Source organism: Miscanthus floridulus, chromosome 12 (assembly GCF_019320115.1).
Source record: "Miscanthus floridulus cultivar M001 chromosome 12, ASM1932011v1, whole genome shotgun sequence".
Classification (NCBI taxonomy): domain Eukaryota; kingdom Viridiplantae; phylum Streptophyta; class Magnoliopsida; order Poales; family Poaceae; genus Miscanthus; species Miscanthus floridulus.
In genome coordinates, this window is record NC_089591.1 from 28,183,751 (window position 1) to 28,327,929 (window position 144,179).

General features: G+C 44.7%; 4 protein-coding genes, 2 long non-coding RNA genes and 1 other non-coding gene across 7 annotated transcripts; 3 read left to right on the forward strand and 4 right to left on the reverse strand.

Annotated features, from left to right (window-relative positions):
- Nucleotides 1-13,497: 13,497 nt before the first annotated feature.
- On the reverse strand, nt 13,498-13,604 carry LOC136498713 (small nucleolar RNA R71). The gene has a single exon (XR_010769721.1). It is a non-coding gene; the product is annotated as a small nucleolar RNA R71 (small nucleolar RNA).
- A 43,766-nt stretch (nt 13,605-57,370) lies between these two features.
- LOC136497721 (uncharacterized) lies at nt 57,371-60,116 on the reverse strand. Its single transcript, XR_010769393.1, has 2 exons — nt 59,488-60,116; nt 57,371-57,573 (listed from the first exon to the last, which is right to left on the reverse strand). It is a non-coding gene; the product is annotated as an uncharacterized lncRNA (long non-coding RNA).
- Nucleotides 60,117-64,645: 4,529 nt separating this feature from the next.
- Nucleotides 64,646-65,694, forward strand: LOC136495639 (uncharacterized). Its single transcript, XM_066491518.1, has 2 exons — nt 64,646-65,069; nt 65,582-65,694. Exons 1-2 carry the CDS (start codon nt 64,646-64,648, stop codon nt 65,692-65,694), a joined length of 537 nt encoding a protein of 178 aa, XP_066347615.1.
- Nucleotides 65,695-70,787: 5,093 nt separating this feature from the next.
- LOC136495487 (uncharacterized) lies at nt 70,788-71,318 on the forward strand. Its single transcript, XR_010769011.1, has 3 exons — nt 70,788-70,889; nt 70,976-71,149; nt 71,224-71,318. It is a non-coding gene; the product is annotated as an uncharacterized lncRNA (long non-coding RNA).
- Nucleotides 71,319-74,888: 3,570 nt separating this feature from the next.
- Nucleotides 74,889-75,860, forward strand: LOC136495186 (uncharacterized). The gene is made up of 3 exons (XM_066491171.1): nt 74,889-75,056; nt 75,144-75,344; nt 75,616-75,860. The coding sequence occupies exons 1-3, from the start codon at nt 74,889-74,891 to the stop codon at nt 75,700-75,702; spliced, it is 456 nt and encodes a 151-aa protein (XP_066347268.1). The 3' UTR covers nt 75,703-75,860.
- A 37,354-nt stretch (nt 75,861-113,214) lies between these two features.
- On the reverse strand, nt 113,215-116,940 carry LOC136496321 (70 kDa peptidyl-prolyl isomerase-like). Its single transcript, XM_066491969.1, has 11 exons — nt 116,574-116,940; nt 116,099-116,185; nt 115,733-116,000; nt 115,577-115,650; nt 115,403-115,483; nt 114,887-115,081; nt 114,514-114,779; nt 114,298-114,423; nt 114,060-114,206; nt 113,859-113,986; nt 113,215-113,742 (listed from the first exon to the last, which is right to left on the reverse strand). The coding sequence occupies exons 1-11, from the start codon at nt 116,794-116,796 to the stop codon at nt 113,574-113,576; spliced, it is 1,764 nt and encodes a 587-aa protein (XP_066348066.1). The 5' UTR covers nt 116,797-116,940; the 3' UTR covers nt 113,215-113,573.
- Nucleotides 116,941-118,419: 1,479 nt separating this feature from the next.
- LOC136496320 (pentatricopeptide repeat-containing protein At2g13600-like) lies at nt 118,420-122,727 on the reverse strand. The gene is made up of 2 exons (XM_066491968.1): nt 120,314-122,727; nt 118,420-120,004 (listed from the first exon to the last, which is right to left on the reverse strand). Exon 1 carries the CDS (start codon nt 122,707-122,709, stop codon nt 120,790-120,792), a length of 1,920 nt encoding a protein of 639 aa, XP_066348065.1. The 5' UTR covers nt 122,710-122,727; the 3' UTR covers nt 118,420-120,004; nt 120,314-120,789.
- Nucleotides 122,728-144,179: the final 21,452 nt, after the last annotated feature.

Below are 144,179 nucleotides of genomic sequence, written 5' to 3' on the forward strand. Positions count from 1 at the left end.
CTTCAAGGTGGCTAAGGAACCACTGTAGGCTGACGAGTGGCTAAATACCATTGAGCAGAAATTTCGGCTGCTGAGGGTCATAGAGCATCTAAAAGCTGAGTATGCTTCTCATCAACTGCAAGGACCAGCAGGGATCTGGTGGACACATTTCCTGTCGTCTTTGCCTGCTAATGCGTGAGTTACCTGGGAACAGTTCAAGCTGGCTTTTAGGGGACATCATATTCCCCCGGGCCTGATGCGCATGAAAGCGGCCGAATTTATGAGGCTCACTCAAGGGACAAAGACTCTCACAGAATATATGCACGCATTCAACAACTTGTCCAGATATGCTCCAAGTTTTGTGGATACTGAGGAGAAAAAGATAGAGAGCTTCAAACGGGGTCTGGGTACTAAACTGATGAAGACTATGGCAAATTCTAGGTGTGCCACGTATAATGAGTTTATTAGTGATGCCTTGACCTAAGAAAACCACAACAACATGCATTCAGTTGCTAAGGGTCGCAAGAGGGCATATGAGGCCGGTGCCTCCGGATCCTTCCAGTCAAAAGCGCCAATCGTAGCTAGGCCACAATTCCATCCACCTGCACCCAAGTTTAGGCCTCCACCACCTAAAGCTCAGAATAATAGGCCACAGAAACCATTCCGTAAGGCGTTCACTATTGCCTTACCAAAAGGAAATGGCAGTCAGGACAGCTCCACCGAATTCAGAAGTAATCAACCATGTTTCAACTGCAACCAACTGGGTCATTGGTCCAAGGAATGTCCCCACCCCAAGAAGAATGGCAACCCAAATCAGAACAATCAGAGGCAGGCGAATGCCAGGCCACGTCAGGGACACGTGCATTATACCACTGTAGAAGAAGTGCCCGCTGGAGAAGTTATCACGGCTGGTATGTTTCTCGTCAACAAGCATCCCGCTGTTGTTTTATTTGATTTGGGAGCTTCTCATTCATTTATGAGTCAAGCATTTGCATCTAGACATGATCAAGAAATAATTGAAGTAAGCAAAGGGGGTTATAACATAAGTTCAGCAGGGGGAACTGTTACTACCAAAAAGATAGTCAAAAATGTAATCATCTCTATACAAGGGAGGGAGTACACAATAGATTTGATAATATTGCCCGGGTTATCGATAAGTGTAATCTTAGGCATGAATTGGATGAAGGATCATGGTGTTCTTATTGACACTAGCACCCGTACTATTATGTTGAGAGAACCCACGGGAGGGAATGCTTTTCTAGTACCACTCTCCTGTGATTTTGAACCCCAACATTTAGCTTGTGCTATCCAAACCACCGGATAGGGACGTGGAATTTAAGATCGAGTTAGTGCCAGGTATGGCACCCATATCAAGAAGGCCCTATAGAATGCCACCCAATGAGTTAGTGGAACTTAAGGTTCAATTGCAAGATCTATTGGACAAGGGTCTTATCCAACCTAGCTCATCTCCGTGGGGATGTCCAGCCTTGTTTGTGAAAAAGAAGGACAAGTCATTGAGAATGTGTGTAGATTATAGACCACTCAATGCTGTGACCATCAAGAACAAATATCCGTTGCCCCGCATCGACATCTTGTTCAATCAGCTAGCGAAGGCAAAGGTATTCTCCAAAATTGACTTGAGATCAGGCTGCCATCAGATAAAGATCAGACCGGAGGATATACCTAAAACTGCTTTGTCTACTAGGTATGGCTTATACGAGTATTTGGTTATGTCTTTCGGACTAACAAATGCTCCAGCCTACTTCATGTACCTGATGAACTCGGTATTCATGCCCAAACTTGACAAGTTCGTGGTCGTGTTTATCGATGATATATTAATTTATTCAGAAAATGAGTCAGATCATGAAGAGCATCTGAGGATTGTCCTATCCAGAATGAGGGAGCATAAGCTATATGCCAAGTTTAGCAAATGTGAATTTTGGTTGAGCAAAGTACCTTTCTTAGGTCACATTTTATCAAGAGATGGAATCTCTGTAGACCCATCAAAAGTACAAGAGGTCATGGATTGGAAAGCCCCAACTTCGGTTCATGAAGTTTGGAGTTTTCTAGGGTTAGTAGGATATTATTGTCGTTTCATTCTAGATTTCTCAAAGATAGCTAAGCCTATGACCAGACTACTTCAAAAAGATGAGAAGTACAAATGAACACCAGAATGTGAAACAGCTTTTCACACCCTTAGAACCTTGTTGACTACAGCACCTGTGCTAGCACAACCAGACATTGAAAAGCCTTTTGATGTATTTTGTGATGCATCAGGAATAGGTTTGAGATGTGTGCTTATGCTAGAAGGAAGAGTAATTGCATATGCTTCTCGGCAATTGAGGAAACATGAAGTCAACTACCCTACACATGATTTGGAACTTGCAGCCGTTGTTCATGCATTAAAGATATGGAGACATTACTTGTTGGGCAATGTATGTCATATCTATACTGACCACAAAAGTCTCAAGTATATCTTTACCCAGCCAGAACTGAACATGAGACAACGAAGATGGTTGGAATTGATTAAGGACTACAATTTAGAAGTGCATTACCATCCGGGTAAAGCAAATGTAGTAGCCGATGCACTTAGTCAAAAGTCCCATTGCAACACTGTGGAAGCATTATTGGAAGATGGATTCAACTTGTTACATCCTGCTGTACTACATAATATCATGATTAGTTGTTCACTTGAGAGCAAAATCATAGAGCTACAGCAGACCGATGTAGGAATAAGTCACATCAAGAGAAAAATGCAAGAGTAGGAAACCAAACATTTTAGATTGGATGAAAGAGGTGTATTATGGTTTGAGGACCGACTTGTGGTACCAAAAGACCGTGAGCTAAGGAATCAAATTTTAGATGAAGCTCACTCATCCAAATTGTCTATTCATCCGGGTAGTAGTAAGATGTATCAAGATTTGAAAACCCATTTTTGGTGGACTAAGATGAAGAAAGAGATCGCAGCCTATGTTGCTAGGTGTGATAACTGCAGTAGAGTAAAAGTTGTCCATATGAAAACTGCTGGATTACTTTAACCATTGCCTATTCCAGGATGGAAATGGGAGGAAATCAGCATGGACTTTATCACAGGCCTTCCAATGATGCCACAAGGTCACGATTCAATATGGGTTATTGTTGATCGTCTCACCAAGTCTGCACACTTTATACCCATGAACACATGGTATATAGTTGGGAAATACGCGGAGATATATGTTTCCCAAATCGTGAGACTGCATGGAGTACCCAGGACTATAATCTCAGATCGAGGACCATAGTTCATAGCTCGTTTCTAGGAGCATTTACACCAAGCTTTGGGAACCAAGCTAATCAAAAGTTCAGCTTATCATCCGCAAACTTCAAGATAGACAGAGCGAGTGAACCAAATCCTAGAAGATTTAGTTAGAGCTTGTGTTATATCTTCAAAGGGTTCATGGGAGAAATGGTTACCTTTAGCTGAGTTCTCCTATAACAACAGTTATCAAGCGAGTATCAGAATGGCTCCATTTGAAGCCTTGTATGGCAGAAAATGTAGAACTCCATTGAATTGGATTGAGCCCGGTGAAAGGAGATACTTTGGTATTGACTTTGTCAATGAAGCCAAAGAGCAAGTATGTATCATCCAACAACATATGAAGGCAGCTCAATCGAGGCAAAAGAGTTATGCCGACAGAAGAAGAAGACCACTGACTTTTGAAGTAGGTGACTATGTATACTTGAGAGTATCACCCATGAAAGGTGTGAAAAGATTTGGGGTGAAAAAGAAGCTTTCACCAAGATATGTAGGGCCATACAAAATTTTGGAACGAAAAGGAAATGTTGCGTATAAGTTACAACTTCCACCAGAGATGAGTGCAATATTTGATGTGTTCCATGTTTCTTAGTTGAAGAAATGTCTTCGAGTATCTGAAGAAGCTATTGCACCCACCAACGTGCAGCTTCAATCGGATTTGACCTATGAAGAAAAGCCAATTCGAGTATTAGAGGAGACGGAGAGAGTAACACGGAGTAAGATCATTAAGTTCTATAAGGTGGTGTGGAACAATCATAGTGAACAAGATGCTACGTGGGAAAGAGAAGATTATCTACGAGAAGTTTATCCCGCCTTTTTCCAAGAATGGTAGGTCTTGCAAATCTCAGGACGAGATTTTTATAAGGGGGAGGGGCTGTAACACCTTGGGTGTTAGCCTTGCATAACTTGACTTGCATAGCATGAGTATGATCATAAAGCATTCATATATAAGCTTTGACACTTGAAACATTTGATTAAAACATATGCAACATTCTTATTATTTCATGTTCCCATGTGTATGTGCATATGATCATGAGTGTAAACATGTAGATGATTGTGTGACCATGCAAATAGCTTAAACATGTTTAGAATATCATCATGAACAACTTTGGTACTTATGGCTAGGGCTAATTAGGTCATTATGTCATAGTTTAAGTATGTACCATCTTTTGAATGTAGCTTGTTTGACCAAGTTGAACTAGGTGTTAGAGACCTTGCATGGAAGAGATCACTAAAGCAAAGTTGTAGTATATGACATAAGGAACAACTTTTATTTTTGGGTCATTGACTGATTTAGCTTCTAACATGCTTGAATTGGTCTCACAAAAGTCAGAAAAATCAACAATTCAACACTTAAGAAATTTTTCTAAGTCCTGGTTCACTGACAGTCTGACAGCCTGACTTTGGAATGAAATAACTCGAGTTTGGTTGAGTGTTGGAGCATGATCTTTTAATAATAATTGTAGAGGGAACTTAGGGCTACAAATTTTGTTTTGGGATCATTCACTGGTTTGCGTTGCATCGAGAGATAATTCGAACAAAAAACTCGTCGTCAGTCTCGGCTTTGCTTAACTGAATGAACTGAATTGATGGATTCAGTGGCCGACCGGCACAGAGCCAAGCCGCCGCGTGGCGTGGGAACTGGCCGTGCGTCGCCGGCGTTCTGCCCAGAGCGGTAGTGACGACCCAGAGCGCGGCTTTAACACCACCAGCGCCCGCCCAACCCATCCTGCGCTCCATTTTGCATTTCCTCTACTCCTCCTTCGTCGTCCGCAGCACCCACGAACACAGCCGCCGAGCTCCCGCAGCGCCACCGTCGCCTCGCGTGCGCTATATCGCACCACCACCACCTCCATCTTGCCCATAGCTACACCACACCTTCCTCTACCCCCTCGTCTTGATTGCAGCGGCTGTCACGCTTCGGTGAGGGAGTATTCGCCGTTTTCTTTCTCGCCGAAGTTCTCGGTCGCCATGGCCGCCTCCACGGCAAGCTTGCCATGGCTCGGCTCATCTACGATTTTCTTCCGATTGATGGCGTTAGAGCTTGGTTAGGACGAGTATTAGCCAGTGCTATGATGTTACCTCCGTGAGTGGTCCCGCCGGTGGGGAACGCGATAACCCGCGCCGCCGCGCTCTGACCTCCGCACCACCACGCCGTGGCCATGCGTCGTCGGAGCTTTGCGTGAAGCTTGTACTGTTTAAATAGAGTCACTAGGTCACCGTGGTACTATTGCGTGCCTCGCCTAGCATTCCCATGGCCGGAGATGGCCGGCACCGCGTTGAGCAGCACCGCCGTGCCGCCATGGCCGGCGACGAGCATGCCCCGCCGCACCTGCACGGTCACCACCTAGACCATCCGACGCGTCTTGAGTAGTAGGTCACGATGTTGCCCGTGGTTTTGCCGTAGAACTCACCGGCGATGAGCTCTGGCCGCGCCAGCGCTGTGCAGCGCCGCTGCCCTGTTTTGAGTCACTAACTCGTGGGGTCCCCTGACCAGCGGGTCCCACCGGTCAGCGACAGTTAGAGTATGTGATAGTTCATTTGATTCCAGTTTTTGAATTCTTTTGTGATTTTTATATCTTCAGTTTGGTAGGTTCAAAAATTGTGAAATAAATTTGGTAGTGCTCCTTAGGAAGTGTACTATTTAGGAAAAATATGTTCTTGACATTTACAGTAGAAATTTTTGGAGATTTAAATAGAGATTTGAAATGTGCTTTTAAATGCACTCAAATTTGTTTATTTTATATCTAGAGTTCCTTTGCTCCAAAAATTATGAAATTTTTGTGGTAAGCTAGTCTTAGCATATATGAGCTGTGGTAAAAATTTGAAGATGAGTGCATGTGTAGATTTGTAGTTATAGATTTTTCTTTTATAATTAGGAGATCCTTGTGTTAATTTTTATAAATTATTTAGGAATCCAATACTCATGAAATTTGTTGGAGGTTATCCTAGTAGTATATGGATGCTAAGAAAAATAGTAAATCTGTTGCTTGACACTTTTCAATAGGGTTTTCTAATTATGCTATTTTAAGCCTTGCTGCCTTGTCATTTTTGTATATGATGTTCTACTTGGCAAAATGGCATGAAACTTTTACAGTAATCCTTTGATAGCATTAGAAGGACACTGTAAATTTTTAAGAATTTTTGATGCAATTTGATATATATTTATTATTTAACCTATGTATCCAAATAAAATAATAAAGTCATATAAAGAAATAGTTTAGGCTTCACCATTATGTTATCTTAAATGTATTTCATATGCTTAAACTGTTGGTAGACTTAGTGTTGTCAAACTTTGAATGATTACTTGAAGTAGAAGTATTGTTACATTGTAATGCGAATTAGATTAGTTTCCTGGACAGATTCTGTAGTTGGATAAGTTGCATGATAGGGATGATGTGTACTGTAAAAATGGTTAATAACAAAGTTGTAGAGAATTTGATAAGCTTTCTAGAAAGTCTAGGATCACTGTATTTGGATTAGTAGAACTACAGGTATGAGTGAATCAAGTAGCTGCTGTTTTGTGGTATAATCGATGTATTGTGGAAGTAGATAATTAAATAATCGAGAAGAGATATGCACCTACTCAATAAACATGATGCACTTGTTAACATATATGCATTCGTAATACTTATGCCATATTCATGCATCTAGGATCGAAGGAAGAGATAACGTTACTGGAATTCGAAGAAGTAGAGAAAGGGGACCAGCAGGAGAATCCGCAAGCCGCAGCTCCCGAAGGCGTGGAGCAGAACCCTGAAGAGCTTCCAGAGTGTCCTGACCACCGCCCTACTTCCTTTCTGCGAGGCAAGCCCCGGAGCATTCTAAGTCTCCTAGTAATTTACAAATGTTTACTTAAGTACTTATGATTGATGCATTAGGTTATAAGAGTTGAATGGAACCACTTGATGCATATAAATTCCTTGTCCAGATATTACACCTTTAACCGGTATAGGTCCAGGATCGAATATATGCTTAGCCATGCTTAGACCGGTAGAAGTCGGGTGATGTCCTATCACCTGCGAGATATAGGTGGATACCAGGGCACGGTTGGCTATATTTGCTATCGTGGAACAGAACCATGGGGTAAAAGAAAATCGAGACCGGACGGGAAGTCGATAGAGAAGCAACAAGACATGGAGGTCTTGGGTGTGGATCTATCCTTGTCTGTGTCGATTAAGGACCGTACCGTTGTTGGCACTTCTGACAAGATTGAACGCATGCCTCTCACTTAGCTAGCCAGATAACTCGTTCCGACCGCGAAGCCGAGTAATTCAACTCAGGCCGGGACCCGTTCTATTGTGCGCTCCTTCCAGGGAACAATCAGACTGAGCCCAAGGGCAGGCTAGGCCTGAATGTCCTGGCATCTGGTGTTCCAGATTGTGCGGCGTGGTACGGACCCGCGAAATGTGTACTTGAGTTGTACCAAAGGTGACCTAAGGCTATCGTGGCTGGTAGACCTGGGTTTGTGTTAGGAATAAATTCCCAGCTGGTTGAAATCGATTCGAATCGCCATCTCTCCCGGATAGTGAGAAACTTGGCTAGTCCCAACATCGTAGTAACTGTGTTATGAAACATGATGGTTCGGATGAATATGGAATTACAATACCTGCTATGGTTACTATTGTATGCTTCTAAAAGATATACCACATGTTTGGCACAGGATAGTTGCTAATCTAGAAATGGATAGTTATAATTAACTTGATAAAGGCATCGTAATGGTCCAACTACGTTAATTGCTTTTATGCAAAATGTTGTCAATCTACAGTCCACTTATACAGCCTTGCATAATCCTTGGAGTCATTTTATTTCTTGGTCATGACGGATAAGTCTAGTTGAGTACCTTCTCGTACTCAGGGTTTGATTTCCCATTGTTGCAGATGGCACTAGTGTATCACGGTTATTGTAAGAGTTGCTTCTATCCCGCTGTGGATGAGGAGTAAGCCTTGGGCAGGCTTCTCTTTTAATCCCCATCTTTGCTTTTGTGGACCGTGATCCTACTTGGCACTATATCAAACTATGTTGGAAACTTTATTTTCAAACTTAATTGCTTCCGCTTTATTCTATCAAACTTGGTTTGTAATAACTTTTATTCGTACTCTGATGATGAAATGTATCTATGAACTTTATGTAATATGTGGCATATATGTTGAATCCTGTACGATCTTGGTTGTTGTAAATCGTTTATCGAGACTGTCGTGGTACTCGACGGACTACCGGGTTTATATGGGTTCAAGTATGACAGTGTGACCACTTGTGGGCTACCATTGTACTTGTACTCTTATAAATTGGTCGGTTCTGCGATAGTTATATGATGCTAAAAGATACTACTTGTAGGACTAAAAGATATCACATAAAAACTTATCTTGCCCTTGCAAATGTCCCCATGTGGCATTATGGATTTAAGCCTTGCTTCCTACAAATTCTCCCCATTACATAGGCAATCCATAATCCACTATCCTCCCTTTCTCGGACCATTACCACTTGTAGACCATTGCCACTTGTAAATTATCATGATCTTGCTTTTGGTCCTACAAATTAATGCTTGCTTTTGGTCCTCTAAATTATCCCCCTTTGGAATCAAACACCAAAAAGGAAGACATTAGTAGCACAAGGGAGGGTCAAACTTTGTGATCTTTTGTGTGTAGAGTGGAATAGGTCGTACAATTTGACTCTCACATTATATAGACTAAGCTCCCCCTAAATATATGCATACATATGGTAGAAGGCAAAGCATAAGCATAATTACCAAATTATTGCTCAAGGGAATTTAATCTATATAATGCATGGAGAAAGCATATAAATATCAAAATGAAATCAACATGATGATATTGGTTTAGAAATACCACATGTGGAAACCGATTTGATTTGTACCACTTGCAATCGGTGATGGATATTTGAAGTATGATGCTTAACTCTGGGGACTCCATTTTCCTTGCAATGAGACTACTACACACAGTGATAAACTTGAAAAGGTGTTAGTCTCAAAGCATCCAACTTATAGAGTAACATCCCCCTAAATTTGTGCACACAAGTATGGAATACTTGTAGGAAACATGCACATTGATTTTAGAATAATAAATACCACTTGAAAGATAACATCACATGAATGTGAGTCATTTTGAAAGGCGATATTCAGGAGAAATTATCTACAATTTGGACTTTGGCACATATTAGTTGAACAATCGAAAGACAAGCTATGTGATGTGCTCCTAAACAATTTTAAACCATGTAGGTTTGCTCCAAGGGTTAAGAATGAAACTGAGCAAGCCTACCATAAGATATACCTAGTGTATGCATGACAAAAGATATAAGCATGCAAATACAAACATAGGCATGAGAAGTAACTAGATGCTTAAAGATACCAATTTGTAAGAAATACCACTTGTAGGAAATGCAAATTGATAATACTTGAAGGAAATACTAATTGAAAATAATAACATCTAGTTACCTAACATGGGAAGGGGAATTTGGGTCCATAGTATTCACTAACCCACTTGGCAATGACTTTATCCATAATGATGCATCCCATGAAATGCACCCATACTTTGCCAAGTCTCTAAATTCCCCGAAGTCCACTGGACTTCTCACTTCCCTTTCAAGGATCCAAACCTTTTTGGTGCTCTTCATATTGGAAATGATCTCCTTTGGCACCCAAAAGCATTTGACCCCATTGTTGGCTTGCTTGTTCACCTTGATGGCCACCACCTTGTCATTTCTCATCTTCTTTAACAAGTATGGTGTGGAGGCCTTCTTGTCCACCTTGTTGGTGTAGGTGTTGGAAAGCTTGCTTGTTTGCTTCTTCTCTTTCTTCTTTTCTCATCCCCCATTCTTCACCTTGCACTCATAGGACTTGTGACCTTCCTTGTGGCACATGTAGCAAACCATGGTTTGTCCTTCATCAAGCTTCTTCACTCCCTTGATGGTGTTATCTTGATGAAGTTGGGCTTGCTTCCCCTTGCCTTTTACTTGAGTCAAGTCCTTGGTGAGGCGAGCTACTTTTTGCTTGAGTTGCTCATTCTCCTTTGCAACCTCTTGTGTGCATGTATCTACAACAACTTTCTCAACACAAACTTGGTTGCACAAAGATAAGTCTAAATATAAATCAGTACAAGAAGTAGAGGCATCCTTTTTAGATATGTTAATGATAGAACTTTTCTTTTTAGATGCCTTAGTAGGGGTTGTACTAATGGCTTCAAGATTAGCAACTTTATTAGTTAGCTCATCACAATATTTGCACATGGTTTCCATTTTAGCAAGCAAACTTTTATAAGCATCTTGTGAGCTAGCTAACTTCTCTTTTAATTTTTCATTTTTCCTTACAAGTTGCTCATTATTGATTGTGCATGCATTTGTTGTTTCACTAGCCTCAAGTCGCTCAATTTTCGTAGATAGTTCACTGTTGAGATTAGCAAATGTCACGTATTGTTCAAGCAAAGTTTTATATGCTTCTTGTGAACTATCTAGCTTTTCTTTTAATTTTTTGAGCTTCTTTTGTTGACTAGTGCAAACTTTAGCATAATTAAGATTTTGTTGCATAATTTCATCATAAGAAGGCATTTCATCATCACTATCGCTCTCACTAGAGGATGAGTTTTTGTTACCTCGTGCCATAAGGCACACACGAGAAGAGCTTGATGATGAGTGCTTGCGCCCTCGCCTCTTGTGATAGTGTTCTTCTTCACTTGAAGAATCATCCCATGACTTTATTGATGTGAGGGCTTGGTTCTTGCATGCCTTCTTCTTTGTCTTGGGTGTGGGCTTGTTTGGACAAACTTCCACAAAGTGCCCCAACTCGCCGCATCCATAGCATTCTCTCTTTCTTTGCTCATTTCTTTGATTGGTGAAAATGAGATCTTGGATTTGGATGGGCACACTCTTGACATTGAGCCTTTGGATCATCTTCTCCACCTTGTTGATAAGTTTGATTGATTCTTCATCAAGGTCAGAGGTGGAGGAGGAAGATTGATCATCATCACTTGATTCATCATCATCATCCTCATCTTCTTCTTCATCTTCACTAGAGGAGCTTGAGCTTGACTATGGCCTCTTGTTCTAACCTTAGCAAAACCTATGCAATAGATAAACTATCTAATGTGCAACTATGGTTTTGCTAGTGTGTTCCTATCTCTACCTCAAAAGGAGTAATACAATCAATGTAAATGCGGAAGCTAAAGAGCAAGGTAGAGATATGCAAACTCCCTTCGACGACTCTGATATTTTTACTGAGGTATCGAGAAGCGTGCAAGCTTCCCCCTAGTCCTCGTTGGAGCCCCTCGCAAGGAATCCCTCGCAAGGGCCAAGCTCCCGGTCGGGTAACTCTATGGATAGCCTCAGGCCTTCCCCATGTGCAAGTGGGTCTCTGACATGCCTTTCGGCAAGCCTCTCCTAGATGCTCCCCGTCGTCTTCACTATCAAGCTTCTGGTCGAAACACCGCAGGCCTTGTTCCCTCTGGTACACGGTGGCGGCCACACCAAAAATGCAGTTGGTGTGATCTCGCAAGACTATAAGACCCTTCAATGTATAACAATGGTGTGCGCAAGCACCGAGTGGTAAGAGGTATGAGAACCTCACTAAACACTAGGCCCAAACCTAGAGCAAGCACATAAGCGGTGGTCTAATCAACCTAAGCACTTTGCAAAAGCACCTACGCTAATCACCTAATGAATCACTAAGCACTATGCAAATGGAGATCACTAAAATAGTATATCAACACCCTTGATATGTTTCCTCAGCTCCACACATCTCAAATGGCCGATTGGGGGTTGTATTTATAAGCCCCACTGAGAAAGTAGCCGTTGGGGATGAAATCCTATTTTTCTGCTACTGACCGGACGCTGATCATGTCTTGACCAGATGCATCCGGTTGTCTCGACCATTGGAGGCATGATCAACTGATCGGACACTACCAGCGTCTGATCACCTGCCACCTGGATGCGTCCGGTCATAGTGTCTCCAGCTCTAGAACCTCTCTGTACTCGATCAGACTCTGTTGTCCCGCGTTCGGTCGATTTGCTCGTTCAGCATCCAGTTACTGCTGCTGCCGAGCCTCTTGATTGGGGCATCCAGGTCACTGTGCTACCAGCGTTCGGTCACTTCTGTGAGCTCATTTCTTTGCGATCTTGCGTCTGGCTTGGTTCCTATCTTCATGCTTGGACTTTGCTTGATATCTTGGGTATCCCCTTGTGGTTCTAAGATCTTGCTTGTAATGTTGATCATGGGATCATCATGTTGCCTTCGTCCAAGTCATGTCTTGCACCCTATTAAACTACAAAACAATCACTTGCAAATTTATTAGTCCAATTTAGTTGTGTTGGTCATCAAACACCAAAATCCAAAGTAAATGGGTCTAGGGTCCATTTTCCTTACACTTGTCTATTTAACTCTCCTAGTTGGTAGGAGGGTTGTGCCCTGAAGTACTAGCAGCATTTCTCTTAGTCATTAGTTTACCCTTAGTTACTAAAAGATGAATCGCTCACTCTCCCACCTAGCTATCTCTAGTGTAGCTTGTTTGGTAGTTTAGTTTAGGTAGTTCACATTCAACTTCCACTATCCTTCACCTACCTAGGACACACTAGGCTTCCCAATGCAATCTACCAATAAATATAAATTCTAGCCTTCTGCCTTCCTGTGGGAAAAAAATATAAATTCGACAATCGGTACTCACCGAGCGAAGTGCTACGCGATAGTTCTGTGCGCTTGCAGAATTTCTCCAATAGTTGTTAAGAAGTATCAACAAGCATGTCTGGCTTCAGTTGCCGGGGAAGGCAATTGGCCTCGGATTTATATTGCTAGTCTTGCTAACTAGTCTTTTAGTTATCCTAAGTAGTTTAACCTTTTTTCTCATACCCTACACGATCAAGGGTGATAAGTCCATTCATGATTTTTTTGTACCCTCGGCTGCTAATGTAGCCACCAAACCCAATGTTATCAATGGGGATGCAAACTTTGAGCTTAAGCCAGCGTTAATTACGATGGTTCAAGCTAGTCCATTTTGTGGGAAAGCCCATGAGGATGCAAATGCTCACCTCCAACACTTTTTGGAGATTTGTAGCACATTCACCACTAAGGTAGTGAACCAATAGGCTATACGTCTTCGCCGTTTCCCCTTCTCTTTGTTAGGAAAGGCTAGACAATGGTTTTACTCTAACCGCAACGCTGTAGACACATGGGACAAGTGTTCCAACACTTTCCTAGTCAAGTTTTACCTATGGGGAAAACTAATACTCTTTGCAATAAGATCTCTAGTTTTCAACAACTAGCATATGAGTCAATTCCCGGAGCTTGGGAATGAATGCAAGAGTACATCTCTGCATGCCCACACCATGGTATGGAAAATTGGCTTTCGACCCAGAACTTCTACCATGGATTAGTACCATTAGATAGGAGCCATTTAGAAGCTATTGGTGGTGGAGCATTCTTTTCGCTAAGTGTTGCAGATGCCAAGACACTCATCGAGAAGATGGTTTCCAACCAAGGATGGAGCGACGATCGACTCCAACCCCATAAACGAGGTATGCATTTAGTTAAAGAAATTGGCATGCTTGCAGCTAAGATGGATATGCTTGCAAGGCGGGTAGAACAATATGAGAAGGTGAGTGCCCCTAGAGACACTCAAAGCCATGGAATCCCAGATGACTTGTGAAGTCTGTGGAGATGTTGGACATTCAAGCAATTCCTATCCCAAGACCTAGGAAGACATCACCTTTGTCAACACTAACAACGGGCTTAGTCCACCACAACCTCAAGGATGGAATCATCGCTCCCAACAACTAGGGAGGCAACAATTATTACTCTTCTCCTCGCATAAACAATCAAGGTAATAATAGTTATGCTTTCCTTAAAGATCTTGTTTATAGTAATGGTAGAATGACTGATAGCCTTAATAAAAAGTTGCATGCTCATGACAAGATGTTGGAAAATATAAATGCTAAATTGGATGAGTTTTTTTCTGCCTTAAAGAATCAACTTAGTTTCAATAAAATGATAGAAACTGTTTACACCAAAATTTGAAAAGAAGAACGCGGGAACTTGGAGCTTCTAAGATTGTATCATCAAGGAATCGATCAGATGTGAATTGGTATCAGCTGGTCACGATACAGTGTCGGAATTGGCTATTTTATAGATGACATCATCTAACAATGTCAACGGACTACTTACGGATGGCGTCAAAGAAAAATATGTCGGACTCTACAAAAAGGAAAAGATTAGGGCCCAAGTTATCTTAAGTTAGGAATGTTTTCTTTTATTCCAAGAATTGTAATAAGTCGTATTTGAGTAGGATTCATGTTTAGGTTCTGGGTATAAATATTGGACCCTGGTCATTGTAAAAAAATCAACACATCAATCAAAATCAGTCTTTACTTTTTTGGCTTCACGCCAATCCTTAGGAGTAAGGAGTAATATAGCTTTTCGGTGAGTTCTTCAGCAAGCAGGGCTGCATCGATTGATTGACCTCCGACTTGCTTGTGAGTACCGTCATGACTTGTATTGTGCTTATAAAGCCGCATTAGCTGATTGATGTTTTATGAGCTATAATATAAGTTAGTTATCGATCTGTATCATAGTTTATAAAGCTGCATCAGCTGATTAATCTCTTATGAATCATAATATAGATCAAAGTTATCGATCTTGTGTTAAATAACTTGTTGTTTAACACAACATCACCAGTTATCGAATCTGCTAAGATTAGTAAGACTTTCCTTGATGTTTTTGATTCATTCACCAGTTATCGATTTTGCTATAATTCATATTTTATTAATTATAACAAAATCACCCAATTGAGATAGAGATAGATCGGCATCTATTATCTTAATGGGTTGTCCTCTGATCAGGCATGCTTCAAATCTCGTAATTGACGACTTAATTCTGCTAGATCGGCTATTTTATCTCTATTCCAGTCAAACATAATATGCATCCAAAGACAAGTTTCAATCTTAAATAAACTCACTAGTTAATGAGATCTAATCTAATGACACTACCATAGCAGCATTGATCCGGTTGAACCTCACTGATAAGACTTTAGATCAGGAATTATCGATTAGTGGTTTTGTTCATGTTCGAGATATGTACTCTGTTTGTTTGCTATGCCTGCATCGGCTGTTTTAGCCGATTGCCTATGCTCTCACACATATAGCATGCTTTCATGAATCTGTCAACATATAGATTGCTTATGCTCTCACACATATAGATGCTCTCACACATATAGCATGCTTTCATGAATTCATCCAGCTTGCTGTGTATTGATTGCATTGCCATATTTTGGTGACAGCACATGTTTTGGCACGCCCGGTGGGACTCCACAATCGTCATGGCAGCTCACAACAACAGGGACATTCTTATTGTGCCTTTTGATGACTTACCTGATGAGGATAAAGATGTCATTAGTAATGCTATAGAAGAGTTTTAGAACAAGTGTCTGTTGTCCTACACCAAGACACATGACAATAAAGTTATTCAGAAATATCCACTACTAGGAGTTCTGATACATGGGCAGTCAGATACAGATGAAGCTGATGATAGACGCTTCTTTGTAGATGTTGTCAACAAATCTATTCATGATGCCATGTTGAACTATAATACAACTTTCTTAAGCACATTCCACAATACCATGAAGGAGGTGTTTCATGGATATCCAATTGATCAGATTGGACCTGCTTATTACAGCATTCCACACCCATTGACTCAGGGGACTAATTAAGCCGGTACTAGCCATCAAGAAGAAGCACTAGCTAGTAATGATGATGCCCAGGTAGTTTATAGCTCATCTGAGCAAGTTCAGGGTACTAGTACTAATCAAATATAGAATAATCCTGGATCATTAGTGTAGTATGTGTAACAACCGATGGGTCAAGTTCAAAATCAAATGTTTAATTTTGGCATTTCAGGCCAAATACCGCTGTCGGCTCAAAAAATAGCGCCATTAGTTCAAAGGATTCATAGAGACACAAATCTCAACATTTACAATCAGAGACTTCAAGCAGCAAATCAGCAAAGGACTCAACAGATAGAGATTCCACAAGGATATCATTATGGCATATATTATAATACCCTTTATATGATTCCAAATCTAGGGTATCATGGTACCCAACATTTTAATCCACAGATGGGCCAGCAATTGCAAAGAAATCCAAATTCAAATGCTGATGAGTTATTGCTCAAAGTAGCTGAAATGATAAAGAATAAGTTCAGTTTAAAACCAAAAGGGCAGACCTTTTTGTACAAGCGTCCATATCCAGAGTGGTATGATTTGGTTGCTCTTCCTACAAATTATAGGGTTTTAGAATTTGCTAAGTTCACTGGTCTAGATAGCACAAGTATAATAGAACATGTCAGTCGGTATCTTACACAGTTGGGTGAAGCATCCATTGAAGAAGCTAATTGAGTTCATTTCTTCTCTTTGTCCCTATTAGGACTAACTTTTACCAGGTTTTTATCATTACCAGTTAATTCTATTACCAATTGGACTGACCTAGAGAATAAGTTTCATACATATTTCTATACTGGGATAGGAGAAAAGAAAATCACAAATTTGACGACTATAAGGCAAAGAACTAATAAATCAGGTGCTGAGTTTCTTTAGAGGTTCCGAGAAACTAGAAATTTGTGCTTTTCATTGAATCTGATTGATGATTAGTTAGCTGCTTTGGCTATTCAAGGAATGTTACCAACATGAAGAGAAAAACTGCTTGGGCAAGAGTTTGACAATTTAGGTCAGTTGGCTCAATGGGTGGCAGCACTTAATAGCCAATTCCAGAATATGCGCAGAGATACCCGATTCAAGAAGAATGCCGCAATTGCTGAAGCTTATAATCCATATTTAGTTGACGATGATGGCAAGGATGATGAAGAAGAGGAGATTGCTGTAGCTGAATGGAATTGGGGGTAAGAAGACAGTGATGGTGTCAAATCCTTGGGGAAAAGGAGTTGAAGAAAGCTATGATTTTGACTTCACAAAATTAGACAAGCTCTTTGATTTCTTGCTTGAGAGAGGACAGATCAAATTGCCTGCCAATCATGTTATGTTACCTTCTGATCAGTTGAAGAATAAGAAGTTCTACAAATTTCATAACACTACTTCTCATTCTACTAATGAGTGTAGAATTTTCTGGCAACATATACAGAGGGCTATTCAGCAAGGGAAGCTTAAATTTGATACACCTCGGAAGATGAAAGTTGATGATAACCCTTTCCCAAAAGATCAGAATATGGTTGATGCTAAGTTGCTCAAAGGGAAGACTAAAGTCCTAACATAAACTAGGGCAAAAGAAACTGGAATAGTTGATCCATAGATACAAATATCGGCTGATGAATATAGAGAAATTAAAAGGCATCATGACCAACAGAAGAGCCGATATGAGCAGGGAGAGACGTCAAGAAATGGGGCGATGAGGCCGCATGTTACATCTCGAATTTTGTTGAATAAATGGCAATGGCAGAAAGAAAAGGATTATCAGCGTTGGTTAGAAGAGAAAGAATACATGCGTCAATAAGAAGAGGAGAGGTATGAAAGAAAACAAGCTGAATCACATTGGAATTGTCCTTTCTTTAGACATTATTGGAATGGTGATTTGAAATTACCTACTAGAAATAATTGCCTAGAGTGTAGTGAACAATATTGGGAGTTTAGACAATCTCAAGCCAACTGCGGTCTATCCATGCTCGAATCGAGTATCATCATGATAATATGGATCGGTGCTTAAAAAATAGAAGTGTTCATGATGGGCTTGGGAAGCGAGTTGTTGATCAAAATTAGGCTGATTATGAAGAAGAAGGTAATGAGGAAGAGTATGTTTGGCAGGAAGGGCAATGGTGTCTAGGAGGTTTAACAAGAAGTCAAAAAAGAAGGGTAGAACGCCTAAGGAATAGAGAGCTAGAACAGGTTCAGAAATCTAGTAAACCTCAAGTATGGCGTGCTAAACAAACAGCCGATAAGGTTCAACCATCGGCTAATATTCAAATGGCTTTTCTTTTGCCGTGAGAATTTAGAGCTCCAGCAGATCAAGAAGTCTATTCAAATTTTGATGAATCGGAATATGAGGCTATAGTTGCCAAGTTGATAGTGATACAGCAAGCTATATTTGATAAGCCAGTCAAGCATCGGCACTTGAAGGCTTTATATGTGAAAGGTTTTGTTGATGGGAAGCCGATGAGCAAAATGTTGGTGGATGGAGGTGCTTCTGTTAATCTTATGCCTTATACTACTTTTCGCAAGCTTGACAAGGGACGAGGAGATTTGATTGAGACTGACATGATGCTTAAGGACTTTGGAGGTAATGCATCCAAGACCAAGGGGGAATAAACATTAAATTGACAATTGGAAGTAAGACTTTGCTCACTACATTCTTTATCATTGATGGAAAGGGTTCATATAGTTTACTCCTTGGTTATGATTGGATTCATGCAAATTGTTGTGTACCATCGACTATGCATCAATGCTTGATTCAATGGCATGGAGATGATGTTGAGCTGGTTCATGCTAATGATTCTATGAGTATAGCAATAGCTGACCCAATATATTGGGAACCAGAAGATTTTGAGTGTTTTTCTGGCAAGCTATGGGAAGGAGGCTTCATTAATATCAATGATGAAAACCAACAGCCGATCCAAGCAGTTGGCTCTGAGAGTTTGTTTTAATGGATAATCCAATAGATGGCACAGATGGTAAATTAGGACATGGCTTTACGTCAGCCGATGAGTTCGAGGAGATAGATATTGGTCCTAGAGATAAACCTAGGCCGACGTATGTAAGTGCTAAGTTGGATCCTAAGTATAAGCAAGAGTTGATAGATTTATTAAAGGAATTTAAAGATATTTTGCTTGGGAATATTATGAGATGCCTGGTCTAGATCGATCAATTATCGAACATTAGTTGCCAATCAAACCTGGATATCGGCCATTTAAACAAGCTTCGAGGAGATTTAACCTAAATGTCCTTGATGATATCAAGAGGAGACTAAAAGATTACTAAAAGCAAAATTTATCCGACCGTGCCGTTATGCAGAGTGGATATCGAGTGTTGTTCCTGTGTATAAGAAAAATGAGAAGTTAAGAGTTTGCATCGATTTTAGAGATCTGAACAAGGCTACACCCATGGAAGGTTATCTGATGCCAATAGCCATTATGTTGGTAGATGCAACAGTCGGGCACAAGGTTATTAGTTTTATGGATGGCAATGTAGGATATAATCAAATTTTTATTGCTGAGGAAGACATAGCAAAAATAGCTTTTAGGTGCCCTAGCGTGATTGGCTTATTTGAATGGATTGTAATGACCTTTGGTTTGAAGAATGCTGTTGCAACTTATCAGAAAGCAGTCAAAGGAAAGCATCTAAAGAAATATTATCCTAGCGTTTGGATTAATACATGACAGCAGATTTGTTCAGTCATTGGCTCTAATAGCCGATACAAAAAAGGGTATCGCCTTTAGTTCAAAAAATAGACCTAGAGGGGTGAAAGCCGATATGACATGTATTGCCTATAAAGCAAAAAACAAACATACATACAGATGATCATGATAATCGGATTTAGACGAGTTCATAAAGGACTTTAGTAGGTTCCTAGTACAAACTACTCAAAAACTTTATTTATAACGTCCTAGGCTGAGGTGATGTCCACGATGGCCGCTGCGGTGTCGTCGAAGTCCTCGATCAGGTCCTCGTGCATGTTGGGGTCATCGGCCATCGGGAAGCCCGGCTCCATGGTCCAAAGGTCATGCCCAGTCTGGACCTGTGCCATGGCTAGGGCCACCGCCGAGCCGCGGTCAATGTCATGGAGGGTGATTTCCTAGACGCACGTCGAAACGTCATGTAGGCGGTTGTGGAGGAGATGGCCCTAGGCAATGACGACCACCATAGCCCCATTTGCCGCCAGTTGGAGGTTCTCCAATAGCACCGTCAGGGTTGGTAATCACAAAAACAAAGGGGCTATCAAGACAAAGACAGTGGAAATTGAAATAAGGATTTTCTTGGAGTTCATCTTACCTGCCACCATGTCGTCAGACTCAGCCACCTGTGCTCGAGTAGCACTAGCCTCTTCCTTGGTGGTGAGGGGTGGCTTGAGAGGCCCCGAGGGGGATCTCAAGCTAACCGTTATCCTGAGTTGCCTTGGAGTAATGGTCCTGGGCCGTCCTCCACTCCTAGAGGAAATCCTGAGCGTCGTCGCCATTGTAGGAGATGGAGGAGTCCAACGACAAATCCAATGTGGGGGCGCAGGTGCAGCATTGGAGGGCTCGCCGGCCCTAGGAGGAAGTGGACAAAGGCTGTCATTCAGAATGAACCTATAAACAAGTTAGAAAAAATCATTGCCATGAGCAGAAGATGTCGATCTTACCTCATACGGCGGAGGCGCTGGCTCATTGGTAGGTTCTTCTTTGGGACCTCCGCCGCCACGCGCTTACCCTAGTTGTCCTCACCGGCCATAGGGTTTGGTTAGATCTAAAGAGGAGAAAAGGGAACCGCTACAGGTTTTGTGAAGATGGAAAGATTGCAAGAGAATGGAAGCAGTTGTAAGTGTAGATGTGTTTGAGACCAGAGCCTTTGGGTGGTATTTATAGCCATAAAGTGAGGTAGTAGATATCTTGGGATGTGCAAAAGGCAACCACAGTTAATAGAAGGCAAAGCGTCACCCCACTAATGCCGAAGAGAATGTGGCGTTGATAACTGAGGATAAAAGATTGAGGAGTTTTCTTAGTGGAGGCCGTATTTTTAGACTTAATTGGATTAAAGTCAGAGGTCTGGAATTGGCTATTTTCAAATCGGCTCTTTAGCCGAGATAAGAGATACGATAGATTAGAAGAAAATATGGTTATCATTAGTTCTACACAAAGTATATGTTACAAATGTTGGTATGCAGATTACAAGTTTAGAACATCCTAGATTACTTTCAACACTTTTAGCCGGATAGCATCAGCTTCTACGATTTGTTGCTTGTCTTCTTCGGCTAATCTAGGGATGTTCTCGAGGGTGCTGCGGATGGCTTTACCTTCTTTGACCTTGGTCAGCATTTCCTGTTTCTTCTATTTAATGGCATTGGGTATTTGAGCCAGATTGGACTCATGGTGATCGAAGGCAGCCTTCACATTCTCTAGTTCCTTCTCGAGTTCTACACGCTTGACTTTTAGTTGGTTCAGCTCTGGTTCGATCCTAAGGGAGGAGTTCTTCAAGTTATCGATTAGCTATGCTAGCACTTTGGCCTCTTGTTTGTTGGAGTTCTTCTTGGCCAATAAAGCTTCACGGTTAGCTAGGTTTCTCGGAGCCCTTTTCACTCTTGGAGCTTGATCCTCAATGTTGGATAAAGGTGTTAGAACTTCAGCAAGATTCGAAGGCAAGTTACCCTTAATGGCTAGGAAAGTTCTTCTGACTGGATCTGCTTCCTGGACCAAATCGGCTATATTCTTTTTTAGCATTGGTAGCAAGTCTTTTAGCCGATTCTTTATATCCTCTAACAAAGCTTCTTTGGAAGAGATGGTTGATGAGCTGATTTCATCTTCATCTATATACTCTTGAAAATTGAAAGAGTAGCTCAGAGCTGGTGACTTAAGTGCCTGCAGGTGGGTAAGGAAAAATTTTATTAAGAAATAACAAGTTGTTGGAAATTGAGAAAATGAGGAGACACAATACCTTTTCTAGGGTAGTTTCTATCTGAGGAGAAGGAATAGCTGATGATGCACCAATGGTATCTAGTTGAATCGGCTCTGAACTTTCAATGATGGTATCTACAGACATCAGGGAAATTTTTCAAAAAGATTATGTTGGTTGCAGGAAGATAAACTAGGTATATGACTTTCTTACCATCAATTGTCTGCTAGATTGGAGGTTCGACACTCTGGGTGTCAACATCAATAGGATCATTTTCAACCGATGGACTATCAGACTTCTGCTCCAGCTTGAATGTTTCTTCAGGGAGTGTCTGACATGGTAAATGGTCAAAGAAGAATGAAAATTGAATAAAAATTAAGAGTATTGAGGAGATACCTTGGCAGCATTAGGAAGTGAAGTAGAAGGGTTCTCATCTTCTGCTGTCTTAGAAGCATCGATTATTTCAACCAAAATAGGCTCCTTTTGAGGATCGGTCGATGAAGGTTTGGTTGGTGTTGATTTAAATGCCTAGGACAATAGTTCAACACTCAGAGTAGATTGGGATATAATGGTTGATAACTGAGAGGAAAGAATTGAAATTAGAAATTGAATATCATTTTGCGGGCGATCAGTTGATTTACCTGAGCAACTGATGGTTTGGTTCTGCAGAGTCTTTTCCTAGAGGTGGTTTTGTAAGTCACACCTCTAGCTACCTTGCATTCGGAAGACTGGTATGTAAGTATTGTTGGAGGAGTTGGGGTCTTCATCAGCTTCTTTAAGATGGGTGTTGTGGATTCCATTCTTGAGGCTAGACATGGTGGATAGTATTCTATGGGATGCCCATTCCTATCCATGCTTGAGGGATCGAATTCGGTGTCATAAAAAAGTTTATTAGAATAGTTGGTAGGGGAATTTATTGAATATTTTTTCTAAAAAGGAATGGTAAGTTACCTCACTATTAGAAGTGAAATCTTCATCTAGAGCTACGCATCTGGGATGGACTGACCCACAGAAGAGATAGGAGTGCCATTCTTGCCACCAGGAGTCAAATAGATTGGAAGAGAAGGTGACTCTTGTCCAGTCATGCAAGCAAAAGGAAGGAAGATCTGATCCTAGTTCAAAGACTCTGGAGGTTTCCATTACTTCACTGATACCTTCTCTTGGGTTCAGCGTATCCTTGAAGAATAGTTGAGGAGGCAGCTGACCAAGGCTGAATTGACGGGCCACGAAACAAGGATTGTAGAATTCATAGGTTGGAAGATTTTCTGGGAGAAAAGAACCGGTAGCCATTTTGCCACGACCATGATGAAATCCAGCTGGCAGTACATAGGGTTTGATAATGCAACTAAAAATTGTTGTAGCTATTTCATCTGAATAGCCTGATTTAAACCAAAATTTGACTGGCAGAACTAATGCATTGTCTTCATCTTCATCATAAGGTAGCCAAGTCAAAATGTTTGCATCAAATCCTCTATAGAATTTATTGAAAAGATGGCCTACATCAACAGCAATTGTTATGGCTGATGCAGCTTCACCATAATTCATGCACTATCGAATTCTTCCTTCTTTACCTTTGTAATCTTTAGCAAAGTTGGAAGAAGAAAAGCTCCGATTTTTTAGATCAAGTCTTACAATCTTGTGCATATATAGGTTCAACCATAGTTGTATCAACCACCAAGAGCCACTAATAGTATGCAGTGGTTCATTCTTCAGCAACTGGATAGCTACCTAGTGCATCAGATGATAAGAAGATCCTAGCAGGTATTTTCCAAGAGGGATTTCATTGTCAGCTGCTAGATGCTCTGCCAAGTATTTATGATTGAAAGTTGGACCACAGAAAGATCCACAAAAGATGAATGTTTCTAGCCACATGTTTAGGAAAGCTACATGTTTCCTTTCGGCAACAGTTGATCTGTCTCCATTGTGGTTCAGAATGTAGCTTGCCCATCCTGTATAGTCTGATATTTTGACTAATTTCTTGGATCCAGTGCTTAAGAAATCATAAGGTTGCATTGATCCTATTATTCTAAGGCCGATCAACATATAAACATCGGCCAAAGTGATGGTCATTGGGCCGTGACCAAAAACGAAAGCATTTAGGGTGTTGGACTAGAAGTAAGATGCAAAAATCAGAAGTGAAGTCATTCCTCTCCATTCCAGACAATGAGAGTGTCAAGCATTGATTCAAGTCATAAATCTCTCAATCTCCAGCCTTTTCCCCCGATACCCTACGAAACCAATCTCTCCATCCCTTAGGCATTTTGGGTCAGTTTCTAAAGAGAGTTTTGGTATTTTAGGAGGGCAAATCTACTACAGATTGTTTGAAGGGGATTTGGTTGGTTTCTTGACTGATAAAGTCAGATGGATCAGAGTCACCCATAGGCCCAAGATAATAGACATTGGGAACAATAGTCGATGGAATCTGATGTGGATTCGGTGCATTTTGGATGGTCTAACAAATACACTTTCATTGCCAAGGACAAGAAGGTGGTTCTTGTTCCATTATCTCCAGAGGAGATATATGTTTTAGATGTGGCTCGCATGAAAAGAGAGGAATCTGAAAAAAGAAAACTGAGTGAGACCCACAACACTAGTAAGGAAGATAGTTCTAAAGCATCCAGCCACATAAAGCCTCATTTCACTTTAAAACAGCCACACCAAACTGAGTGCTTATTTGTGAGCAGGAGTGATTTGAGAGATGTGACAAACACTACAGCCCCATTCTTTGTACTATTGTACAAGGAGGTTTTACTTTCCACTAACGACTTACCTTGCTTGCTGCCTAGTGTTGTTCTTGATTTGTTACAGAACTTTGAGGATGTTTTTCTTGATGAGCTACCAGCTGGACTTCCCCCACTTTGCGGCATTGAGCATCAAATTGACTTGGTCCCTGGTGCTTCTCTTCCCAACCGTCCAGCATACCGCACAAACCTTGAAGAAACAAAGGAAATTCAGCAACAGGTAAAAGAGCTTTTGGACAAAGGGTATGTTCGTGGATCCTTATCACCATGTGTTGTTCCTATTTTGTTAGTTCCAAAGAAAGATGGTTCTTGGTGTATGTGTATTGATTGTCGTGCTATCAATGCTATAACTGTTCGATATCGTCACCCTATTCCAAGGTTTGATGACATGTTAGATGAGCTGAGTGGTTCAACTATTTTCACCAAGATTGATTTACGTAGTGGTTATCATCAAATTCGAATGAAAATAGGTGATGAATGGAAAACAGCATTTAAAACTAAATTTGGTCTCTATGAATGGCTTGTGATGCCCTTTGGTTTGACAAATGCTCCTTCAACTTTTATGCGTTTGATGAATCATGTGTTAAGAGCTTTCATTAGCAAATTTGTTGTTGTTTATTTTGATGATATCCTGATCTATAGCAGATCAATTGATGAACACCTTGATCATATCTGTCAAGTTCTTGCTGTTTTGAGAGCTGACAAATTGTATGGAAACATTGCTAAATGCACATTTTGCACAGACCGTGTTGTTTTTCTTAGATTTGTTGTTTCTGTAGATGGAATTCAAGTTGATGAAGAAAAGCTTAAAGCAATAAAGGATTGGCCTACACCTACAAATGTGAGTCAAGTTCAAAGTTTTCATGGTCTTGCAGGTTTTTACCGGTGTTTTGTTAAAGATTTCAGCACCATCGCTGCACCCCTCAACAATTTGACAAAGAAGGATGTTCCATTCAATTGGGGTGATAAACAAGACCAAGCTTTCAATGAGCTGAAAACAAAGCTTTGTGAAGCACCGCTGCTACAACTTCCTGATTTTGGTAAGACATTTGAGATCGAATGTGATGCAAGTGGTATTGGCATAGGAGGTGTACTACTTCAAGAAGGTAAACATGTTGCCTACTTTTCTGAAAAGTTGAATGGTCCACATCTGAATTATTCTGTCTATGATAAAGAGCTTTATGCCTTAGTTTGAGTTTTGGAAGTTTGGCAACATTATTTGTTACCTAAAGAATTTGTCATCCATTCTGATCATGAAGCTTTGAAATATCTAAAAAGTCAAGGCAAACTAAACCGTAGACATGCTAAATGGATTGAGTTCATTGAAACATTTCCCTATGTTATAAAACATAAGCGTGGAAAAGATAACATTGTTGCCGATGCCTTATCATGGAGATGTGGTTTGGTTACACAATTAGATACAAAAGTGCTTGGTTTGGAATCCATTAAAACACTCTATGCAACTGATTCTGATTTTAAAGAACCTTTCTCTCATTGCATTGCTGGAAAAGGTTGGGACAAGTATTATGTGCATGATGGGTTTTTATTTTGGACTAACAAACTATGCATTCCAGCCTGCTCGATTCATCAAGTTCTTTTGCAGGAAGCCCATGCTGGTGGCTTAGCTGGTCATTTTGGCGTAAAAAGACATTGGACATGCTCTCCGATCATTTCTTTTGGCCACATATGCGACGTGATGTCCAGCGACATGTTGCACGCTGCATAATCTGCTTGAAAGCTAAGTCCCGCCTTAATCCCCATGGTCTTTATACTCCATTACCAGTTTCCGAATGTACCTTGGGAAGATATATCCATGGATTTTATTTTGGGGTTACCTCGGTCTCAGAGTGAGTGGGGTTCCCAAGACAAGGAGACGGGCGGCTGGATCAGCACGCGCGCCTACAAGCAAGTAGCAAAGGCTAAACTTGATCTAAACAAAACCCAAGTGTTCCTGGTGGCGGCTAAGGGGTATATGACGTGTGGAGGACGACCACAAGAGAGTTTGGGTCATGCTCCAACCCTAGGACGCGTCCCTACTAGACTCTAAACGATACAAGCCCATTGGGCTAACTTAAGGTGGCGCAGCACCCTGGACAGAATAGACCTCTCGGTGATTTTTGGGCTATTGACGCCGTTTATGAGCAGGTATGAGTATGAGGTCAGATCCGTATGAAAGTAGACTTTATTAGCTTTCCAACAAGTCCAGAATCACCCCAATCCGACTCCGTATGTAACCATGGCGACCGTCGCAAGTTGGAGGTGTGCTGCAGTCCGAATCCAGCCTACGCGAGTCCTTTTCCCTTTCGGTCTTCTCCTTGATTCCTAATCAAAATAAGAGTGCACGTGTCTCCAAGATCTAAACAGGATGGACAAGAGCTCAAGAAGGAACTCACTTGATGATCAAGTGTTCGAGCACGAGCACGGGTAATAGGACCAGCAGGTGTCGGCGTGGACGGCGTGGATGTATGATCGGTGTTGATGTCCTCATCATCCTCCCTTTCTTGAATTTGAGTCGTCCTCGACTCAAGCTCATCTTCCTCACCCAAATAAGGCTTCAAATCTGCAATGTTAAATGTGGGACTAACCCCAAAATCTGCAGGAAGATCAAGCTTATATGCATTCTCATTTATTCGTTGCATCACTTTAAAAGGACCATCCGCTCTAGGCATCAATTTAGATTTTCTTAATTCAGGAAACCTATCCTTTCGCAAATGCAACCAAACCAAATCTCCAGGTTCAAGAATCAATTCCCTTCTACCTTTATCTCCAGTAAATTTGTACTTAGCATTCATGCGCTCTATGTTTTCTTTAGTGGTTTCATGTAGTTTTAGCATCAATTCAGCACGTTGCTTAGCATCAAAATTCAACTTTTCAGAACTTGGCAATGGCATTAAATCAATAGGAGCACATGGTAACAAGCCATAAACAATCTCAAAAGGACACATCTTCGTAGTAGAATGCAGCGAACGATTATAAGCAAACTCAATATGAGGCAAATAATCTTCCCACATCTTAATATTCTTCTTTAAAATAGTCCTTAACATAGTAGACAAAGTTCTATTCACAACTTCAGTTTGACCATCAGTTTGGGGGTGACAAGTGGTGGAAAATAAAAGCTTAGTCCCCAATTTGGCCCATAAAGTTCTCCAAAAATGGCTAAGAAATTTAGCATCATGATCAGAAACAATTGTATTTGGCACACCATGCAAGCGAACAACTTCTCGAAAGAACAAATCAGCAATATTTGTAGCATCATCAGTTTTATGACATGGTATGAAATGTGCCATTTTAGAGAATCGATCCACAACCACAAAAACACTATCTCGCCCTTTCCTAGTTCGTGGCAATCCCAACACAAAATCCATAGAAATATCCTCCCAAGGAGCACTAGGAACAGGAAGAGGCATATACAAACCGTGTGGATTCAACCGGGACTTAGCCTTTTGACATGTTGTGCAGCGAGCAACAAATCTCTCCATGTCTCGTCGCATCTTTGGCCAAAAGAAATGACCAGCAAGAATGTCCTCCGTCTTCTTCGCTCCAAAATGCCCCATCAAGCCACCTCCATGCGCTTCCTGCAGCAACAACAAGCGAACGAAGCTAGCTGGAATGCATAGCTTGTTAGCTCTAAACACAAACCCATCATTGAGGATGAATTTGTTCCACGTTTTCCCATCTTTACAATGCAGCAGCACTTCTTTAAAATCAGCATCATGAGCATATCGGTCTTTAATTGTTTCTAACCCAAAGATCTTGTAATCAAGTTGATTCAGCAAAGTATATCTCCTAGACAATGCATCTGCAATGATATTATCCTTCCCTTTCTTGTGTTTGATAACATAAGGAAAAGATTCAATAAATTCAACCCATTTTGCATGTCTACGATTTAGTTTTCCTTGACTACGAATATGCTTCAAAGATTCATGATCAGAATGTATAACAAATTCTTTGGGCCACAAATAATGCTGCCATGTTTCTAATGTCCGCACTAGAGCATATAATTCCTTATCATATGTAGAATAATTAAGAATAGGCCCGCTCAATTTCTCACTAAAGTATGCAACAGGTTTTCCTTCTTGTAACAAAACACCACCCAATCCAATTCCACTCGCATCACATTCAAGCTCGAAAGTCTTATTAAAATCAGGGAGTTGGAGTAGAGGTGCATGTGTTAACTTATCTTTCAGCACATGGAAGGCGTGCTCTTGTGCTTTGCCCCAAGAAAAGGGCACTCCCTTCTTTGTAAGCTCATTCAATGGTGCAGCAATGGTGCTGAAGTCCTTCACAAAACGGCGATAGAAACCAGCAAGTCCTAGGAAACTCCGCACTTGTGTGACCGTCGTGGGTACAGGCCATCCTTGTATAGCTTCCACCTTGGCTTTATCAACCTCAATTCCCTGTGGAGTGACAACATAGCCAAGAAATGATACTCGATCGGTGCAGAAAGTGCACTTCTCAAGGTTACCAAACAAACGTGCATCACGTAGAGCATTGAAAACAGCACGTAAGTGATCAAGGTGTTCATCCATGGATTTGCTATAAATCAGTATATCATCAAAGTAGACGACAACAAATTTCCCAATGAAAGCACGCAAAACCTCGTTCATTAATCTCATGAAAGTACTAGGTGCATTAGTTAACCCAAAAGGCATGACTAACCACTCATATAGACCGAACTTGGTTTTGAAAGCAGTTTTCCATTCATCTCCCAATTTCATACGAATCTGGTGGTACCCACTACGCAAATCAACCTTTGAAAACACAACAGCACCACTCAATTCATCAAGCATATCATCTAGTCGTGGAATAGGGTGTCGATATCGAATGGTGATATTATTAATAGCCCTACAATCAACACACATGCGCCATGTTCCATCTTTCTTAGGCACTAAAATCACTGGAACAGCACAAGGACTAAGAGACTCACGCACATAACCTTTGTCTAGTAGTTCCTGCATTTGTCGCTGAATTTTCTTCGTTTCCTCCGGATTGGTCCTGTATGGCGCACGGTTTGGCAAAGATGCTCCAGGGATAAGATCAATTTGGTGCTCAATCCCTCGTATTGGTGGCAGCCCCGCTGGTATCTCAATGGGGAACACATCAGAATACTCCTGCAAAATGTTAGCAATAGCAGGGGGCAAAGAACGTTGCATATCCTCAAATGAAATGAAAGCATCCTTGCATACCAAAGCATAAGCAACAGAGGTGGATGCATTGAACTCATTAATATCAGATTTTGTAGCAAGCATACAACGTCCTTTCAACTTTATCTCATCTTTGTCATCAACAACAGATTTGTCACTCTCGCTCTTTGCTTTTGCAGCCTTAGTAACATCAGATTTCATAATAGCTTCAGGAGACATAGGATGCAACACAATTTTTCGATCATGGTATAGAAACGAATATTGATTTGATCTACCATGATGCATCGAATCTCTATCAAATTGCCATGGTCTACCTAGCAGAATATTGCAAGCTTGCATAGGCACAACATCACATTCAACAATATCTTTGTATGATCCGATGGAAAAATCGATTCGCACCAGTCTCGTTACCTTTGCCTTACCACTGTTGTTCAGCCATTGGATGTAGTAGGGATGGGGGTGTGGTTTGGTGGTGAGGGCGAGCTTCTATACCATGTCGCTACTTGCCAAGTTGTTGCAGCTACCTCCATCAATGATCATGCGGCACGAACGCTCCTTGATGACACACTTTGTTTGGAATAAAGTGTGTCGCTGATTTTGCTCCGCCTTCTCCATTTGTGCACTAAGCACTCGCTGTACAATCAAGCTCTCATAGTGCTCTGTGTCACCTGCATTAATGTGTTCTTCTATGTGTTCCTCACTACCTGCATAGTCAGCCGCAAGCAATGCAAGTGTATCTTCATCAAAATCACTAGTGGATGAACACTCACCATCATCTTTGACAATCATAACACGCTTGTTTGGGCAGTCACGCATCATATGGCCATATCCCTTGCACCGATGACATTGTATGTTGTTTGTTCTACCTGTCGATGCCACGGATGAAGTACTCGCAGCCGGCTTTTGCGCTGTCTTCGCTACTAAATTGGTGGGGGCAGCTCGAGTCTTATCACTAGATGATGGCGTAGGAGTACGTGTAGATGGAGTTGTAGACGTGCGCGGCTGCCATGAACTAGCTTTCCCTGCAGAAACATTAGTCCTTGCGCTAGCACGTCGTCCCTGCACTTTCCGTTCAGCTTTACAAGCAAGATGAAACAGTTTGGTTACGTTATTGTATTCTTTGTAAGCGAGGATATCCTGAATTTCCCGATTTAACCCACCTAAAAATCTAGCCATAGCAGGTTCCTCATCCTCCTCTAATTTACAACGCAACATACCCGTTTGTAATTCCTGATAGTATTCTTCTACACTTTTAGAACCTTGTCTCAATTGCTGCAACTTATTTATCATATCACGGGCATAGTAAGATGGGACAAATCTAGCTCTCATGGCTCGTTTCAGCGCATCCCAAGTTTTAGGTATGTTATTAGGATTTTTCTTGCCATATTCAATCCACCAAACAGAAGCAAAATCTGTGAACTCACTAGTAGCAGCCCTAACACGTGTGTTCTCAGGAAATTCATGGCATGCAAACTTTTGATCAACAGCAATCTCCCAAGTAATGTATGCATCAGGGTCATATTTACCATCAAAAGGAGGTATTTTAAATTTAATCTTACTGAAAGCATCATCATTATTGTGTACCTCGCGTCGGCGGCGGCCACCCATACCTCTACGGTTGTGACGTAGGCGACGTCGATCACGAGTATCTTGATCATCATGTTCAGTATCACCTGTGTATTCATCATCATAACTACCATCCTCTCGATCTTCCTCCTTCTTTTCTTCTTTATGCTGGTCTTTATCATTGTTGTGGAGGTCATCAAAACGCCTCAGCAGAGCAGCAAGGCTTTTGTCCACACTAGCAATGGACTGCTCCAAACCTGCAAGCTTGTTGTTTGCGACAATCTGCGTAGCCTCCAACTGCCCAAGTTTGTCATTTGTCACCTGCAAGTCATTATCAAGTCCCTCCGTGTGCAACTTCACTTTCCTTTCAAAATGTTGTATGATGCCCTTTGTGCGAGGCGAATGTGGAATTTGGTTATCTTCGTCGGTCCCTGGCATGGTTCAAAGACAAAGACAACAAGAAGACAAGTGAAGAAATAAAAGCCCTACAACTACTAGGATGTAGCTACAGCAAGTCGCTCACTCTCCACCTATTACACAAGTTCTTACCTTGCTCGACTGGAGGGGTCATCTACCAACAAGTCTGCAGCAATGGATGAAGTGTATCGGTGCCGCAGCACGAGACCTGTCAAGCTGTAGAATATGTGGAGCTATAGGTGGGCTGAAACAAGGAACGAACTAGCACCACGTTAGTTACAAAAAGCAAGCTGAATAATCGTTCAACCGGCGGTACTGTGCTGGTCCTAGTCTAGACCGTGCTAGAGACGTGAGCCTGGACACAAAGAAGAGCACAACACACCACCCAAAGTGAACGAAAAAAAAATCTCTAAGATCAGCCCCTTTCTCTTCTTTTCTTTTGCTTCTTTCTCTTTTTTTTTCTTTCTTTTTTTTGAATATTTTTTTTCTTTCTTTTTTTTTTCAGGGGCACTCAAAACTGATTATATGAACAAGACACTCCCAAAGAGTAACTCAGCACACACACTTTTTTTCGAAAGGGCAGGGGTATTCCAGTAAAAAAAACAAAGGTCTATAGGATTGTAGGAAACTAATCTACTATTTTTTTTGGCTTTTTTGGACTGTAGGAAAAATAAAAATAGCGAAGAATTACAAGTCTCTCACCGATAAACCTTGCTCTGATTACCAACTGATATGAACCCGCTAGGGTTTATGGACGATCTTTCGATGAGAGGCGTGAGATCACTCGATTTGGTGGATGGAGATGACGTTCACGGCCCGACTACGGCCTTCCAAGACCACGCCTTAGCAACCGATACACCACCTCCAAAGGCCGTCATGATCTTGTGGAGCGCGACAACCAGCCACTAGGGCTCCCGTCCTGCAAGCAATCGAAGAACTAGCAAGAACAAGGAAACAAGGACTGAATTTGCAAGATGGAATTGAAAGCCTCAAACTGAATCTTATTTTGAGTGGGGTTCCGAAGACAAGGAGACGGGCGGCTGGATCAGCACGCGCGCCTACAAGCAAGTAGCAAAGGCTAAACTTGATCTAAACAAAACCCAAGTGTTCCTGGTGGCGGCTAAGGGGTATATGACGTGTGGAGGACGACCACAAGAGAGTTTGGGTCATGCTCCAACCCTAGGACGCGTCCCTACTGGACTCTAAACGATACAAGCCCATTGGGCTAACTTAAGGTGGCGCAGCACCCTGGACAGAATAGACCTCTCGGTGATTTTTGGGCTATTGATGCCGTTTATGAGCAGGTATGAGTATGAGGTCAGATCCATATGAAAGTAGACTTTATTAGCTTTCCAACAAGTCCAGAATCACCCCAATCCGACTCCGTATGTAACCATGGTGACCGTCGCAAGTTGGAGGTGTGCTGCAGTCCGAATCCAGCCTACGCGAGTCCTTTTCCCTTTCGGTCTTCTCCTTGATTCCTAATCAAAACAAGAGTACACGTGTCTCCAAGATCTAAACAGGATGGACAAGAGCTCAAGAAGGAACTCACTTGATGATCAAGTGTTCGAGCACGAGCACGGGTAATAGGACCAGCAGGTGTCGGCGTGGATGGCGTGGATGTATGATCGGTGTTGATGTCCTCATTAGGGAGGGATTCTATCTTTGTTGTTGTTGACCGATTCTCTAAAATGGCACATTTTATTCCATGTCATAAGAACGACGATGCTTCACACGTTGCTGATTTGTTTTTCAGGGAGATCGTTCATTTACATGGAGTACCAAGGACTATTGTTTCAGACTGGGATACAAAATTTCTAAGCTATTTTTGGAAGACATTATGGGCTAAACTTTGTACGAAGTTGTTATTTTCCACCACTTGTCATCCGCAAACCGATGGGCAAACTAAAGTTGTCAACCGTACCTTGTCCACCATGTTGCGTGCTGTGTTGAAAAAGAATTTGAAGCAGTGGGAAGACTGCCTTCCACATGTTGAATTTGCTTATAACAGGGCAGTCCATTCCACAACAAACTTTTGTCCATTTGAAATTGTTTATGGGTTTAAACCACATGCTACCATGGATCTTTTGCCTTTACCATTACAGGAACAAGTTAACTTGGATGCAGCGAAGAGATCGGATTTTCTCAAGAAGCTACATGATGAGACAAGAAGGGACATCAAGAAGAAATCAGCACAATATGCAAAGCAAGCGAACAAAGGTAAGAAGAAGGTTACATTCCAGCCCGGAGACCTCGTGTGGTTGCATCTACGCAAGGATTGATTTCCCCAACAGCGCAAGAGTAAGTTGTCTCCTAGAGGTGATGGTCCGTTCAAGGTTTTACACAAGATAAATGATAATGCTTAGAAAATTGAGCTGCCACCTGAATATTCCAATGTGAGTACAACATTCAATGTCAAAGACTTGCTTCCATTTGTTGGTGAGCCTGAGTCGAGGATGACTCCTTCTCAAGAGGGGGAGGCTAACGAGGACATTCCTAGCATTCACTCATCTTCAAATAAAACTCCACTTGATATTGCTGGTCCAATTACAAGAAGTAGAGCTAAACAATTGGAGAAAGAAATTCATTCTTAGGTGAACGCTAACCTTATGTTTAATAATCAGTTTATGTTGAATGAGCCTATGCTTTTGAGTTCTTGTTCCAATGTCCTTAGGAATGATGGAGTGTATGAACTAGCATGGGATGAAGATGGATTCAAGCCTCTAGACATTTGAACCAAGAAACCTATGGTGTGCAAGAATAAAATGGTGGTTCATCACCTTTGCATGGAAATGCAACCAGAAGCTAGATGACTGATACATGGTATGAATTTCAAGCATCACCACAGACAGAATACAAGGAGTTGATGGTGTTCTATATGTGGATGGAAGTGTCTTGAAGTCTACTTTCTAGCCCATCAAACGACTCATTATTTGGACTTCCCAATAAAGAGTTATGCTCATTTTAGTAACTGCTATTAAAAGCTGAAAGACATGCGAACCAGCCATGAAATCCACTGGTGCATGCGCATGCTGCCATTTACTCCATGCTGAACGTCCCTATCTCTATATAGATCTTGTAGTAGACAATGAAAGGTTGAATCTTGATTGGCTGAATTCAGAATACACAAACTCATGGAGTTTTGTTTATGCGTGAGTCTTGAGAGGCTTGCAACACTTGTTCTTTCGATTCCTGAGGGAGTTGTAGAACGCTGAACTACGGTTCACCCAGTTCATGCCTTCATGTCTATAGGGTGTGATTGCATGGGCTGTTTCATCGGTACGTGAAAGGGTGATTGTCTCAGTAGTTCGTTGCGTGGACAGCCTCGCGGTGCACTGCCTCTTCACCAGGTCACGCAGCGACAAGTTATCAAGTTCGTGGATCCTATGAGAAGATCGGGCCACACAACTTGCTACACGCGTTGTATAGGCGTGTGCGCATCAGAATCAAAATTTCGTTCCTCATTTCCTAGAAACCAGATAAAATAAATTTGAGAAGAAAGGAAATGCAGGGTAACGGCTGATACTTGGAACATGGGAACTTGAAAGCATACCTCAGGGATGTGTCGCTGGTTGCCATTGCAGCCAAAATAGATCTGAATCTAAGGAAGGTTACTTGAATAACAGCTTGATAGACCAGAGGATTTGCTAGGGTTAAGGCCTTGGCGATGGTGGCTTTGGTTGTTGAGGCTTGCTCGAGAAAGAAAGGGAAAGTGAATGGGCCGAGTGAGTTAGAAATGATATTGTTGGGGTATTCTATAAAATTTGGATCGAGAAATCAGGAGTCACGTGTATATTTTGGAATAAACGGTTGCAACACGGTGAGCAAGGTAAATTGAAATTTTGGCATAAAATCATTTTTATCCCAAAATTGGGGGGCATGTGTTTACACCAAAATTTAGAAAGAAGAACGCGGGAACTCGGAGCTTCTAAGATTGTATCATCAAGGAATCGATTAGATGTGAATCGGTATCGGCTGGTTGTGATTCAGTGTAGGAATTGGCTATTTTATAGATGACATCAGTAGACAACGTTAATGGACTACTTACAGATGGCGTTGGAGAAAAATATGTCGGACTCTACAAAAAGGAAAAGATTAGAGCCCAAGTTATCTTAAGTTAGTAAAGTTTTCTTTTATTCCAAGAATTGTAATAAGTCATATTCAAGTAGGATTCATGTTTAGGTTCTGGGTATAAATATTGGACCCTGGTCATTGTAAAAAAAATCAACACATCAATCAAAATCAGTCTTTACTTTTTTGGCTTCACGCCAATCCTTAGGAGTAGGAGTAATGTAGCTTTTCGGTGAGTTCTTCTACAAACAGGGCTACATCGACTGATCGATCTCCGGCTTGCTTGTGAGTACCATCACGACTTGTATTGTGCTTGTAAAGCCACATCAGTTGATTGATCTTTTATGAGCCATAATATAAGTTTGTTATCGATCTATATCGTAGTTTGTAAGGCTGCATTAGCTGATTGATCTCTTACGAATCATAATATAGATCAAAGTTATCGATCTTGTGTTAAATAACTTGTTGTTTAACACAACATCACCAGTTATCAAATCTGCTAAGATTAGTAAGACTTTCCTTGATGTTTTTGATTCATTCACTCGTTATCGATTTTGCTATAATTAATGTTTTATTAATTATAACAAAATCACCCGATTGAGATAGAGATAGATCGGCATCATATTATCTTAATGGGTCGTCCTCTAATTTGGCATGCTTCAAATCTCGTAATTGATGACTTAATTCTGCTAGATCGGCTGTTTTATCTCTATTCCAGTCAAACATAGTATGCATCCAAAGACAAGTTCCAATCTTGAATAAACTCACTAGTTAATGAGATCTAATCTAATGACACTACCATAGCAGCATCGATCCGGTTGAACCTCACTGGTAAGACTTTGGATCAGGAATTATCGATTAGTGGTTTTGTTCGTGATCGAGATATGTACTCTGTTTGTTTGCTATGCCTGCATCGGCTGTTTTAGCCGATTGCCTATGCTCTCACACATATAGCACGCTTTCATGAATCTATCAACATATAGATGGTTTCATAGATTCTTTGGCTTTAGTTTGTTATCATTATAATAGCTGTATTAATCCGGTCGAACCTCAATATTGATGGTAATAGATTAGATTCACAACGTTTGTAGATTCATTTGAACTAGACAGTCGATTGCTCACATGCTATAATCCTCTTTCAACCTGAATCGGCTATTTTAGCCGATAGATTATGCTTTCCATGCTAGATCTATGAATATCGGTTATGAAAGGCTTTTATAATTGTACTTGTTTTGGTTGATTAGCCTTTATTAAATCTTCATGATCTATGAATATCAGTCATTATCCTCGTGTTATCATCATTCAACAATGGCCGATTGCTTCTATTTCAATATATTTTTATTCATGGACATGTTGGATATCAACTCTTTAGTCGAAAGCCTTATACACTGGCTATCTGGCCACATATTGGGACTGTCTGGTGCAACACCGACATGTTCCACCTTAAACTACTGATTATTCTCTCCTTGTTAATTGCAGGGTCAAATTGACTGGCACGCCTTTAGTTCCGAAACTAACCATTCTTGTGTTGAAGCTACGTAGATCTTTGGATTCACTCTGTCAAGATCATCTAGCTTGCTGTGTGTTGATTGCATCGCCACATTTTTGTGTCAGCAAAAACCCAATTCGCCCAAATTGCTACTGCTATCCCATCCTATGAAAAAGATAGAATTCCTAGCAAACCTGAAGGAACCATGGAGACAACCAACCTTGTTACAACCAGGTATGGCTATGCTTTAAGTTCTTGGGGTTCCTACTTAGTAGATTCCCATTTACCATTAAGAAAGGTGATCCCGGAACCCCACGATTACATGCTCCATTGGAACTCATACCTTCCATAATGCTTGTGTGATATAGGATCCAGTGTAAACATAATGTCTAAGAAAACTTATGATCAATTGTTCTACACTACCTTAGCTCCAACTTTAGTTTACCTATAGCAAGCCGATCAATCTATCTGTTATCTCAAGGGAGTAGCCATTGATTTATTAGTTAAAGTTAGGAGTGCTTATGTTCCAATAGATTTTATGATCTTAGACATAGGCAACGCTGAGGATACACCTTTAATCCTTGGTTGTCCTTTCCTTAATATTGCAAAATCTTGCATATATGTGGCTTCTGGGCAAATCCAATTCCACCTTGCTAGAAGAGAAGAAATATTTGCTTTTGCCTCTAGGCAACCCCTCTTTGATGAGAAACAGGAAAAGAAGAAGCATCCGAAGAGAATCAAGATGAAAAAACCAAAGCCGATTTAAGAAATGGAGAAGCCTGTCAAGAAGAAGAAGGAGAATAAAAGAGGTGGCATAAAAAGAAAGATCCGTCCTCAAATTCATCATCCCCTGATCCTAACAAGGCCTTCGAGGTGGAACAAGAGGAAACACCTCTGCCCAAGGATGAATAACCTTGATCCCGTCAAAAAGGTAAGTCTTCTATTCCCTTGCACATTTATTGCATTAGTTGCATCTCATATTTAAATTTCCAATAAATTTTCTTTGCATTGCATGATTAGTTAGCTGCATTAAGCTACTCTATGTTAATAAATAAAGTTCTGTAATAGCTATGCATGTTAGGATAGGATTTGCATTTAAAACAATATAAAAATAATAATAAATATAATAATAAAATAAATAAAATAAAATAATAATAATAATAATATTATTCAGTAGTAGTCATACTGAATAAGTTATCTAGTAGTAATAGGTTTAGTCATTTATGCATTCTAGTAGTATTAGTTAGTCAATAAAAAAGAGAATCAAAAGAGCCGCCAGACGACAGTCCAACTTATGCAAAAGACAAGCTTGGGGAAGACATCTCTCCCCGCTTAGGTATAAAAGATCTTAAACCCTCTCTTTACATTCATGTTTGTTTTACATATCAATATTCATGATCATAGAATGTAAAGAGAAGTGCCTTGAAATTTATCTTAAAAGAAATTCTGCTCTAATAAAATAATGATAATTTAATTGGAGATGATGAAAAGTTGCTCTATGATACTTTGTAAAAGCTTGTCATACAACCTTATACTTCTTAAGGTTTGAGCATGATAACTTAGAGTTCATCTTAAGTTTAATGCTTTTGTGGGTTGCAAATGCTACAACCAAGTATAAGTTCTTGTGAGAAATGTTGTAGCCTTGATTAGAGTAAATCTTTGAACCTATCTGAGGAATAGTAAAAACAACCTAGAGTTTTGTTTTGCAAAATGCTAAAACTCTCTTGCTAGACGTTCCTGAATGGTGATGAATTCCTACCAAAGCCATATACATATTTATTCATACATTATAAAGCCACTATAAAAGCTGCTTGTTTGTTTTGAGCTATTTCAAGCCTTGTTGATCTGAGTAGAGAAACTTATCATGCTTTTTGATAAAGATCACATACACCCACATACTTATGCTAATCCTACACTAGGAATACGCAACCACATATGCTTTCCATTCATTATTGCTCTATGAGAATCAAAGTTACCTCTCTAGCTATCTTACATCAAAAAAAGAGGCATGGGCTATAGAAGAGAGAGAGAGAGAGAATAAAGAGCAAAAAGCTCTAGTGTTCAAAAAAGAGAGTGAGAAAAAGAAAAGTAGCCATGCCCTCTCAAAAAGAAGCTAGAGAAGGGAAACTTCTCAAAGGAGTAACACTTCCACCACAAATACCACACTCATGCACATCTTGATCAATTAGTATGATTTGTTGCTCCTTGTGATCCAAGTGTTTGACTTAGCAATAAATTCAATTCAAGTAGGCTATGCTTTTATCCCCTACCGTGAGCTCCACATAAGCTATAGGATAGAAATTAAGGCTAAGAACCATGGCCTTGGTGAGATTTCAAAACACCATTGAGTGACTTGAGTGTACCATCTGAGGAACTTAGGCACGTTTTTTTTCAAAAATTATTGAAAACATCTAGGAAGTTTGAGCTAAGCCAAAGTAGGCAAAAAGTATCTATCTAGCCACACATTCTTGTAATTACTTGTGTCAAGGTAAAAGCTATAAGTCTCACATTGCTAAGACCGATGGAGAATTTCTAAGTGTTAACAAGTTCAACTCAAGAGATAGTATTTGTTTGTATATAAGATTATGTAGGACATTACATAGTAGCAACTCCTGATCCAACACCTATTCCATGCTAAACCTGCATCTTTGCTGAGGATAGCAAAGGGGTAGCTTGGGGGAGCTTGTTGACGGTCACTAACACCCGTTTTGACCATCAACATTCCACCCAAAAGCATGACAAATTGAGGTAAATCATCATCACATGTGAAGAATTTTGTTTATAATTCACCTAGTTCCACTTGTGCTTGTAGAATTATTTGTATGCAGGAAATTTGAGCAAAAATAAGCAAAAAGGTGACAAATATGGACACATGGAAGCAAGTGGACAAGTTAGGGAGCCTTGGGCCCACTTGGCAGCGCCGCTCGACCCCCTAAGTGGCCATGCCACATCACCGATTCGTGGGAGCTACTCCAGAGCTAACGACAAGCGTCCATTCAATTGGGTTTGATCAATGGCCGTGATTTGATGACGTTGGATCCATGGGCCATTATCATAGACTTGGGAGGCTTCCACCACCTTACCAACCGACTTATCTGCCAAATTTTGACATGTGCTGGCTTCACAACCAACTTGGAGGAGCAACCATGGCACTATGATGCAGAGGCGGTGCATTCAAGGGCCGACCGGTGCCCCCCTAGCGCCACCCAGTGCCATAGGTGCTCCACCGACCTACCTGCTACCTACAAATACCTCCCATGCCTCTCTACACTATAAATAGAGGGTGTGGAGCTCGGTAGAGAAGTGCCCCATTCAATTCCAAGCTCTCCAAGCTTCACTTAGCTTTCTAGCTTAGCATTAGCCATAGAGTAGTAGTCTAGTAGTGGAGTAGAGTAAGAGCAGAGCTTCTCTCGGAGTCTAGAATAGTCTTCTAGGTCTGGTATAGCTCATTTAGCATTTACTTTATTCAGTACTTTATTCTAGTACTTTATTACTTAAGTACTAAGTCATTATTGTTCATCAATAGTGAGCTTAGGTGCTTATTGGTTGGCATTAGTAGCATAGGTTATCTCTTAATTAGTAGCTATTCGTTAGTATTAGTTCCATCATCTGGTTAGGGTGCTTTGATCTCATTTCATTAGAGCTCGGATCAAAGTAGTAAGTTTATAGATTAAGCATGGTGCTTAGGCTATAGATTACCGGTGGATACGGCTAGGACTCTGGATAGATTGTGGTAGGTGGCAAGTGGTGACAGCCTTGTCTATCCTCTGTATTCCACTATGATAGGTCTAGTCATTAAATCATAGGGCTCATGGCAGACCTTGTCTATTTAACTCTCCTAGTTGGTAGGTGGACTATGCCCTGAAGTACTAGCGTATTTCTCCTAGTCGTTAGTTTACCCTTAGTTACTGAAAGATTAATCTTTCGCTCTCCCACCTAGCGATAGTTCTATGTGCTTGTGGAATTACTCCAATAGTTGTTAAGAAGTATCAATAGAGCTCTTCTTCTTCTACTTTTCTTATGTATGATGATGATTGAAGGGGGGTGGCCTTCTCCGTTTATAGCTCAAGTAGGATGGTTTGCTTAGTTATTTTAGGTAACCCCCACTACAACCAACCTTAGGAGCATTGAATATATCACCATAAGGAGGATGGGCCTAGGCTAAGGCGGCTAGGGTGCGGGCGCACCCCTGGCCACCTCCTTTGTCACGTGGGCTTCTGGCTAGGCCTAAGCCACTCCCCCATGGGTTTCATGCCCAAGTTGATCAGGTAGGTGGGCTTTTCTCTCTTTATTCTTTGTTTTGCTTGGGTCAAATTGTATTATGAGTGTTTTGTTTTATATTTCTTCTCTTTTTGGTCCATCTTGATGTGTTTTCATGCTTGTCCTGTAAAACAAGGGTAATTCACCAAAACTTTGGAACTGGTTAGTTGAGAGTCCTATTTCTATGTTTGGTTGTTTGTTATTGATGAATTTTATACAAGTGTTGGTGGTATAAAGTGTGAGTTAAGAACCACCAATAAACTCCCCCACACTTAGTCCTTTGCTTGTCCTCGAGTAAAGCTTAGGACTAAGATGGTTTATTCTCCTTTATATGAAACCTGCATACAAGTTATTCCAAGCTTCACCTGGACTTGTGAACATTCTGAGTGTCTACCAAATTATCTTGAGTAATTGGATAATGGAATAGCATGGATTCAAATCCTCTTACTCTACTCTGCTTGGAAACTAGGGTTTTTGCTTTTGAAAAAAAATAAAGATAGCTTTGCTCCTCAAGTGATACTCTTGGATCACTCATATTTTCTATTTGGTTCCTCACTAAGACATATCTTTGAGGTTTTGCCTTTTTTATCATCCTACCTGATGTAGACAAGGCCCGATCTTCCAAAAGATATGATAGCGTCGATTGGTGGAGACTCGATGTTCATGATCTAGGCTTTGAACCAAGACTGATCTAGACCCTCGCAACCATTACACCACTGCTCCGTTGGTTATCAACCACGCAAACGCGATTGACCTCGCCGAGAAGGCTTTCCTGCAAGCGAATTGAGAACACAAGTAAGAACAGGATGAACACAATCTGAAATTGCAAATAAATATGAGGCTTATGAAAACAAGAAGGAGTTCATATCTTTATTCGAAAGGACTAATCGCCACAGGTGAACAAGATCAAGAACTGGGGCCCTGGTTCACAGCAAGCAGCCTTGGCAGCACAGTTGCAGCAAAACGATGTCTGTTTCATGAGGAAATCAAGAACTAAACAAAACCCAAACCCTAAGGAGAGCGACAGCTGCTAGTTATACAGTCTTGGGCATCACCCCCTGGATGCGTCCCCTAATGGGCCCAAACACGATACACGGTCCAACGGACCAAAAGACGATGTCATAGCACCCTGGCAGATTCTGGATACTAACTTATTTTGATGATTCCTGTTGATTCCGAAGGGCTTTTGACATGAGACCACTTGAATTGGCTTCCTTATCTAATTATCTTTCCATCCATATGTGGATCGTCAAAAATGGAGCCCGGATGCACCTTGGTGACCAGTTTTATGATAGACTGGTCCTAGAATCCAAGATGGGCTCCAACTTCAGTTGGACTAGGCCTCCACCATGAGAAAGATGAATTGGACGCCCATGCTGGACCTCCTCCTCTCCTTGGCTTGTATGCAATGAAGTAGTGATGTCCTCATCACTACCTGTACAAGCTTATGTAGAGTTTTGGGTATGGATGATAACTTGGCACACTTACCTTGCGTATGCTATAAGGTCAAATCCCGGATCCATGGAGGGAAGTGTCATACCCTTAGATTGAAAAAGTGCATGTGTGTGGAATTTGGTAAAACTATACTCCTTTGTTTGGTATGATCTTTTTCCCTAGCTTTTTATTCTTGAGACATGGCAATCATTCTTTTTTCTTTTTATGAGCCTTCATGTGCTCATTATTTTTTTCAATACTTAGGACCTTCATGTGTCCTATATTTTTTTCAATACTATTGCATAGCCTTCATGTCTCCTTTACTAAGAACATGCTAAGAGAGATCATATATTTAGAGCATGGAGTATTTATTGGTGGTTGATGGATGGCATGTTTTTGCGTACTTCCAGTGTAGAAGCATCATTTTGTATATGGCGTGTACGTGATTTTTTATTTTGGGAGCATGAAACTTCTCTCAACAAAGATCACAAAACTTGACAAAACTCAACATAAAGTAAGTGGCTATATAGAAAGCTTATAGCATGTAGAATCATATAAGGCCTTGGTAGGAAATTTTGATCATTGAGGAGTATGCTATTTGCATTTTGATTTTGTAAAATAAATCCCAAGTACTTTGCAAGAGAAAGCAACTTTCATTTCATCCCACTATATCTCATATTCCAATTACTTAGATTAAAATGGGATCCCTATAATGAGTTGCTCACAAGTCATAGGAATTTTAGCAAGGAATACAAAGTATGCAAATTCTAATCAAAAGGTAGAATAGAGTTGGAGCATTAACTTGTACTTTTATTTCTGTTCATCTTTTAACAATTATATAGAGAGTGAGTGAGGGTGAGGGTGCACAAACCAAGTTGGAACGTGTTTGACTTTTTTGTGCACCTTTGGGAGATGAGTGTGGCGCCTCCCCCACACTTGTTTTTGTACCTGTATTTTGTTTTTCATTGCAAGAGAGAGAGCACAAAAACAAGTGTAGACAAATAATGCTAATAATAATAATAAGATCTTTATTGAATTCAAAACTTGCATAGGCGCTTTTACATGATGAAAATTAAAATGATTGGAAAGGTAAAGTAGCAGTAGAAAGTGTGCCTAATTATTAAGTAGAAGTGGCTTAGATAGCTATGGGTTAAGAGCTCCTTCCGCTCCTACCGCCCTTGCCACCCTAGCAAGCTTTCAGCCGAAACCGAAGCGAAAGGTATTGATGTCATTTTCAAGATCCTTGATATTGATACAACTTTTAGCAAGTTGGTCCCTAAGCGTCCTAACTTCCGTCTTTATCAGGAGTCCTCTACAAGAGTATCCATCATGGGGATGGACGACAAACCCGCAAGTTTATAATGAGCAAAGATAACTTACTTAAGAAATCAATACCAAAGTTGAACATGAACTTCATACATCAAGTAGCAAGACGAATCGTAGAGGTACAAGTGTGAAGGAGATGTTAGCTCCGGCACTCCTTCCGCTAAGTGTACAAGTGCGCCGAGTACACTAGTGGAGTTAGCCAACAACTTTGGTACTTCTCCAACTTTTCTCTCTCTCACTCCCTATACTACTCTAGCTAGAAGCTAAAGATATGAGTGGAGCTCTTCTTCTTCTACTTTGCTTGTGTATGATGATGATTGAAGGGGGTGGCCTTCTCCTTTTATAGCTCAGGTAGGACGGTTTGCTTAGTTATTTTAGGCAACCCCTACCGCAACTGACCTTAGGAGCATTGAATGTACCGCCATAAGGAGGATGGGCCTAGGCTGAGGCGGCAAGGGTGTGCGCGCACCCCTAGTGTGGCCGCACTTGGGGTTGTGTGCCTAGCCACCACCTTTGTCAGGTGGACTTCTGGCTAGGCCTAAGACACTCCCTCGTGGGTTTCGTGCCCAAGTTGATCAGGAAGGTGGGCTTTTGTCTCTTTCTTCGTTGTTTTGCTTGGGCCAAATTGTATGATGAGTTTCTTTTATATTTCTTCTCCTTATGGCCCATCTTGATGTGTTTTCATGTTTGTCCTATAAAACATGGGTAATTCACCAAAACTATGGAACTGGTTAGTTAAGAGTCCTATTTCTACATTTGGTTTTTTGTTTCTGATGAATTTTATACAAGTGTTGGTGGTATAAAGTGTGAGTTAAGAACCACCAACATCCTTCTACTCAAGAGCACCCAAAATCCAGGGGGTTACAATAGAGTGTAAGGGAGAAAGAGAGAGATTTGGTGGGAGATCACTCGGTGCTGATCCTAGGAAAGCCTCACTGCTAGTGGAGCCTTCCCCTCATCGTAGAGGAGGAGGATGATGGGTGCAGTGGAGGAGCTCTTGATGCCCCTCTTTGGGTTGATCTGCTCTCATTGAAGAGTGTGAGCTAAACGGTGAGGACTCAAATGATGTGTCTAGAATCATCCTCCCCCCTCTTAGGATCAGACCTCCCCTTATATCTCAAGGTAGGTCAGGTACATGGTAGTTTGGGAGAGTTGAGCCTATGGTCTACATGTGTTAGAGTCCAGGAGGGTCTTGCAGCAGCATCGTGTGGACCATGGCGATATTGTGGAGCCAAAGAAGCTCTAGCTGTCATCTAGCTGCTATGTTCTAACACACTGAGTGTCAGCTTGGACCAGCCTCCACCAAGTGCACCTTCTGGAGGCTTCTTGCTGATGAAGGCGGCCAGCTTGAGGGGTTGACACTAGGGACTAGAAGCCCCTGAGCCCCTAAAGCCAGCGAAGGAGTTTGTCTTCTTTGTGTCATGCCCCATGCGTGACCCTATCAGAGGAGCGGTTGACAGAGCCACGCCTATGGGGCAGTGCTAGAGAGCCCCCTAAGCCTTGGTGGCTCAGGGCACCCTTTTGTGCTCGGGCCTTGGCTGGCACCGAAGACTAGGAGGGAGCCAAGGATCGGGTCCTGGCATCCGTTGATCGAGAGCCTAAGGCTCGAGCAAGCCCCCAAGTCCTGAGCAAAGGCGGCGGGCGTGCTCAAGCTCGGCCTGATTCCATTGCTAGAGGGTCCTACGTGAGCGTACCTGATGGGTATTGCCCCTGAGCCCTTGGGCGATCCTGGAAATGTCGGTTGGGGGGTCTCTCAGTCGGGAACCCTTGATCCCGAGGCTTAACATACCCCTATGTTAGGATCTCATCATAACCCCTAAGGTTAATAGAGGCGGGCACAAAAGGAGGTCACCTGTGTTAATGGAGGGCGTGCCCAGGGAAAAATGTGTCTGCCTCTATTAATCATTAATGGAGATGGGCGTCATAATGAGACCACCTCCATTAATGGTCCATTAACAGAGGTAGACACTTTAATAAACCCATCTCCATTAAACCATTAACAGAGGCAATCCACGTAAGACATCTGCCTCCATTAACCATTTAACATAGGATAACTTCCTAAGGGCAGTCCCAATGGTGCATTGATGATGGTTTCTATCCTTATTAAATGCCTTGCCACGTAGGCAAAACGCTGATGTGGCAACGTAATTAATGAAGAAAGAGAGCAAAAATCATAGAAATGGTTTCTTCATGAAGAAACCATGTCTACTCTTGACCCAATGCACTAAGAAACCATGAAATCGCCATTGGGGAGAAACCACTAGTTTCTAGAGAGCTCGTGTCGCACTTCCATTGGAGGAAAAGATAGAGTTGGGAGAGAGAAAGAGAAAATAGTTATTACTCATAGAAACCATGGGTTGGAAAGGAGTATTTTTTTTGGTGCGGTATCCTATGTTATAGAAACTACTAGTTTCTTTCATTGGGACTGCCCTAAGTCTTCCACCTCCATTAATGATTAATAGAGGCAGACTTCTAAATCACCCACCTCCATTAATGATTAACAGAAGCAACCATCTTAGGATGCCCGCCTCTATTAATAAATAGTTATAAATACAACAGCCCAACCATCCCATCTTCTTCCTCCACGAGCCCCCCCATTTATTTTGACCGGGTGAACCGCTCTATTTCTATGAAAAGATTTCATTTTTCAATGGGGTAGGATTTGATCTTGGTTTCTTTGAGGGAGGTGGTCATAGGAGCTTGGTATGCGCTCTCTATCCTATTTTTGTGCTCTTTTTGAAGTTTTTTATGCTTTTGTGGTGGTCTAGATCTATATCTATGGCGGGCTGGAGGAGAGACAGGATTTATGGTGCTAGTTCATGCATGCTGGTATAGCTACATCTTGATCTAGAGATGTGTGTGTGATATAACTCAATCTAGATCTGGTTCATCATGTTGGTTTTATTTGTGCCATGCATGTATATTTTTGTTTGTGTGAGAGAAAGCAAAGATATATTTATCTCCATAATTAAAGGCATTCATATATATTTTTTTGTTTGTGTGAGGGGAAGAGAAGATATATATTTTTTCATCATGTTATATATCGATGCGTCTATGATATATTTTTTCGCTACAAGGTTTTGATGGAATGGTCACAGTGGATGTACAACATATCAAGGCTAGCACCATCTTTCATGGAAGAAGTGATGAAGATTGTTGACAATGTTTGGAAACATGCTTTGAGTGAGAATCGAAAGTGAATCGTATGTCTGTGTTCTCTCTACAAGAACGAGCATGTCTAGATGATAGATAGCTATGAAGTCAAATCTCACTTGATCCGGTGGGGTTTTGTCCAAGGCTACATGGTTTCGAAATTTCATAGCGTGTGACTGCTACATCTAGAGGAACATCGGTGCAGGCAGACCATCAATCTGGCATGACAGAGGATTGTGGTGGAACCTTAGCCGATCACAGCATTGATGGTGATGATTTTTTCATGTTGGATAATTTTGTCGAAGACGTGAATGGCAATAGTGATGATGTGATGCGAAGTTTTTTGTGGAGATGCAGCGTCGCCTCAACAAGAGCAATGACCTTCTGTATGGGACCCCTAGGTAGCCAAACAACTTCAAAGAGATGAAGAAGGCGACAAAGGAGCATATCTATGAGGATTGTCCGAAGGAATGGATGGTGCGGCGTTTTGATCTCCAGTGTAAATACAAGCGATGAATCTATGTCCAAGGGTAAGAAGCTCTCCAAGCTGGCGAAGATGAACATGTACCCCTATCACCTCGACCCTACAAGGTATGCTCCAACAAAAGATATGGCGAGAGGAAGACAGGGCGGTAGCTGAGGCCAGGTGGCCGATAGAGTATGAAGGCCTCAATGATAGGACAAGGGATTTCCTTAAAGAACGCAAGCCAAAACGGCTGGAGGAGGGGAAGACTAAATTCTACAAGCCATAGCTGAGGAAGCGGAGGTGAAGATCGAGACGATTGCTGTGGGTGAGTAGAGTGGGTCATTCAACCCTCGCAAGGAGAGGGACAAGCTTTCAGTCACATTGGGCAACGTCTAATGCATGTCCTCGAGAATGGGCATGAAGGATGTATGCATGGTCATCCAACTCGAGCTCATACAGGACAGGGATACATGGATAGGCTCGTGCAATGAACCTAGGAGGAAAATATGAAGGAGATCGTGATGGGAAAGATTGCTAATGTCCTAACAAGCACTGACCCCATGATAGTGGAGGATGAGATCACAGTCGCTGTGCTAGCCTAGCGTGGTGCCACAAACATATAGCTAAACCAAGATAGATGGCGAAGGCTCATGGGCTATCCACGGAGTTTGGCCTTTACTAGGGCATCCTTGCGAGAGCCTCCAACAAATTGATTCTAACAAAATTAGGTGGCAAAATACCTAAATTGCATCGATAGATGCCTATCAGCTTACCGATACCGGATATGGAGCCTCTCAGGTTTTTGAGCGCCGACTAGTTCTTATCGGCTTCTTTGTAAGCTGATTTGTTCCGGTGTTAGCTCCTATCGGCTACTGTATGGCTGACATGATGTTTTTTAATTTGCTTAACGGAGGATTACAAGTGGTCCACACAACTTCACACGGTAGAGCTAATGTCAAAAGCGACTTGAAGTCTCGTACCATGGACAAAGTATTCAAATAAAAAATTGAGAATTACATCTCAATTCTCACCTGTTTTTTATTGTTTTCATAGGAATCTTTTTCTGTTGATCTAAAACAAAAGAGCTTAACATTTTGTAGGTTTTCAAATAAGATGTAAAAAATCTCAGAGTTGACATATATAATAACTTTTGCAATCTTGAATTTTATTTTTGAACTTTTGTTAAGCTATTTAGCCCAACAACAATATATCCTCAAAATCAAGAAAAATTTATGTAAACTCATGGTTTGAAAAGAATATCACTTTATCTTTCATGTCTCGTATGAAATTATCTAGGCCCCGTTTGGAGCGACTCTATCGGGCTCCGACTTCTTCACTGTAGTAGTACTGTGGCAGGGACAAAAGAAGCAAGGGACAACGTGGTGACAGCGGCCATGAAGGTCTAGCCCTGGGTTCACGACTCTGGTGAAAGCAAGGGACAACATGGCCAGCGCGTGTGCGTGCGGCGTGTGGTTGTCACGAACAAGCGATGTCCGCGACACAAACAGGGCGGCGCCAAGCGTGGAGAGGGGTGGAGGGGCTAAGTAGCCATCACGTCCGTTGCATGTGTCTCACGCGCGAGAGGCTGCGGCGGCGAGGTCTCGGCAAAGTCTTGGCCGGTGCGTGCGCATGCTAGGCTGGGAGGTGGTAGCTGTCTAGGGCGGTAGAGATGGCCACCCTGCGCTGCGTCCGTGGCAAGCCATGGCCGTGGGTTGACGGCAGGACGAAAACAAGGCCACGCGAAGGTTGCCACTATGCGGTGCTGGAGGTTCGGGGTCTTGGCGAGGTCACAGCTCGGCCGTCGAAGCAGTGGCAAGGGAGGCAAACGGCGTGAGCTTGCACCCGTGCAAGGCTGTGCGCATGTCATCGTGCTGCGGACTCATGATTAACGTCACGATGGGCGGGTGTTATAAACGATAGCTAATATAAATGACGAAGAACAGTAGATCAAGCATAGGGAATACGAGATTTTAACGTGGAAAACCCTCCTAAAGTGGAAGGGAAAAAACTACGGGCACCAGCTAGCAAATCTTCACTATATCGGGTGAGGTTACAAACATCGGGGATTTACAACTTTTCTTATCCCAAGACGATGGCTTACATTAAGTATATATAGAGAGGAAAAACTCTGCACCCTCGTGTTTTAGCAATACGAAACTAATAGATGGTGTAGTCTCTCTTAACGCTAATGGGCCGCTTTGCTTCGGCCCAAGCTTGAATTTGGATTATAGCTCAACAAACTCCATCTTGAGACAAATTCCTTATAGCATAAAATGAACATTCACCCTAAAACAACAAAAAAATACTTTCGGTGCCAAATAGCCTCTTGGGCTAAATAGTTATACCAACTAAGCTTGAGCAAAGCTCAAACTTAGCAACAGGAACTGGCTTTGTCAACATATCAGCAGTATTATCATGTGTGCTTATCTTGTATACCTTCAGCTTACCTTGCGCGACCACATCGCGAACATAATGGTATTTGACATCAATGTGCTTCGTTCTCTCATGGAACATCTGATCTTTAGTGAGATATATAGCACTTTGACTATTACAAAATAAATTAATGCAAGAATCATCTCCACAAAGCTCAGCAAACAAATATTTTAACCAAACTGATTATTTACATGCTTTAGCAATAGCCATGTATTCTACTTCAGTGGTAGACAGGGCAACAACGGGCTGCAATGTTGCCCTCCAATTCACAGCACAACCACCAATAGTGAACACATAACCTATGAGAGATCTCCTCTTATCTAAATCAGCAGCAAAATCTGAATCCATGTAGCCAGTGAGTCCCTTATCAGTCCTGCCAAACATCAAATAAGCATTTGTTGTGCCACGAAGGTACCTGAAAATCCACTGAACAACCTTCCAATATTCTTTATTGGGATTAGCCATGTATCTGCTAACCAAACTCATAGCATATGATAAATCAGGACGAGAGCAAACCATGGCATACATCAAAGAACCAACAGCACTAGAATATAGAACTCTTGACATGTACTCAAAATCCTCATCCATACTAGCACATTGTAAAGCTGATAATTTGAAATGAGGAGCAATAGGAGTACTAACAAACTTTGCATCATGCATGTTGAAACGATGAAGAACTTTCTTAATGTAACTTTGCTGACTAAGAAATAACAAACCAGAATTTCTATCTCTTGTAATTTCCATACCTAGAATCTTCTTAGCAGCACCAAGATCCTTTATCTCAAACTCACTACTCAACAGTTTCTTCAACGTAGTGATTTCTTTCTTGCTCTTGGCAGCAATCAACATATCATCAACATATAACAGCAAATATATAAGTGATCCATCAACAAATTTAATGTACACATAGTTATCAAATTCAGACCTCTTAAAACCATGTGACATCATAAAAGAATCAAACCTTTTATACCATTGGCGAGGAGACTGTTTCAAACCATATAAGGACCTCTTTAATTTACAAACATGATCCTCCTTACCAGGTACTATGAACCCTTCTGGCTGGTCTATGTATATCTCCTCCTCGAGCTCTCCATGTAGAAACGCAGTCTTTACATCTAACTGCTCAAGCTCAAGATCTCGCATAGCAACAATACCGAAAAATGTACGAATTGAACTATGCTTTACAACTGGAGAGAACACATCATTATAATCAACGCTAGAAATCTGACTGAAACCTTTTGCTACTAACCTTGCCTTAAATCTTGGAGGCTCACTAGGAGACAAACCCTCCTTTCTTTTAAAGATCCATTTGCAACGAATGTCCTTCTTGTGTTTAGGCAAGCGCACAACATCCGATGTGCCATTTTTCTCAAGTGACTACATCTCTTCTTGCATAGCGGAAATCCACTTCTCGCGGTCACCAGAAACAACAGCTTCAGTGTACGTAGCTGGCTCATGAATGTTCTCAACCTGTTCAGCACAACTAAAGGCATAATGAACAATATCACATTCCTCAATTAAATGTGGACGAGGTCCACAACTCCTCTTTGTTTTGTGATCTACAATAGACTGATTTTGAGGCTGCAAAATAGGAGGTGAGTGCTGAACAATATCATGAACATTATTATCAACAATTTTAGTTTCCTGATCATCTATGTGCTCCACTTGCACACTAACATGTTCCTGCTCCTCATCAGAACCAACTGGTGAAACATCTGTGGACAAGTTGTCATTAAACATAAAAGATTCATGGAAAACAACGCTCCTGCTCATGAAAGTCTTTTTAGTTTTAGGATTCCATAACTTATATCCTTTAACTCCAGAACCATAACTAAGAAACAAACACTTAATGGTTCTAGGTTCTAACTTTCCATTATCAACATGAGCATAAGCAATGCAACTGAAAACTCTCAACTGTGAATATTTAGCAGGCATACCAGACCATACCTCAATGGGAGTTTTTTTATTAAGTGGGATAGAAGGTGACCGGTTGATCAAGTAACAGGCGGTGTTAGCAGCCACAGACCAAAAACGCCTTGTTCATACGAGCATTGGATAGCATGCAATGAGCCCTTGAGATGATGGTTCGGTTCATGCGCTCAGCCACACCATTCTGCTGAGGAGTGTACGGGATGGTGTGGTGCCTGACAACGCCTTCTTCCCTACAGTAATCATTAAAAGCATCCAAACAGAATTCACTACCATTGTCAGTACGAAGCAATTTTACCTTCTTTTTAGTTTGCCTTTCTATCATAACTTTCCACTCTTTAAAAGCAGCAAAAGTATCATCTTTATTTTTCAGAAAGTAAGGCCATACTTTTCTAGAGTAATCATCAATAATGGTAAGCATGTAACGAGCACCACCATAAGAGGGCTTACGAGACGGCCCCCACAAATCAGCATGTATATAATCAAGTGTACCTTTGGTGGTATGAACAGATGCATTGAATTTTACCCTCTTGTGCTTACCAAAAACACAGTGCTCATAGAACTTCATCTTACCCACAGTGCAGCCATCCAGCAGGTCTCTCTTGATCAATTCTGCCATACCAAGTTTACTCATATGCCCAAGACGCATATGCCAGAGATTAGTTTTACTTGGTTCATCATTAGAAACAGTAGTAGCAGTGACGGAACCATGTAAAGTACTTCCTCTAAGAACATATAACTTTGCTGAATTCATATCACATATCATATGAATGAGAGAGCCTTTTGATACCTTACACACTCCACCTAAACTAGAGTGTCTGTACCCCTCGGCATCAAGTGTGCTGAGGGAGATGAGATTTCTGGCCATCCCTGATATGTGTCTCACATCTTTCAGTGTGTGTATCATGCCATCATGCATCTTGATATGAACGGAGCCAATACCCACGATCTCACGTGGGTTGTTATCTCCCATATGCATGACATCTCCACTCTGCACAGACTTGTAAGAACTAAACCAATCTCTGTTAGAGCATATATGAAACGAGCATGTAGAATCAAGTATCCATTCATCATGACCAGCAACACAACCAGCAAAAACAACCAGAACATCTCCTGAATCAGAATTATCAACAGCGGAGACAACAGAGGCCTTACCATCACCATCGGATTTATTTTTCAGTTTATACATACCATTTCTTTTCTCCTTATTCCGTAGCTTCCAACAATCCTCAATGACATGAGTATCTTTCTTACAATACCTGTAGAACTTATCCCTGCCTTTGGACTTTGAATGGCCTTTACCATTCTTGCTCTTGTCTCGATTATTGTTGTTGTTGTAGGTTTTCTGCTCGGGCCTGCCTCTAACCTACAACACTTCTCCCTTGGAGGATGACACATCAGACTGAACCATACCTTTCATCTTCTCCCTCGTCTAGAGGGCCTCATATACTTCCGCAAGGGTTAGTTCATCACGGCTTAATAGTATGGTATCTCAAAAATTTGCAAACGAAGTAGGCAACGAGCATAATAGTAGAAGAGCTAAATGTTCATCATCATATTTTACCTCCATCGACACTAGGTTGGCAACGATCTCCTTAAAGATCGATAAGTGGTTCATCACCGAACCACCTTCTTGCAGCTTGTGCGCAAACAACTTCATCTTCACGTGCATCTTACTGGTTAGATCCTTGGACATGCAGATCGATTCCAGCTTGAGCCAAAGTTCTGCGGTAGTTTTCTCCTGCAACACTTCTTGCAAAATACCATTATGTAGATGAAGTTGAATTAGAGACAGAGCCTTACAATCCTTCCACTTCTCTTCAGCGGCCCATGACTTCTGCCATTTTCCTCCAAAACCATCCAACGCCTCATCAAGATCCAAAGATTGTGCCAAAATTGCCCGCATCTTGACTTGCCACAGTGCAAATCTCATCTTGTAATCCAGTAGCGGTAGATCAAACTTCATCGATGTCATCGCGAAACCCTAAAGTAAAACCAATCTCTAGTACCACTTGTTATAAAAGATAGGCAATATAAACAACGAAGAACAGTAGATCAAGCACAGGGGACATGAGATTTTAACATGGAAAACCCTTCCAAGGTGGAAGGGAAAAAACCACGGGCACTAGCAAGCAAATCTTCACTATATCAGGTGAGGTTACAAACGTCGGGGATTTACAACTTTTCTTATCCCAAGACGATGGCTTACATGAAGTATATATAGGGAGGAAAAACCCCACACCCTCGTCTATTAGCAATATGGAAATAATAGATGGTGTAGTCCCTCTTAACGCTAATGGGCCGCTTCGCTTTGGCCCAAGCTTGAATTTGGATCATAGCTCAACAGCGGGCAGGCAAATGGCTGTTAGGAAAGGTGTCGACAGAATATGCTCGGCAGTCCACCGAGGGGTATCCCTTGATGGTAGATTGATTGGTGGGGGTGCGCGTAATCAGGAACCGGATGGTGACACAAGGCGCAGAGATAGCGATTTAGACAGGTTCGGGCCATCTAATCGACGTAATACCCTCGTCATGTGTCTTTGGTGTATTATGTTGAGATATAGATGATAGATCTTGATCTAGATCCCAATGGATCTTCTATGTATCTTGTTCGCTAGGGGACCCCTGCCTCTCCTTATATAGTCTGGAGGAGTAGGGTTACAAGTAAAGTAGCCTATTTGGTACTATATAATGTCTTGCGGTGCACGCCGAGCAGCGCCGTGCATGCCTTGATCTTGTGGGCTGGGCCACCTCTGATGGTACGGCCCATGTCTTGTCTTGAGGATACCGGAGGCCATACCCCCATAGCTAGTCCCCGAGCCTGACAGTAGGTGATGTAGTCACGTGGTGCCAGGGTCAGAAAGTAGAAAACCAGCCGAGCAGGCAGCCAGTCCCCGGGCGTAGGCTCGAGATGAAAATAAGCACATTCACCACAAGGTGAAGTGTGCCCACTTAGTCCCCGAGCCTACTGGAAGATGAAGAATGAATCTTGTAGCAGGGAAAAAAAGTCTAAAAGCTTGCCGACATTGTCTGACATGCGCGTATCAAGACCCTAGGCGTGCTACCCAAGATCAGCACCCTGATCCGAACAGCATGGAGCAGGTTGATAGCACACCGATGAGACGTAGCAAGATTCGAGCACCGAGGAGTTCCCGGCGTCGCTGGCGATGACCGAGCACCGAGGAGCGAGGAGTCCCCGGCGTCGCTGGCGATGACCGAGCACCGAGGAACGAGGAGTCCCCGGCGTCGCTGGTGATGTCTGATCACCGAAAAGCGAGGAGTCTCCGACGACGCTGGCGATGATCGAGCACCGAGGAGCAAGGAGTCCCTAGCGTCGCTGGCGATGACCGAGCACCGAGGAGCGAGGAGTCCCCGGCGTCGCTGGCGATGACCGAGCACCGAGGAGCTAGGAGTCCCTGGCGTCGCTGGCGATGACTGAGCACTGAGGAGCGAGGAGTCCTCGGCGTCGCTGGCGATGTCTAAGGACTGAGGAGCGAGGAGTCCCCGGCGACGCTGGCGATGTCCGAGCACCGAGGAGCGAGGAGTCCTCGGCGACGCTGGTGATGACCAAGCACCGAGGAGCGAGGAGTCCCCGGCGTCGCTGGCGATGACCGAGCATCGAGGAGCGAGGAGTCCCCGTGCTATTGATTTGAGGTCCATCTTGCTCGCCATGGATCAAGCGTACACCCCTACCTAGCACGCCAACTGTTGACAGAATATGCTCAGCAGTCCACCGAGGGTTATCCCGCGATGGTAGATTGATCGATGGGGATGCACGTAATCAGGAACCAGATGGTGACACAAGGCGCAGAGACAGCGATTTAGACAGGTTCGGGCCGTCTGATCGACATAATACCCTACATCATGTGTCTTTGGTGTATTGTATTGAGATGTAGATGATAGATCTTGATCTAGATCCTGATGGATCTTCTATGTATCTTGTTCCTTAGGGGACCCCTGCCTCTCCTTATATAGTCTAGAGGAGTAGGGTTACAAGTAAAGTAGCCTATTTGGTACTATACAATGTCTTGCGGTGCACGTCGAGCAGCGCCGTGCACGTCTTGATCTTGTGGGCTGGGCCACCTCTGATGGTACGGCCCATGTCTTGTCTTGAGGATACCGGGGGCCATACCCCCACAAAAGGCAAGGGTGGTGGCCTGCGTGGGGCTCGGGTGAGTGGCAGCGTGACGAGGGCGCGGGCAGCCATGAAAGGCACCACCTTGGTCTTCTTGGGGCCGGTGCGTCTGTACAGTGACCAGTGGATGCTCGGCCAAAGACTTGAAAGAGCTAGACATGACGTGGTTGTGATGTGTGCATGGTGTGCGCGTGTGTGGGTGCTCCGGCCATGTGGTGGCCCTGCATGGCCACTAGCGGTAGAGACGTCGTGCCATGCAGTGTGGCAACAAAGCCGGCGTCGAAGGCCGGAATAGGCAGGCTGTCAAGGCAACGAGCAAAGGCGGGCTTTTGGGGTGCTCACCGAGGGCTTGGGGAAGGTAGATCGCCTGGTGCAGGTAGGGTGCGGTGCAGGCAGATCGCGAGCTCCGGCGTGTCATCCTGACGAGGCCACGACTGCTAGGTGGAAGAAGGCGTCCCCCGCGACGTGGCTTTGGGCTCCGTGGCGAAGAGGTTCCCAAGGACGGCGTCGCGGTATGCTCCGAGGGCATGGCTTCGTGGTTAAGTCCCGAACGCAAATCGTCGATGTGGTGTGCACTACCGGAAACTGTGACTTTGCCGTGTGCCACAGGCACTCGACAAAGACCAAAAAACACTCGGTAAAGGCTTTGCTGAGTGTAACACTCGGCAAACAGCACACGACATCTACAGTGTCGGCAAACAGCTATTTGCCGAGTGCTTTTTATCGCGCACTCGGCAAATGGTTTGCCGAGTGTCAAATTTAACACTCGGCAAAAAGTGGTTTGCTAAGTGTTTTTTCCAAAATACACTCGGCAAAGGATTATTGTTTGCCGAGTGTTTTTGGGAATTACACTCGACAAACCTATTTTCCAAAGAAAAAAAGTTCTCAGCATACCATTATTGTTTGCCGAGTGTTTTTGGGAATTACACTCGGCAAACCTATTTTCCAAAGAAAAAAAATAATTTTTTTCTCAGCACATTTCAGTTTAATAGCTGCCATACAAAACACTCTTAGTACACCATATCTGCATGCACATAAGTTCAGTAGAATCAACATCCAAAAAAATTTAAAAACTATGCTACCAAAATAGTGAAGGTAAAACAATCAGCACCCCAGTAGACATGTCTTCTACTCCATTCGTCATGAAACTAGCTTCTTCACTGCAGCAAAAAGGAAGAAATGTGAACATAATTTGTTGTCTCGCCCTTAGGTATAGAAGTAACCACATGTTTATACACTGATAACTAACTATATCATTCAAATTCATTGTGAACTTCAACTTTGCAGCAGCTAACCAGTGCACGGCCAACTCCAATAGTTATTCTTTTATTTACTTTTCCTAAAAAATAGGACAATGACTTGATTTTTCTATATAGCCATGAACTGGACACCCACCTCTTAGGCAGAAAAGAGGCCATTGCAAACAGAAGATAAAAGTTCAAGTATGCAGAAAAAGGTGCTAGGAAAACATCTATTTGGACATTTTAGAAAAATGTAGGCAATGACTAGAGCAGTCACATAAAAATCAGCTCATGTTTTCAGTAGTTTCTGCACAAGTAGATGAAGTTGTCGATGCTGTAAGGTCCATGGCGCATTGTGACACATAAGGCTTCAGTTGCAATCATTCACACATGACATCTGATTCATGAGAAAATGCAGGCAAAGATTGAAACTCAACTCAGCTTAGCCACAAACAGGTTGTCCATCTTCAGGCCCCCTCCTTCCAAGTCCTAAACTCACCTTTGCTACGGTAAAAATCTCATATTATCAACGCAAAAAATTTTACACAACTATTTTGCGGGGTTGGCATTTGCAACGACTTTCTTATTATCACAGGTTTGCACTTTCAAGTTTTAACCTAAATTGGGCCACAACCCACAGGTGCTCCAAGCTCCAAATGCTGAATAATATCACAAGTAGCTATGGCATCCAGATAATATCTTTATTAAACAGCATGACATTCTGAATACCCAGAAATTCACGCATAGCTATGACGTACAAATATAATATCTTGAATAAACAGCATGACATCCAGGTAGACCAAGTCCTTATGTAAAAGAAAATTCATAGGCACGCAACTGTTGATTGTGAAGGAGATCATTTAGCTATGTACAATGTATGAATTCACAATCATGCAATTTATCTGAATTGTTTGAAGCATATATGCATTCACTAGTTCAGCAAAACATTCTCTAACAAGGTAAAACAAAACAAGGGAATTCTGAATATTCAGTAAAGGAACACAAATACATGATACAAACAGATGAATGAGAATGACAAGTTCAACCTCAAATTGTTGCTAATTGCATGGCTGCTAGACAACTTTCAAGCATATACTGACTGAGTGTAAAAAAATGTTTTTTTGGTCGCGTGTGTGTTCCTATTACAAGTCAGAAAAAAAAAAAAACTCTTTTCCGCCTTTGACTAACTATTAGTAATGTAATCAACCATTTCATAAAACTCAACCTGTCATAAACGACGCAGCATGGATCCACATTCTACATCGAGCCTCGGATATTACCAACTAACCAATCAGTTCAAGTATAAAGTAACCAATCAGCACTTGCTAAGCATATTCTAGTTCCTTTTCTAGGACAAACTTATTCCGTTTTTCTATTGAAAACTTGCAAAATTTATACACCTATATTTGACCCATTGTGGTAGCTGTCTCAACTCTCAAGAGTATAATACTGAACAAGTCCTAGTTTGAGAATGTTGTATCACATTGAACAAGTTCTATTTAGCTATTGAACTATTAGACTTGGTCAGTAGCTAAGTCCATTAGTTCATAGTCTTGGCTACTGTGTAGCTCTTGACGGCTAATAGTTCAACAGCTAAATTGCATGCCAAACAGCTGACTGAAACCTTTGCTAAAGAAATGTTTGTGTTGAACTCAGGCATTCGGTAACTACCCGACAGACATATGAACCTAATCAGCTTTACTGATCTTTTAGACGATCTTTCAGACATTTCTCCTCTCTGAATATAAACAATCCTTTGATTATCATTAGGTGTGTTTGGTTAGCTGATTTGGCTTGAATACACTCACCCCTTTCTAAAGCTGGTATGCTCACCTCCTTTGAAACATTCCATCGAATAGTGTGGCGCATGGTGGTGGCATGGCGCACGCAAGCAAGCAAGCTAGCTAGCACGAGCCCCACACCTGAACCATGGACTTCAACAATGGAGAAGGCCACGGGCACGGCAAGGCTCGGGGAAGAACCACCACCGTGCGTTCGCTGGAGAGGACCCCGCCACCACGCCACATGTCCCATCCGCACCCTTTGCCTGCGCTTGGCTGCTCGTGCTGCTTGCCATGGCCGTTGCGCTCGGCTGCTGTTGCTGCTTTCCATGGCCGCGCGCGCACTGAGGAGGAGCTCCGCCCACGGCTCGACTGCACCTGGGACCCCACCTCCGACCGTGCCAAGAAGCTCCTCCAAGAAGCACGGCAGAGCACCTCCCCTGCTCGAGTCACGAAGTGGAAGCGCGGAGTGGGGGCGCGGAGAAGGAGCGGTGGGGAGGAGGGGGCCGGGGCGGGGGTCTGCTCGGGTGAGCTCTGGTTGTCTTCTCGAGCACCAGCAGTGAGATTTGCAGTGTCGGGGCGGGATTTTGCTCAGGATTTGCAGGGGAAGGGCGGCGGCGGCGGTCGTGTGTGCTACAGTGGCGCTGGCATCTTGGGCGTAGGTGGCCAGGCGGCGCAGGTGGGGGGAGGGGGAGGGGGCGGCAGAGGAGAGGCGGTGCAGGGGAGAGGAGGGAAGGGAGCACGAGGAGAGGCTTGCAGCCGGTGGCTAAAAGAGCTAAGAGAGACGCGCGCGTGGGCCTATAAGCCCAAGTTTGCCGAGTGTCTCACATCTGACACTCAACAAACAAATAAAAGAATTTACCGAGTGTTAGATATTAGACACTTGGCAAAGAATTTTTTTATTTTTTATTTATTTTTCTCTTTTCATGGAGGGACATGTGGCGTAATGTTTACCGAGTGTCGTAATTTACCGAGTGTTTTTTCCATATTTGCCGAGTGCCGGAGTTTACCGAGTGTTTTCAGTAGAATTGCCGAGTGTCATAATGTTTGCCGAGTATTTTTTTTAGTAAGGCACTCGGCAGTAGGGATGAAAACGGATCGGATACGGACGGATATCATCGATATTACATTTGTTTTCATATTTTTGTTCGGATTCGGATTCGAATACGGATAGTGTCAACTATGTCGGATAGGATACGATTGGATATCGACATCACAAATATGCGATTTGAGTATTCGAATACAGATACGGTATCGGATGTTGGATATCTGGACTCGGATACGGACATATCTCGACCCCTCTAAACGGATTTGGTTTCAAATACGGTCGGAAAATATCCGTACCGTTTTTATCCCTACTCGGCAGACAGAGAGTTTGCCAGAGTGTCGGAATCTTTGCCGAGTATTTTTAGTTTGGCAGTCAGCAAAGAGATGATTTGTGTCTGATAAAATACACTCGGCAAACAATAGACACTCAGCAAAACCTTCTATTCCGGTAGTGGGCCGTGGGCAGCTGCGTGAGGCGTCGTGCCGTGGACTGCAGCTGGGGCTAGAAGGCGGGCACATGGATAGGCAGTGGTCAGGGAGGAAAGGTCGGAGCTTTAGGCTCCGATGGACTCATCGGCCATGGATGGTGGCCCTGGCTGTGGCGGTCACCGTCGATGGGAGTCGCTGCGGTGACCTGAGCTTGTCATGGACGGCGGGCTCTGGGTGGCTTGAATGACGCCGGGCAAGGCTCGGGGTCGCGGTCATCTGTCGGCTCGGCGAAGGAAGGTGGCGTCGGGGCACGGCATCGGCTGCGATGAGGCCCGGCGTGCGGTGAAGCTTGACGGGGTGGCGTCTAGCGGCTGGCTCGGTGAGGTCATGGCGCTGGTCAGGTTCACCGCCGGGGTGGTGCGGTGCTCAGCGGCTGAACGGCGAGGTCGCAGATGGTGCGGGCTGCTGCAGAACGGTCATGCTCTTGGCATGGATGCGAGAACGGGGACGGCCTGGTGGAGTAGGGCGCCGAAAGGCATGGCACGGCGGTGGCGAGGCGGGTGCCGGGCTCACAGTTGCTACGCCTTCCTGTGAGTGCGAGAACCAGAACACGGCACACAGGCCGGTCTTAGGCGAGAACTTCACGGTGGTGAAGGTAAAGGTGGAAGCATTGGCTTGGAGGGTGGCTCACCGATGGCGCGGGGTGCTAGTCCGCGTGATGCAGGGAGAGGTAGAGCTTGTGATGTCGTCGGCGAGGCGCGACGCCGAGGTGGAGCGCAGCGCCGAGGATGCTCCGGGGCGAGGCAGTGCTCGGTGGCAGGAGGCTCGCCGTGGCCGCTCTAGTGGCGACGCGAGGTGCTGACGGAGCGGTGGCGACACGATCTCCGAGCGACACGGCTTGGCGACGAGACCGCCGTGGCTCGCGGGCGATGGCGTGGAGGCAGACGCGATCAAAGACGTGGCCGAGTCGTGGTGCTGCCGACGCGCCGTAAAGGTGGTCGCGCCGCGGCTTCCCACCGGAGATGAGGACAACCACGGCGTCCTCCTCGCAACTCCGGCGACCCTGGACGCGCCGAACCAGGGTGAGGCGTCCGTGGCCCCGTGGAGGGCAGAGCAGTGGAGAGAGGAGGGTTGGTGGCGGTGGGCAGGGGAAGATCACTACTAGAGAACAGACTTTAGAACGATGTCCCAATTTGGCATTAGCCTCGACATTTTTTGTCCCCGGTTGGTAATACCAACCGGGACTAAAGGTTTCTTTACTCCCGGTTGGAGCCACCAACCGGGACTAAAAGTCCTCCAACCTTTAATCCCGGTTGGTAATACCAACCGAGACTAAAGGTAGACCCTTTAGTCCCGGTTGGTAACACCAACCCGGACTAAAGGACACTTTAGTCCCAGTTGGTAACACCAACCGGGACTAAAGGTTCCCCGATGGGTTAGTTCAAAAGGAAAGCATCCCATCTATTGTTAGATGTGTTGTGTAGGTGGGGTGGAAAGCTCCGCGTGAGGTAGTGCATGAGGTCCTGGGTTCGAATCTCACAGGGCGCAGCGGTGGGAGGCATTATTTTTTTTAAAGCTAGAAGGATCTTTAGTCCCGGTTGTGGCAAACCGGGACTAAAGAACACCACCTTTAATCCCGAAACGCTAGTCCCGGTTGGGAAACCGGGACTAAAACCAGTTCCCAACCGGGACTAGATGTCAGTTCTGTAGTAGTGGATGGTGAGAGCGAGTTCGGACGAGGGTTCTTATAGCCGCGGTGCTAGGGTTCCTGGTGAGGGCGCCGGCTTCCACGCCGTTTGATAGGACGACCGGAGCGACGTGGCGAGCATCCGGGGGTGCGGGTAGGTGAGCGAGCTGGGAAGCTTCCAGAAGGGGGAGCGTCAGGCTGTGTCCGCGCCGTTCGGTCATGACGGCAATCGCGGCGCGGGGCGCGGCGCAGGGCGGGCCCGTGCTGGCGTCACGCATGGGCATCCGATGGGGTGGCAGCCTGGCTTCCTGGGCTTCAGCGGCGGGCGGAAAACACAGGCGCGCTGCTCTGCTTCGGACAAACTGCTTCGGACAAAAAGCGAAGGAGACGACGGCGTCCGTACGGGAAAGAAGACGGAGGGAAACGGAAGCAAGCGATCTCCCGGCTGACAGAAGGGCCCAGCAGACGCGCACATGATTGGCAGAGCAGGGGAAACTGGGCTGCGGCTGGTGCTCGTGCTGGACCGGTTGGCTTACCAGGCTGGGCCAAGAGAGATGGCGGTGGATGATGCTGCTAAGTGCGGCTTGGTCTGTGTCGTGCATGGATGCCTGCCTAATTACGTGATTAACGTACTATAAGCAAACGGGCACAGGAGCATGCACGGCTGTGCAGCCTGTTGGCTTGCCCAGGCTAGAGTTGGCCTGCTGGTCAGGGAACAAAGGGAAAAGGTTTCCTATTTACTCTTGGGGGTTTTAATCCAAACTACCACTACTGGAAACGCGTACTTTGCCGAGGGCCTGAGGCTTTGCCGAGGGCCAAATATCGGGCACTCGGCAAAGAGACTCTTTGCCGAGGGCCAGACAAAGGAGCCCTCGGCAAATAACGGCCCTCGGCAAAGAGGCCTTTGCCGAGGGTACGACCCTCGGCAAAGACAGGCCCACGGCAAATCAAATCTTTGCCGAGGGCCTCGGCCCTCGGCAAAGATACCCTCGGCAAAGTAGGTCCGTTGGGTCACGGCGGCCATTTCCCGTCAAACTTTGCCGAGGGCCACCCGTTAGGCCCTCGGCAAAGGTTCGGCAAATTTTTTTTTAAGTCTTTGCCGAGGGCCCCAGACCAGGCCCTCGGCAAAGATTTTTTAAAAACCAGTTTTCGGCCAAGTTTTTTTTTTATAAATCGGCTTTGCCGAGGTCCCGAGGCTAGGCCCTCGGCAAAGAGGACCTTTGCCGAGGGCCCAGATCCACGGCCCTCGGCAAAGATTATTTATTTTTATTTTTAAAATTCTTTGCCGAGGGCCACAGGTCAGGCCCTCGGCAAAGAGCCCTCGGCAATTTTTTTTTGTTTTTTTAGCCCAGTTTTTTTGTGGTGCTACGATACATTGTTTTGAACTCAATTTTAAAATTCAGGCCAATTTTGATTTTGTTTTGTATATTTCCTTAATTTATTTCGATTCTTCGATTTTTTTTAATATGTCAAATTTGAACTGCAGGTGCATGGAATATTGCAATGTAGTGTTTCGAAAAATGTTATTCATGTTAATTGGTGCATGTTGAGTCCCTATCCACGAGCTCGCATCAAATTTTCACGCATCTTGTTCGCGTAACATGGCGACCGACTTGCCGGGAAAGTGTTTTAAAATTATATAAAATCCATACGAAGTCCGAAAATCACGAAACTTGGCGAGATGTCATGTTATCGCATGTGTAGGCTGTGGTAAAAAATTGAGAATGGTTCGAGCGAGTTGCGACGTCGGATGCCTGAAACCCAGACATCTCCACATGTGATCCAAATTCCCCATCGAAATTTTTTAAAAAAAAACGTCGACCGTCGTCTCCCTCCCCACGCGCCCGCTCGAGCCCGGCCCCCGCGCGTCCACCACCGCCGCCGCGCACCCCGCCGCCGCGCGCCCGCTGCTGCGCGCGCCCCGCCGCCGCTTGCCCGCTGCTGCGCGCGCCGTCTGCACAGAGACCGGACGACACAGCGAGAGCAAAGGGATGCCCCGCGACCTCCAGAAACCGCAGCAGCTAGCCCGCCGCCGAGAGGCCGAACGATGAGAGACTGGCGAGCCCAAGCCCGAGCAAGCCCCGCGCGCCCACCGCCGCGCGTGCACGCGGGTCGCCCCGCGCCCCCACAGCGCCGCGCGCTGCTGCCGCGTCGCGCCGCACGCGCTGCCGCGCCTCGCGACGCGCGCGCTGCCGCCTCGCGCGCGCAGCCGCGCCCCGCTGCCCGCGCCCGACGCACCCCGCACCGCCTCGGCCGCCCAGCACGCCCGGCCCCACCACGTGCCCCGCCGCCCCACCACGCCCAGTGCGCCGAGGTCGCCCCTGCCTCCGTTCCCCGTCTCCGTCGAGCAAGGGGAGGTCGACCGCCCCGGCCGGCCCTCCGGTGGCTCCCCCTCACCGGCCTTCCCGCCCCGACCCCAGCCCCCAGGCCGCCTCCGTCGCCGGCTGCTGTTGGAGGGGAGGAGGCAGAGGGTGAAGTTGGAGGAAGAAGAGAAGGAGAAGAGGAGAAGGAGGAAGGGGAAGAAAAGGAGAAGAAGAGGAGAAGGAGGAAGGGGAAGAGAAGGAGAAGAAGGGGAAAAGGAGAGAAGAAAGGGAAGAGGGGGAGAGGAGTACTCCGACGCCGCTCGACCTCGCCGGAGAAGAAAGTGACCTCCGCACCGCGACGCCCGACTCCACCGCAACCCTAGGTAAAACTCTCGTTGTCGGCCTTCGTGCCGTATGTGGTTGTGTGGGCCTTCGTGCCGTAAGTTGTTATGAGGGCCTTCGTGCCGTTGTGGTTATCGGCCTTCGTGCCATTTTGGTTGTGTGGGCCTTTGTGCCGTAAGTTGATATGAGGGCCTTCGTGCCGTTGTGGTTGTCGGCCTTCGTGCCGTTGTGAATGTCGGCCATCGTGTCGTTTTTTTGCAGGTTTTGGAAATCTCCCCGTGCAGGGGAGGTGCTGCCGAAATTTTGAACAAAAAATAACCTATTGTCTTTTTATGCAGGAGAAGAGTACGTCGGAGGGGACCCGGAGGACCCCGATCGTCTTCGTCGATGTTGCGGTTCTGCCGTCACTGCGTCGCCTCGCCACTGCGTCGATTCGCCACTGCCCCGCTAGCCTTACTTCACCGACACCCTAGGTATAAATAACCTCTTTTTGCGCATGTCTGTCGTAGCCCGCGCGTAACCCAGTTAGGCGTCTCCCGTCCGAAAGAGATACGGTCGTAGGTATGCGGATCTTTGCGTATCTGCGACCGTATCTGTTTCGGATTGTCCACGTTTTTTGGACAGCCCGTGGATGCGTTGATGGGTTAGTTTCCATGGTCCGCTCCGGTCCGAGAAGGAGTTTCGGCAACACCTCCCTGTTGTTCTCCGGATACACACTCTCCCTTGCAGGACGTGTATCGGGAGAACAGCGGGGAGGTGCTGCCGAAATTCTGTCTCGGAGAGGAGCGGAGCATGGAAACTGACCTCATCTATGCATCCGCGGGTGGGATTAGGACCTATCCTCACCTATTAGACAGTAGGAACACCGCGTAGATGCAATTGATGGTCACGATACTCTATGCTGTAAATGTTAAAGGATGGAGGACCGTCAGTGGATGTACACGGGCTGGAGAAGCGGGAGTGACTACGACTATGAATGGGTGAAGGGGACAGATGGTTTCTTGAAACATGCATTTGGCCCAGGAGCAGGAGGACATTCTCTAGTTTGGTGTCCTTGCAGCAAATGTGACAATAGGAGAAAAGTAGACGAGAAGACCATGGGTAGACATCTTGTGTTCAATGGTTATATGCCTGGCTACCAGCAGTGGATCTACCATGGTGAAGCAGATCGTATAAGAGCGGAGGTGGTGAGAGCACGCCTCGAGGCTTTTGATGATGATGCCGGGGTAGCAGACATGCTAGATGACGCCCACCAAGCTCACTTCGCTGAACGACGTGAGAAGGAGGAGATGGAGGAATCCGCAAAGGACTTCTACAAAATGTTGGACTCGGCACAGAAACCCCTTCACGAGCGTACAATGATTTCTCAGCTAGATGCGATTGGACGCGTAATGGGGTTGAAGGCCGAGTTAAACCTGAGTCGAGAAGGCTTCGATAAGATGTTGGCCGTGTTTGGCACCATGCTACCGGAGAAGCACACTTTGCCAACGAACTTGTACGAGGCAGAGAAACTCCTTCGTATGCTTAAGATGCCGTATGACAAGATACATGTTTGTCCGAAGGGGTGCGTCCTATTTAGGAAAGAACATAAGGATGCAAATTACTGTCCGAAGTGTAAATCCTCCAGGTACCTAGAGGTAGACTCTGGTGATGGTCAGAAGAAGCAGCTTTCGATCCCCGCGAGAGTGCTGCGTCACCTTCCTTTCCTACCGAGGATCCAACGGCTATTCATGACTGAGGAATCCGCGAAACAGATGACATGGCACAAAAATGGCAAACGGTACAATCCTGGGAAGATGGTACATCCGTCTGATGCTGAAGCATGGACGTATTTCAATGACAAACATCGTGACAAAGCAGCTGAGGCTCGTAATGTACGTGTCGCGCTGGCAACAGATGGGTTCAATCCTTATGGAATGATGGCTGCCCCATACACATGCTGGCCCATTTTTGTTATCCCCCTCAATCTCCCTCCCGGCATCTCCTTTCAACGGCATAACGTATTCTTGTCGTTGATAATTCCTGGACACCCGAGGAGTAATATGGGTGTGTTCATGGAGCCTGTGATTGATGAATTGATCCACGCTTGGGAGAAGGGGGTATGGACATACGATCGAGCTACAAAGACAAGCTTCAAAATGCATGTTTGGTACCACTACTCCCTGCATGACTTCCTGGCGTATGGGTTATTCGCCGCCTGGTGTGTTCACGGGAAGTTCCCATGCCCAGTATGCAAGGAAGCCGTGAGGTTCATTTGGTTGAAGAAGGGTGGCAAGTATTCGTCGTTCGACCAGCATCGTCAGTTCCTCCCTCTAAACCATGAATTTAGAGAAGACATCAACAGCTTTACGAAAGGTGTCAAAGTGACAGACCCTAAACCGCACTTGACGACTGGTGCCGAGGTTCGTGTTCAGATAGATGCTCTCGTGCCCAATGAAGAAGGTGGTTTTGTGGGATATGGTGAGGAACATATGTGGACTCATAAATCCGGCTTGACGAGGCTCCCCTATTTCGATGACCTTCTTCTGCCACATAACATTGATGTAATGCACACTGAAAAGAATATCGCCGAGGCACTTTGGGGAACTCTCATGGACACTAACAAGTCTAAGGACAACGTTAAGGCTAGAGTGGACCTAGCGATGTTGTGCGATAGACCGAATCAAGCGATGCAGCCTCCTAGTGGCCGAAATAAGAACTGGAAAAGGCCTAAGGTCAATTTCGTCTTGCAGATTGATCAAAGGAGGGAGGTACTAAAATGGATGCAGATGTTAATGTTTCCAGATGGATATGCAGCGAATATTAGCAGGGGAGTGAACTTAGGCACTCTGCGAGTCAACGGGATGAAGAGTCATGACTACCACATATGGATTGAGCGGCTTCTTCCGGCGATGGTCCGAGGCTATGTCCCTGAGCATGTCTGGCAAGTGCTGGCAGAGTTGAGCTTTTTCTTCCGCCAGCTTTGTGCCAAGGAGATATCTCGGACCATCGCTCAGGACTTGGAAAAAGCGGCACCTGTGTTGCTCTGTAAGCTGGAGAAGATCTTTCCACCCGGCTTCTTCTTGCCGATGCAACATCTGATTGTGCACCTCCCATCTGAGGCACGTTTGGGGGGGCCCGTGCAGGCCCGTTGGTGCTATCCGATCGAGAGATGTCTAAAGACTCTTCGCAAAAAATGTACAAATAAAGCCAGAATTGAGGCTTCCATTGCAGAGGCATGCCTTCGGGAGGAGGTGGCAAACTTCACAACGCTATACTACAAGCCGAACCTTCCTAGCAATCATAATCCACCCTCTCGTTACAATACTGGCGAAAATGAATCGACCCTGAGCCTTTTCCAAGGCCAACTCGGCAGCGCAAGTGGATCAACCCCAAAGCTATTGGGAAATGAAGAGTGGCGCAGTATCATGCTATATGTGTTGAATAACCTTACCGAGGTGCAGCCGTTCATCAAGTAAGTTCTCAATGAACTTATTTCAATATGCCATCACTATTCTGCATCCAACCCCATTGATTCTCATTCGGACAGGGAATTTGTTCGTGAATTCTGGCATCAATCAAGGGATCCTACCTTGCATGAACAAGACACCCTTGTTTCACGGGGTGTGGGAGCGGGGAGGCCTGATTTCATTTCTTGGTTCAAACAAAAGGTAATGTCCAATTTAGCTCGTACGTTCGATCGTCCAAGGTGATCGTACGTTTGATTAATATAACGATCTATCATGATTCACCTTGCAGGCCCAGACCGATTCGTCCATGAGCGACGAGTTGAAACAGGTTGCAAACGGCTGTGATGTTAGGGTGAAGTCATTTACCGGCTATGACATGAACGGATATCGCTTCCACACAACAAGTTACGAGCAGATTCGGCCCAAACGAAAAACCACAAATAGCGGAGTTTGTACGTCCGGCACTGATGGCCTCGACTATCATGGTAGAGTTGAGGAAATCTATGAACTCTCATTTTATGGAGACGAACCTCTTAAACCTGTCATGTTCAAATGCCACTGGTTTAATCCTCGATCAACGAGACGAACCCCTCATCTTGGGCTAGTGGAGATTCGAGAAGATTCTATCTATCCTGGAAAAGATGTCTACATTGTGGCTCAACAGGCCGTGCAAGTGTATTATACTCGATACGCCAACCAAGACAAAGAGGATCTTAAGGGTTGGGCTATTGTGCACCAGGTATCTCCACATGGTAAACTACCTGCCCCAAACGATGATGATTACAACTTTAACGCAAACACATATGATGGACAGTTCTATCAAGAAGATGGGCTACCAGGCACGTTTGAGATAGTCTTACCCGAAGCAATCGAAATGGATGTAGACAACGAAACGGTTGATGACGAGGTCGATGGAGATGTGGTGGTAAATGCCAAGGACATAGCAATGCTTGAGCGATTACTTCTAGGCAATGACGACGATGACAACATAGAACCTTCGGATAGTGTTGCCCATTTGGACAATTTTGACAGTGATGATGAGACCTATGATCCCAATCATGAAGATTATTCCTAATACATGTAATACTATGGTTTTTTAATTTATGTTTTGTTTATATATTTTGAATCTATTTCTAATATATGTACTAATTAGTCTTGTTCATTCTTTGTGATTGTAGGTGATTGGACAAAGATGGCGAGCAGACGTCCACGCCGTGACACGCCCTCGGTTTACGGGAGAGACCGCCCTCTCCTTCGAGGTGAGGGGTCGTCGTCCGGGGTAGCGTCCGCAGGAGGTGACAAGAGGACCAGGGGTAGCCGCCGCAGGAGGCAGCGGTCTCCTCCCACGACACGTGACGAGGTGCTAGAGGAGGAGCACGTGACGGCCACAGCCTTGTCCTCGTCGGAGGATGAGAGGGGTCAGCAGACGGGCGAGGGAGACGAGGCGCTCGAGGGCGAGGGAGGCGAGGCGCTCGAGGGCGAGGGAGGCAAGGCGCTCGAGGGCGAGGGAGAGGGTACCGCTACCCGGACTCTCTACGAGCGAGGTCCCGCGAGCCTCCCTTTGGTTCCGCTTCCTCACAACCGCTCAGTGATACGGCCTATGGCAAAGAGGTAAGTAACTATGGATGTTATCACAACTACTTCATAAGATATGTTGGAAATCTTAAGAGAAACTGATAAATTTTCTTAATCACTTGTGCAGGGCGTGGTTGGTTTTGTCGGGTACTCCAACACGCACCCCCGCAAGCATCCTTGGTGTTTTGTGCAGGAAATGGTACCCCGGCATTGTGCAACTGTCCGAAGAGCCGGTGGTGCGGGAGCCGGCCTCCAACTGGGACAGGTACGCACTGGTCACGGATGACACTTACCGCAACAAGCAGGAGCGAGTATTGGCGGAGTTTTGGGTAAGTCTCTCTCGCACAATATTGCTTAATACATCGCATTCATTGGTTAAATCTTTTATTGAAATAATGAATGGATACATTGGTTTTGTATGCAGAAATATTTCAAGGCCGAAGAAGGACTTGAGGCCCAGGCGGATCGGGCGGCTGCCGCAGCTTGTAGGAAGTATGTCACCGAGATGCACCACCATGGACGCGTCCAGGCCCACATAGACTACTACAGGTCGGTACTTAGGCAGTTCCTCCCCAAGCCTCAAGCAAGACGGATTACGCTGACCCGGGACCAGTACCTTGAGGTAGGCGAATAATATTCATAATGATTCGTTCTGATATTAAGTAGGTTCAATTTCTTCTTATATGTCAAATACTCGATGACTTGTAGGTGATTCCCTGGTGGTGCCGATCGTATCCTGAGTGCTGGGCCATGATCGTGGACAAGTGGTTATCACAGGACTTTGTTGACACGCACGAGAGGCAGCGGGAACAGCGTCTGATGAGGCAAGGTCCAACTCACCATCAAGGCAGTCGTAGCCTCCCCGGATACAAACAAGCATACGTAAGTGATTTCTTTCATTTATTTTGACGCTCAATTCTATTTGATTTCTCACCATCTTCCCGTCTTTCTCGCAGGAGGCTGCGCACCCGGGCGAGGAGATCTCGGAGTTCTCTGCGTGGGCTATGTCTCACATGGGCAGGGCGTCGTCCTCTGTCTCCTTCGACCCAGCTGCTCCGCCCCAGATGTACTCCGACCCGAACGCGTACACTAAAGTCCAAGAGTACACGTCAACGGTAAGGAGGATCTATGGGGAAGATTACAATGTGCGCACTGAGCCCATTGATGCAGAGGCGATTGTCGACGAAATATGGTCGGCAGTCCACCGAGGGGGGTGCCCATGGTGGTAGATTATCGGTAGATGGTGCGCGTAATCAGGAACCAGATGGTGACACAAGGCGCAGAGACAGCGATTTAGACAGGTTCGGGCCGTCTGGTCGACGTAATACCCTACGTCCTGTGTCTTTGGTGTATTGTATTGAGATGTATATAGATTAACCTCTATGGATCTGTCCTCTAGGGGACCCTTGCCCCTCCTTATATACTCCGAAGGGACAAGGTTACAAGTAAAGTATCCTATTTGGTACTATTACAATGTCTTGCGGTGCACGCCAAGCAGCGCCGTGCACGTCTTGATCTCACGGGTCGGGCCACCTCGGATGGTGCGGCCCATGTACCATCTTGTGGTACCCGGGGGTATATCCCCCACAGCTAGTCCCCGAGCGCCATGTATTCTGATGCGACACGCCATTTCAACCTTCTCCGAACAGTGAGGCTTGAGTTCTTGACATCTCCGACCACCGTTGTCGCCGGAGAAGTAGGTTGTCCGAAGAATGTATGGTGCTCTTAAGAAGAAAGAAAAAGATTTCCGTCCTGGGAAGTGTGCCCACTTGTATTTCTGAAAAGAAATGTAAGTGCGTCTTGAAGCGTAGCATCTTTGATCATCAGAGGCGTAGTGGTCGAAAAACAAGCACATTCACCGCAAGGTGAAGTGTGCCCACTTAGTCCCCGAGCCTGGTAGTAGGTGACTTAGGCACGTGGTGCCAGGGTCTAAAAAGAATTCCCAGTTAAATTGAGAACCCAATCGTCGTACAGGCGATACGAGATGCACCGACAGGTGCATCGTACCGATGTAGTCCCCGAGCTTGCTGGAAGGCGAGGTATGAGCCTTGTAGCAAGGTCTAAGTGAGAAAAAATATCCCAACTATATGCGAGTCGCCAGTCGCATGTAGTCGAGATGCAAAGTCCCCGAGCCATGGTCGGAGAGTGGTCGAGCAGTCCCCGAGCACAGGTCGAGGAGCGAGCGACGAAGTCTCCGAGCCGTGGTCGAGGCAGTCCCCGAGCACAGGTCGAGGAGCGAGCGACGAAGTCCCCGAGCCGTGGTCGAGGCAGTCCCCGAGCACAGGTCAAGGAGCGACCGACGAAGTCCCCGAGCCGTGGTCGAGGCAGTCCCCGAGCACAGGTCGAGGAGCGACCGACGAAGTCCTCGAGACGTGGTCGGAGCTCAGCGGAGCTGCTCAAGATGTGGTCGACGTGGTCGGAGCTCGGAGTGGTCTGGCGAGAAGTCCCAGAGCACGGAGTGGTCTGGCGAGTCCCCGAGCACGAGCGTGGTCTGGCCAGAGTCCCCGAGCACGAGCGTGGTCTGGCCAGAGTCCTCGAGCACCGTAGTGGTCTTGGCGAACCCTGAAGCATGAGCTCGCTGATCGAACTGTGTTCCTGAAAAATAAACACCGAGAACGGTAATACATGATGGTGTACGAAATATATTGACCTCTCTATAGGAGGTGAAGTAAACACCTGGTGTTCGGTTGGCGATGAATTATACTTGGTGTAATATTCGAAAAATAACATTAGCTGTTTTTAGCCCTTTTGTTATGTAGAGGCGTGGCGCGATGTATTAACATGTCCTGAAGAATGCGCCAGCCCTGGGCTGACCAACATCTCGTAGCGCGAGGTACGGAACACTGCCGCGCGTAGAGTGCCAGTGTTACCAGGGAGCGACTGCCGACTACCCGTAGCGCAGAGGGCGGACTCTCATGCACGCGTGGGGTGGAGCCGGAGACAGTGCCGGCTCTGGGATTCTCAAGCAGGAAGGAAAACGTATCGGCGAACCGTTGTAAAAACTTAAACATGTTTTGGATTGTATGTATGGAGAAAATTCGACGCAGAGCGCACCCTAAGGGTGGTCGGCGGAGGTATATGATGATCGAAGAAAATTTCAATTAAAAATAATACTTAGCTTTATTGACGACCGGTGGGTGTAGTCGGTGTGTTGCGATGTTCGAGAGATGGCTTGACGTGTCGTTGGCGATGAAGTTGTCCAGTCCTCGAGCTGTCGTCATGACTGTGGTCGCGATTGTCGTAGCGCCGTTCTTCGCGGCGATCATCATTGCGATGTAGTCTTGTGGTCGAGGTGTCGACGTGGTCGGAGCTCGACGGAGCTGCTCGGGACGTGGTCGACGTGGTCTGGTGGTCGAGGTGGTCGGAGCTCGGCGGAGGCCATCGAGCGGTGACGACGAGTCGACGGCGAGGGACATCGGCGAAGGCCGTCGAGCGGTGACGATGAATCGACGGCGAGGGACGTCGGCGAAGGATATCGGCGAAGGCCACCGAGCGGTGACGACGAGTCGATGGCGAGGGACGTCGGCGAACGATGTCAGCGAAGGCCGCCGAGCGGTGATGACGAGTCGACGGCGAGAGACGTCGGCGAAGGATGTCGGCGAAGGCCGCCGAGCGGTGACGACGAGTCGACGGCGAGGGACGTCGGCGAACGATGTCAGCGAAGGCCGTCGAGCGGTGATGACGAGTCGACGGCGAGAGACGTCGGCGAAGGATGTCGGCGAAGGCCGTCGAGCGGTGACGACGAGTCGACGGCGAGGGACATCGGCGAAGGCTGATGAGGGCAGCGACGGTGAGTGGTCGGCGAGGGCTGACGAGAGCAGCAACGGTGAGTCGTCGACAAGGGCCAACCAGAGCAGCGGCGGCTAGTCGTCAACGAGGGCTGACGAGAGCATCGGCGACGAGTTGTCGATGAGGGCCAACCAGAGCAGCGGCGGCTAGTCGTCGATGAGGGCTAACCAGAGCAGCGGCGGCTAGTTGTCGACGAGGGCTGACGAGAGCAGCGACGGCGAGTTGTTGGTGAAGACGACCTCGGAGGTGGTTCCGAGATCGGATCTGCTGTCGCAGGGGCTGGTGTAGCAGCGATGAATCGTCGTCGTGGACCGGGATGGATCTCCACGAGATTGACGATGAGAACGCGTTGTTGATTTGAGGTCCATCTGGCTCGCCATGGATCAAGCGCACACCCCCTACCTGGCGCGCCACTGTCGACGAAATATGGTCGGCAGTCCACCGAGGGGGGTGCCCATGGTGGTAGATTATCGGTAGATGGTGCGCGTAATCAGGAACCAGATGGTGACACAAGGCGCAGAGACAGCGATTTAGACAGGTTCGGGCCGTCTGGTCGACGTAATACCCTACGTCCTGTGTCTTTGGTGTATTGTATTGAGATGTATATAGATTAACCTCTATGGATCTGTCCTCTAGGGGACCCTTGCCCCTCCTTATATACTCCGAAGGGACAAGGTTACAAGTAAAGTATCCTATTTGGTACTATTACAATGTCTTGCGGTGCACGCCAAGCAGCGCCGTGCACGTCTTGATCTCACGGGTCGGGCCACCTCGGATGGTGCGGCCCATGTACCATCTTGTGGTACCCGGGGGTATATCCCCCACAGCGATCATGAGGCTCGGAGGAGGCAAGAAGCACGGGCGGCTGTGGATTGCAGACGGCGCCATCGACTCCACCACTGTTCCCTCCCTCGACGCTATCCGAGCACGGAGCACGAGCTCCAGCCAGCCCATACGTCCACGGCCGTCTCCAGCACTGCAGCAGGTCCAAGCACTCCAGGTAATTCATGTTTTACTCATCGTACGTACATATTTAAACACCTAAATTAGATTTGCATTACTGATACATTGGAGTGAAATATTGTAGGCCGAGCTGCAAGAAACAAAAAGGCAAAGTCAAGAGCAGAACGCGGAGCTAACCGCACAGCTGCAGGCCCAGAAGGTCGCGTTCGAGGCCGCGCAGAAGCAGATGGCGGAGATGATGGTGATCATGCAAAGTCTTGGGCAAGCATCGGGTGTACCTGTGCAGTTTTCAGCTCCTCCACCTCCTACTCCTGCAGCTACTCCTGTAAGTATGAAAGTTCACTTTTCGCTTGTGCTTTGCATGTATGTCGGCCTTCGTGCCGTTGTGGATGTCGGCGTTCGTGCCGTTATGGATGTCGGCGTTCGTGCCGTCGTTTCTTGTAGGTTTTGGAAACCTCCCCGTGCAGGGGAGGTGCTGCCGAAATTTTCAATTTAGTCTAATCTTTTTGTATTCCTACAATACTAGATGCAATCTCTAAGTTTCAAAACTGTTTTCCCGGATTACTCACACATGCAATCTCTGCTCCTTTGTGCAGCTTCAGTCCGCGGGTTCCAATCAACCCGCTAGTGCGTCACCGGGTGATCCTGCTTTTCCTTCACCATCGTCTCATAGGCTAGCTTGATGAGGACTCGTGCTAGGTGATGTGGTTGGACTTTAGCGTGATTTGTGATTTATGGTTGTGACTTGTGCTTGGATTTTATTAACTTGTCGTAATAAACATGTGAATGATGATGAACATGTGACTTGTCGTTGTAATATATTGTGATTTGTGGTTCACAATTATGGTTGTCATATATTGTGAGAAAATGGGTTCTGTGTGATATATATATGTATATATATGAAATGCTTGTGTCGATGGAATGCAAAAAACAAAAAAAAAATTAAATTTCTGCCTCTTTGCCGAGGGCAATGACCAAGGCCCTCGGCAAAGAAGTGCCCTTTGCCGAGGGCCCAAGCAATAGCCCTCGGCAAAGATTTTTTGGAAAAAATCCTGCCAATTTCTTTGCCGAGGGCCAGGGAGTAGGCCCTCGGCAAAGGGTTAAAAAAAATTCAAAAAACATTTCTTTGCCGAGGGCCGGCCCTCGGCAAAGAATTTTTAAAAAATCCTGCCAATTTCTTTGCCGAGGGCCAGGGAGTAGGCCCTCGGCAAAGGGTTAAAAAAATTCAAAAAACCATTTCTTTGCCGAGGGCCGGCCCTCGGCAAAGAATTTTTAAAAAATCCTGAAAATTTCTTTGCCGAGGGCCAGGGAGTAGGCCCTCGGCAAAGGGTTAAAAATTCAAAAAAACCATTTCTTTGCCGAGGGCCGGCCCTCGGCAAAGAATTTTTAAAAAATCCTGAATATTTCTTTGCCGAGGGCCATAGAGGAGGCCCTCGGCAAAGATTTAAAAAAAAAATAAAAACTTTTATTTGCCGAGGGTCGGCCCTCGGCAAACAAATTCAAAAAAAAAAAATCATTTCTTTGCCGAGGGTCGGCCCTCGGCTTTTCTTTGCCGAGGGCGATCCTGGCCCTCGGCAAAGGCTTTGCCGAGTGCCCGATAAAGGGCCCTCGGCAAAGACCCCTTCGCCATCTAAAAATTCCCCGAGGGGTCTTTGCCGAGGGCTGCCCTCGGCAAAGCCTTTGCCGAGGGTTTCTAGTCCTTTGCCGAGGGCCAGAGGCCCTCGGCAAAGCATGCGCCTCCAGTAGTGTACTAGCTAATCCTACAACCAAGCAATATACTCCAACAAGAACCAACTCAAGGTACTCAATATGCAACTAAGTTATATGCAGTGCACAAGACTACGAAGTCCTAGTATTGCAGTTAGGCCAAGAAGGGAATGAGTTGGCTTAGGTTTGACCTAGCGACTATATGCTTCACACATTGCAGAAAAAAAAATTAAAAAGTTTGTATTTTTGGTTGCACAAAAACCCGAGTTGTTATAGTCACACTTAATTTTTAACATCTACTTAAAAAGTTTGAAGATTTTTCAAGATCCATAGAACATTTATTTTGGATCAGCAAAAGAAAATAAATATATACCAAGTGTGCAGAAACTTGCAGAACATTAGAATAATCATTGTTTTAAATCTCCCGCTAGCCCGCTATAGCCTTTTGAGACACGGTGCCGTTATTTGTGTTTATGTATATACAATTTAGTTGATATATCCCGCTATAGCCTGATATAGCTCTGCTATTGTTTTAGAGATATCCGCTAAACACCTATTTAAAACGTTGAGAATAATATATATAGGGTGGTCGCTACAACACTTGCAACCTGCAGCTGCTGCTTTGACTGCAAAAATAAACTGGACTACACCGTACACATAGCTGTAAACAGCCATAGCCATAACCACAGCTGAATAAGCACAGCCGATTAGGCCGATACATCAGAACAAGCTAGCCAGGAGGCTTTGGCTAGTCCTGGGATTTGGATTAGTGGCCAAGTCAGCGTGCAAGTTAATTTGAATGAGCTGCAAAAAGGTAAGTCAGTTCGGAAGAGCCCTGCAGGTAGAGCCCAATCGGCCAGCCAGCTATGCTAGATTTGCCATTTGTTTAATGTAACACCTAAATCTATATTCTTTATTTAAATAATATTATTTCTGAAAAAAAATTCTGGCAAATTGGGAGACTTTTGAGTCCTAGTTCTAGTCAGCAGCTAGGCCACATCTTCATGTCCACATGAACTCAACCGAAACCGGTATGCAGAACCACTCGAGCGAGACAAATTCCTCTCCTTAATTAGCCGCCAGCTTTCAGCTCAGCCACCGTGTCCACGTCGCTCCAATTTCTACCATTTTGAATCTTCCATCCTATGGCCCCAAAAGCTCGGAGCGGCTTTTGCTAGAAGCAGCTTCCGTCGCTCCTTCTTGCGTTCCACCGGCTTCATGTCTGCTTCTCTTGCTGCTATCCGGCTTCTCCTCCAGAGACGGCCCAACAAATATATACGTAGGCTTCTGATTCTACATCGTGATCCTTCCAGCGAAAAAAAACGCCGTGACTCTACCTCTCTCGTCCTCGTCCTCCCCCGCTCCTCCCGAAGCGCACCGCCGCCGCTCGCGCCCCGCCTGCGCCAGCGCCTCCCCTTCCTCTCCCTCCCTCCCGACGTACCGACGCACCAGCTGGGTCCGAACGCGGCCGCCTCCATGCACCGTGCGCGGCTGGCCCTAGGTGCCTGTGCTCAAGGAAACCCTAGGTACCTGTGCTCGAGGGTCCGGCTGTGCGTGGCGTCTTCCTCTCCGGCGGCACGGCAGCGCACCGGTGCGGTGGCGTGGATGCCCCCCCCCCCGGCGTGCCCCCGACGCGGCATTGCAAGGCGAGCGCAGCAGTGCAATGTGCGCGGATGGCCCCATAAGGTGTGCGCGACGGTATGCTCCTGCGTTGGCGGCTCGGCGCACCTCTCTGCCTTCCCACGCGCCGGCAGCGCGGTGCGTCATCGCCTCCTCCTCTCCTCCCATTCTATTCGCCCCATCCTCCGGTTCCATTCGTTCTCTCTCCATCTTTTTTTTTCTTCTTTTTCCATAGGTACATTTGTCTTTCTGATTTTGGCATACTGCTCATGCTGGAGTGATGTGGGCTAGCTCTCCCCAATGATTTGTTGGAGATCCCCCTCGAATTTAGGGTTCCCCGTTTTGTGTCCATTCTGATTTAGTTAATTAGTTCATGTTTAATATCTGGAGTATATTTTATTGAAAATGTTCTACCAAATCGTGAGCTTGTTAGGTGGTTTATGTTATTGTGGCAGTGTTCTACTTTTAGTAAGTAGTCAATGGAATGGGGGAATTTTTGCAGACATTTACAGCAACTAAAGTATATAATATATGAGAATAAGAGGATTGGTGCTCTTGCTATTGCTTGAATAGTAGGTTACATGATTGATTTTTACATGACTCGCTGGTTTGCCGATGTAGGTCACAAAAAAAACAGCTTATGTGGATTACAATCAGTTTGAATTTGTTTCCTACTTAGACTGCTAGCATGGCCGCTTGCATTCCTGGACTACAATTTTATTTTCAGTGCTCACTATTTCTGAAATTGCCTTGCTGGTTTCCCAATGTAGGTGCTTTGTGTTTGAGAACAAATATTTGTACACGTGGATGGTGAGCGACGCAACAAAAAAAAGGCGACGAGGATTACAACCAGCTTGAATTAAGAGTTACTCTTCCTTTCATTCTAGAGAGAGTAGGTAACTGCTAATGTCACCTATTTGCTTTTGTTTGGATTTTGTGAGCTAGGAGCTAAAACAAAGATTTTTCTGCCAAGGGTGATTCCTCTTAATTTGAAATATCAGGTGATTACTATGCCATCTTGAGCTTGGCATAGGATTGCTAAATTTTTATACTCAATGGTCCAGTGTCTAACTGAAATTTATCCAACAGAGAATATTGCACACTCTTTTATTTGTCCAAGTCTGAGACTTCATCTGTAATGCTCATGACGATGGGCTGACTCTAGATTCCTACTCACTTTATAGGTTTCTTGACAAACATTTATTAATCATGCCACTTTGTTTCATGCTTCTATCGCAAAATAAAATAAAATGGTTCAGGTCCTTATTCATGTGACTCTTGCTGACCCAGTGACTGGGATGTATAAATATAGCATCAATTTCATTGATTTGAACATAGTAAACATACCTCTTGCCACAGCTATGTTTATGTTGTCCTTGCTTCCTCCTACCTTCCTATTCTAAAAATCTCTGACAGATTTATTTTCTTAGTTCCTAAATTGATGCTCCAGTTTATGTGCACATTTTCTATAGGTTTCAGTATGCCACGAGGGTTTTAACTCAACTTCGTAACATTGAAACGATTTCAGGTATGTTATGGCTGTCAGATTTTTAGTAGTCTGGAAGTTCTTAAACACCTATGTTAGCTTACAGTGCTTTGTGTGGCCTTGAGGTGTTAAGACACTGTTCTAAAATTTGCATTGTAAATTTGGTGCTTAGGTTACCGTACCTGTACCTATGTGTCGGTGTTTTGAGTCACCACCAACAAGTAAATTTCTAATATTGCGCGTCTGGCTCGGATGGTGTGCTTAGAGGACATGAGGTTTATACTGGTTCGGGCAGAATGACCCTACGTCCAGTTCGTCGCTGCTGCTCGTGTTACTAGCACTGAAAGTTTGCAGTAGAGGTTACAAACGAGCGAGAGAGGAAGAGGTCCCAAGTCTCTAATGGAAGGAATAAACGGGTGCCGAGTGCTCGGTTGCTCCTCAATTGTGTGCTTGTATTGTGATCGGTTCGAGGTTAGATGGGATCATGATGGTTCGATCAGGTCTGGCCTGGATCGATAGTTTGATTGTTCGATGGTTAGATGCCCCTCATGGGGTGCCCTGCTTTCTCTTTTTACAGACCAAGGGAAAAGCACGGGTTACAGCGGAGGAAAGGAGGAGAGCGAGCGAGAGAGAGAGGATGTCCTTTAGGATCTCCGTGTCCTTATCCTCCATGCGGGTCCTGCTGACCCTGTAGATGTCAATAGGGACAGATTCACGTCGTGACCCTGTCCATCACTAGCGCCATGCGCAGACGTCGTCTGCCGGTCATGACGCTCCACTCCTGTAACACCCCGGTGTTATACCAGCATTTAGGCACTGCAAATCATGCATATCATGCATCATCAAGCATCCTAATCATACATGCCTAATCATGTAAATAACAACTGAAACACTGCTTCAAAACATACGAAACATGTTCGTGAAACGTAAATTTTGCATACACTTGTTTAGAGTGGTTTTGCCCTGATTATGCTTGCTAGGCTAGTAAAACATGTTTGGCTATCATGGTAAATCATCTAGAATTATTTAGCACAATTTTTGGAGCAAAGTTTGTATTCAAATTATTTCAAAATTTTGCTTTAAAAATAATTCCCAAAAATTAGGGTTTTGAGTTAAAATTAACTTTGATTTTATAATTCAAAATCTAGATAGAATTGGACTTTGGTCATAAAAGCAAAGTTGTAGAGAATTAAATTCTAATCAATTTTCATTTTTGGTACATTTTCAAAAGATGTCATTTTCTTGCTCAAAATGATATTTGAAAGCTGGTATTTAAAAATTTCTTGAAAATATAAATTGAAAAAGGCTTTTCTCATTTCGCGGGCCGCCGCCTCGTTTCTCGGCCCACGGCCGAAGCCGGCCCAGCAAGCCTCCTGCCACGCCGCGCGCCTCACCTTGGCCCAGCCCTAGCCCAGCGCCAGCGCCTGGCCTGCCTCCGCTGCTCGCCCGCTCGCTGACGCGCCGCGCCGCGTCCCTGACCACGGCAGAGCACGCCCGCCACGTGGTGGCCATGCGCCGTCGACGCCGCCGAGCGTCGTAGCCGGCTTACGCCCGCTCCCACGTGCCCTGCCTACACCTGCCGACCGCTGCTGCACTCCTCTCCACTCCATCCCGTGTGCTCTCTTGCTCTCCCGTGCCCGCCACTCCTCCCACGCGCAGCGAGCTCGCCACCGAGCACCACCTGCAGCCATCGGGCAAATTCGCCGCCCCTCCTCCACCTCGGCCAGCAATCAAGCGCCCGTAGCTCCGCCTCGCTCTCCGGCACTTGGTGCTCATGATTGTGCCGTCTGTTGAGCCCAGGTAGCGCGTTCTCGCGACTCGCCACCGTCGGCCATGGCGCCGCCGTGCTCGGCCGCCATGGAACTCCCCCTTCCTCCCTTTCTCCTCCTTGCCTAGCTGCCTGCCCGCATTCGCCAGCTCCTCGCAAACCTCAGGCGCTTGCCCGCTTGCCCTGACCCGGCCGGCAATGGCCTAGCCACGCCGCCACGACGTCTCGGTGCCGGCGTGAACGCCCTTCGCCTCGGCTGAGCTGGGCCAGGAGGCCATGGGCCGAAGCCCCTGCCAGGCCGCCGCTCTTTCCCTTCGCTCGGGCCACGTAGGCCAAGTGTGGCCGTGGGCCGGCTGATTCCCACGGGCCGGCCCAGTAGCAATAGGATGTTTATTTTCAGTTTTTCTTTATTATTTGAAAAGAGAAATGATTTGGAAAATGTTTGGATACTCAAATTTGCTCTAAATCTATTGAAATAAATTTTGCTAGGTTCCTTATCACCAGATCTACTTGGAAAAATTATTGTATGTCATTTTTGAGATACTTTTCAGTAGAACTTTATTTAATCATGGATATTGCTGATAACTTGAAAAATAGGTAGAAAAACCTATAGGCTTTAGAAAAATATGATTCCAAGTTTGTTGATCTTCTTATGTAATGTACTTCCTAGAAAAATATGTGTCATGCATGTGCTGAAGAAAAATTTTGAGGTGTAGTTCAAGTGTCTTTAATGGCTGATTTTTGTTATTTTAGCTAGAGAGCAAACTTTGTATAAAACATGCATGTGATAATTTTTGTACAGTGATTGTATGCTATGAAGGTCATAGGAAAAATGCTAACTCTGTTGTTTGACACTTTTCACAGTACAAAGTATTTTCATGTTCAGAATCATGCCATAGCTTGTTATTTTTGTGTAGGCTAATCCCCCCATTCAAATACCATGAAAATCTGATGGTAGACTACTTAGGGTAGTATTGTGCTATGGTAATTTTCTAAGATTTTTCTAAGCAATAAAAATAGATGTTACTATTCAAACCTATTATTAATTAGGGTTTAATCAAGTGTTGCTTTATGTGTGATTAAGAAATTAGTGAAGCTTTGGTGTATCTTTGAAGCATTGAATAAGATGTGTTGATTTAGCATATTAGTAGTAGAAGAGAATGCAGTAGATGACATGTGCTTGTAGTATATGTTCTTGGATGATGTTGACTACCTTGCATTCAAACATATCCATTGTATTCATCTCATTCGATGCACCGATTGCATAAGCGTTTACGCACATTGCATCATATAGGATCGCAAACCGAGAACCCAGTCGTCATACCCGAGGAGTAGCTCGAGGTGCAGCCGCAGGAAGTGCCCGAAGCCGACGAGGAGGACGTTGAGGAACTTCTAGAGTGCCCCGATCACTGCCTGAGCTCATTCGAGAGAGGCAAGCCCCGGAGCATTTTCTCCCGGTTTGCAATTATTAATTAAATGCTTTACTTTAATTGATGCATTACGTTCAGGAGTTGTTTGCAACCGTTGCTGCATTATACCTTGTCTACCTTTGTTATACTATATCCTTGTTACCCTGGTATCCGTAGTCGAGTCAATGCTTAGCTGGCTTAGACCGGTAGAAGTCGGGTGATTTCCTGTCACCTGTGAGCTATAGGTGGTTACCTGGATCTGCTTGGATGACTATGAAGTCATGGTATAACTAAGTGTAAATGAAGTTGAGACCGGACGGAGACTTGCAGAGTTTTGGACTGTAGTGCTTTCCGTTTGTGTCGATTAAGGACCGACCGTTGTTGGGCCTTGAGTCATGTTGAACGCATGCCTTACATTTAGCTGGCCGGATAAAGTACCTTCCGACCGCGAAGCTGGGAGATTATTCAGGCCGAGTAGATTGCCCGCAGCGCACTGTGCCGGAGCAGGTGTGGTAGGACACGAGGGGTGAGATGATAAGACCAAAGTGCAGTCGGTCGGCCCCCGGGTACATGTGGTTCCTAGGCAAACTCGAGATTCCTAGATAGTTGACTCGGTGATCAATATCTCACTTTAGCGGGTGAGTGAGGTTTGTGTAAGGAATAAATCACCAGCTTGGTTAGGAATTGATTCGAATCGCCATCGCCTTCTGGATAGTGAGCACTTGACTTGAGTGACTTCATCATAGTAATGTTGATGGAACACTTGGATAGTTATAATGAATATGACATTATGGAAGTTGTTTAATGATCATTGGTTATCATTATCTGCTTCATCACATGTTTGCTCTAGTATAGGTGCAAATCTAGTCGACATGTTATAATTAATTAACTTGGCAATAATGTCTTTAGAAAGGTTCTTGAAATGTTAAAAATGCTTTCTTTGCAAATGAGTCAGCTACCCTACGATAAAGCCTTCATAATCCTTGGTGTCACTTATTTTCGGTTATGTCGGGTAAGTCTAGCTGAGTACCTTCTCGTACTCAGGGTTTTATTCCCACTTGTTGCAGATGGGCAGATGTATTACGGCTACTGTATCAACTGCCTTTATCCTACGATGGGTGATGCTTAGGACCATGGGCATGGTCATTCCTTATGTCTCGTCTGATGCTTTTGTTGGAGATGATCATTCGCTGGCACTATATTTGAACTCCGTGTGAGTGTGTGTGGTTTGAACAAATAGCTTTGCTACTTTTATTCGAACTTATTTTGTAATAACTATGTTTAAACTCTGATGTATCTGAGATGCAAACTTTTATGTAATATGTGATGGTGACCGCTAAACTTATTACGATCTTGGCTGGAATGGAAGTTGGTTTGAAATCCTTCGTGATTTCACGGACTAGCGGGTTATACGGGCTTAAGTTCGCTAAATCATCTGCTCTGGCGGATGATTTTCTTACTTAATTTTGTATAATTGGTCAGTTCTGTTATAGCTGGCATCAGAGCATGGTTTAGTGTGTACTGTTCACTAAGTGTATTTAAAACAAAAAGGCATTTGGAAAACGTGATTTTCAAACTATAAAGTGTGCTAGTGGTCATATCCTTTATGCCTAGTTAAGGACTTTAGGGTGGCTTAATTAAGTACTAACTTGGGGTTCTTGCATCATATTTCTCTTTCATCGCTCATACGGCGTACTATTGTATGAGTGCCACTTGTTTAAGTGGTAATGTATGGATCAATTGCTTCTACGCCTCGGTAAGTGTGAGTTGTGAGAGCATGATCGGATACACCGCTGATCTAGGGTGAATGCTTATATGATGCTGGAGTAATTACATGTTCTACGGATGTTTTACAAAGGTATCTCATGTGTGGGTATTCCATCTGTTGAGGCGATGCCGTCAATAGGTCGATGGTTCGGGTAGTTACTACCGTTGTACATGTATCTAGGGATTCGTGTAGAGTATGTAGATAAAAATTTACTGCTTTTATGCATTCATTGGGAATTGGGCTGAAATGAATCTTCTGCAGGTACATAACAACGCTATCGTGTAGAACGTATTAGCTACGTATTTGAAAGATCATTTGTATGCCACCGAATTTGTCGTTAGAAATTATTCATTTCATAAGTTTGTGAGAACGTACGGCACGTACATACATCATATTACTTGTGCATTTCATTCATGTCATGCATTCCTCCCCTTATAAATTGATTATCTCATTTTGATAAAAGTTGTATCACCTAAAATATGTTTCCCTAGGGTAATAAAAGAACTTTTGCTATAGATGGCCCGCACGAAGCAGACCGCCCATAAGTCCACTGGAGGAAGAGCACCTCGATGTCCGTTGGCCCTGAGGGAGCACCGCACCATGGACACCTTCTTGAGCGAGTTTGGCATGCCGACCTTGCTTTGGAGAGTGCTCCATGATGTGGGGTACCCAGAGGGTCAAGAGCTAGTGTACTCCTGGAATGAGAGCCAGTTAGCAGAGGATGGACTCGTAGTGGTAGAGATCACGGTTCCTGCTCTTGGTGATGCTCTAGATTGGGATGGTTGGCACTTGGAGTTTGAGGGTCACACTCCTACTGAGGGTGTAGAGGGAGCAGCCTTCCGTGTCATCAGGGATATTATGAGCAGATTTCCCTAGTGAGCTTGCAACAGCTCTAGCTGGCACTTTTCCTAGGGATTATCCTCGTGATGCCATTTGGGTTCAGCCTCAGGGAAGCGCCTTAGTCAGAGGTCCAGCTGAGGGACAGGCTAGCGACAACCAGGCAATGAGTGCTATGTTTGCCGCCATCAGAGCGTATGAGGGTCTCGAGAGTACCTACTGGACTTTGACTGGCTTGCGTGGTCAGGATAAGCTCAAGGGGAGAAAGCAAAAGAAGAGACAGGCACATGCTATAGCTAGTTTGTAGGAGCAGTTGGCTGATATAAACTTACAGCGAGACTAGGCAGTTGAGAGAGGTGATAGAGCTATGCAGCGGGTGCATACGTTGACTCAAGCCAACAACAATGCAGATCGCATGATTGGATAGTTGGTTCAGGAAAGGAATGAAGCCTAGGACAAGAGGGACCTTCTGCTACAGAGGGTCAATGAGCTAGAGGAATACAACGGCAACCTACACGAGGAGTTTCACGCGCTCTACAATGGGGTTGGCCCATATGCTCCACCAGACGCCGCTAGCATGGACATCGATGACGACAATGAGGACAAGCCTATAGTTTCACCTAGGGGCGATGGTGACGTCTCCGATCCCGACGATGGCCCTGAGGAGTAGGCTAGTTGCCTTGCGCTAGTATCTAGGTCCTGTCGCGATGACCTTTCTTTTGTTGGCATGTAACCTAATGTGTTTTGCTTCGAACTTATAAGACTTGGCATGTGGTTGGAACTTGATTAGGAATGCGATATCTGAACGCATAAAAGTCTAGTGTATGTATGCTAGCAATTTGGTTGTATGGACGCGATGTTTGCTGTTGAAGTAATTTGATTAAGTGATGTTGTTTTAATTGGGATGCGATTGTTGTGTCTCTGTTTTATTGTATGAATTTATCCTCTCTAGTAAATTCAGTATGGCATAATTTTTCCTTCACTCGCAATTATTACAGCTTCACTCAATCATTACTTGTTGCTAAAATATGCAGATGACAAACACTCACCGAACCACGTATGAGGCTGCTGAGACCGGTGCTAACGGTGCGGGGACCGGTGGTGGTGGTGGAAACCACGGCAACAACAATGAACCTCCCCATGAACAGCATTTGCCACCTCCTCCCCTGTTTACCCCCGAGATATTCCTCGCACAGTTGCTCAGGAGTCAGCGCAACGCGGAACAATCCCAGAAGAACATGGAGGATTTTATGCGTACCATCGCCAACAACGTTCAACTGTGGTAATAATCAGGGTGGTGGCCTTGGGGTGAACCAATATAGCAGCTTCAAAGATTTTATGGACACCAAGCCGCCAGTATTCAAGGAAGCAATAGAGCCACTCGATGCTGAGGAATGGATCAACACTATGGAAGATAAATTCCGTGTGTTGAGGATGACTGAGGTGTTGAAAACGGAGTATGCTGCACTTCAGTTATAAGGACCAGCGGGAATGTGGTGGAAGCACCATCGCACCACCTTCCCTCCAAATGCTCAGATCTCATGGAGAGAGTTTGCTGAGGCCTTCCGTGGAGTTTATATTCCACCCGGGCTGACCGAGATGAAGTTGGAAGAGTTCTTGGCATTAAATTAGGGCACCAAGACTGCATGCCTTCAACAACTTGTGTCGTTATGCTCCCAACATGGTTGACATAGATGCTAAGAGAATAGCCAGTTTCAAGAGGGGACTCAATCCAAAAATGATGAAGCATGTTGGTACCAACAACCACGTCAGATTCAATGACTTCATCAGTGACTGTCTAAAGCAGGAGAAGAATAACAACGCCAGCACCGCAGCCAAGACACGCAAGAGAGCCCTTGAAGGTGGTCCTGTCCCAAGCTAGAGCACCTATGGGAGGTCATCCTCCATATCGCCCATCAGCACCTGGCGTTAGGTTCAGGCCACCACAGCAGAGAAGTCAGAATTTCTAGTGGACCCTAGAAGCCTTACAAGATGGCAGTATAACCCAACAAGGCAGCCGCAACTGTGGTACAAGGCAATTCCAAGGGAGCTGTGGGATCTGCTGGGACAGTGAGGGGACCCTGCTATAACTGTGATCAACCCGGCCATTTCTCGAGGTTTTTTCCGTATCCGCCCAAGAAGAAGCAGCAGACTTATAATGCTAGGGTGCATAGTACGACTATGGATGAAATTCCTGAGGGAGAGCCCATCACTGCTGGTAAGTTTCCTGTCAACAAAACCCTGCAGTTGTTCTATTTGATTCTAGATCATCGCATTCTTTTATGAGTCAAGCATTTGCACAGAAACATGAACAACTATGCACAGAATTGGGTTATGGTTACCGTATAAGTTCAGCAGGGGCTGATGTTTTGACCAACCGGATGGTTCAAGGGGCAACCCTTGAATTAGGTAGCAGGAAGTTCCGAGTGAACTTGATAGTTATGCCTAGACTAGTTTTGGATGTCATTATAGGGATGAATTAGATGAAGGATTGGGGAGCAGTCATAGATACTGGAAGTCAAGTACTTACCCTTAAGGATCCCCTGGGTGAGGGTACTTTCCAAGTACCATTGCCTCGGAGAATAGACCTTATAAGTGTTACATGTGCTACGGCAGTCATTCCTATTCATCAGATTCTGGTAGTGTGTGAATTTCCAGATGTATTCCCGGATGAGCTACCTGGTCTTTCGCCGGATAGGGAGATTGAGTTTGGAATTGAGTTAATCCCCGGAACAGCTCCGATTTCAAGAAGACCCTATCGGATGCCTCTAGATGAGTTAGCTAAGCTGAAGAAGCAACTAGAAGATTTATCGAAAAAGGGGTTTATTCGGCCAAGCAAGTCTGAATGGGGATGTCCCGCCTTGTTTGTGAAGAAGAAGAAAGAGGGCACGTTGAGAATGTGCGTAGATTACAGGCCACTCAATGATGTAACCATCAAGAATAAATATCCCTTGCCTCATATTGATGTTCTGTTTAACCAGTTAGTCAAGGCCAAGGTGTTCTCAAAAATAGATTTGAGATCCGGTTATCATCAGATCAAGATTAGGCCATAGGATATACCGAAAACTACATTTTCCACCAGATACGGGTTGTATGAGTATCTTGTCATGTCCTTTGGCTTGACAAATGCTCCTGCATACTTTATGTTTTTGATAAATATAGTTTTCATGCCAGAATTGGATAAGTTTGTGGTGGTGTTCATCGATGACATTCTGGTGTACTCCGAGAACGAGAAGGATCATGAAGAGCATCTGAGAATTGTCTTGACCAGACTTAGGGATCATCAACTATATGCTAAGTTTGGCAAATGTGAATTCTGGTTGAAGAAAGTTCCTTTCCTTGGTCACATTCTGTCAGAAAATGGAGTTTCAGTCGATCCAAGTAAGGTGCAAGAGGTTATGAATTGGAAAGCACCGACCACAGTTCCTGAGATTAGAAGTTTCTTAGGACTAGCCAGTTATTACCGTCGCTTTATACCAGACTTTTTGAAGATTGCCAAACCAATGACAAGTCTGCTACAGAAGGATCACAAGTTTGTGTGGACAGAGGAGTGTGAAGCAGCTTTCCACACTTTGCGAAAACTGTTGACCACTGCTCCTGTTCTAGCACAACCAGATATCGAGAAATCATTTGATGTGTTTTGTGACGCATCGAAGACTGGATTGGGCTGTGTTCTTATGCAAGAAAGGAGAGTCATTGCCTATGCCTCACATCAATTGAGGAAGCACTGAGGTCAACTATCCAACACATGATCTTGAACTTGCTACAGTTGTGCATGCCCTAAAAATTTGGAGACATTATCTACTTGGTAATGTGTGCAACATTTTCACAGATCACAAGAGTCTTAAGTACATCTTTACCCAACTAGAGCTGAACATGAGACAGCACAGATGGTTGGAATTGATCAAGGATTACAACTTGAATGTGCAATATCATCCTGGAAAAGCCAATGTAGTGGCAGATGCTTTGAGCAGAAAGTCACATTACTTGAATGTGCAGCCATTACTTGAAGATGGGTTTGATCTGATGCATCCTGCTGTGTTACATAGTATTCAGATTAGTTGCTCTTTGGAGAGTAAGATAATAGAAGGCCAGAGAACCGATAAGGGAATATTCCACATCAAAGAGAAAATAAAAGAAAAGTCGTCTTAGCACTTTAAAGTGGATGAACAGGGCGTGTTGTGGTTTGACGACCGTCTTGTGGTTCCCAAGGATCGAGAGCTTAGGAATAAACTCATGGATGAAGCTCACCTTTCTAAGCTATCTATCCATCCCAGGAAGTAGTAAGATGTATCAAGAACTAAGGTCTCGTTATTGGTGGACCAAAATGAAGAAAGAAATTACAACATATGTTACTAGATGTGACACATGTTATAGAGTGAAAGCTATTCATATGAAACCTACCGACATGTTGCAACCCTTGTCAGTCCCTAGATGGAAGTGGGACGATATCAGTATGGATTTTAGATCGGGTTTGCCCACTACTCAAAAAGGACATGATTCGAATTTGGGTGATTGTGGATCGTCTTACTAAGACCGCTCATTTCCTACCTGTCAAGACAACTTATCGACCACCTCAATATGCCGAGAAGTATATCGCAGAAATTGTGAGGTTGCATGGTATGCCAAAGACCCTAGTATCTGATAGAGGGCCCTAGTTCACGTCTCACTTTTGGGAACATTCACACAAAGGCTTAGGAACTAGTTTGATTCGCAGTACCGCTTATCATCCTCAGACAGATGGTCATACTGAACGAGTGAATGCTGTTTTGGAGGATATGTTAAGAGCCTGCGTATTGTCTTCTAAGGGATCATGGGAGTCATGGTTACCATTAGCTGAGTTTTCTTATAATAATAGTTATCAAGAAAGCATCAAGATAGCTCCCTTCGAAGCTTTATATGGCAGAAAATGTAGAACACCATTGAATTGGGTCGAGCCTGGAGATAGAAGGTATTATGGCATTGACTTTGTAGAAGAAGCCGAGAAGAAAGTTCATATTATTCAGCAGAATATGAAGGCGGCCCAATCACATCAGAAAAGTTATGCAGACAGAAGAAGGAGACCCCTTGTGTTTGAAGTTGGTGACTATGTTTATCTGAAGGTCATGCCAATGAAGAAGAAAAGGTTTGGAGTCCGAAGAAAGCTTGCCGCGAGATTCGTAGGACCATACAAGATCCTGGAATGAAGAGGTCCGGTAGCCTACAAGTTAGAGTTTCCATGTATCACATCTCAAGAAATGTTTGCGTGTTCCGGAGGAAAGAATAGAACCTCGAGGCATCCAACTCAAATCAGATTTGGTGTACCGTGAACAACCAGTCCGTGTGTTAGACACTAAAGAACGTGCTACTTGGAATAGTGTGGTGAAAATATACAAGATATAGTGGGATCATCATGATGAGAGAGATGCAACTTGAGAAACGGGAGAGTATCTACAAAAAGCTTATGAAGATTTTTATAACAAATGGTTCGTAACCCAAATCTCGGGACGAGATTTTTATAAGGGGGGAGGGTTGTAATACCCCGATGTTATGCTAGAATTTAGGCACTGCAAATCATGCATATCATGCGTCATCAAGCAGCCTAATCATACATGCCTAATCATGTAAATAACAACTGAAACACTGCTTTAAAACATACGAAACATATTCGTGAAACGTAAATGTTGCATACACTTGTTTAGAGTGGTTTTGCCCTGATTATGCTTGCTAGGCTAGTAAAACATGTTTGGCTATCATGGTAAATCATCTAGAATTATTTAGCACAATTTTTGGAGCAAAGTTTGTATTCAAATTATTTCAAAATTTTGCTTTAAAAATAATTCCCAAAAATTAGGGTTTTGAGTTAAAATTAACTTTGATTTTATAATTCAAAATCTAGATAGAATTGTACTTTGGTCATAAAAGCAAAGTTGTAGAGAATTAAATTCTAATCAATTTTCATTTTTGGTACATTTTCAAAAGATGTCATTTTCTTGCTCAAAATGATATTTGAAACCTGGTATTTAAAAATTTCTTGAAAATATAAATTGAAAAAGGCTTTTCTCATTTCGCGGGCCGCCGCCTCGTTTCTCGGCCCAAGGCCGAAGCCGGCCCAGCAAGCCTCCCACCGCGCCACGCGCCTCGCCTTGGCCTAGCCCAGCCCAGCGCCGCGCCTAGCTTGCCTCCGCGCTCGCCCGCTCGCTGACGCGCCGCGCCGCGTCCCGACCACGGCAGAGCGCGCCCGCCGCGTGGTGGCCATGTGCCGTCGACGCCGCCGCGCATCACAGCCGGCCTGTGCCCGCTCCCACGCGCCCGCCTACACTTGTCGACCACGCTGCACTCCTCTCCACTCCATCCCACGCGCTCTCTAGCTCTCCCATGCCCGCCACTCCTCCCGCGCGCAGCGAGCTCGCCACCGAGTACCACCGCAGCCGCCGGGCAAATTTGCCGCCCCTCCTCCACCTCGGCCAGCAATCAAGTGCCCGTAGCTCCACCTCGCTCTCTGGCACTTGGTGCTCGCGATTGTGCCATTTGTTGAGCCCAGGTAGCGCGTTCTCGTGACTCGCCACCGTCGGCCATGGCGCCGCCGTGCTCGGCCGCCATGGAACTCCCCCTTCCTCCCTTTCTCCTCCCTGCCTAGCTGCCTGCCTGCATTCGCCAGCTCCTCGCGAACCTCAGGCGCTCGCCCGCTTGCCCTGACCTGGCCGACAATGGCCACCGGCCCGCTGGCCGAGCCACGCCGCCGCTGACGTCTCGGCGCCGGCATGAACGCCCTTCGCCTCGGCTGAGCTGGGCCAGGAGGCCGTGGGCCGAAGCCCCTGCTAGGCCACTGCTCTTTCCCTTCGCTCGGGCCGCACAGGCCAAGTGTGGCCGTGGGCCGGCTGATTCCCACGGGCCGGCCCAGTAGCAACAGGATGTTTATTTTTAGTTTGTCTTTATTATTTGAAAAGAGAAATGATTTAGAAAATGTTTGGATACTCAAATTTGCTCTAAATCTGTTGAAATAAATTTTGCTAGGTTCCTTATCATCAGATCTACTTGGGAAAATTATTTGATGTCATTTTTAAGATACTTTTCTATAGAACTTTATTTAATCATGGATATTGCTGATAACTTGAAAAATAGGTAGAAAAACCTATAGGCTTCAGAAAAGTATGATTCCAAGTTTGTTGATCTTCTTATGTAATGTACTTCCTAGGAAAAATATGTGTCATGCATGTGCTGAAGAAAAATTTTGAGGTGTAGTTCAAGTGTCTTTAATGGCTGATTTTTGTTATTTTAGCTAGAGAGCAAACTTTGTATAAAACATGCATGTGATAATTTTTGTACAGTGATTGTATGCTATGAAGGTCATAGGAAAAATGCTAACTCTATTGTTTGACACTTTTCATAGTACAAAGTATTTTCATGTTCAGAATCATGCCATAGCTTGTTATTTTTGTGTAGGCTAATCCCCCCATTCAAATACCTTGAAAATCTGATGGTAGACTACTTAGGGTAGTATTGTGCTATGGTAATTTTCTAAGATTTTTCTAAGCAATAAAAATAGATGTTACTATTCAAACCTATTATTAATTAGGGTTTAATCAAGTGTTGCTTTATGTGTGATTAAGAAATTAGTGAAGCTTTGGTGTATCTTTGAAGCATTGAATAAGATGTGTTGATTTAGCATATTAGTAGTAGAAGAGAATGCAGTAGATGACATGTGCTTGTAGTATATGTTCTTGGATGATGTTGACTACCTTGCATTCAAACATATCCATTGTATTCATCTCATTCGATGCACCGATTGCATAAGCACTTACGCACATTGCATCATACAGGATAGCAAACCGAGAACCCAGTCGTCATACCCGAGGAGCAGTTCGAGGTGCAGCCATAGGAAATGCCCGAAGCCGACAAAGAGGACGTTGAGGAACTTCCTAGAGTGCCCCGATCACCGTCCCAAGCTCCTTCGAGAGAGGCAAGCCCCGGAGCATTTTCTCCCAGTTTTCAATTATTAATTAAATGCTTTACTTTAATTGATGTATTACGTTCAGGAGTTTTTTGCAACCGTTGCTGCATTATACCTTGTCTACCTTTGTTATACTATATCCTTGTTACCCTGGTATCCTGTAGTCGAGTCAATGCTTAGCTGGCTTAGACCGGTAGAAGTCGGGTGATTTCCTGTCACCTGCGAGCTATAGGTGGTTACCTGGATCTGCTTGGATGACTAGTGAAGTCTTGGTATAACTAAGTGTAAATGAAGTTGAGACCGGACGGAGACTTGCAGAGTTTTGGACTGTAGTGCTTTCCGTCTGTGTCGATGAAGGACCGACCGTTGTTGGGCCTCGAGTCATGTTGAACACATGCCTTACATTTAGCTGGCCGGATAAAGTACCTTCCGACCGCGAAGCTGGGAGATTATTCGGGCCGAGTAGATTGCCCGCAGCGCACTATGCCGGAGCAGGTGTGGTAGGACACGGGGGTGAGATGATAAGGCCAAAGTGCAGTCAGTCGGCCCCTGGGTACATGTGGTTCCTGGCAAACTCGAGATTCCTAGATAGTTGACTCGGCGATCAATATCTCACTTTAGCGGGTGAGTGAGGTTTGTGTAAGGAATAAATCACCAGCTGGTTAGGAATCGATTCGAATCGCCATTGCTCCTGGATAGTGAGCACTTGACTTGAGTGACTTCATCATAGTAATGTTGATGGAACACTTGGACAGTTATAATGAATATGACATTATGGAAGTTGTTTAATGATCATTGGTTATCATTATCTGCTTAATCACATGTTTGCTCTAGTATAGGTGCAAATCTAGTCGACAAGTTATAATTAATTAACTTGGCAATAATGTCTTTAGAAAGGTTCTTGATATGTTAAAAATGCTTTCTTTGCAAATGAGTCAGCTACCCTACGATAAAGCCTTCATAATCCTTGGTGTCACTTATTTTCGGTTATATCGGGTAAGTCTAGCTGAGTACCTTCTCGTACTCAGGGTTTTATTCCCACTTGTTGCAGATGGGCAGATGTATTACGGCTACTGTATTAACTGCCTTTATCCTGCGATGGGTGATGCTTAGGACCGTGGGCATGGTCATTCCTTACGTCTCGTCTAATGCTTTTGTTGGAGATGATCATTCGCTGGCACTATATTTGAACTCCGCGTGAGTGTGTGTGGTTTGAACAAATGGCTTCTGCTACTTTTATTCGAACTTGTTTTGTAATAACTATGTTTAAACTCTGATGTATCTGAGATGCAAACTTTTATGTAATATGTGATGGTGACTGCTAAACTTATTACGATCTTGGCTGGAATGGAAGTTGGTTTGAAATCCTTCGTGATTTCACAGACTACCAGGTTATACGGGCTTAGGTTCGCTAAATTGTCTGCTCTAGCGGATGATTTTCTTACTTAATTTCGTATAATTGGTCGGTTCTATTACAGCTCTATCCTGGCGGACATCATGGTGAACTAACTCTCCTATTAGTGTTCATATGAGGGTTAGGTAGAAGAGCTTCAGTACGCTCGATGTTGTTCCTGATGTGAACCCTCGGGTATGTCCCATCGTGGCCACGGGTTATATCGGGGCATGCCGGTCTCTTCCCTAGGTGTCAGAGCTTTGACCCTAGGCCCATACACTTGGACCTAGAGTGGTTGGTGGTGGCATGGGTCTTTGTCGGGTGAGACAGAGTCCGTGGCCTTGGGGTCGGGCGAGGCAGAGCCCTGTGGCCTTAGGGTCGGGCGAGGCGAAGCTCGTGGCCAGAGGTCGAGCGAGGCGGAGCTCGTGGCCTTAGGGGGGCTCTGAAGGCCTTGGTCTTCTTTTGTCACCCACGGCTTGACCTGAGGATGGTGATTCCCTTTTGTCAAGATCGGACCCCTCAGGGGTATAGCCGTGAGATCTGGTAGGTCAGGAAAAGGTCTTACCTGATTTCAACCCCTATGGGGGTCTGTCGTTCTACTATTGAGCGCTTGCCCTTTCTGTAAGTCCAACTTTCCTCAAGCCCCCCCCTAGAGTAGGGGTTCAGTTGAAGATTGGCTCGTGTTCACGATTGTCTTCCCTCAAGCGTTTTTTCTAATAAAAACGGAGGGGCCGAGCCATGTCATGATTTCCTCTATGGATGAATCATGGTGCTCGATGAGCTATTAATGGGCTAGTCCGAGTGGGGCCCTAACATCCCTGTTTATGGGGATCTGGCTTGGGTTAGATGGTGGTCGGCTCTAGATTCTCAGCGGTCAATCCATATAGTTCTTGGGTTCGTTCGATCGGTCCTGAGAGCTTTGTGCCTTTCTTTGAGGTAAAACCATGGATCATATTCGATCGAGACTCAAACATGGGCCGGGATGCCTGCGACGCTCGTGTGCCTAGGTACTGGCCGCTAGCGGGCCCATCCCTTTCCACCCCTCACTCTAAAGGTGCCTAGAGCGGTTATCGAACCCGTTGGTGGGCCAACCTTCAAACTCTGGGCCTAGATGGGCCGTAGTAGAGTTTTAGCTCCATATCCCTTACTTGTGACTGGGTCAGGGCCTGTCCAGAGAGGCAAAACATCCGGCGAGTTTTCCGAGGGAACAGACAGAGGTTGCGTGCGCGCATCTCGCGGTGAGACGTGGTGGCAGATCATGGTAGGTGCAGAGATCTAGGCGTGCGGTTGGTTTCCTCACATCTGTCACCCCTATCAAAACCAAAGGGTTAGCCCTTGGGATCTATACCTTTCATTCTTACCTCCACAGCCATGGCCGCCAATCGCTTAGGTTTCCTGTCTTCGCATCCTCATCGTCATCGAGCCCACATCCGTCCACCCCACCTCCAATGGATCCGTGGTGCCATTCTGACATCACCTTCTAGCGCATGGAAGGCCTCATCCATCATGGTCTTCTCCACATGTGGGCCTCGGCCAAGGAGTGGCTGCTGCCTTGTGAGGACTTGTCATCGCCGCTCGATGGCTATGTGGTTTCGTTCGCCCACTTCCATGAGCGTGGGTTCAGTGACCCTACCCATAGATTTCTTCGGGGGCTACTGCACTACTATAAGATTGAGCTGTAGCATCTCAATCCCAATGGGATCCAGCACAAGGCGACGTTGGTCATCCTATGCGAGGGATTCCTAGGGATCAGCCCCCACTTCGATTTGTGGAGGCACTTCTTTGCCACCACCCTCTAGAAGAAGAGGGAGAAGAGTGGTAGGCAGGAGCTGCACATGCCGATGGGGTGCACCGGCATCCTAGCTTTGGAACAATCGGGTTGGCGAGTACCCAATCATGCGGCTTTCGATGTCCAACAAGGGGTGGCAATCGTAGTGGTTCTACCTCAAGAACGCCACTGCCGCCCCTCTATCGGAGTTCACCGAGCGCCCGATCGAAGAGGCCCTAGAGTCATGGAGGAAGTAGGACGTCCTAGAGAAGGACAAGAAGAAGATCTGAGACCATATCACCGCCATCCACATCCTTGAAGGAGAGCGGCCTAAGGGGATCGGGCATCATCGGGGCCTACCACACAAGGAGGGCGGCGCCAGTTGATGACGTGTGTGCTCCCGCTATATGCGATGGTGCCTGAGGCATCATTTGATGAAACTGGCGCTCGCCGAGGGGATGCTCCCCAACTCTGAGAGTGCATAGCTGCATCAAGGAGGCAATGGAGCCTTTGCGGGATGATGCGGGTGCCAACCTTGACTTTGTTTACCTAGTGCCTAGGGCATCCTCCGATGCGGTCAGGAGCCAAGCCATGTCGTCTTCGTCAGTTTCCCTTTCTCTTGCCTTCTCTAGAATTGATTTCCCGATCCCTTGATACTAACTTTGAGAGGGACGGGACCAGCCGAGGGACCTCATTCTCATAGATCACCCAGCTCCATTACTGAGGGATTCGGCCGTGAGGACGATGAATTGCAGCTGAGGGTGAGCGGCTGAGGAAGGCGAAGGAGGACAGGAAGAGGAAGAGGTAGTGGAAGCTGTAGGCAGTGGGAATGAGGGGAGGACACTGACAGCGGTGATGATGATGATGATGGAGACTGACGACGAGGTAGTCAATGGTATTGAGTGGGACATCCTGGAGAACGAGGATGCACTGACATCTATCAGTTCATCCTTGCAGGCATTGGGACCCTTCCTATTCCACGGAGGGGAGGGTACTGTCCGAGAAGCCGGCAGAGGCGGGTCGTACCGTCGGCCTACCCTAGGAGACAATAGGGGCAGGCAGCTCTATCATCACTCCTGAGGTGCCATCAGAGGCGAGCGGCTCCACCATTCGCCCCCAAGAGCCAAGGGGAGCGAGCCCCTCTACCCAGGAGTAGGGGGAGGGCTCAAAACGGTCTTAGACCGATGAGGCAGAGCAAAGGTCGGGGAGTTCACCCCCTAAATGTATTTACCACCCGACAACACAGAGGTGAGTTACCAGTTCCTGTGTTTTTCCTGTTTTGATCGGATTTCATCGTAACTTATGTTTTTCATCCCTTATAGCGTCGGCGGACAGCGGAATCCTTTAACACTGGCGCCGAAGAAGAGCATCGCCCTCCAATTGAGGTGGTAGCCGTCAGATGGTGTCACGCATGTTTCGAGTAGGAGTGGCATCAGTGTGACCATGTTCGCTCAAGGGGCACCTTCGGAGGTTAGAAAGTAGCCGGTGATGGCTGCGATACCGCTGCTGACGGTGGGGCGGACGGGGCTACCGACCGCGCTCGTGGCACTGACCATGGCAGGTGCGACGCTACCGGTCATGACCCTACCAATGTATGTGGAAGTGGCGGCGGCTATGATAGACGGGTCATAGCCGGACGCAACCACATACGCGCCTGAGGCACCGACATGATCCGCGCCATCGGCGGCCCAAGCGACGGTGCCTAGCTTCGGCCAGACGGAGGGGGACATGGTCGAGGGGTCCCCGGGAGTCTTGGTGCTGGGAGAGGAGTTGGTGTTTGTACCGCTACCCCCTTCTATCGTCGGTGGGGGTGTCCCGGCGACGACGTTACGGCGAGAGGGATCGGCGGTGCCTGGAGCCAGCGAGGAGTCGTACCTGGCCCTGATGTCGATGGCCAGCGGCTCGCCCTCATGGGGCGAGCCCTTGCTCTAGTGGATGAATCTGCAGGATCCGACATTGATGCTCTTCACCCTTGACTGCCGCCGTCGAGAGCATGGAGCGGGAGAGCCTTGACGTGGGGATCGTGTCTGTGCTCGAGGCTCTAAACCATGCCATGGGCGCATTGCGCGACGTCGTCGTTCCCTCCAGACGGGTATTATTTTGTCCTACTTTTTGCCTTTATCTTCCTTTATATGTTTTCTGTATCCTGACCATCATCTTCCTATAGTCCCTCATAGCTCACAGCCAGGGGAAATCTCAGTTCCTTCGTCAACAGAAGGAGGCCTAGGACCGCCTCATCGAGGAGGCATGGCTACATGGGGAGGTAACAGCTGAGCTTGTTGTTGCCCAACAGAGTGTGGCCGAGCTGACTCCCCTCGCCGAGGAGGCGGACGATCTTTGGTCATGGGTGGCCAAGGCCCATCGGGACGCTAATGAGGCCGAGAAGGCATTCGAGGCCCTATTGGCGAGGTCACGGAAGGACGACGAGGAAGCCGCCAGAGTCAGGAAGGAGCATAATGAGCTGCTCTAGAAAGACGCCGAGACCCACCAATGGGTTCTTGACCTTCTGGGTAAGGTTGAGAAGGAAAGGGAACTAAAGCTAGGGGCTGAGAACCTTATGGCCCTAGAGAAGAGGGCAAGCCTAGATGCCATGGTGGTCTCTCGACTATGCGAGGAGCAGGATGAGCTGCTCCAAACCTTAGAGAGGCTCTGCTCGGAACATGGCATGGCTCATGAGGATCGCAACCAGGCTTTTCGAGAGCATGACCAGACATGCCAAGAGTGCGACAACACGCAGCAGAAGGTCGGCTCCCTCTAGGCCGAGCTTGAAAGCGTGATGACCCAGAAGCTAGAGACTAAGAGCATCTCCAGCTGGGCTGGTTGTGGATCTCACCGAGGCGAGGAATCTTTAGGCGAAGAGCGATGAGCTCGCTATCCTAAGCGCCGCCATCGAAGTGGTCTGCGATGACCTTGAGGTGGTGCGGTCGGAGGGGACCAGCTCACTCAGTAGCCCGTGCCACTGAGATCATGGCTCGGGTGCGCCTAGCTCGAGAGGAATGCCCTTCGCAGTCGGGGTCAGTCAATCCTTCACAATTGCTCGTTCTCATTATGGGGACTACATCGATCTAGAGATGATGAGCCATGGCTATGTGTCTGGCTATGAAGTCCACGAGCTAGAGGAGATGGAAGCGGCAATGGCTCCCCTTTCACAGGACCTGGCGGACAGCATAGAAGACATAGTTCTCCCCCAGAGGGGATAGTTAGTCAGATAGGTCAGATTATCATTTTTGTTATAATCGGACAAGTTCCAACCCTTGTGTATCGTTTAAACAAACTTGTTATTTCAGTTTGATCAAATCTGTTCTTTTGTTTTGTTGTGAACGAATTTGTTTTTTCTCCCTTTTTATGTCTGAAAAGCAGTTAATGCGTTCCAACCCTTCTGTTTGTTAAGACTGTAGAGTTCGAGGTGTAGGAGGGAAACTCTGATCTCACTGGTAAGCAAGAGTGCCATCGCCGCTTGGGGCGTAGGTTTCTCCCAGTCCGAACCAGCCTTACTCAGTCATTTGTTTCTGCTGAACCTTGCCACTAGGTTTTTAATGTGAGGAAGGGGTTAGGCATGATGATTGTTTCAGAAAGGGTGTATGTATACCCTTATAATCCCCCGAGTGAGACCCGACCATGAAACATTCACGAGAGGGGTGATGGCTCCCCCTACTGGAGTCAGAGCCGGAGGGCGACTCTGACTCTCCTATGAGGAGGTCATGAAAAGATTCCGCAACATATTCAGTCATCCCCACAAACTCGTCTTTTGCAGGGGATCGAGGAGTGCGTTGTGCCACAAGGTGGCCAATGGTCTCTACGGCGTTGTGTAGACTAAGCGGGAGCGCCGTTGGAGCACTCTGGATGAGGTATTCTGGAGAGAACGACTCTCCTATGGTGAGCTGTGTCATGACATTGGTGAATGAGAAGGTGAGGTGGCTCAGGTCCTCCCGGGATGATCGGGGTCCTAGGAGGGCGCTGAGCTGGTGCTCTAACCTCCCGTAGTGAAAGCCGAGGAGTTGGTCGCCCCCGGGGGCACGGGCCTCCGGTGCGTGCAGCTATAGTTGCTTGAGCACAGCAATCGTGTCGAGGCCGGTAGAGTGTAGAGGTTCGATAGTGGTAGGAGCTTGCGCCAACTCTCCCTCTGACGATGAAGTCTAGGTCCCCAAAGCGCACGTGCACATCTGGGACCCAGCTGACGTTGTGACTAGCCATCCGAGGCCTGGTGTGGATGTTGAGACATGCAAGAGGCCCCTACCTAGCATGCCAACTATCGGTGTTTCGAGTCACCACCAACAAGTAAATTTCTAATATTGCATGTCTGGCTCGGATGGTGTGCTTAGAGGACACGAGATTTATACTGGTTCGAGCAGAATATCCCTGCGTCCAGTTCGTCGCTGCTGCTCGTGTTACTAGCACTGAAAGTTTGTAGTAGGGGTTACAAACGAGCGAGAGAGGGAGAGGTTCCAAGTCTCTAATGGAAGGAATGAATGGGTGTGAAAGGGACCGTGACACCTAAGAGGGGGTGAATTAGGCAACTTAAAAATTCTACTTCCTAAACTATGGCCTCTTTTGAAACCCTAGCAAAACCTATGCAATAGATAAACTATCTAGATGTGCAACTACGGTTTTGCCAATGTGTTGCTATCTCTACCACAAATAAAGTAATGTAATCAATGTAAATGCGGAAGCTAAAGAGCAAGGTAGAGATATGCAAACTCCCGTCGACGACTCTAGTATTTTTACCGAGGAATCGAGAAGCGCGCAAGCTTCCCCCTAGTCCTCGTTGGAGCCCCTCACAAGGAATCCCTCACCAGGGCCAAGCTCCTGGTTGGGTAACTCCATGGATAGCCTCGGGCCTTTCCCACGCGCAAGTGGGTCTCCGATGTGCCTTCCAGCAAGCCTCTCCCGGATGCTCCCCACCGTCTTCACTATCAAGCTTCTGGTCGAAACGTCGTGGGCCTTGTTCCCTCTAGTACACGGTGGCGGCCACATCACAAACACAGTTGGTGTGATCTCGCAAGACTTCAAGCCCCTCCGGTGTACAACAATGGTGCTCGCAAGCACCGGGTGATAAGAGGTATGGAAACCTCACTAAACACTAGGCCTAAACCTAGAGCAAGCGCATAAGCGGTAGTCTAATCAACCTAAGCACTTCGTAAAGCACCTACACTAATCACCTAATGAATCACTAAGCACTATACAAGTGGAGATCACTAAAATGGTGTATCAACACCCTTGGTATGTTTCCTCAGCTCCAGACTACTCAAATGGCCGTTTGGGGGTTGTATTTATAAGCCCCACTGAGAAAGTAGCCGTTGGGGACGAAATCCCGCTTTTCTGCTACTGATCGGACGCTGAAGTTGTCCTGACCGAACGCGTCCGGTCGTCCCAACCGTTGGAGCCGCGAACAACTGATCAGACGTTGCTAGCATCCGGTCACTTGACACCGGACGCGTCCGGTCGTAGATTCACCGCTCTAGAACCTCTCTGTACTCGATCGGACGCTGCTGCCCTGCGTCCAATCGGTTGCTGCTAGCGTCTGGTCCCACGTCCGGTTGCCTCTGCGAGCTCGTTTCTTCGTGATCTTGCGTATGGCTTGGTTCCTATCTTTATGCTTGGACTTTGCTTCATATCTTGGGTCTTCTCTTGTGCTCCTAAGGTCTTGCTTATGGTGTTGATCATCGAATCATCATGTCGCCTTTGTCCAAGTCATGTCTTGCACCCTATTGAACTACAAAACAAACACTTGCAAATTCATTAGTCCAATTTGGTTGTGTTGGTCATCAAACACCAAAATCCAAAGTAAATGGGCCTAGGATCCATTTTCCTTACAATCTCCCCCTTTTTGGTGATTGATGACAACACGACCAAAGCAAGCAAATAATAAAAATTTGGAATTTAAAAACTCTACTTGCTAGGATGCAATGCAAGGGTCAAGGTTATATGATGCTAACTAGAAGATACCACTTATAAAACTACATAAAAACTTATCTTGCCCTTGCAAATGTCCCCACGTGGTATTATGAATTTAAGCCTTGCTTCCTACAAAATCTCCCCATTTCATAGGCTAATCCATAATTCACTATCCTCCCTTTCTTGGACCATTACTACTAATTAAATCTTGCTTTTGGTCCTCTAAATTCTCCCCTTTGGAATCAAACACAAAAAAGAAAGACATTAGTGGCACAAGGGAGGGTCAAGCTTTGTGATCCTTTGAGTGTAGAGTGAAATAGGTCACAAAATTTGACTCCCACATTATATAGATTAAGCTCCCCCTAAATATATGCATACATATGGTAGAAAACAAGGCATATGCATATTTGGCAAATTATTGCTTAAGGGAATTTAATCTATATAGTGCATGGAGAAAGCATATAAATATCAAAAAAATTCAACATGATGATATCGGTTTAGAAATACCGCATGTGAAAACCAATTTGATTTCTACCACTTGCTAGGTGGTGGATATTTGAAGTACGATGCTTAACTCTAGGGACTCTATTTTCCTTGCAATGAGACTACTACACACATAATAAGCTTGAAAAGGTGTTAGTCTCAAAGCATCCAACTTGTAGATTAGCCTCCCCCTAAATTTGTGCACACAAGTAAGAATACTTGTAGGAAACATGCACATTGATTTTAGAATAAAAAATACCACTTGAAAGATGACATCTCATGAATGTGAGAATCATTTTCAAAGATGATATTCAGGAGAAGTTATCTACAATTTGGACTTTGGCACATATTAGATGAGCAATTAAAGGACAAGCTATGTGCCGTGCTCCTAAGCAATTTTAAACCATGTAGGATTGCTCCGAGGAATAAGAATGAAACCGAGCAAGCCTACCATATGAAATACCTAGTGAATGCATGACAAAATATATAAGAATGCAAATGCAAACCTAGGCATGAAGAGTAACTAGATGCTAAAAGATACCAATTGTAGGAAAATTTAAATCTAATATCAATTGAAGTAAATTGAATATAGTTACTTAACATGGGAAGGGGAATTTGGGTCCATAGTATTCACTAACCCACTTGGCAATGATTTTGTCCAACATGATGCACCCCATGAAATGCATCCATACTTTGCCAAGTCTCCAAATTCCTCGAAGTCCATTGGACTTCTCACTTCCCTTTCGGGATCCAAACCTTCTTGGTGCTCTTCGTGTTGGAAATAATTTTCTTTGGCACCCAAACACGTTTGACCCCATTGTTGGCTTGCTTATTCACCTTGATGGCCACCACCTTGTCATTTTTCTTCTTCTTTAACAAGTATGGTGTGGAGGCCTTCTTGTCCACCTTGTTGGTGTAGGTGTTGGAGAGCTTGCTTGTTTGCTTTTTCTCCTTCTTCTTTGCTCCTCCCCCATTCTTCACCTTGCACTCATAGGAGTTGTGACCTTTCTTGTGGCACACGTAGCAAACCACGGTTTGTCCTTCATCAAGCTTCTTCACTCCCTTGACGGTGTTATCTTGATGAAGTTGGGCTTGCTTTGTCTTGCCTTTCACTTGAGTCAAGTCCTTGGTAAGGCGAGCTACTTCTTGCTTGAGTTGTTCATTCTCCTTTGCAACCTCTTGTGTGCATGTATCTACAACAACTTTCTCAACACAAACTTGGTTGCACAAAGATGAGTCTAGACATAAATCATTATAAGAAGTAGAGGCATCCTTTTTAGGCATATTGGAACCTTTCTTTTTAGATGCCTTGGTAGGGGTTGCGCTAACAGCTTCAAGATTAGCAACTTTATTAGTTAGCTCATCACAATGTTTGCACATGGTTTCCAATTTTGCAAGCAAACTTTTATAAGCAAACTTTTAATTTTTCATTTTTCTTTATAAGTTGCTCATCATTGATTGTGCATTCATTTGTTGTTGTACTAGCCTTAAGTTGCTCAATTTTAGTAGATAGTTCAACATTGACATTAGCAAAGTTCTCATATTGTTCAAGTAAAGTTTTGTATGCTTCTTGTGAACTATCTAGCTTTTCTTTTAAACTTTTGAGCTTCTTTTGTTGACTAGTGCAAACTTTAGCATAATTGAGATTTTGTAGCACAATTTTATCAAAAGAAGGCATATCATCATCACTATCACTCTCACTAGAGGATGAGCTTTCGTTACCTCATGCCATAAGGCACACACGTGAAGAGCTTGATGATGAGTGCTTGCAGCCTCGCCTCTTGTGATGATGTTCTTCTTCACTTGAAGAATCATCCCATGATCTTATTGATGTGAGGGCTTAGTTCTTGCATGCCTTCTTCTTTGTCTTGGGTGTGGGCTTGTTTGGACAAACTTCCACAAAGTGCCCCAACTCGCCGCATCCATAGCATCCTCTCTTTCTTTGCTTATTTCTTTGATTTGTGAAAATGAGATCTTGAATTTGGATGGGCACACCCTTGACATTGAGCCTTTGGATCATCTTCTCCACCTTGTTGATTAATTTGATTGATTCTTCATCAAGGTCGGAGGTGCAGGAGGAAGATTGATCATCATCATCATCATCCTCATCTTCTTCTTTATCTTCACTTGAGGAGCTTGAGCTTGAGCTTGTCTCAACTTGCTTCCCCTTCATCTTCTTTTTCATCACTCTTTGTGGGTTTTTTTCGGATTCTTAATGGGTTTCATCCCATCACGAGTGACTCTCTATACACCCAAATCAACCACCTCAAGGTGGCAAGCCATTCTAGCCTTATAATAAGGGAAGTTAGTGCCGTCAAAGTGCGGAGGCCTAGAGGTATCCATCCCAACCACTCTAAATGGCGTCGGCTCAACGGCGGTTAAGCCAAAGATCCAAATTGAGCCAACCGGCTCTGATACCAATTGAAAGGGACCATGACGCCTAAGAGGGGGTGAAAGGTCCTTGTTTGGTTTTGGTAATTGAGTGACAACTTAGGTGGACTAATTGTGTTTATGTGAGATACACAGGTGATTAGTCCACAGGTACATGTGTGTGAGCAACATATGCCATGAAGGTGAAAATGGCTTGGAGATGTTGCAAAGCTCACACATGTGATGATGAAGGAGCTTAAATGCACATGAGACATGACATTGAGTCATGTGATCAAGGTGGAGAAGATCAAGACAAGACTTGGCTTGATGGACCGGTTGCAAGCGTGAAGGGCAAGTCGAAGGCTTTGGAGTGATGGACCGCGTGGCGGTAAAGCTTGAGCAAGACTTGGCGCTGATGGACGATGGCAACGGTGAAGAGCAAGTAGAGTCAAGATCGATGGACCAATATGATCATGTGATGATATGAAGTGGATCATATCATTGTTGATCGTGTTGGTGCATGTGTTGCATCGACATTGAAGGAGATGGAATGGAATGCGCAAGGCAAAGGTATAACCTAGGGCATTTCATTTCACCGGTCATAGGTGTGTAGAGAAGTTTATGACTGGGTTTAGGATAGATGGCCGTACTATCAAGAGGGGCAAACTTGTTTGCATATCAGTCATCTAGTGTCGCTCGAGTGATCTAACTTTGCATTGTCGCTAGGATCGAGTGGCGTGGCAAGTTGAGTGGCTAACATCCTTTGGGAAATGATTGTGAAAATGCTAACACACATACACATGGTGGTGTACACTTGGTGGTGTTGGCACATTTACAAAGGAGGTGGTGTTTGCAGGGGTGAGATGGGTTTTGGGTCCCTCTCTCCCTCCCAACCACCAAGAACTTGCATCCGGCGCAATAGAAAATAGGCATTCCATTTTCCCGAAAGCGCCGAATCCCGCCTCGCAAGCTCGGCGGGATTCGGCGCTTTCGGGAAAATGGAATGCCTATTTTCTATTGTGCCGGATGCAAGTTCTTGGTGGTTAGCATATTGGAGCAAGGGTGAAGAAGTTAGAAGTGAAAACGAGTTGGTCGCGAAGATGCCGGCGTCGGTCAACTGACCGGACGCTGGATCTGAATGCACCGGACGCTGGAAGGCTGCGTCCGGTCAGGCTGACGTACGGTGATGCAGTAGCTGGAGAGTGACCGGACGCTGGCTGCGTCCGATCGCGTTCGACCGGACGCGTCCGGTCATGCTCGGGAGCTTACTGGAAACGACCGGACGCTGGGGGTTCAGCGTCCGGTCAGTTGAGTGCTGCTGCGTCCGGTCAGGTCAAGTGACCGTTGGAACCGGGACACGTGGTCATCTGCGAGCGATCGGACGCTGGGGTCCAGCGTCCGGTCAACACGACCGGAGCGTCCGATCGGCCCGACCGTTGCCCAGTGAAGGGGTAACGGCTAGTTTAGCCCTTGGGGCTATAAATAGAAGTGGCCCTCGGCCATGGCTGGAGTGGAGCACCTCAAGGGACTTAGTGTCCATGCTTGTGAGTGCTTGGGAGCCCTCCATCACACATATACTTGATAGTGATCATTCGATTGTGTGAGTGAGCGATTCTAGTGCGATTGCATCGTGAGGTTGCATCGAGTGGCACTAGGTGATCGAGTTGCAAGCCGGTGGTGCTTGTTACTCTTGGAGGTTGCCACCTCCTAGATGGCTTGGTGGTGGTCTCCGTCGAAGCGCGCAAGAAGCTTGTGCGGCGCTCTGGAGAAGTGCTTGTGAGGGGCATTGTGCTCGCCCCGCGGGAGCCACGAAGAGCAACTCTAGTAAAGCGTGTCATTGAGCTACCCTCACTCAAGGGGTAGGTTCTTGCGGCGCCCGACGTGCGGGCTTAGCGGGTGATGCTAATTAGCCGCCGAACCACCAAGTGAGCGGTCGACACAACAGGGACTAGCGTGTTGGCAAACACGTGAACCTCAGGAGAAAAATCATCGTGTCAACCTTGTTCTTCCCGTTGGTTTGCATCCCCATTACACAAGCTTGCCATTACTTTTATACATATCAAGCTTGTGTAGTTGCTCTTGTAATTAGATAGCTTGTGTAGCTTGCTAATTACCTTCTCGCTTGTGTAGCATAGAAGTAGCTCCCTTGCGTGGCTAATTTGGTTTTAGTAACCTTGTTAGTCACATTGCTTAGTTTGTGTAACTAAGTATTTGCGCTCTCTAATTAGGCATTGGTTGCCTTGTTATTGAGCATTGCTAGTGAGCTTAGTTAGCTTTGTGCATTTGCTTACTAGCATGTGTAGGAGCTCCCTTGTCGCTTAAAGTACTAGTGGCCTAGATTTGTGTAACCTTGCTCCTAGAATTGTTTAGGAGAGCTCTAGCTAGCCCGGCACCTTTGTTGCATAATTGTTATCTTTGCAAGGTGCTAGTGAACATATATAGTGGGGTATAGTCTTGGCTAGACCGATAGTTTTAATTCCGCATTTGTATCGGTTAGCCGACGCAATTAAGTTTTTGAAAAGACTATTCACCCCCCCTCTAGTCGCCATCTCGACCCTTCAGGGGGGGGGGTGAATTAGGCAACTTAAAAATTCTACTTCCTAAACTATGGCCTCTTTTGAAACCCTAGCAAAACCTATGCAATAGATAAACTATCTAGATGTGCAACTACGGTTTTGCTAGTGTGTTGCTATCTCTACCGCAAACGAAGTAATGTAATCAATGTAAATGCGGAAGCTAAAGAGCAAGGTAGAGATATGCAAACTCCTATCGACGACTCCGGTATTTTTACCGAGGTATCGAGAAGCGCGTAAGCTTCCCCCTAGTCCTCATTGGAGCCCCTCGCAAGGAATCCATCGCAAGGGCCAAGCTCCCGGTCGGGTAACTCCGTGGATAGCCTTGGGCCTTCCCCATGTGCAAGTGGGTCTCCGATGTGCCTTCCGACAAGCCTCTCCTGGATGCTCTCCGCCGTCTTCACTATCAAGCTTCCGGTCAAAACGCCGCGGGCCTTGTTCCCTCCAGTACATGGTAGCGGCCACACCACAAACGCGGTTGGTGTGATCTTGCAAGACTTCAAGCCCCTCCGGTGTACAACAATCGTGCTCAGAAGCACCGGGTGGTAAGAGGTATAAAGCCTCACTAAACACTAGGCCTAGACCTAGAGCGAGCGCATAAGCGGTGGTCTAATCAACCTAAGTACTTCGCAAAGCACCTACGCTAATCACCTAATGAATCACTAAGCACTATGCAAGTGGAGATCACTAAAATGGTGTATCAACACCCTTGGTATGTTTCCTCAGCTCCACACTACTCAAATGGCCGGTTGGGGGTTGTATTTATAAGCCCCACTAAGAAAGTAGCCGTTGGGGACGAAATCTCACTTTTCTGCTACTGACCGGACGCTGAAGTTGTCCTGACTGGACATGTCTGATCGTCCCGACTGTTGGAGCCACGAACAACTGATCGGACGCTGCCAACGTCTGGTCACTTGACACCGGACGCGTTCGGTCGCAGATTCGCCGCTCTAGAACCTCTCTGTACTCGATCAGACACTGCTGCCCTGCGTTCGGTCGATTGCCACCAGCGTCCGGTCTAGCGTCTAGTCACTGCTGATGATGCCTGTCTGTTGAGCCTCCGGTCCAGTGTTCGGTCACCTCTTCCAGCGTCCGGTCCAGCGTCCGGTCACCTTTGCGAGCTCGTTTCTTCGCGATCTTGCGTACGGCTTGGTTCCTATCTTTATGCTTGGACTTTGCTTGATATCTTGGGTCTTCTCTTGTGCTCCTAAGGTCTTGCTTATGGTCTTGATCCTTAAATCATCACGTCGCCTTTGTCTAAGTCACGTCTTGTACCCTATTGAACTATAAAACAAACATTTGCAAATTCATTAGTTCAATTTGGTTGTGTTGGTCATCAAACACTAAAATCCAAAGTAAATGGGCCTAGGGTCCATTTTCCTTACAGGGTGCCGAGAGCTCGGTTGCTCCTCAGCCGTGTGCTTGTGTTGTGATTGGTTCGAGGTTCGATGGGTTTGTGATGGTTCGATCGGGTCTGGCCTGGATCGATAGTTCGATTGTTCGATGATCAGATGCCCCTCATGGGGTGCCCTACTTTCCCTTTTATAGGCCAAGGGAAAGCACGGGTTACAATGGAGGAAAGGAGGAGAGCGAGCGAGAGAGAGAGTGGATGTCCTTCAGGATCTCCGGGTCCTTCTTATCCTTCATGCGGGTCCCGTTGACCTTGTAGATGTCAACAGGGACGGATTCACGTCGCTACCCTATCCATCACTGGCGCCATGCGTAGACGTCGTCTACCGGTCATGGTGTTCCACTCCGTCTTGGCGGGCGTCGTGGTCAACTGACTCTCCTATCAGTGTTCGTACGAGGGTTAGGCGGAACGGCTCCAGTACGCCCGATGCTGTTCCTGATGTGAACCCTCGGGTATGTCCCGTCGTGGCCACGGGTTACATCGGGCCGTGCCGGTCTCTTCCCTGGTGTCAGAACTTTAACCCAGCCCCATACACTTGGACCTGGAGTGGTTGGCGGTGGCATGGGTCTCCGTCGGGCGAGACGGAGTCCGCGGCCTCGGGGCCGGGTGAGGCGGAGCCCACGGCCTCAGGGTCGGGCGAGGCGGAGCCCGTGGCTAGAGGCCGGGTGAGGTGGAGCGCAAACCCAAGGGTCGGGCGAGGCAGAGCCCGCAGCCTTGGAGGTCAGGTGAGGCGGAGCCAGCCCTCAGAGGTCGGGCGAGGCGGAGCCTGCAGTGAGAGACCGGGCGAGGCGGAGCGCAAACCCAAGGGCGGAGCCAGCCCTCAAAGGTCGGGTGAGGCGGAGCCCGCTGTCTTGGGGTCGGGCGAGGCGGAGCGAGCCCTTAGAGGTCGAACGAGGCGGAGCCAGCCCTCAGAGGTCGGGCAAGGCGGAGGCCGCGGCCTTGGTGTCGATTGGAGCCGTAGTCGCGCTCTTGACTGCTCGGATGAATCAATGTTGATGGTCATTAGCTCCTCTTCGGGTACCCTAATATTGGTCCCCGACACCATGTGAAGACAACCTCGCAACCTGATTCATCCTTGTAGGAAACTACGTACCCTTACTGTCATATGAGACAGGGTCTGCTCACCTATCACTCTTTCATTCTGTGCTACATGGCTTAGTTCCCATAAAGCATGCTGATTCGATTGACATTATTTGTCGCTCCTATTCATAAACAATTCTAGATGGAATAGTAATTTACATTTAGTTATATTAGATGTTAAACAATTCTTTGGTCGTCGCTTTCTAGCTGGAATAGTAATTTACATTTAGTTATATTAAATGTTAAACAATTCTTCAGTCGTCGCCGCTGCTTGCTTCTCTCTATTGTGTTCTGGTGGAGGGAGTGGCGTTGGGGATTTCATCCCTGTTGCCTCACTCTATAGTTCCTCGGCATTTCCTTACTTCTTTCGGTTTCTAATCTCTATGTGACTCTAGAGAAAAAAGAAAACATCAATACTCATGGTTGATGGTCGGTGTGAAAACAGAAACTTTAGAATATTACTCATGCAGTGTGAAGACCTACAATAGTTTATTACATTGGCTTCTATGTTTTTGCTAGGAAATTTGATGTACAACATCAAGCATTTCATGTTAAGAATTCTGAATAGTTTTCCCATATTAAATGATGGCAATATATTTTTGCCTCCAGATGCACAGGTAGAATATGTGTCATGCAATAAAAAAGGACATATCCAGTGCAGAGAGCTCCCGCTGGGATCTGGGAAAGGGTGTCGGTGGCAAGCCTTACCCTCGCCTGTGTAATGCGAGGAGACCATGACTCGAACCCGGGACCTTCTGGTCACAGACGGTAAGACTCTACCGCTTGCACCAGGCCCACCCTTCATATGTGTCATGCAATGGCGCCTCAAAATAGAATTACACCAATGTTTTGTTGGAGTTGTAAAGGTCCGTTATGCCATGCTTATGATGGGAAGAAACATGATCTTCCTAATGCCATGAACGCTTCTGAAATCACCAACAAATTCGACCTGCACTCTCTGCAACAAATATGTTGCTCAGTTTGCAGTAAGGTCAGCTCTTGTTGCCACTGACAAAATACAACTGTTTGTGAGTTGATCCAAATTATTCAGGCCTGCTTATTCCAGGTACATTCAGGGCACATGTTTGTTTTAGAATTTTCTTTAAATATAGGAGCTTATGCTTTGAAAAAAAGGAAACTTAATATAGTTATCGTCTTTTTCTTCATGTCTTTATCTTTACAGAACAGTAAAATTATAAGGGCCATTGTCGCTTTTTAGTTCTTATTAGTATTGATTGTGGCCTGTTTCCTTACACCAAATGAGCTAACTCTATTTGCTTGCAACTTTCCAAACAGTTGAAGCTGTGACAGCATAGGAACCACATCCTTAATGTCATCCGCAACCGACTTCTGCTGTCTGCATTTTGATGTTGCCATGATGTTTTAGCCCTGTGTCTTCATACCACACTTCGGTGTTGAGCCTAATGGGACCTGCTGTTGTCATTTCCAGGTAATGCATGTCCTTACACAGCAAGTTCATTTGACAATGTGGTCAATAGGTGTAGCTCAGTTTTTTTATCGCTTCAGTTCGTTGATATTAACATATACGCCCATCTGTGTGCTCTCCCATTCATCAGGCCGGTTTAGGATTAAACAGTCATGAGGTTTTTACATTAGTTTATTTGCAATGGCTCAGTTCAAGACCTCAGTTTATGCATTGCTTCTACTCCTTCGTATACGTTTATTTTTACATTGGGCAGCCGAGTTTACATATCTAGCATTCACAGGATTTCTTGTTTCTTATCAACTATGCACAATATCTAGGATATCTTATGGACAGAGAAACTTCAACGTTTTTATATACTTGCAGCACAAGCTCTTTGATACAAAATTTGGCCCATGTTTACATTTTTTTATTTGATTGACCTGCTGCCTCTTCAGGTTAGAGTTGCACACAGACAAGATGCTACTACCCATGAGTTCAATCCCTACGCGCAGATTCGCAGCGTAATAATAGGACAAAAAAATGCTGATTTTTACTCAGCTACTTAAAAAGTATGTAACCATGTGATCTGTTCCATCAGTTTTTATATATGACAAAAAAAATCAAACTACTTAGTGATGTAATTCTGAACTTTGATGACCTTTTGGAAATTTGTTCAGCAGTACGTTTAGGTATCGATTGAATTATCTTGTGAGATGCTGCTTATTCGGTCACAGAAAATATAAGTCAGGTTTCTTTGCTATACAATGTTTCAGAGAGGCTAATTCCAATCATTTGCCTTTACCTTCTCATATACCATCTATAATTCTACATTCATATATGCAGTTATATCTATGCTAATGATCCGCCTCACCTACAACAAGAGATTGATTTAGGAATGCCCATTTGTTCCATGCATGAATATTATTATGTTTTACTATCGGCCTAATTTAACGTTTTCATACTCTTAGTAATAGTAGTATTCCCAACACAATGTGTCTGGAAATACTCTTTTACCTGGAGAACTGTTACCATGTTCTGCAGTCATGGAGTGAGATGAATTCATAGTTCAATTTCAAAAGTAATAATAACTGGAATTTGATCCATGGTCCTTAGCCCTCGCGCGTGTTCCACCAGTCTGAAGTTAAGGATCAGCAAAATCACGCAGAGGCGGCAAATCTTGAAAAGTTCAAGAATCGTTTAAGATAGGGAAAACCAAACTTTCTGGAGGTCAAATAGGACTATCCAAAATAATAAGAACACATCTCGTGTTTCAAAATGCCAAAGTATTAACATTTATATTTCAAATAAGTTTACTATAAAAACATACGATGGGAGATTTTTTTTATCACATTTTAGATTAGTTTTTGTACAAAGGGAGTACAAATTGGATCCAGCCCGTTGTGCAACTTTTTAACCACATATCCTGACATCTCGGACTTAGCACCATTAGCATAGGTTATTTAGTGACGACATCATCTGATGTGTGCCTCTAAAGATTGATCCCATAGAGGCAGCATACAATCTCTTATCACCACTCACACCACGATAAAATCACAGCAGCAGACGAAAATAAGACAACACTGACAGGAGATTCTCCTCTGATCCCGCAGTATAAGTAATAAAGCTCTTATGCTGCACTGTCGATGGCCATCGGTTGCGGCTCCTGCTTCCCGGGCACCTTCTGCAGCTGTTCAAGCTTCCTCCATTTCGCGAACATGTTGCCGTAGAACTTGGCATCACGTCTATTGTACTCTCTCATCCTTTCCTTTAGGGTCTTGTACACCAGCTTCACATCCCTGATCGGGAGAACAGTCAGGAGTTAATTTCACCATGCTGAAGCAATGATCTGGTGATCCTTGCAAGACTAAAGCATCGAAGAAGTTGGCGGAAGTTCAGTTGGCACAAATCGTACCTGTTGTCAGGATCAATTTCCAGCGCTTTCTTCACATCCAACTCTGCCAGCTCTAGGTCAACAAGCTTGATGTATGCTTGCGCCCTTCTGTACAAGGCCTTAACATTTGTGCTCTCGAGTTCCAGAACCTGAATGCCAGAGCTCATAGTCAGTATCAATGCTTTTTACAGCATAAGATGGCAAAGGGCGAGCCTACAATACCTTTGTGCAGAGTTTCTCTGCTTCTCTGTATTCTTTCAGTTTCAGTTTGCAGGCTGCGTTGTTGAGCTTGCAACTGATTTTCAGAGCTTTTGATTGCTTCTTCTCATCCTCACTGAAAGAGCTGTCATACTCAATGTATTTTGCAGCCTGATTGAAGGGAAAATGGAGTTAGTAATGGTCCGTTCGATAAAAGTAACAGATATTTTGCATCTTGTGTACACTGCCACCGCCATTTTACCTTCTCGTATCTCTTAGAGGCCTTGGCATACTTGCCCATCTTAAACCACACATTCCCTTCATCTTTCTTCTTGGCAGCTGCTTCGATCTTCTCAGTATTGGTCTTCAAGTCCCAAGATTCTTTCTCCTAAAGAAAGACAAGGCATAAATTATCGTTAGAATATGGTCAGCAATAGCAACCATGATAAACAGACGAGTAAAACACTTTCAGCCTTGCCTTCTCAAAGGAAACAAGCTCCACTTCATAAAAGACAATAGAATCAGGAGGAACAACAGCAAGATCTTGCTTTGTTTCTACAGATCCAAATGCATGTTCAGGTGGTACTCTGACCAACGCAACCTCTCCTTTCTTCATATTAACCACTGTTATGTCAAGCCCTTCAATAACCTGCTCTTCATCTGTCTTGAACTCAAAAGGCTCTTCACCGTCATGCCCTTTCTTTACAAAGACAGTACCATCCTCCAATTTGCCAATAAGCCTCACTATTTAAGGACAAGAACATATGTTAGCCTTACAGAACACTGCACCCACAACCAGAAGGAAGGGTGACAAGGAATGCATGAATTACTTAGTACCATGTACTACGCACCTCTCACTACTGCTCCATCATTAGGACGTTCATAACCTTCGCCTTCCTTGAGGACTTTCTTCAAGATCCTCTTGCGATCTCCGATAAGTGTCACAGTCTTCCAAGAAACCAGCTCAAGATCTATATGCAGCGTAGCATTTGGAGGCACTGCTACTTCATCTCCAGAAGCTGGTTTTCCTTGTTCTCCGAATCCATCTGATCATCACAATGGACACATATATATATTAACTACTCCTTTGGTTCAGAGCTTTATGAGTACATCAACGAGGGTTGCTGCCAGAAAGGCCTAATTATGAGCCTGCTTGGTTGGCTTCCAAAATTTGCGAGCCAAAAAGATTTGCCAACCAAAAGTTGGGCAAAAATACTTGCCACAGATTTAGCAAGCTAAATGTGACATATTGGCAAATTTTGGCAACAAACCAAATTTTGGCCGAAAAAAACTTTGGCTTGCCTAGGTTTTGGTAACCGAAATTTGGCTATCAATCAATTAGGCTCTAAAATTTCTTGAAGACTTACATTGTGGCTTGACAGTGAGGAGAACCTTTTCGCCCTTCTTCATTGTCTTCGCAGCCTTCGAAAGCGCAGGGCAGAAGTAACCTGCAGTGTCAATTTTGTTAGTTACAGAATGAAGGATTCAGAGCTGATAGCACAATCATACATTAAGGAAGGGCGAAGTTCCAAGATACAAACCATCTTTGACGGCAAACTCAACACCATCAGACTTGGACACAACAGTTCCATCCTCGAGTCTTGCCTCATACTTACTGTAGGAATCAATTGAGCAAGAAGTGTCAAAACCCACATCTCAAGCTATCAGCACTAAGGCACTACAGTATATCAAATAACATCATACCAAAAACTTCATCATGGTCCTTGGGGTTCTCCCACTTCTCGCCTTCAACGAGGATCTTCTTGAAGATTCCACCGTCCTTGCATATGTCCTTGACGCTGGCCCATGACAGGAGCTCAACGTCAAACTGGAGTGTGGCATTGGGTGGAATGGTGGGCTGTGAACCTGTCTCGCCATAGGCAAGCCCCGGAGGAATAGTGAAGATTGCGTTCTCACCCTTCTTCATGGTCTTGATGCCCAGGTCCCATCCCTTAATCACTTGCCCTGCAGCAAAATAACATGCATGGCAACAAATTACCACAGAACTGAATCCTGATAACCGATGTCATCATATCATACTTGTTGAAGCTGCTTTCACGCACCTTGTCCAAGTTTGAATTTGAACGGGGTTCCACGGTCACGGCTCGAATCAAACTTTGTTCCGTCCAAAAGAGTGCCAATGTAATGCACTGCAGCGAATAGATTCAAAAATTACTTTTGTATAAACTGAACTGGTCAAACATATCAATTGAAACAATCGCTCTTTGTCATCATTTGGGTAATTCGGTTCTGAAAACCACCAGAATTGCTGCGCTTTAAATGATTATCAAATTCAAATATTTAGTTAAATTTAGGAGCATAGATTATCACAGCTACTGATTCCATTTTCCTACTCTGTTCTTGCGCCGGCCAATTCCGTCCCGAGAGGAAGCACCTGTACGTCCGGCGACTGAACAAACTAACGGAAGAAGTCGAACAGATACTACAGCTGTACCTAGAGGAGAGGCTCAAAAAAAAAAAAAAAAAACTAACGGAAGAAGAGCAGGCTCGCGCGCAAATCCGCAAACACGTACGTACCTTCGACCTCGTCGCCGGTCTCGGGGCGATCCCACCCCTCGCCCTCCTTGACGAGCTTCTTCTTGAGCCCCTCCTTCCCGATCTCCTTCTCCTCCCCGACCTTCATCGTCGGCGGGAAATAGTCCTCATCGGCGTCCACCCCGGCGTCAAGGTCCTCCTCCAGGCCTCCCATCACCTCCTCCTCCTCGCCGGCCCTGGGAAGGTCGAACGCGTCGTCCGCCATCGGTTCGCCCGCCGTCAGAGATCAACCAATCAGGAATGCTGCAGATCAGCTCGCCTGTGCGTGCCCCTGCTGATGTGATTGTGAGTTCTTTTTTTTCCTCTGCGAATCGCTCTCAACTCGAGCGAGGTCGATCGAGATCACCATTTTATAGGGGGATGCGGTTCTGGAGACTTCTTCTGGGAGTGGATTGCGCGACCTGGGGGGGGGGGGGGGGGGGGGGGTGGTTTAGTGGATGCTTCCGGAGACGAGTCGCGACTCGGAGGCGGGAGAGGTTTCGAAGGCCGTAGATGTTTCCAGAGACTGTTATTCCTATGCGAACCTGCGTCCACCCAAACGCTCGCCCATCAAGCTAGCTCACATACGATATTTTTATTTTTGCAAACCCGATCTTTAGCTGCTCCCAAAGTTAAAAAAAAACGAAAATCTCACTTCCCAAAGTCTGAAACAATTCCAAACTTGATAAAAAATATAAAATATCAATATCTATAATACACAACAAGCATTACTAGATTAATCATGTAATATATTTTCGTAATAACTCAATTTAAAGATACCAATATTGATAATATCTTTTACAAAGTTTAATTTGGAAATTATTTGAGCTTAGGAGAGGACTTTTTAAATTTTTTTTGGACAGAGGGAGTAAACTCCTAGGTGTATATTTTAAAAACACAGTAACTTGCTTCTCCAGAAGATCGAATGGTGAATAGGAGACCTCTCTCCATCTACAGCCTGTTCGCTTGCTCGTAAACGATCGTAAATTTTCCAGTCAAGTAACAGTGTTTTTCTCTCACACCAAACCAGCCAACAGTAAATAATCCACGATACGATACGGCCTCCCGAACAGGCTGTATATTCATGAGATAATAATCTCAACAAAAAAAATTACTTTCCTTACTGAAATGACTCAAGAATTTCTTTCTTGAAAAAAGGGTGAATTTTGCAAGAATTTGGAAACACAAGCAAAGGTTGATTTCAACTCTAAAAAGGAGGGTTGGATGTGGGTGTTGTTCTTATTTTGCCCGAGTGATTCGAATTAGCGCTGCCCGACCGTATTTTTACAGAGTTGAAAGAAAAGATATGAAATTTCTCTTTTTAGAGTTATAATCATCCCAATAAAAAAATATTCTTGTGATGGGGCCTGTTCCCAGTAAAAACATGGTGAAATTGTCTTTCCCATTCTTCCCGTGATCCCGCTAGAAAATAAAGACGTTCATTTCTGTTGTAAAAAAAAGACATTCATTTCTTAAAATATCCCACATATGCAGGAGGAAACTGCGGAAAGGGACAGATCTATGCCCTTCAATAGCTTTGAGCAACTTCCATTAAAAGGGTAAATAACGATGACTCTTACCGTAACCAATTATAACACCATTGACATTCTTTAAACAAGCAAAAATCTTTGTGTGGTGTGTGGTGGGGGAGGGGGTGTGTTCTCTAAAGGGTGTTCAGTAAAAATTTGCAGTAGGTAAATATCTTTCATATTAGTAAATAAATGCATTACAGTGAAGTTTATTACATTGAAACTTAAAGCTAAGCCACACGACAAAATCAATGGATTGGATTCAGTTGTAGAACTGACTTACATCTCAATATTGCCAGCAATACTGTATAGATTAGAACAGCAGTAGTATTTCGTAAGATATTTTGGATTACAGCAAAACTTAACTTTCAGCCATACAAGAATCAATAGGCACATCATCAGCAATGTAGAGTGTTGCATTCAGTTGTAGGATGAAACCAAATTTATCTCCAGGACTGAGGTTGTACATATGCCACACTCCTCAAATTTCATAGGCTCCAATGATGAAACCAAATTTATTTCCAGGACGTAATCCTAAGGGGCTGTTTGGCAAGGCTCCATGGAGCAAATTCTCCACGAGAATCGCTTGTCCACAACTAAACAGCTAAATCTCACACAGAATCAGGTGGGGAGTAGACAAGAATCACTTCTCTATTTACGCTAGGAGCTAGGAGCTAAAAAAAACTTCTCACTGCTCCCTATTCAAAACCCACCACAATGAATTCTCATTTACTCCCCATCCTGCTCCCTCATAGAAATTAACTAGAATCACTCCATCGAAAAATCAAGGAGCTGGAGCTAAGAATAAGGAGTGGAGCTCTACCAAACAAACCATAAAAGTTGTCCTCTCACATGTTAAGTGCTGATGGCTAACTTGCTCATGCTTAAAGAACTTCAGGAACAGCAGAGCTTCGCTAAACGTCATCTGTTGTGTTGATGATTGTGCCTTCTAATAATTCTAGAAGCCCCAATGATCTTTTTAATCCATAGCAGCCATATGTATCAGTTAACTTCAACTTTTTGCAGTTTACTGGGACTTGACCATTCAGCTGTCACTCAAGTTGTCAATCCATGGCATTCAAAGGTCCCAATCATGAAAATATGCAACTGAGTACAACTTAACCACATTGATGGGAGCTTAAATGATCAAAATTCAGTAGCAGTTATAGCATAACTGGTATTGGAATGGAAACAACCTTGTGAGTTGTTAATTTAGAAGTTGCAGTACTATTTACAGGCAATCAGAAAATTCTGGAATATAAGTACTGACTATTTTGGATCAACATTGGCCTAAACCAAAATTATGGACCTAAACACACATATTTTGCCCTTCCTAAACATATGTAAGCAAATGTGTTGAACCTGAATTAGGCTGCATGTACTCTGCTGTAATAAAGAGTAAACATCATTTTGGGCTCCTGGGTAATCTGGAAACACCGTAATTCATGTGTTTTTGATGGCGCGCGGACAGTGCATCAACGACCTCCTCCGGATGTTCAGAGAAGAGCAACACCTCGGGTGTCTTGCTGGAGCTCGAAGTCTGGGAGCGTTGGGTCAAGGTCAGGGAGATGAGCTGAGGCTGTCTTAGTTCTGTTTCCTCGCTCTTTCTGGGTCAGGTCTCGTCTCTCACGTGTTTCTTTAGAGTAAGTCCTGTTCATGTAAAATTCAAGCCCTCATGGCTCGGCTCGGAGTGAGGTGGTGGTGATTGTAAGGGTCCGGTTCTTTTTCTCTATAATACAAAGATACGAAGCTCTCCTTCGTATTCGAGAAGAAAAAATAAAGAGTAAACATCAAGGAGGGCAAAAGCATTCAGGCAAATATAAAGTTAGACAGACGTTTTCCTTTGATGTTTCAAGTAATATCAAAATTACTCCCCTTGTGTTCTTTGCTTTCATCACTGAATCCCTGAGTCAGGGCACAATATATTAGAAAAAATAAATAATCTCACCGAATAAATAAAACAGAATGTTTCGACTAGACATTCAATGAACCATATCACAAGCATTACTTTAAAAGGTGTGAATACTTTAACAAAGTCAGTTAAAAGGCTCGATTACTTTGAGTTTGCAACTAGGATGGGTTTAGTCCTAATGTAATTTAACTAATAATGTACTGGTGTGCTGGCTTATTATCCCATCTCCAACAGTAACTTGTATCTAGATCAATCTTTAATGAACTATTTACCTAATCCACTTTGGGAGATGCAGAACTTACATCCAGGAATGTAGGAAGCAGCAAATATTATCAGCTGTGTGCATTCAAGGTCATTCCTAGTTTTCAGCCTTCCAGTAACGCAGAAAAAGCCTAATTATCCCATAATAATTGGTGATCACAAAGGCACAAACACCATCTCCAGCGATTTGAATAAAGGAGTAATTATCCATAACCATTGAAGCCATTCTTTCAACAAAGGAGTAAATCAAGAATTCAGGCTTTGAATAACCATATCATCAGGTTCTGAATGTAATGATATATGAGATACTAAACCTTCTAGCGTGGAATATATATTATCTCTCTCAGGATGATTCTGGTCGTCCACAAGGAATACATGAACTATGTCCTTGATCTCAATCCAACTGCAGCCTGGTTCCTTTTTCGCATTTAGACTCCTCAGCCGTGTCCTTACCATCACAACATCTTCCCATTTCCCCAATTTAGCATAGATGTTAGACATCGCGACATAAGAAGACCTAGTGTTTTGTGCCCATGAAAAAAAGCCTCTGGGCAACTTTCTCGCCCATCTCTAGATCCATCGAGTACCAGCAGGCAGTAAGTAGGGCTCCCCAGATTATACCATCTGCTGGCAAAGACATTTCATAGATGAACTTCTCTGCTTCTCTGGTACGCCCAGTCCGACCAAGGAGATCGACAGCACAAGTATAGTGCTGCACAGTTGGAACTAGTCCAAAGTTTTCCATGGAGTAAAAGATTTTCATCCCCTTGTTAACCAAACCAGCACGAGCACTAGCCATAAGGAGACCCAGAAAAGTGATTTCGTTGGGACTGACATGATGCTTCAGCATCCTCCCAAATTGTAACAGAGCCTCCAACCAGTGACCATTCTGTGCAAGACCATTGATAAGAGATGTCCATGAGGCAACATTAGGCGATGTGATATAAGTAAATGCAGATCGTGCATCAATCACGCAACCACATTTAAAGTACATATCAGCAAGGGCTGTTCCAACATGACCATTGGAGTCAAACGAAGTCTTGCAGAGGTGAGCATGTACCATTCTGCCTTGCTCAAGAGTTCCAATAGTTGCACAGGCATGCAATAGAGCAGAGAATGTAGACGGGCTGCATCCAATAGACAACCGGCACATGACCACAAATAGCTTCAGAGCCTCTGAAGGTTTGTCATTCTGAATGTAACCTGAAATCATAGAATTCCATGTTATTGTGTCTCTCTCGTCCTTAATCTGTTTAAACAGCTTCAACCCCTCTTCCAACCTTCCGTTCTGGAGCAATACCGACATCATGGAGTTTAAGGACACCATGTTTCTCCGAGGCATCTTCTCAAACATCCTTCGGCAATGTTCAAGCTTTCCCTGCATAGCATATGCTTTAATCATCAGATTGTAGGAACCTGAGTCCTGCTCTGGCATCTGTGAGAATACTATCTTAGCATCCTCTGTCCTACCAATGGATATAAGTCCTGCAATCAGTGTATTGGATGTGATCAAGGATGGCCTATCCAAGTCATTATAGACCAGCAGTGCATCATCCAAAGCATCATAAGTGCAGTAAAGATCAACAAGAGCACTAGTGATTAACTGCTCAGACCGAAACCCACATCTGATCAAACATCCATGAACGGATCGCCCAAAATCCAATGCGCCCAGCCTCACACATGCCCTCAAAACACTGTCATAAGTGTACTCATTCGGCATGACACCATCATCAGCCAATAACTTCACAAACAGCAGCAGCGCCTTGCCACAGCACTGATCAGTGCCCTTAGCATAGCCAGATATGACTGCGGTCCATGCAAACACATCACGTGGCGCTGGTGTAATTTGAAGCAAGTCCAAGGCCTCAGTCAGCAAGCCGAATCTCACAAGCGCAACCACCATCGGGCTCCACAGCAGCTCGTTCCTCGGGTGCAGAGACTCAAAGAGAGCGCGAGTTGCACGGAGGTCGAAGCACGAGGAGTAGAAGTCGAGGAGGGACGCCCCGATGACCGCGAAGCCCTCGCACCCGGACTTGATCACTTGGCCGTGCGCCTGCGTCCCAACGTGGAACATCCGCCCGCGTGCGCATGCGCCGACCACCGACGCGAAGGTGGCCTCCGTGAGCGGTAGTCCCGAGCTATGCATCCGCGCCGCGGTACCCAGCGCGTCGGGGACGTTACCGCGCCTGGCGTGGCCAGAGACCACGGCGTTCCAGGAGACCGCATCCCGGTGCCGCGTTCCGTCGAACAAGTCGCGGGTGCGGCCACGAGGGAAGGAGACCCGCGTTGTCCGCTGCTGCGCGGCGCGGTCTGGCACTGCCGATGAGATGTGGGAAAGAGGCTGTAGTGGGAGCCGCGCGGCCAGGTTCCGGCCCGCATGGTTGGCCTGCGGCCGCTGCCTCCAGAAAGCAAGGGACGGCGCGGCTCTGCGGAGCATACATGCGGCGGGCGACAGGGTGGGGGCTTCACAGTTCACACTACTCCGTTGTCCATACTATTGCATGTTTTATTTTAAACCAAATTAATTTTTTAATAACAGGGAAAATGTTTATTTCGACTCCATACAAACACAAAATCAAGTAGCTTGTCCTAAATCAAGCATTTTTTTACTTTGTTCTATATTTATTAATGTCAATCTTGTGTTGACAATCTATATAAAGGTTCATAATTTTAGCCAAGGTATAAATATACAAATTACAAGAAATATAGATAAACTTATATTATGTTAATAACTTCTTGGATGGTTATAACTGCTTGATAGTTTTGAGATTTTTTTCGAATAAGATGGCCTTTATATACGGCTGGGACAGCAAATAGGCAATTCACTTGAAAGTTTTCGAGAGTTGGCAAAACCTAAAAGGGGAGGGAGTGAATTAGGTCATTGAAAACTTAACCTTGCGCTTTGATTGATTTTACACTAAAAGCATTAAAATTAACTAGCAAGAAGCGTACTCAAGAAGAGTGAACTCTCGGGAGTTTCTCATGGTGTTGGTTGCTAAAAGGCAACCTCTAGTCTAGGATGGATGGAGCTCTATCAAGGTATACTTTGGTCACCAAGTCTTCCACCTATTACAGTGCCGGTTCGTCACAAAGGCTTGTACCAACCATGCCAAGTGACGCAACTAAGGCTCACTACCACAACTTTTCTTCCAATCATCTTGATGGCATCCACTATGGAGTTTCTCTTCCAAGTTGTCGCTGCCACTATTACAGAAAACTTCTTTAGGGGCGGTTAAATTGGGTTTTCGGGGGCGGTTTGCCCAACCGCTACAATGTCACCTAATTGTAAAGATGGTGCATCTCTAGCGATGGGCTTTTAACCGTCCCCTAAAAATACATTTCTAGGGGCGGTTACGTTAGGAAATCCGCCCCTGAAAATGGTATTTTTGGGGGTGGTTGCAATACGAAAACCACCTCTAAAGTGAATTTTCAGGGGCAGTTCAAGTACATGAACCATTTCTAAAAATGTAGTTTCTAGGAAAACCGTCTCTAAAAATAGATTTTTAGGGACGGTTCAAGTACATGAACTGTCTCTAAAAATGAATTTTCAAGGGCGGTTCAAATACGAGAACCGCCCCTGTAAAAACATTTTCAGTGGCGGCTGCTGCAATTCAACCGTCCTTAAAAATATTTTTTTCAAGGACGACTATCGCAATGCAACCATCTCTGAAAATCAGTTTCAACCTTTTGAATTTGAAATTTCCCGTCATATTTGAAATCGCGTTTTCCCACCAAATTGCAGACCTGATTGCCAATGATTCAAATTAAGTTCATAAATACACAATAGTGAAATAGTTAACTAATACACATATGATCAACAAAGTATTTGTAGCACAATTCAAATACACAAAATACTAATTAACATTAATTGTGCTTCCGCCCGAAAAATGAAAAGGAAGGGATCAATGCTTTCAGCGCGAAGAGACTCAAACTTGGGATCTGTGGCATACTCCGAGTCAGGATCAAAGAATAAGCCCTCCGGATTAATAACCTCCATCGTCAAGAACTTGCAGAAATCATTCTGTACTAACTGAATATCATCTTGTTCAATTTTTTTCTGAAGCCAAAAACGTCTGATGCTGCAAAAAAGAAAAGGGGCAAAATTAGCTATATTCATATTAATGGACATACGCATATGGTATGGTTCGACATAAATGGACATATGCTAAAAGAAATATACATGTAAAGTTTGAAGAGTTTAGGGATGCCACTATCTCACCTCTCAAATCCGACTCCTTCAAAGGTTTAAAGGGCAAAACCTACCCCCTCTATTTTTGCTATTTCTCGCCCTCCAAGTGAGCTAACCAATGGTGCTCAGTAGACTGGCCCGAGGAGGAAGAAGGAGTATTTAAGGGGGCCTTTTTAGGGGCGGTTGACTAAAGAGGTTAATAAATTTGTAGGGGCAATTCTCTTAAGGAACCGTCTTTGAAAATAGGTCTCCTTTAGGGGCGGTTTTGTAAAAAGGACCATCCCTGAAAATGCATCTTCAGAGGCGATTCTCTTAATACAACCGCCCCTAGAAATAGACCTATTTCTAGAGGTGGTTATCTTAATGGAACCGCCCCTAAAAATAGATCCAGAGGCAGCATGGAGCTACAGTGCCCCCAACGCGGTTAGAGCGAGGCGGCGTGCTAGTTGAATTGCCTCTGATAGAAAAGGGTGGCGTCGCTTGTTGGCATTCCTTAGCATCACTCTTTACTAAGTTGTCATCCCCAGTAATGATGCCAGAAAATGCGTTGTTGATAATTATTGAGAACACTTGTAAATTTATATATACATATTAAGTATTCGCAAGCGTACAGATAATATACCATTGTAGTATTTTATCCAGGAGTATACCAGATATCGTTATTTATATTTTATCTATAGGGAGGAGCGATGGGGTGACTAGAGATATTGACAAATATGCATACTTATGACAAGATCATTAACTCTCATGCTATAGTAGGGGTAAGTCAAGTAATAAATGTATGATAAGTGTGAGGTATTGATAGTAATCCAGAGATAGGAATAGATACTCATAAATATAGTATGGCTAGGTAGGAGATTAGTTAAGAGCAAAAGATTTCTATGTCATTCCTTATTTACTAAGTATTTTATGCACTCTAGTATATACACTTTCATTTATAGCATAATTAATTCTGTATCTATGCATAAGGAACATTACTAAGGAAGATCAAGAACTAGAGCTTGTCTCCCTTCGCAACGGTGTCCTACTTGTTCTACATAAGGTAAACAATATTTAAGCACTATGCTTACATAATGTCAACCACTTAACTCGCTCGAGTACTGAGCTAAGTGCTTTGCGAACATATGCATAAATTCATTATCAATCATGGCAATATCAAGCATATAACTAGAGCAAACTAGGAACATAATAAATAGAAACATAATATTGAAGTAGCACAAAGTCACAAAATAAAGAGGAATACAATGGCTTTACCAGCCTCCAGACGGTAAATCTAGAATCCTGAGCAATAGCCCAACTCTACTTAAATCTTGCTAGTTAGCCTATACTAGAACTTTGAAGAATTGGAGCTCTATTCTCTTCTCTCTGGAAACCCAAATTTCTAGGTTTGATCTTGACTTATGATCTATTGATAGATGCCTTAGGGAGGGGGCCAGTGGCTGGTATATATAGGCTGGAGCGTTAATCCTGAGCCCTCGGATCAAACCGACTTGAATAAACTACTATATATGCAATCTAGGAGGCGGAGGAGGAACCGACGTCGAAGTGGAGGCTGACTGGTGGGTCCAGGGGACCGGCCAACCTATAGGTGGGACCGGTCCCACCTAGAAGCCTCTCAATCCCCATCTTCGGTGGAGTGTCTTTCGGTGTATTCTGGAACCTTTTGATGATATTTTCGTCGTAGATAATTGCAATTTAATTTGATCCACCTTGACGGTTTTTTGAATAAACCCTGCTAAAAACATAGATTCACCAAAACTTGTGGAAAATTATCACTTTGAACCCCTAAGTCTATGTTGGTGATTATTTTCATGCATGATTTTAAGTTATATTGATGGTTCATGATGGATGGTAACTACCGTCAACATCATTGAGAATCATTTCTGTACTAGTGTGCTCCACACCAACTTTGGAGGCACAACATTGTTGGAGAGCCACCAAGGCCCCAATAATTGTCCAGGTTCACCAAGATTACAATGGAAAATAGCCCCAAGTCACAAGCCCTCAATGATGATGACATCACTCCTTCAGATGCACACGCTGATCCTCCTACCGTTATGTAAGGTCCAATGACCTGAGCTCGAATGCGACAACTAAGTCTAGAGGTGAGCTCGTTTTTAAGTGATGCTATTCATGGTTTTGAGAATAGATTGCTACCTAATGATGTCATCTTGCTTAGGGACATTGAAGAGGATCATGAAGTACTTGGAGAGATGTGTGGAGGTGGAGAAGACCAGCAAGGACATTCAAGACAAGCTAGAGGCTCAGTCCAACTCAAGTTCGAGTCTACCTTGTCCTTCAGAACTAGCTTGCAGTAAAATGGATGTCCAGGACACATACGGACTCCATTTTCGACGATCCACATTTGCATGGAAATATAATTTTATAAGCTAACCAATAGCTTTGGTTTGACATCAAAATTTGACTGGAGTCAATAGGAATCATTGAAATAGTTCAGCGTCCAAAATCTATCATGGTGTTGCCTCACTCTCTTTTGGTCCATTGGTGATAAGTACCGACATGAATCGGCAAGGGGATGGCCCGATCTTCACGATAGTATGTTTAAGAATGAAGGGTAACTTGCTATAGAAATAATAGGTAACTAGCTATATACCTGACCAAGGTTGGATGTGACCAAGCGATGGGGAGAGAGACATCGAAACCTTGATAACTTTGACTCGATCTCCGAACGATCGTATAACCACAAACTAGGACTAATCTACACAAAAATGGTGCAGCTATTGGTATTTCTTAACTTCTACAGAGGTTAATCTGCAAGCATGTGGAATTACCGTTGTAGCTTTTACCCAAAAGTATTCAAGGTATCGTATTTCCATAGGGAACAGATGTACTTCTTCTAGCTAATTTGTCCAAGGACAACACAAGGGTAAAGTTGGAAAGGGTAGAGATGGATTCCTATGGCTTTTGGGTCTATGAGAAGATACTTTCACTTGCTTACTTTGGGCACTGGATTACACCTGGTCTGCCAAGCGATACCGTCTTATAGCTCTATGTCATACCTGGACGTGGGGGATTATGAGGGAGGAACATGGTTGTCACCACCTACCGTCTACCCCTCAACCATGGAGTACGAGGCAAACGAAGGTAGCCTCTAGCCTAGATACCACATCTATGTTGTCGACTACTACTCTAGCGTGCGTAGGGTTATCCATCTTTATTAGGGCCCTCTACTAGAGTATTCACCACAAGGATGAATGACGAACCCACAAACAAATAAGAGTAAAGATTAACTAATAAAAAGACTTGTAACCATAAGAACCACGAACACTCACTTAGCGGGAGAACCCATTGAAGTAAGATGCTTGTCAAGGTACAAGTTGGGAGACACCGACAAGTCTGGCGCTTCCCTGAGCTCTCCCTCACATCTCTCCTTTACAACTCTAGCTAGATAACTAGGGCCTAAGCCCTTTGGAGTGATGCTCTAACTCAAGTGAGGTGTGCTCTTCTTCTTTGATGTGTTGTTGTCTTTGTATGAGAGGGAGGAGGGGGTATTTATAGGTTGAGAGAAGGAATGGAGGCCACTCAATGCCCCATGTCAGTGATCTGTGTGCCTCTTTACCACAGCCCTTGGATCAAATCGTCATAGGATGGATGATGGAGATGGAGTGAAAGTGTGCTTCTTTGCATGCCTCCATGTGTTGAGGCGGAGCAAGGGAACGCCGGTTTGTTGTAACTATTTTAGGAAATCCCAGCGTGTACCGCCTCTACATGCCTACATGCCACTACCTTTCGAAGACATGGACGAGCGGTGCCAGGTGGGGGCAGGTGACCCCAGGGGTTGGTCGACCCCTGACCAGGCCCTCTCACCACCGCCTTCACGTGGTGGGCTCCGGAGTGGGCCTAGATCGCTCCTCAATTGGTACTTTGCCTAGATGATTTGATTTGATGGGCTTTTTCTATTTATTCCTTTACGCAAATCAACATCGGAAAGCGCCTTTTGGTGTATTCTCTCATGTATTTGTGCATATGTCCTATAATAATCTTCCAAATACATGTGGAACTTGGTCAGTGGTAAATGCATATGTGTTTAAGTTTGTTAATTTCTCCCCTTTTTATGTCTTAATTGGTGGTCGAATTTGGTCGTTAAGGACCACCAACAAGCTCCCCCACACTTGCCCTTTTGCTCGTCCTCGAGCAAAGTTAGAGATAAAAGTAATCATGAGAAAAATATTCTAAGATATATGGCTTACATAAGAGTTATTCCAACACATTCCTTATACAAGTGGGATATGTGGCATTAGCTAACATATTTTCTTGGGTTGTTGAAAAGTGGAACAGTTCTTGGAACAAAGTCATCTTCCCAATTTCACATCTTAGCAACTTGGAGTTTTGGAATTTTTTCTCAAGAAAAAGCATAGTTCACTTTATACTCCCCAAATGGCACTCTCAAATCACTCAATAGTGTATAAATCCTTACCAAGGCATAGCAATGTTTTGCCTTCTTTTGTTTTCTCCTACTTCTAAAAAGGTTTATGTGGAGCTTTAGGTAGGGATAAACAATATAACATACTTGTATTGCATATGTTGTGAAGTCGAATCGAGGATCCAAGGAGAGAAGTGCCATACTCTTAGATCAAGATGTGCATGTGTGTGGAAAAAGGTAAACTAAAACTATACTCCTCTTGTAGATACTGATGAGTACAGGCCCGATCTTCCGAGAGGTAGCCGGTAAGTTCGATTTGTGGAGATCTCGACGTTGGCGATCCGGCTTCAAATCAGACACGATTCGAACCCTGCAACCGTTATACAACTGCTCCGTTGGTTATCAACCAAGCACAACTTGATTGACCTCGCCAAGAAGGCTTTTCCTGCAAGCGAATCGAAGAGCACAAGCAAGAAGGTAAAACACGCAATCTGAAATTGCAAATATGAATGACGCGGATATCAATAGAGGATTCAAGAACTCAGTTCCAAAGGACTAATCGACACAGTGGAGGAGATCAAGAACGGGGGCCCTGGATCACTGTAAAAGGATTTGTCACCACAGTTACAATGAACGATTCAGTTTCTCGATGGAAAACTAAACTCTAAACAAAACCCAATTGTGTAGCAGCGGCGGCGGCTGTGTTTATAGTCTAAGACTCGACCTAGGGTTGGGGACAGCCAGGGGTTGGGCGCCCACAACTTGGGCTTAAGGCCCGACATGATACATGGCCAAGTTGGCCCAAATAGGTGATGCAACACCTTGCCGTGGTCACACAGAATGATCCACGGACCTTCTGGAGCTGGGACCAGATCCAAAACGACGGCGTCGTCGTCCCCTTTCCAACGCATCCAAGAACGGCCCATTTCGATGTCGTATGAGGAAGTTATGACCAAAATAGTGACGACGTGTCTGCTGAATTCGAGGGCGACGTGGCAGCTGAGTTGGGAACGAATTAGAACTTGGGGAAGACCATGGCGCCGGTGTGTCCAGCGTGGTGATGTCCTCATCATCCTCCCCTTCTCGAATTGGAGTCGTCCTCGACTCCATCTTGGTGATGTCCTCATTATCCCCTCCTTGTAGAATTGGAGTCGTCCTCGACTCCATCCCATCATCAGCGAACTCCTGCAAAAGGTTAGTGACAGCAGGCAATGCACCAGACATAAAAGGTTGACAAAACATAGTATAACATGGTGCATCAGGATTATCACATAACTCAGCAGTAGCAGGAGTTGTAGCAAGAAAAGCACCTCCTTTTAACTTAATCCCATTATTTTTAGCAATGTCTGTTGGAGGTTTATTTTTTATCTCATTAGCATGTTTAATAATATCCGTAGGAGACAAAGGCAGCAATGTAATTTTCTTGTCCTTATGTATGATAGTGTATGTATTAGTTCTACCATGGTGTAAAGCATCATTATCAAATTCCCATGGGCGACCTAACAAAATGGAACAAGCTTACAACATCAAAATCAGCAGTATCATGATAAGAGCCTGTGAAAAAGCTAATGCGTGCTGATTTAGTTACCTTAGTCTTACCACTATTATTGAACCATTGAAGTTTATATGGATACGAATGTTGTCGTGTGGTCAAGCCAAGCTTGTCAACCAAATCTGAACTCACCAAGTTGTTGCAACTCCCGCTATCAATGATAGTGAGAACACGACAACCCTGCACAATGAGATACATGTGGAACAAATTGTGGCGTTGGATCTTCATCTCTTCTTCATGACCCACACGTGTACTAAACACACGCTGCACAAGAAGGCTAGGGTAGTCCGCGGCAGCAGCCACGGAGTCAATGGTGATGGCCTCCTTGTCTTGATCGCCCTCGCTGGGATCTGCATCAATGTTAGCAGCAAGGGCTAAATCATCTTCAACATCACTAGCACTTACATATCCATCCTCGGTAGCAATGAAAGCGCGACGACTGGGGCATTCCTTCATGACATGTCCCATGCCTTTGCATCGGTGGCAAATGATTTTAGAGCTGGACAAGGAGGAGCTAGTAGAAGCACCCGAAGTGCCACCTTTCTTCAGCTGTGGAAACTGCACATTAGACAATTTACTTACCCCAGAAGAAAATGGAGGTGTAGATGGCTGTGGTGCAACAGGAAGCTTGGGCGTCTCCGGCTCGGAACGCTGCTGAAAATTCCTCCCATTGTTAGACCTGAAAGGCGGGTGTTGTTTGCGTCCCTGTACTTCTCGTTCGGCCTTAATAGCAAGATGATACAATTGGGAAAAATTGCGCCATTCTTTGTAATCAAGTATGTTCTGTATATCATGGTTTAAACCACCAAAAAATCTAGCACTAGCATCATCATCATCTTCATTTATACCACAACGTGCTAAACCAATAAGCAATTCTTGATAGTATGCTTCTACTCCTTTATCACCTTGTTTTAAAGTTTGTAGTTTCAAACGTAAATCACGTTGGTAATAAGGAGGAACAAAATGAGATTTCATACGTTGCTTTAAAACATTCCAAGTTTGAGGCACAGCAGCAGCATTATTGGCATTGCAAAGATCACTCCACCAGAACAAAGCAAAATTAGTAAACTCACTAGTAGCAAGTCTAACTTTATGCTCAGCAGGAACATTATGAGAATCAAATTTTTGTTGAACAGCAAGCTCCCAATCTAAATATGCCTCTAGATCAACATTACCAGCAAAAGGTGGTAGACTAAATTTAATTTTAGCAAAAGGATCATTATTACCATGATTATTACCTGCCATACCGCGATGATTGAAGTTGAGGCGGCGACGGGCACCACCGTCAACATACGCATCCTCATCACCAAAAGCATCCACATCTTCATCATCAGCACAATAAGGTGGAGGGCGTTGCTCAAGCTGTTCAATGGGGGTGACCAGATTGTTCACGTTGCGTGTCAGCTCGGTCATAAGATTGCGTTGTTCAGTTATGAACGTTGCAAGCTCGCCCTTGGACACGCACTCATTGAAGTCTGTCGGAGTTCCTGCCATGGTTAGAAGATAGAAAAAGACAACACCAAAGTATTATCCCTATCAACTAAAAGGAAACAAGTGGTGGTGATGGTGGTGAAAGTGGAATGCAAAATCCCAAGCGGCTTACCACCGTCTTGCCTGTATTCTTACCAACGCCAAACAGGAGCAAAACCAAAGTGGCGAAGCAATCTGTTGTTGAACGTGGGTAACAGTTGCAAGATGAACCTGTGTTGATAGAAGAATATATGGAGCTATGGGTAGGCACACAATATGACAGCAAGGATTAGCAATTAACGAGTGCAGAGTAGCGATTGTTCAATCTAGATCCAAAGTACAAATCACAGGTGCTGGCTAAGACGTGTCGAGACGTAGCGCAACAAGGTGAAAACAAAGGACGATCGAAAGAACTCACAGAACAAGCAAATAGCCCAGATATCTCCTTTTTCCTGAAATTTTCCCGGATTTTTCCAAAAGGCACTAGTAGGAAACAAACTTTTTTTTACTATTTTTTTATACTTTTCTCTGAACAAGGATCACAAAAGATGCAACCACAAAAATTGGCACCTACAACTGAGGTGGGATGTGGTCTACAGAAATTCAGCACGTTCTCTGAAAAGCGTGCAAAAACTTTGACAATTTTTTTTCTATATTTTCCCGAATTTTTTTGGCAATTCTAATGAAACCAAACAGGGCGAAGCCGAGTTTGGGTCGGGTCCAAATGGTGTCAAGAAGCTGCACAAAAAATTTCAGATTTTTCTGATAAACGAGCGAAAAGTTATGCCTGTTTTACCGAAGGTATCTCAAGGTATGTTTTCCGGGAGGCACAACACGGCGGCGGCAGTTAGGGCAAAGCGTCCCTAAACTCTAACACCGATCACAATAGTAGGTATTCGCCTGATGATGTAAGGAGGGCTGCGATGCAGGCAAAATAAGAGCGGCTGGCAACCTATCTAGGGTTTGCGCGGCGGCGAGAAGTTACACAAGGCGGCTAGCGGGGCAAGTCGAGTAATGTGGTGGCTTTGACTTGTTGTTTGGGAACGGTGGATGGGATAGCGGCGGAAAACAAAATCACAGCAATGGGCGATTGAACTACGACCACGAACACAATCCTAAACCAGCAACAAGACTCGACCACGGACACAAACTCAACAACACGAATCTGAAACGAAATTGCAAAGGCACAAAGGGCGATAGGACAGCGGAAATTGAAATATTTTTGGGCTTTTTGTGGACTCTAGGTAATGAACAAATATGAATCTAAGGCAAACGAGATTATACCTCATGGTAAACCTGAAATATCTGATACCAATTGATGAGTACAGGCCCGATCTTCCGAGAGGTAGCCGGTAAGTTCGATTTGTGGAGATCTCGACGTTGGCGATCCGGCTTCAAATCAGACACGATTCGAACCCTGCAACCATTACACCACTGCTCCATTGGTTATCAACCAAGCACAACTTGATTGACCTCGCCAAGAAGGATTTTCCTGCAAGTGAATCGAAGAGCACAAGCAAGAAGGTAAAACACGCAATCTGAAATTGCAAATATGAATGACGCGGATATCAATAGAGGATTCAAGAACTCAGTTCCAAAGGACTAATCGACACAGTGGAGGAGATCAAGAACGGGGGCCCTGGATCACTGTAAAAGGATTTGTCACCACAGTTACAATGAACGATTCAGTTTCTCGATGGAAAACTAAACTCTAAACAAAACCCAATTGTGTAGCAGTGGCGGCGGCTGTGTTTATAGTCTAAGACTCGACCTAGGGTTGGGGACAGCCAGGGGTTGGGCGCCCACAACTTGGGCTTAAGGCCCGACACGATACATGGCCAAGTTGGCCCAAATAGGTGATGCGACACCTTGCCATGGTCACACAGAATGATCCACGGACCTTCTAGAGCTGGGACCAGATCCAAAACAACGGTGTTGTCGTCCCCTTTCCAATGCATCCAAGAACGGCCCATTTCGATGTCGTATGAGAAAGTTATGACCGAAACAGTGACGACGTGTCTGCTGAATCCAAGGGCGACGTGGCAGCTGAGTTGGGAACGAATTGGAGCTTGGGGAAAACCATGGCGCCGGTGTGTCCAGCGTGGCGATGTCCTCATCAGATATGATCTCTCTCTTGTAACTTATTGTTTTGAAATATGGCTATCTTTCTTCGTTCTTCTTTTTTTCCAATACATGAGCCTTTATGTGCTCATAATTTTTTTGTACTTAGACCTTCATATGTTCATTTTTAAACTTTTTGCATAGCCCATGTTTCTTCTTCTAAACCATATATTTGGAGAGAGATCTTTACCCTTTTAGAACATGGAGTATTTGCCTAACGGATAAATTTTTTTGTCTACTCCCAGTGTAGGAGCAAAATCTGTGGTGGACGGAGGCATATTTTTGCGTACTCCCAGTGTAGGAGCAGCATGTATATGTGGGTGTACGTGATCTTGATCTTGGGAGCATGATAAATCTCTCAACAAGGGTCAACAAGACTTGACCAAACTCAATACAATAACAAGCAACTTATGTGGAAGGCTTGAAACTTGCTAGATGTTATGTTTAGCTTTGGTAGGAATTGCTCACCAAATGAGGAGTATGTGATACTATGGTTTTGTAACATTTTTATCAAAACCAATTCTCCAAGTACTTTGAATAGAAATGGTAGGATTTCTAAGTTAGAACTATATCACACCTCAGAACAACTTAGTCAACATGATTATCCTATTAGAATATTTTCCCACAAGCATAAGTGTATGTATATGGAACAAACTTTATGCAAGCTTCTATCTTAAAGATGTTATGAACATGTTAATTTTCAAAAATTTAAATGAAGTGTGGTTTGTAAAATTGCATAGGGGTATTGTTCATCAGGAGGAGATAATAGGGATGAATTGAGTTTAATTTTAGTGATCGAGATTTATATTTGTTCAAACTCAAAATTGGAAGGAGTTGAGGGTTGTGTTGCACAAACCATCGTTGAAGGAACTACGGGGAGTCAGCCAATCCTCTCTGGAGCCATCTGTTCCATCCTTCCGCATGATGGATCGTTTGGGTTTGTGCAGCATGTTGGTAGGAGATCTCAAATGTGAGTGTTTTGTTCTTGAGAGATCTCCCGCACACTTATTTTTGTACCTATTTTTATTCAACAAAGAAACAAAATATGCAGCAAATAATGGCTCTACCGGCCTGAACACTAGGGAGCCTCAAACTTATTTATTATTATTATTAAGGTATAGTTATCTATTTATTATATTTGTTTTTATTTGTTCACCAATCCTTTTATACTCAAGCAAGGCTAATGTAAAGTTGCATTGTATCTCTAGCCTTGATTATCTCCATTTTAAATTACCATGATTATTTATGAAAGTAATTACTCAAAGTTCATTAATCAAAATTAAACACCATGTCTAAATTTGATTAAAGTTGGCTATTTTAACCTAAGCACCATGCTTAATTTAAAATGCCTATGGATGTACCACTAGTGAATATATCCAAACCAGAGTAGATACAACATAAACCAAAGGAGGCATGAATTTATATGAACAAGTTAATTCTTATGGAGACAAGCCTCGGTTAAAGGAGTTGGTGAACATAATAATTTTTATAGCAAGGTAGAGCTAACATCATTATTTTTAGGGGATTATCTTTGGTATGCATGGAACTTAAGATTCTCACCATCCACCCCACACTTGGACTTTTGTGTGAAAGTCAAGTGTGCAAGATCTGGGTCTCCTTTTGAGTGTGTTCCATTACCAAAGATCATCGACATATATAGTTGATGCAGCTCCCTTGATTTTAGGCATCGTATGCCCCCTGTTCTTCTTGATCTTAACCTGAAAGGGTTAACACACAAGAATACCCAAAGGTGCATACTAACTCGATAACATGTTCTCGCTTTTTATTAATAAGAAAGTTGTTTTTTTATAATCACCTTTTTTTATGATAATCTAGGGTATCTCCCGATAATGCTTTGTTTATGATCATAAGCTTGACCTTGGGAACTACATCTTGTAGCTAACAGTGGTGGTTTAGTTCCCAACTTCAGCGCAAAGTATTTAGCATTATCTTTCAAGCTGCAAGGTTAGTATCACAACGCATCCATGAGATTTACAATATTTGAGATAAACATATGCATCCACAACTATTCTTCTAAAAAGTTTGTACATGAGGACTAAGAGATGGTTGTGGTCCTCGTAGAAGAGTAGCACTAAGCGTGATCAACTCTAGAGACTCCAGGAGTGAGCATAAAACACGAGAGGTCTCAAAAGAGAAACCCTCATGCTTGTTAGTAGAATTATTCTTTTCGAGCTCTAGAGTTGGTGCTCTGAGATTGTCCATGGCATAACAATTTTTGTTCTTAGGAGATATATCTTGTAAGGGCAATGTTGAATCTCAACCATTATCAAGATCAACGTCTAGATGGTTAGAGGGACACTGCTTGTGTTCAAGCGAGGGTGATGGTGAAATGAATGGGGTTACTAACTTCACCTCCTCGAACGGATCATGGTTGGGGTAATGCTCTGCCATTGGGTTATCTAAGTGAGCGGCGAACTTAGTTTTCCCAAACTCTTCACTAAGGCTCCCATGGGATGGTTTTTCTTGAAAAAGTTTTTCTAGAGGGCAGCCTATGAGGTCGAAGTTTCCACACACCTCGCCTGGTATATGCGAATAGAGTGATTAGACGGTACCATAGGGTGTTCTTTTTATGGCATCGTGCTCTTCTAAGCGTTTTATTAGGAGATCCAATTTTGCAGCCAACATATCTATTTTCTCGATGATATGCATGCCGTCTTCTTGGGTTTGGACTCTGTCTTCACTCCAACCCTAGTTGGAGACCATCTTCTCAATGAGAGCCATAGCTCTATTGACTGTGAGTGAGAAGAAGGCTCCTCTAGTAGGAGCATCTATGTGGGCTCTAGATGTGGAAGTTAGCCCATTGTAGAAGTTTTGAAGAATCAACCGGTCTTCCATCCCGTGGTGTGGGCAGGCAAGGATGTATTCTTGTAGCCTCTCCCACGCTTTTGGGATGGATTCTGATGCTATCTACTGGAAGTTGAAAATGCTTCCACGAAGGGCATTGGTTTTGCCCATCGGGAAGAACTTCGTAAGGAACACGTGGAGCACTTGGCCCACGTGTTAACAACTTTCCGGTCCATGTAGAACCACTATTTTGCCCTCCCTAGGAGGGAGACAAGAACAAGCAAAGTCTGATTATCTCTGGTGCGACATCCTTCATGACGACGCTATCGCATAGGTCTAGGAAGTGTTGGAGGTGTGTGTTGGCATCCTCGCTAGGCATTCCATAGAATGGATTTGCCTACACCATCATGATTAGGCTAGCCTTCAACTCAAAGTTTGCATCACCCATGTTGATAGCGGGCCCGATGAGCACTTTGGCAACATTAGGGATAGAGTACTCGTGTAGCATCTTGTCAGCCATGGTGTTTGGTATAGATGATGCTAGGGTGATAGGTTTGGTTGCTGGCAGAGTGCTAGAAGGAGGATCGACACAAGGTTAGGCCTTCTTTAGAAATGACTTCAGATTCTCAGTGAAGGTTGTCGGCAAGTTGAAACCATCTTACACCATCCTATTTTCATCCACAAGAGGAGAAAATAAGCAAAGTTATCCTATTATGAGCAATGGCTACTAAACATGCATATTATCATGAACATGTCCTAAAAGATTCTTTTAACTAGTGCCTTCTCCGGCAACGGCGCTAGAAATGCTTGTTGGCATTTCTTAACGCAATCACTAGGATTGGTGTTTCCTAGCAATGGCACCAGAAACGCCATGATGATATTTCTAAACACATGCAGAAATATTCTACAAGTGCACGGATATATCATTGTAGCATTTCACCTCAAAGTATTTGGGTATCGTTCATTTATATTTTCCCAAAGGAAGGCATGGTGTAAAAGTCTCTAGTAGGGACATGGTCAAGACAACATGACGTTATAATAGACCAAAGTTCAAAATAGGGGTAAGATAGGGTAAAATTTGGATAATGTGACACATACACTCAAGTCAATCTCAAGGATAAAGAAAAAAGAAAAATAAAGAATAAAAGAATAAACCTAGACTGGAGCAGGCTTATCTTATATAGCTATGCTAAGTAGATAGTCATACAAATACATGAGTTTCTAAGGTTAGAGATTCTAAGTTAAGATAGCCTTGGTCACTATAACCTTACTTCTGGCACTGGCTTATACTTGGTCTGCCAAGTACCTTTGGCTCCTAGCTCTACGCCAAACCAGAACATGGGGGATTACATGGGACGGACAGGGCTGTCACCACCTACCGCCTACCACTCAACCATGGAGAACGAGGCAAATGAAGGTAATGTGTAGCTTAGATGCCATGTCTACGCTATCAGTTACTACCCTAGTGTTGGCCAGGAACATCCGTCTTTATCTGGAGTCCTCTACTAGAGCATTAGCCATGGGATGGATGATGAACCTGGAAGAAAAAAATGACCAAAACTAACTTAAAGTAGAACTCATCACCTAAATTTAGGTCTTGGTCTGAACATGTATGTTGTATGAAAGATTAAGCATAAAGTTTCATTTGCTAAATGAATAACATAAGAACTTTGCTCTAATTCTATAACATAATTGTATTTATAAGATAAGAATAAGAACATAGAAGAACTCTTCATATTGATCATACCAAGATTACTTCTAGATATCCAAGCTCTTCACAAGAGTCTTGCCTAGCTCCAAAAAGTACTAAAATAGTAAAAAGATACAAGTGGAGGGAGAGAGGCTCTTGAGTTGTGGTGTGTGTTGAATGGGGCCTCTACACCTCTACTTATACATGCTTGAGGTCAGTTTGGCGAGGGATAAATTAGGAAACCATGCTGAATCGCCTCTGCATGGCATTAATGAACTGCTAGAGTGAGTTGGGACCAAGCAGAGCTAGGGGCAGTGCGGCCGCACCCCTGCCTAGCCTGTCTTGCCACTGCCTTCGCCTGGTGGGTACTTGGTGGGCCCGGAGCACAACCATGGTGGGGTTTGGCCCAAATTTGTTGGTTTGATGGGCTGTCTTCTCATTCCTTGGCATAGGATCTACTTTATGCTTTGTTTAAAGGTGCATTTCGACTATAATTCCATTGTATCCAAGTATAAGTGCTACAAAATAGAAGTCTTGTAATACAAGTGGAACTATGTTGATAGCAAAGGCATATGTGTGTAAAACATGTTAGTTTTCTCCTTTTTGGAAATAAGTTGGCGGTAGAATGTTGTCGATAAGAACCGCCAACACCCCTGCCCCTCCTGTCCAAACTGAATACAAGGTAGAACAAGCACCTCAATTACAAGGGCCACTAGCTCATCTTGTAAATCCGAATATGTTTCATCTATATCACCAAATCCCTCAACTACATCCCCTGATTTTTCCATCTTCTTATGATTCTTTGCGATTTGTGCCTCTCGCTCTCATTCAAAAGCGTTTAGTGGCTGTTCATCTAGATTTCAAAGGTATTTATTAACTAAAGCTTCTACCGAATGTCAACATAACAGAGCAAGAGTATGCAAATAAGTGCTTAAGTAGTAACTACAGCTTATACGGAAGTCATTAATCCAATAAAGCACATGTCAGCTACACTCAACTATAGGGGATATGTAACCCCATTGCTAACTTCATATCCTAGGTTCAACCACTACAATACAGCACACATCATAAAAGGAATTTGGGTACCTCTTCCTCCACGTACCCTGGCTACTCCATGTCGTAGCTACTGTTGTCTTGTCATCATGGTAGCGGAACTAGTGCGGTCGGCGTCAACGAAGGTGTACGGCATATGGCCCTAGCTAGGATTCGGATTTGGTCGGTCATGACAGGTGTTGAGGTAGAGAATCTAGATCCGGCCTATCTAGATCTGACCTGCTATCGATGAATCAAAGGGGATCTAGCTCCAGCTAGGGTTTGGAAAGGTATGAGAGAGGGTGTGGCTAGAGACTACAGATTGAGTAGATTTGTTGTGCCGATGATGCCTAGGGTCTGAAGTGGTGTGGCAGAGGGGGTGGTTAGAGAGTGGAGAGGGAGGCGACTAGGATCAGGAGCTTGAGGAGAGACGGTGCGGTTGGAGAATGGAGATGGAGGTGGAGATGGTGACTCTTTGCGCTTTTATGTGGCCATAAAAATACCACAAATGCCCTTGTCTGAAATCGATGGGTGGTAAACCTAATTTCCACGTGGAGGGCAAGACAGAGACATCTAATTTTTGGTGCGTGTTGGCGGCACTACTCCGCATGGTGTGAAATTTTCACCGAAAATCAAATTTTCGCGCTGGCAGATCTCCCTGTCTATTTGAGGCCCACCAACACTGCAAATCGAATCCTGAGAAATGGACAAAGAAACTAAAAAACTTATGGCTCCTTAGGAATTTGGAGGAGAAACATAGGAACTTTGAAGGCTCCACTGCACACAAGTCCATGTCTAAACGGAGGTGGGCGGCTGCCAGGGCTGACGTAGCCCCGTGGCGAATGCCATGCGTCACTACCTCCTAGATCCACGATGGCAGAGCATGAACGCGCTCAAGGAAGTTCAGCCCCGCCATAGCACGGACATGGCGTTCAGATGCTCCATGATAGTTGAAAGAGCAAGAATGAGAAAACCCTACTAATTAATAAGATGCCGGTGCCACAAAAAACAAGACGATACGGTAATGACAATGCCTTACCAGCAAGCTACGCCTAACCTTAACCCACTGCGGCTTCAACTACGACCATCTCCCTATCGACTACGACGAGTGCCATCTCCATAGAAGAGAGGCATGAGCACATCCACTCTATCTCCCAGCTCTCTATGCGGAGAGCATGCCTAGTCATGTTCAAGTCCCGCACCACTGTGCAGATGTCCCCCCTTCCTCGTCGCTCAATGAGTTAGAAGAGGAGGAGCCCACCGACTATGAGGACTAGGCCACCGGTCACTGGGACGATGAGGGTCCATCAACGGTAATTAGAGGCCATGGCACCGAGCGAGCCATGGAGATGGCCAATTGAGATGGCACTACACCAAGAAAGACATCAGAATCTTTCCAAAAATATCAAGGGCAAGATCCGTACTCACTAGGATTCCATCAGTCTGACACGAAGGTGCGGAGGCCCCCCGAACACCCTCTCCTCTGCTGGTCCCCCATCATCTCCTCCCTTGGTTGCTTCTCCACCGCCATGATTCAAGCTTGAAGAATGAGGTGCTAGGGAGGAGGTGGTGAGTAGGAAAGGTGAGTTCGCAAGGTTATAAGGCAACTGTACTGACTCCCCTATTTTTCCTCTATTTTTATAGCAGGGGATGCGCACGGCCGATGGAATTCCAGCAGATGCTAGGCGATAGCAGGAGGTAAGGTGAGGCCACATCTCTCCATGATCTCTGAGGAGCACGCCCTTTCGAGAAATACACATCGAGAAATGAGCCGCCAAAATAGAGCAACCAAATAGCTATTCATTTTTACTACACTCGAAAGAAAGTCTAATTGTGGAACATTTGATCTCGTCGGACACTATACATTACAAAGCTATGAGTAAAACTATTACCGACGGAGTGCACTCGGTCACAACATTTGTATCAATAGTTGTAGTAGTCGTGAGTGGCTTTGATCTATGTTGAACCCAACTCGTCTTATTTCGTGTATTTGATAAGATTTGTTGAGATTGCAAGAACCATGCATCAAAGATAATTTTATTTAGAATTCAGATTTTATAATATGATGTGTGCCTCTACAAACCAAGATAATTTGAAGCAAGTCCTTAGTCTGCCCCTCGACTATCGTGACTGCTTGGATTAGACCGCAATGTGTACTTCGCAAGATCATGCAAGGTCTGGCCGTCTAAAATCTTGACTACTCGGATAGTGTAATTGCTGAACGATGTGCTCCTGCATACCCGTGTAGGCGCGTGCACGTGGGTGGCATCAGCAGCCTATTACAACAGGGAACGTCGCCTCCTGGCCCATCGCATTGACATGACAGGCCGAAAGCCCCGTCGCCCACCCAAGCAAACGTCTCAGTCATGGGGTAGTAGGGAACGGCCCTGTAGCAAGACAAGGGGTGAGAGGGAAGGTTATACCTACTGCTTCTCTCTCTAGAGCTCCTAATTCCATCCCAAAGATCATACCTACCCAACTTTAAGATTGGCGCAGTGGTGAATGTCCGGGTGGCGAAGCAGGGTTTCCACCGGCATCGAAGGACGTTGACATCGACGATCTTGTTGAGAGTTTGAGCTAGCCTCCAACGCCGTCTTAGCGAAGGGTGGAAGTGGAGCTGATATTGCATGCCAGCCTCGACCCTTGATCTTTGAGACATATCAGTAGCATTAGTAGTCATGAATAGGTTTTATCTGTGAGACGCCCTTGCAAATATGTGAACTCTTATTTGCATGTTGACGTTAACTTTGTTGAACTTTGTATTAGGTGGGTAAACTCTGTTGAGCATGTGTAGCTCAGCTCATTTGGTCATTTTGTAGCTGGTTTTCTAGCCCCTGTAGGTTTGCTTTTCGCTCTAGATTTGATCTGATCTATAATATGCTAAATATTCATGAGTGCCTTTGATCTCTATTGAAGCCAACAAGTGTCTTTGATTAAATTTGTTGAACTTGAAAGAACCATGTAGCGAGGAGGAGTTCATCTAAACAAGTCTCACCTTAATCTAATGTAGAACGGAGGAGCCATAGCTGTTGACTTTACTTATGAACACAAGAAAGTCCGCTCGCTGAGTATTTGATAGCGTAGGATAGTATAAGTGTCATAAGCAATCAGTCTGCCCTCGACTGTTGTGACTACTTGGATTAGAGTGAAATAAGTCATGCCGCACTAGGCATTCAAAGTGTCAAGCATGTCAGGATGGTCAAAAGCTCTTTTTCTTGATTCACTTCTTATGTCTAGCTTTCTTCCTGCCGCATTCGCTTCACTCTCGTCAGCCATGCAAGGTCTATATGAAAGGAGTGTCCCCTTCCCTCATCCGATAGCATTGCATCAATTGCCTACCTTCTGGCCCCCCACTTCCCACACCCGTTTGCATTTTCCCAACCGTGTTCCATGCTGGTTTGAGGATCTAGATAAAGGTAATGTGCTTCATATCAAACCATACTATTTGTATGAACTTATTATTGCATTCTATGCTGGTTTGAGGATCTCAATTGACATTTATTCTAACTAAAATCATGCTTATAGATGGCAACTAGTTACCATAACATGGATGTGTACTCTACAACAAACGATCATAACTTTTCCCCCAACCATGTCCCTCTAGTATATTCGATGAAATGACGTATACCTGATTCTTGTAAACCATATGCTCACCTGGTAGTCCAAGCAATGTAAATTTAAACAGGTCAGACATGTAACTCTTGTACTCAGCTATGATTATAACTTTTGCCTGATTAGCTGTGCTACAAACAGGAAGTAAGGTATGTAGTAGTTGGATTCCTAAAGCGGTTGCTTCAAACACAGCCGAGGGAGTGTAGATGATCAAAACCTATAAAACCATGTAGCCATCTCTAGCTAGCTGCAACCCCTCGGCTGCGAGCCTACGAGTGCTTGAATTAGAGTGCACTATATACTTCACCAGTGTAACAATGGGTTTTTGTGCAACCAAAAATACAAGCTTTTTAAAAAATTTCCTACAAGTGTGTGAATCATGTAGTTGCTAGGTCGAACCTAAGTCAAACCGTGGAGATACGACTAACAAATTGGCGCATTCATATAGAATTGATTGTAGGAGTGTACCGTTGCTCTTGAGTGGTTTCATGTTTTGAGTTTTGTTGGAGTTTGGAGTGCACAAATACATAGCAAAAGTTCCTCTCAAATCCCCTGAGTCATAATTCATAAAAGGAAAGACCCTTTTCTTTCTCTCCTTGAATTATTCTAAATCCCTCTTTGAATTCATCTCAAATCTCCTATAAATCCCCATTCAAATCTCCTATAAACCCCTTGCCAAGCAGTATAGCACGACCACGACCAGGATGCCACACCACCACTACCTTGCCAGAGCTTCATCCTTGCTGTCGGGAGGCCATGCCATCCACACGAGGAACCAGAGCCGCTAACCATGCTGACCACCTCACCAGAGTGTAGCGTCATCACCTCCCCGTCACCTCACCCTCTTGTAGCTTGGGTGAGCACTGGATAGGCCAGTAGCAAGCCATTGACCATGCCAGCCTCCTGCTACTCACTGTGGCCCCAACCACTATGACCAGCACCACCTCTCCAGCAACCCGTCACCCTCCTCCCTACCGGTGAGCCACCGTGGTCCAAAAGCTTTGCTCTTTTTCTTCTTTGTCAATGACCTTGTCACTTTTCTACCTAAGACC

Bases quoted from the DNA above. Each gene is read 5' to 3' on its own strand.
- LOC136496320 (XM_066491968.1), bottom strand. From the start codon at position 122,709: ATGCTCCGCAGAGCCGCGCCGTCCCTTGCTTTCTGGAGGCAGCGGCCG.
- LOC136496321 (XM_066491969.1), bottom strand. From the start codon at position 116,796: ATGGCGGACGACGCGTTCGACCTTCCCAGGGCCGGCGAGGAGGAGGAG. The intron at 116,001-116,098 runs GTGCGTGAAAGC...ATTTTGCTGCAG, and splicing joins CAAATTCAAACTTGGACAAG to GGCAAGTGATTAAGGGATGG. The intron at 115,651-115,732 runs GTTATTTGATAT...TGATTCCTACAG, and splicing joins GATGAAGTTTTTGGTATGAT to TAAGTATGAGGCAAGACTCG.
- LOC136495186 (XM_066491171.1), top strand. From the start codon at position 74,889: ATGAGGCTCGGAGGAGGCAAGAAGCACGGGCGGCTGTGGATTGCAGAC. The intron at 75,057-75,143 runs GTAATTCATGTT...GAAATATTGTAG, and splicing joins AGCAGGTCCAAGCACTCCAG to GCCGAGCTGCAAGAAACAAA. The intron at 75,345-75,615 runs GTAAGTATGAAA...TCCTTTGTGCAG, and splicing joins CTACTCCTGCAGCTACTCCT to CTTCAGTCCGCGGGTTCCAA.
- LOC136495639 (XM_066491518.1), top strand. From the start codon at position 64,646: ATGAGAGACTGGCGAGCCCAAGCCCGAGCAAGCCCCGCGCGCCCACCG. The intron at 65,070-65,581 runs GTGAAGTTGGAG...CTTTTTATGCAG, and splicing joins TGGAGGGGAGGAGGCAGAGG to GAGAAGAGTACGTCGGAGGG.